The sequence below is a fragment of the Aulonocara sp. 'chitande type north' Nkhata Bay genome, linkage group LG9, assembly GCF_057382095.1.
Source record: "Aulonocara sp. 'chitande type north' Nkhata Bay isolate Kocher_YH1m ecotype deep benthic linkage group LG9, A_spYH_male_GT1.1, whole genome shotgun sequence".
Taxonomy (NCBI): Eukaryota; Metazoa; Chordata; class Actinopteri; order Cichliformes; family Cichlidae; genus Aulonocara; species Aulonocara sp. 'chitande type north' Nkhata Bay.
In genome coordinates this window covers 24,635,140-24,779,318 of record NC_141352.1, presented here as the reverse complement: position 1 = coordinate 24,779,318, position 144,179 = coordinate 24,635,140, and the positions used below count along the sequence as shown (strand labels likewise).

The following is a 144,179-nucleotide window of genomic DNA, read 5'->3' as shown; positions in this document are numbered from 1 at the left end:
CGACATGGATGACTTGTTGACTTAGAAGCCACGAATTCCCCCAATATGCAAATTTGAATGCCTGAGGCCACATATATGATTGGCTGGCTGGGAAGCCGTGCAGGCCCTGATTTGTGGATTTGAATTCCTCAGCCCTCAGATATGATTGGCTGGCTTAGAAGCCATGAAGGCCCCAATATGCAAATTTGAATGCCTCAGGACACTTATTTGATTGGCTGGGAAACCGTGCAGGCCCTGATTTGAAAATTTGAATGTCTAAGTCCTCACAGAGGATTGGCTGCCTGGGGACCTGGCAGAAATATATAGAAATACTATGATTAAGCATAAATACTACATTTAGTAGAAATACTATGTTTTAGCACAAATACTATAAAAAGCAGAAATACTATATTAAGCACAAATCCTATAAAAAGCAGAAATAGGATGATTAAGCATAAACACTACATTTAGTAGAAATACTATGTTTGAGCAAAAATCCTATAAAAAGCAGAAATACTATATTAGGCACAAATCCCATAAAAAGCAGAAATAGTATGATTAAGCATAAATACTACATTTAGTAGAAATACTATGTTTTAGCACAAATAGTATAAAAAGCAGAAATATTGTAATTTAGCAGAAATACTATATTAGGCACAAATCTTATAAAATAGCAGAAATAGTATTATTTAGCACAATAGTAATAAGTTAAACAGAAAAATTGGAAAAGCAAAATGGACAGCTGAAAAAATGCTGAACATGCTGAGGGTCCCTCAAATATACTTGTTAAATGAAAAAATCAGCAAAAAAAATGCACAGGGAGAGAGAAGTAAGTTTCTAGGTCAGCCTGGGAGCTGCTGAATTTGAATCCACCAATCAGAGAGCCTGTGTACTTTTTCCCGCCAAAACATGTGCCTCTTTTTACACACGCAGCACAGAGAGGCACAGGATTATTGCAGCCTATTTCTCATAGTGAGGATTCCCCTCAAACAAATGACCATAATTTCCAAACCGTAGGGGCTAGAGCGGTCATTCTTACACCGTTTTGTTCAGAAGAGATGGGGGAATCTTCCAGTGTTTACAATTTATCATTAAAATATGAATTATTAAAGATATTTGACTTGTAATGCACCATAACTGAGTAGAGCGAAGCAAAAACTGCCTTGACTTGCCCTCAAACAACGCTTTCTAACTCGAAATCTATTTGGAGTATCGATATCATTCTTTCACCGTAAGAGACAGCAGGCTTTGGTGAACAATCATGGAAATTTTCAGGTCTCTGTGGAAATCCAACAAAAAGTTATGACGAGAGAAAAAAGTGGTTCATTTCCACAGTTTGAAATCTGAAGAAATCTGAGCGAAGGACGAATTTCCTACCCTCAAACAAGTCCAACTCATTTCAGAACGGTAATAGGTGAGAAAGAAATTCTTGAATTGTGAGCGTCAGGGGTGTCTGAAGATATTCGGGGACAAGCCTCATGTCTTAACTTTGCTTCGTTAAGGAGATATGACGATTCGAATATGCCTCTCATTACAGAAATCCAGCGGTGATTTTGAACAAGCTCTCCATTCACTTTATATGGAGAGTTTTCTGACCTTGTGTTAGTCTGAGGAGATTTGCAAAAATTCTATAAATCCCACAACAATGATGGTGACATTTTCTGAAAGCCAGCAAAAATACCTACGTTTTGATGTATAATTTGTGGAAGTTGAGTGAAAATTGAGCAAGTAGCAGGAAGTTGTTCGGACATGAAGTGAAAATTGCAAAACCTTCAGTGGCACACTGGAAGCCAAGAGCATAGCAACCATAACAACACATGTATTTTGTGAAAAATCAAAAAAATGAAACTCAAAACTTTAAGAGGCATAAAAGTAAAACGGTATAAGATTTGAAAAAGCTGAATCATACCTGAATAGCCCAATAATTTGTGAACATTTTAAAATTTGAATGGTTGTTCTAGGTGAAAGTATGAGGAAGTAGTTAAGTTTCAAAAACAAGCAAATTTTAGCAGAATTGCTGAAGTTTCCCATTCATTTCAATGGGACAAATTAAAGGAAAAAAGTGGAATATTTTAAAAAGTATAATAGTTAAAAATAGCAAAAGTCATAGCCGGAAAGAGCAAAAATAGCTGAATAGTTTAAAATTTGAACGGTGAAAATCGGCTGAAAATTGTGGAAGTAGTTCTACGGCGAAAAGTGTACGGAAGTCCTAAGAATAATAATAATAAAGAACTAGAAAAATTTGCATTTCCTGCGAAAATGCAGTGTGGATGCTTCAAGCTGAAGCTGTATGCAAAAAGTAGCTGAAAAAGCTGAAAAGTTGCAGAAATTGTAAAAACTTTGCAGAAGCAAAAGAAGTTTGCTAAAATGGAATAACTTAGCAGAACTGCAATATCTTAGAGGAAACATAATACTTGGCAGAAATACAATAGCATAGCAGAATTTAGCAGAAATATTGTAACTTACCAGAAACATGATAACTTCTCAAAAATACAAGAATTTAGGAGAAATAGTATAAGATAACAGAAAGAATATATTTAGCCAAAAATACTTAAACATTACAGAAACACTATGATTTAGAAAAATAGTACAACAGAGCAGAAATATTGTGATTTACCAGAGACACTGTGATGAACTATGAATATTGTAATTTTAAATTGAGACTATGTTTTAGCACAAATATTATAATTTGGCAGAAATACTATAATTTAGCAGAAATACTATATTAAGCACAAATCCTATAAAAAGCAGAAATGGTATGATTAAGCACAAATACAACATTTAGTAGAAATACTTTGTTTTAGCACAAATCCCATAAAAAGCAGAAATACTGTACTATGATTTAGTAGAAAAACTATAATTAATCAGAAATACTAAATTTAGCAGAAATACTATATTAAGCACAAATACTATGAAAAGCAGAAATAGTATGATTAAGCATAAATACTACATTTAGCAGAAATACTATATTAAGCACAAATCCTATAAAAAGCAGAAATACTATATTAGGCACAAATCCTATAAAAAGCAGAAATAGTATGATTAAGCATAAATACTACATTTAGTAGAAATACTATGTTTTAGCACAAATAGTATAAAAAGCAGAAATATTATAATTTAGCACAAATAGTATAAAAAGCAGAAATATTATAATTTAGCACAAATAGTATAAAAGCAGAAATATTATAATTTAGCACAAATAGTATAAAAAGCAGAAATACTACATTTAGTAGAAATACTATGTTTTAGCACAAATAGTATAATAAAGCAGAAATACTATAATTTAGCAGAAATACTGTATTTAGCACAAGTACCAAAAAGTACCAGAAATACTATGATTTAGCAGAATAGCAATAACTTACAAAATTACAAATATGGAGGCATATTGAAACAGAAATGCAGAGAGGGACACACAAACACAGGCTCTAATCCAGTCAATCAGTCTAACTATATTCAATTTAAATCCTACAATGACATGCTGCCAAATAAGGGCAGGGTCCTCTCTCTCCCACTAAACACACACACACACACACACACACACACACACACACACACACACACACACACACACACAGACACAGAGGGAGAGAGCTGCCGAATTTAAATCCACCAATCAGAGTGGCTGTTTACGTTTTCCCGCCAAAACATGTGCCTCTTTTTACACACGCAGCACAGAGAGGCACAGGATTATTGCAGCCTATTTCTCATAGTGATGACTCCCCTCAAACAAATGACCATAATTTCCTAACCGTAGGGGCTAGAGCCGTCATTCTTACACCGTTTTGTTCAGAAGAGATGGGGGAATCTTCCAGTGTTTACAATTTATCATTAAAATATGAATTATTAAAGATATTTGACTTGTAATGCACCATAACTGAGTAGAGCGAAGCAAAAACTGCCTTGACTTGCCCTCAAACAACGCTTTCTAACTCTAAATCTATTTGGAGTATCGATATCATTCTTTCACCGTAAGAGACAGCAGGCTTTGGTGAACAATCATGGAAATTTTCAGGTCTCTGTGGAAATCCAACAAAAAGTTATGACGAGAGAAAAAAGTGGTTCATTTCCACAGTTTGAAATCTGAAGAAATCTGAGCGAAGGACGAATTTCCTACCCTCAAACAAGTCCAACTCATTTCAGAACGGTAATAGGTGAGAAAGAAATTCTTGAATTGTGAGCGTCAGGAGTGTCTGAAGATATACCGGGACAAGCCTCATGTCTTAACTTTGCTTCGTTAAGGAGATATGACGATTCGAATATGCCTCTCATTACAGAAATCCAGCGATGATTTTGAACAAGCTCTCCATTGACTTTCTATGCAGAGTTTTGAGACCTTGTGTTGGTCTGAGGAGATTTGCCAAAATTCTATAAATCCCACAACAATGATAGTGACATTTTCTGAAAGCCAGCAAAAATACCTACGTTTTGATGTATAATTTGTGGAAGTTGAGTGAAAATTGAGGAAGTAGCAAACAGTTGTTCGGACATGAAGAGAAGGCTGCAAAAGCTTCAGTGTCACACTGGAAGCCAAGAGCATAGCAACCATAACAACGCATGTATTTTGTGAAAAATCACAATTTTGCAACTCAAAACTTTAAGAGCCATAAAAGTAAAACGGTAAAATATTTGAAAAAGCTGAAACATACATGAATAGCCCAATAATTTGTGAACATTTTAAAGTTTGAATGGTTGTTCTAGGTGAAAATTTGAGGAAGTAGTTAAGTTTCAAAAACAAGCAAAATTTAGCAGAATTGCTGAAGTTTCCCATTAATTTCAATGGGACAAATTAAAGGAAAAAAGTGGAATATTTTAAAAAGTATAATAGTTAAAAATACCAAAAGATATAGCCGGAAAGAGCAAAAATAGCAGAATAGTTTAAAATTTGAATGGTGAAAATCGGCTGAAAATTGTGGAAGTAGTTCTACGGCGAAAAGTGTACGGAAACACCCGGAATAATAATAATAATAAAGAATAAAGAGAAACAGGAACTCAATAGTGTGGATGCTTAAAGCATCCACACAATAAAGAGAAACAGGAACTCAATAGTGTGGATGCTTAAAGCATCCACACAATAAAGAGAAACAGGAACTCAATAGTGTGGATGCTTAAAGCATCCACACAATAAAGAATAAAGAGAAACAGGAACTCAATAGTGTGGATGCTTAAAGCATCCACACAATAATAATAAAGAATAAAGAGAAACAGGAACTCAATAGTGTGGATGCTTAAAGCATCCACACAATAATAATAATAATAATAATAAAGAATAAAGAGAAACAGGAACTCTATAGTGTGGATGCTTAAAGCATCCACACAATAAAGAATAAAGAGAAACAGGAACTCAATAGTGTGGATGCTTAAAGCATCCACACAATTAGGCACCACATAGGTTACGTGATAAAGTGACGTCAACCTCAATCATCAGCCTTCAAATGTATTTGTATCATAACTAGCGCTGTCAGCGTTAATCTTGTTAAAATGACATTAACGCCATAACTGCATTAACGCACCAAATCTCCGTTAGATAGAGCTAACCGCGCTAACGCTGACGCCGTGCTAACTCGCTAACGGAGATTTGCCACGTTAATGCGGTTATGGCGTTAATGTCATTTTAACAAGATTAACGCTAGCCAAAGTGAATATCAAACACTTTAAAGAACGAGTAAAGAATGCAGGCCAATAGTTACAAACTCTTAAAAGTAAGCACAGTGAATGCAGGATTACAGCTGCTGGCACCACTGTCAGAAATCACCAAAACAAGTGTGATATTTGACCTATTATGTGAACCCTGAGGTAGTGAGATAAGACCACCGTTTGGTGTGAATATCCTTGACCTCAACCAGTTGTGAACCAGAATGCTATGGTGCCTGAGGCGACTTCTCCATCAGCAGATGCTTCCCACTAAACCTTTCTTTGACTACACAGGCAAATTTACGTGATTAAGACTCCTCCATTGATTAGCAGGGAACACAGAGTCCTGGACACCAAATTAACCTTGCACCTAAATTTGTCACAATTACAGCTGTCACCAGCGATCCTTTAACTTAAGACTGCCGTAGTAAACTTGGAAATCTGAAAATGTCAAACCTTTTATCACAACTCGGATCATCACATGAGCCTAAAATGATTCCTGGCTGTGGCTCAGGAGGTAGAGCAGGGCATCTACTAATCAGATGGTTGGTGATTTGACCCCTGCCTGCTTCAGTCTACATGCCAAAGTGTCCTTGGGCAAGATACTCACCTCTGTTCATCGGAGTGTGGATGTTGGATAGAAAACAGCACTTGAACATAGAGAAAAAAAAGGTGCTTGTATGAATGAAGTGCTTTGAGTGCTCCAGGAGCTTAGAAGAGCCAGTGAGTTTACCATTCTTTGATATCTTTTGACCCCCTTATGATTTGCTCATCAAGGCTGATTTTCCATTAACAGGTGTACCTGACAACCACTGCGCTATTTTTTATTTCCTACTATTGATGGGATAAAAGACATGTTCAGGATTGCAGTATCTTCATGTGTCACCATGAGCAGCAGACCCATTTTAGAGGGCCCTTTTTACATAAATAATGTAGAATTCACAATCACTCAAATAAATTCATAAAAACTGCAAGTGAGCTTGGTAGTTTTTCTGTTCCCCCTCTCTCATCATATCATTTCCTCTCCTATGATGAAATTTGCCTTCATCACTTTGAAATTCGACTCCAAACAGGACATTCAGTGGTAACTTCATACCTTTTTATAGTTTAGCCACTTTCTAAAGCTTCCTTTCCCTACACATTGATTCAATTCCCAGCTCTTTTAAAATAATTATCTTCACAAAACATTATTGCAAGCAGATACTTAGGCCTTGTTTAAAGCTCTGTCTTGAAGAAATCTGGCGTTAGACCTTGATATATTGCATTGATGACATGGACACAGACATCTCGCCGGTCCTGTTATATTTCTTTAAAGGCACCTGGAAGTCTGTCACCTAGGACACACGCGTAGCTCGTTAGTTATTGTACCAATGACATGCAATGTAAGTTGTCTGCAAGCAAGTCCACGTGGTCAGAAAAACCAGGCAGGTATGAGGACATCTGCACGGACCTTAGTCGACCTTGCATATGTGGAAAGTATAATCGAGGCTTTAACCATCACCTTTTCTTTTTGGATCCATTTCATGTTAGCTAGCTTGTTAGCTTGCAGCTGCAGTGGAGAGGACTCCCTCCCTTAATTCAACCACAGCCACAGCAGGATGGGCAAAAATTAATTGAGAACCTAAAGGCCAGGCTGAAATCTGAAAAGGGAAAAATTTGGCCCTCAAGGCTTGAGTTTGAGACGTGATTTAAGGTATTAAAATTGTGTGTGATTATGAGGCACAAGATGTGTTGGAGTTAAAAACATGGTTTTCAAAAGCTGTGTGATTGCTATGTGATTGCTTTTCTCTATGTATACCACAAACTGCTGCTTACCTCAATCTCTTCAGCTACTTTTGGATAAAGTTACATAAAGTCTTACCAATGGTGTGGAGGCTCTTGTAGCCACAGTCCATATGACTGTAGAAATACAAAATGTTCAGTAGCCATTGTTGCACATATAAAGGCAGGTCTTGTGATGCTCTAAAGCTCTGTAAGACCCACATAACAACAAAAACAGAGTTAACATAGCTGCTGCTACAGCTGTGGATCAACAATGAATAAAACAAGGAAAAGAAAATAAAGTCAGAAGCATTTAATTATTATTTCTGCTGTATTTCCTCTGTGTTTAATCAAAAGATGTTTCAGACTAAATGAGAGCAGTCAGGGAATTTAATCCACACTACTGTAGTACTGAATTAGTTACATAATCAGGCTGAGACTACTTAATCACTGCCTCCATGACAATACAGCCACTCCACACTGCACACCTCCACTCACGGGAAGCCTAGGGGAATTCTGCACGAGGAGACAAAGAGCACATTTGCAGTCACGGCCTGAAAGGCGATGTGAGTCAGCCTGATAGTACAACTTATTTTGAGTGGGCTTTGCTACAGTGGGAGCTAAATGGATAACTCCAGCTCTCACAAAAGGCTTTTTCCCCCGTCAGCGGAGGAGACAGTCTGGGTTACAAAACAGGTTTATTGATTTATTATCTGGGAGTAAAATCGAGTCCCTTGCAGAAGTTGGAGCACGAAATGATGTGTGCTTCAGGGTAGAGGAATTTAGATTCAGATTGTGCATTTAAAACCGATAAAAGTTCAGATATCGTGACTTTAACAAGAATGGAGAAAGAGACATGTGATATGATGTGTAACTGGCAGTCCACAGTTCAGGTGTAATGTTGTATTTACTCACTGGTAAAGGTCATAGACAAAAACAGAAGGAAATGATCAGTGCCAAACACCAAATATCTCAATATTATTGCTTTTTAGTATTCATTTGTGTAAATTGTAAACACTGTTCAGGTCATAAAAAGAAAAGTATGAGCAATTGGGGTCAGTATGAGTATACTGGCAAAGTTTCTTGCTGGTTTGTGCCATTGAGTACGTTTCCACCAATTGATTCACATTTGAAGTAAACCAGCTGAAATGGGCCTTTACGAGGTTTTGAGTGGTATTGTCTTACGGTCAATATTTTCCCATTAAACCGCCAACAACTGTCCCTCATCATTAACTACCTGTTTGGTTTAAATGTGAAGAGAAGTGATTTCGAGTGATGCAACAATACTTTTCAATTTTCATGAAGAATGTGATGTAAATCAGATTTGGCCCATAGGAAGCAATGTATATGTACTAGCAATCTCAAGCCTCCTTACCTTAAATGTTCTGCAGGAATCCTCCAAGGCTCCTTATTTGGGCCCCTTTTATTTGTACTTTGTATTAATGATCTCCTTTGTGCTGTAATGTGCAGTAACATTGTCTTAAGCTACTCTTCTTTTTTATAGATTTCTTCTAGAAATAGGTGCAACAATTTAGTGAAGTATTTGAAAACTCATAGAAATACAGTATATAAGGTAAAAACAGAGTTTCTTCTAACAACCTAACAAGTCAATATTGGTATGATCTCCTTTGTTCTTCAACATAGTCTGAACTCTCTTAGGAAAGCTTTCTTGGTATTTCTTTAAGCAGTATTAAGTAATAGTTCTCCAGACTTCTTGAAGCACATTCAAAGCTCTTTTATGGATGTTGGCACCTTTTGTTTTGTTCTCTGTCAGTATGATCCCACACTGCTTCGTTAATGTTCTGAGGTGCGGGCCTCCCAAGCCAAACAAGACTTTTCAGACTGGAGTGCAGGTCGAAGCTAGAGAACAAAGACATAGGTTACTCAAGGATAACATGCAGACAGAAGGCAAGAAAATTACTCGCATGAGGATAGTATGGTCAGGCAGAGATCTATTGCCACACTAGCTCCTAAATGTGCTTCCTTGATGGAAAACATCCCGGAAGCACAGGTGTGAGAGGACAAGCCCGGGTAATTGACCTATGCATGGGTGGAGCCAGGGCAGAACATCCCAGTGCCACCCAAACACTGTTATACAAAATGACAATAATTTAAACCAAAATGTCGGGAGTGAATGTGAGTACGAATGGTTGTCTGTGTCTCTATGTGTTAGCCCTGCGACAGGCGGGCAACTTGTCCAGGGTGTACCCCGCCTCTCGCCCTATGACAGCTGGGATAGGCTCCAGCGCCCCCCGCAGTCCTGAAAAGGATAAGCGGGTGGATGGATAGTTATTTGTTTTTCACTGCCTGGTCATTAACAGAAGAAACACCAATTCAGTAGGATCACCTTCAAAGAGAACTATTTTAAATTTTTTGAGTAGCAAGTCATTCTCATTTTATAATGAGAAACACAATATTTTGGGTTATGATCATTTAAAGTGCAGCCATGTGGTTTTAGAGCTTTTACATGGACTTGACAAACTACGTTTAAATTAATTAAACACAAAACTGACAGGGAGATTGATACCAGTGCCACCAGTGTCTTATGGGTTCCCTACATTTGGACAAACTGTGCTACCAGTAAAGATACTAAATATTGGCGTAGCTTAGCAGTGGCAATAAAGGAGCAGACTCGTTGTTCTTGTATTTATCAAGTTACTATTTATAGTTGTTTCTGTTGTTTGTTTTGTTTATTGTAAAGTTTTATTTGACAAGTCTGGAAACTGTGAATGAATGTGGCATGTTTGCATCTTATATTTCCTTATATTTATGCCCATTAGCATGAGAAAAGTAAAGAAAAAGAAGCTAAAACAAGTTGTCTATATACACATAAGAGATTTTTTGTGAAAGCTGACAGCAAATTCTTTCAGCTCTAGTTGTCATGCATTCACAAGAGTAGATGCTTGCAAACACCTTCACGTTCAGATCACAGCCTATAACATAAACTGCTTCAACCCTATCTCTTTTATCCCCCAGCCCTGTTGCCATTACTCACCCTGGAAGGAACTGTAACTTTGAGAAACAACATCTAAAGGAACTGCTTCATTTCAAGCAGCACTTGCAATAAGTTTCACAGCTTATGTGTCAGATTAGGGGCATATTTTTAGTTCCTGTAAAGGATAAACATAGTACTATTTCACATCAATTTTATTTACAACAAATGTTATATGAAGACCAACAATAATGACTTTTTCCCAGCCTCAGAACCGGAGCGCTGTTCCCAACGGAACAAATACAGAATATACAGATTCAGTTTCAAAACAATAAATAACTAAACCCCCCTAAATCTGGTGCAGACTGAAATGGAAATGGCAGTTATTTGGGATAGTTCATGCATCAGTAACTTAAAGAACTGCTTAAAGGAGCACAAATGAATTGAATTAATAGTTTTTGTCTGACATTATCAGTCTGTTGCTTTGTTATTGTTGAATTTTAGCTCACTCTTCTATATGACATTGCTTCAGTTCGTTGAGATTGTGGACATTCATGTGAGTTCCTGTGGCAGCATTTCAATAAGGTTGAGGTCTGGACTTTGATGGGGACATTGCAATGCCTTGCTGCGTGTCTTTTTTTGCTTCTGTGCTTGGGACCTTCACCTTGTTACCTGATCCAATTTCAGCCGACCTTTTAGCTATCAGATAAATGATGTCACATTTAACTCTGGAATACTTTGGTACTACTTGTAGCCCAGGTCCAACTTTTTCTAATTGTATTGTCATCAACTTAAACATTGAACGTGCTAACTGAGGCCTGTAGAAATGTAGCTCTTAGGTCAGACTTTGGAGTGAATTTGCAGGGTCATCAACTGCTGGTAAGATTGTGGCATTGTGTTAACACACACCTGACTGCTCCAGACCAGGAAACTGCCAAAACCTTTGCTTTTAAAGAAGTGCTTGCACTTGCTGATGATCAGTTAATCACGTGCATATAGTTAGCAGCACCTGGCTGCTACTTACCCTCTTAATTCCTATGGAAGTTGTAAGGAAGGGCTTAGTTTTTCACAGGACTGCTGGCAGAGTCAGTGGGCTTTACAGATTTTGACAATTCGATGGAATATTTCTGCATGTAATACCTTGTGGAATTTAATCATTTTAACGTCATATACGAGTAGTTTTTGCTGACACTAGACATTTTCTCTTTGGCACTTTGGCCCAGTGTCCTAAAACATTTGCATTGAAAACAAATCAAAAAAGAAAAATGCTCTTTCTACACATTACATCTGAAAACTGAGGGAAAGCACTAAGGAGAAAAGTCGGAAATCACATTTCAACTGTACTTAGTACTGTGACCACTAGGTGGTGGTGTTGATCCACTTTAAGGAATGTCACGACAGGTTTATGCAGAGCAACGAGTTTCTTCCAGGGAAAGGTGTCGCTGTCAGATCTTCTGCAGGACACCAGTAGCACCAAAGAGTCCACAATGAACTTTAAGGCATCCAGTATCAGCAGAGAGGTTAAACTTCATCTCATCTACATCATCTTCATAACATTTCTCTAGATACTTATTTTAAATGTGTCCACAGCAGAGCAAAAATTGGTACTAGAAAGACATCAATAAGCAGGTAGAGAAGAGGAGACAACACAAAGAAATGGTGAAAAGCTGAAACCTCACTGATGATTAAAAAGTTAGTTACTTCAGTCCAAGAAGAACATTTGTACTTTATTGCATCACTTATACTTTTAATGCATCCTCATACTTCTTTTTGGTAAAAACAACAACAACAACCTCAACAGCCAAATAGTTAAACTATTTGAGCGAGATTGCATGCAAAGTTTTCACAGCTCTTATTTGCCACACAATGAGACCACGCAGCACTTTGTGTGGTGCCCCAAACTACCACCTGGGTACAGCAAGAATGACCACAAGCCACTACAATGCTAGAATTTTACCACAAGAGCAGGTAAACAATGCACTGTTTATTAGCATTGTTCTGTGCAAACAAAAGCCTAGTGTGCTCAGAAAGCCTCATGATCACTCTGAACTAAAAGAATTCAAAGAGGGCTGAAAAATATCTGCTCAGATAAGAAGCCAAAACTGAAGTAAAATCTTGAATTGATGAATTTGTTAAAATATTGAAACAAACAAATCCATGAAGATGTGCTAAGACTATTTTTCTCCTGTAGTTTTCTTTTTTTAAACACAAATATTTTGGCCTCCTTTTCCAGGCAGGTCTTTAGTGTCAGAGCAGATGAAACGCAGCCCTCTGTCTGTGATTATTAACAGTCGGAGCTGCTCAGACTCCAAACAAGATGTGTTTGAGGTCATAACGGGAGTCTGGGTGCTGTGCCAGCATGACATTACAGCCTGGATCCTCTTGAATGTCGCCTTTGTTTCCTCCCCCAGATCTGTGTTAGAGGCTTCAGCAGGATCCCTTTCCTCCGCCTGTGAAATAAAGCCCAGGACCCTTCCACCCTCCCCCAGACACGTCTAAGTTTTGTAGTCCTTCAGAAATTTGGACTGTTTCAGCAGCGAACTCTCGCAAGGAAAACAATAAATTAAGACAACACAAACAGAGACATTTTGAACAATTTACAAAAACAAAAGCAAGCTTTCAGTTTGCAGCTGCTGCCAAATAAACAGGTGCCTGCAACAGTGTTGCGCTCCTCATTGCATACCGCAATCACACCTTGTCCTGGCAGAAAAAAGTCAATGCATATTGAGCATATTGAACTTGTTCATCTTAACTGGTGAGTCAACAAATTGTGTTTCAAATCCTCAAAGAGGTTTAAAGTTATTGCAAAACTTTTGGTCTCAATATCTGAACTTAAGATCTCTTAATTCTTTGAAAGCATAAGAAAAGCAAACAGCCAGATGAGTATTACTAAAAATATTTGCCATAAATAATCAGACTGTATTTATAGATCAGTTTGTGTTTACATGGGACAAGTAAAGGTCAGTTAGTAAAGGGGTCAATTTGACATTGTTGTCATTGTTTTTCAGTGAAATAGAGTATTTTAGAGTATTCAAAAAAAAACCCACTTCAATCAATTTAGAAAGTCAAAAGACAATCATTATGATGCCTGAAAGTAACCATAGCAACCTATTACCATTTTGGCCCACAAACAGTTTACATCTCATTTATTTGGGATCTATACCATGAATGAGGCTGCTGTGGCTTCCCTTCATGTTTAAACTGAGGCAGTGATTCTGTAGCAGTAGATTGCTTAATGCTTTGGAGCAGATTTAAACACTCCAGGGTTTCTCCTTCAGTAAAAAAAAAAAAGTTGGCATCCATTAAAGATACTTTGGCTTTTCACCAAGGAAAAATTGCCAGTAGTGAAGCTTGAAACACAGTCAGGTCGTGGAGGCAGCAGACTAAGCAGGGTATTCCAGATGTTGTTCTCCCCAGCCACATTTTACAGTTCCTTCTGGGGGATTCCAAGGTATTCCCAGACAAGACAGCATTAAAAAATCCCCTCTCATCCCTGCAGGCGGTCTGTTCTTCAAGATCGGGTCCTCCACCCGAGGCCTGGGAGCTTGAGGCTCCTGCGCAGTATCTTAACTGTTCCTAGGACTGCACTCTTCTGGACAGAGATCTCGGATGTTGTTCCTGGGATCTGCTGGAGCCACTCACCTAGCTTGGGGGTCACCACAACGTGCGCTCCAGGTACAGATGTTTGTGTATACTATGCCGACCACTTGGTTATGGCGTTCCATGTATGCTCTGCCAGCTAGTATTTTGCACCCTGCTGTTATGTGCTGGATTGTCTCAGGGGCATCTTTACACAGCCTGCACCTGGGGTCTTGCCTGGTGTGATAGACCCCAGCCTCTATGGATCTTGTGCTCCAAGCTTGTTCCTGTGCTGCCATGATTAGTGCCTCTGTGCTGTCTTTCAGTCCAGCTTTGTCCAGCCACTGGTAGGATTTCTGGATGTCAGCCACTTCCTCTATTTGCTGGTGGTACATACCGTGCAAGGGCCTGTCCTTCCATGATGGTTCTTCCTCTTGCTCCTCTTCTTGGGTTTCTGCTGCCTGAGGTATTCACTGAGCACATGCCAGCATTAGAAATGTGTACATCAGAGGGACAGGTCAGGTTGAGCAGGACCACTCTGTGTGGGACTCTCTCAGCCCTCCTAACTTCACCAACCATCCTGTGAGTATATGTCTTATTTATTTATATATAATCTAAGTTTAGTCCAGGTCTACAGCTCTGATGTTAGGAGGAATTTTGAATTGCATCAGCACAAGCATAATTGCACAAGACCTTGTTTACTAAGTGAGCTGCAAAAGTGAGAACCGAAGCTGCAGAAACTTTTATGAATGAGAAATTACAGTGTGGACAACTGTTATTTAATTGGTTTCAGCAAATTCATGTGAGCTTACAATGTGTGTCATTACGACATCCTACACAGGCCAGTGAGAATCACTACTGATGAAACTTAATCTGGCTAGTGATTGTTGTCGCTGAAAATGACTCACATTTTTTAGAATGTGTTGCTAATTTGCTTATTATAGTGTCTCACATTAAACTGTGTGAGTAATCAGCCGAAATAAGTTTAACTTTCCCTGATTGATGTTTCAGGAAATCAGCATTTAATGATATATCAAAGAGAGGTGACTCATTCCCTCTGATTATATGGCTTTGTAAGTGTGACGATATCAGGCATTTAATTGGAAACCGTGTATTATGGAGGGCAGCGGCAGCGCTATCATTCAGTGGGTGAGTAATTATGATGCAGTGACAGTTTTAAGGGACAGTAAAATACTCACTGTTGGAGCACAGGCTGGTAAGGTTGGTAATTATGCTGTAAGAAACTAAATTCTTTAACGATTTAACAGATCATCTTTCTGACTCTGGTTTATTAATTATATAAACGCTTGTTAAATTAAAGAAAAGGGGTACAATAACTATAATAAATGAATAAAGTGTTTAATTTCGTGTCTCTTTACTTCTTTGTGGGAAAAACACGATGTGTGAACAAGTTAAAAATAACATTAAAATATATGTAGGAAAATATTTCTGAATGATTCAATTAAATGAGATTCATTTTGGTCAAAGACATTAAAAATGGTTAAATCACACCTAAATCATTCTGGGTTGGTTCTGGCCAGCCAAGAACAGGAAACAAAGGAAATGATTCATACAGACAAGAGAATTAGACAGCAGAAGATTTGAAAAACATCGCCTGGTCTAATGAGTCTTGATCTTTGCTGCATTGTTCAGAAGGGTCAGAATTTGGTGTACGCAGCATGGATCCATCCTGCCTTGTATCAACAGCTCAGGCTATGGGTGATGTGGGGGTGTTTTCTTGCAACACTATGGGCCCCGTAGTATCAATTAAGAATCTTTAAACACTACACCCCACCTGACTCCTGAGTGTTGTTGATGACTGTGTCCATCCCTTTATGACCACCCATCTTTTGATGGCTGCTTCCAGTAGGATAATGAACCATGTCACAAAACAAAGATCATCTCCACCTGATTTCTTGAACATGACAATGAGTTCACTGCACTTAAGTGACATCCACAGTCACCAGATCTCAATCTAATTGAGCACCTTTGGGATCTGGTAGAATGCCTTATTAAGTCTGACTAATTTGTACTGATCAGAAGCAGTCACACCAGGTGTGGTTAGTATCTGAGTTACTGATGGCGATCTAATAATCATTACCCAATGATTTATTATATCTACTACAAAGTCTTGTAAAGGGAGTGGACTGATCCATGACGATCTTTTCTGGGGGGGTCTGTATTATTGTACAGGAGGGCCACAGGGAATCCATATATTATCTAAATCACCTCGCTGCCTCCTATATGGGACAACATGGATTCTCAAAATGTTCTCATCTAATGTATCCATTCATATCAATGTATGGTATGCATATAGGACAGTGGATCTGCAAAAAGTACAAAATGTTCAAATGCGATGTTGTTTTTATATAACTAAACAATATTTCTTCTTTGTGATCCACACAGATTTTCATTATTTTTGTTGTAATTCTGGTATCACATAGGAAGAGGAAAAGGGGAAAAAAAAACAATGCATTTTCCTGATTTGAGTTATTAATTAACTCGACTTTGGTGGGATGGCTTTGACTTCTGGGCTACGTTAGACCATTATAATTGTAAAGTTAACTTCTGATTTAATGACACTCCTAATTGGTGTTTGTTATGCATTTGTATATGACCAAGTACTATAAATGTGTTTAAGATGCACACTGTCCCCAACTTGAAGGGGCATTAAGAGAAAAAAGTATATTCATACTAATTTTTTTAAATATTTTTGATAATGGTAAATGATCAGGAGCTAATCATGAAGTGAGCAGGAAGAGTAACTTCACTATAAATAATGACCATATAATCAATATTGGGGGGGGGTTGGTGCCCTATGCCTCTCTTCAGTACACGCTCCTGGTTGCTGTGTAATAAAATCCTCGTTTGTGCACCATATCTTCATACCGACTATTAAAAATATTTGTATATTGGCTAATTAAACTATTTAATCGGAAGAATTACTAATATGTTCTTATATAACGCAACATTTCTGGAGTGGATCTTTACAGTAAGCATGATTAAGTCAGACAGAAACCGGGGGAAGGGCTGTGGACGTTAACTGCGCACGTAACCGGGCCACGCTGTGCTCCGCGGTGACGTCACATTCCAGTATGTGCAGCTGAGTCGCAGTTTGGTCAGAAGAGGTCAAATATCCCCCAAACCCACCCAAAGGCTGCCAGTTCAACAAGAGATCAGCCGCTGCTGACGGATCATCTCCACGAAAATGGGCAACTGTCAAGTAGGCGTCATTCTCCTCCTAATCTCTCTGAGAAAAACACTGATTAAAGGCTAGATTTAAAAAAAAAAATCTCTTGGCTTCGCTGGTTTAAGTCTGTATGAGCCATACTTTCGGTTCGACCACCGCCAGGAATGACGGCTGGATTATGTCTTTGTAGGAGTTTAAAACATGTTTTATTTGCATCATTTTAGTCCGTATAATGCGAGCCGCCCTCCACTTTTAAGGCTTTACGCACAACCCATTTCATCATACGGAACCTCTATTATTGCGACTACACTGACGAGATAAAGAGCTGTGAATATAGATTCTCAGTTAGCGCTGTTTCTTTAAGGTTCAAGCGGTGTAAACGCTGCAAATGACACCGTCTGGGAGACGCCGTATCGGGGTTTACGCAAAGGAAAGGGCCACTCCTTTGCGGAATTTCATCACGGTCCCGTTACACTAGTTCTGTTTTTTCTTTAATGAGTTCGACTGTGCGCAATGAAAGGATTTCACGGGAGGCTGTGGATCCTGTCCTATCACCATGTTATTAATCAGTACAAATGGTTGACACTACTCTTTTTATTTGAGTGAGCAAATACTACAGCTATACTTTTAATGATTCAGCGCTGGATGTAGAGAGAAGAGCGTGAGATGAATTGTTTTTGTCAACACTCGACCACTGGAAACGTACTAACCATACTAACCACTTCCTGGCTGCATTTTCCAGCCTGAAATGTAAAAAAAAACTAACAAAAAAACAAGTACAATATATTTTCTGAATCCACAAAGGCTTATCTCAGTGAAAACATATTCTATCCACTGCAAAAGACCTCGACTTTAAAATCTCATCTGGAAATCAGGGACTTTTCAATATTAGTCATATTTAATATTATAGAAGGGCAGAGCAGAATAGTCCAGGAGATGTCTTTCAGATGCTTCCTTATATACTGCTATAGGTAATATGGCTTGGCACATTGTTGTGAATAACTTGTGAACCTATAATATGTCAAACATTTTAAGGCAGAAAGAAAATTTCTGTGAGAAGTTTTTGGCAAAGTTCCTTTAAAAATGCTATTGATATATTTTAACTGGGAAAAGAAAAATAACTGGACTGATTAAAATGCAGAAAGAAGAATAGGTAGAATAAGGTCCAGTTATAAGGATACTTGCAAAGGAGATTTATTTCATATTTATTTATTTTATATGTAAGTATACAGGCTCTAATACATCCATAGACTCCGCCTGATATTTTGTTAAAAGTTGATTTGAGGTGAAGCTGAATTCAAAACTCTCCACCTTTATTATTCCATCCACTTTGTGCAATGTAGCAGCACCACTGGCAGCAAAACAGCCCCAGCGCATGATGCTACCACCACCATGCATGACAGCTGGTACAGTGGTCTAAGGTTTGAAAGTCTCATCTTTACTCCTCTTGTCATTGTAACCAAAATAAGTCAGTCTTTGTCTCGTCTGACCATAAAAAAAAATTTCCCAGAAGCTATTTGGCTCGTCCATTTATGGGGCTGGAAATTTCAGTTGATTTTGAAGATCTTGACTTCACATTTTAAGATTTGCTGAGTATTGTAAAACTCATTGCAATTATAATGTGATTTAATTGCAAATTATTATTATTATTAATAATAATTAATATTTTTGTTTGTGCCTTTCAAAACACTCAAGGTCACCTTACAACACAAAAATCAGGATGGATTATCACTGATGTGAAAATGAAAACAGATGAGTTTTGAGCTGAGATTTGAACTCTGTCAAAGACTCAAGCTGACAAAAGTGCAGCGATAATGGGTTCAGAAACAAGATGCGGCACAGCTGAAAGCTTGAGCACCCGTGGTGTTAAATTTGAAATGAGGATCAGTCAGGAGATCAGCTGAAACTAAACAAGGGAAGGGGGCACAGGAAGGGGTCCTCAAAGTTAAACTTTGTCAGTATCTGTTTTATCCAGTATACAGTTATCTCACTTAAGTTATTTTTTTTTGCTTAGAAATGGACAAAAAAAAAAAACAAAAACATGCCAGCCCCTATCAGTAAAACCTGCCACAAATGCTGCCATAGGATGGAGTCAGTCTGCGATCAGTCTGCAATTAAAGGGTGTCAAGCCAGTTATTAAATTTTTTTGACAATACACCAATGAAATGTCATAAATCATCAAAAATCCCATATCTGATGTTGTCTACACAGACAGAAATTCACATTTGTTACCTTTGTGCTCAGAAACCTTTGTGTTCTATAGAAATATAACCAGAATAAAACCAGCTGGGAGCATACATGCCAACCCTCCAGATTTTTCCGGGAGAATCCTGAATTTCAATGCCCCTCCCAAAAATCTCCCGGAGCCATCATTCTCCCGAATTTCTCTCGATTTTCCACCCGGACAACAAAATTGAAAAACCATATCCCACACTGGCCCAGTCAATTCCAGTTTCCAACAATGGCTACTACTACTGCAGCTACTTAGTTCTTATATTACTCTTATTACTTTTTCTGGGTCGCAAAATAAACTTTTAACATATTTTCAGGCGAGAATGTAGCTGTGTAAACTTCAAATATCTGAGCTGACGAGAACAGCAAACTCCCGGCACATTAAACATGACATATAAGTCACTTAGATAACGTAAACATGTTATTGTTTGGCTTTTTTCAGTGTCTTATTTGTTCGTGAGTAAATCGGTTTGGCTGAGTTTAAAGTTATTAGATTAGATTAGATTAAATAAAACTTTATTAATCCCTCGGGAGGGTTTCCACACAGCTGAATAAACGTCAAACAGAAGAAGGTTAGACCCTCCAATTTCACAGTTGCTCACTTCCAGTCTACCTGGCTTTCGGAGTACCCGGCCCACTTAGACCGCGAAGGCCAGTTCCGCCGGACAATAATAACGGTGACATTTAACTTATTTTATCCGATAAATAAACACTGCAAAATTAAAGGTTTTTTTTGTAAATATATGTATATGTATACCCCCCCCTTTTGAATGTCTCCCTAATTCTGAGGTCTCAAGGTGGGCAAGTATGGCTGGGAGCCAGCTGAGATCAGACCCTTGAGTTGGGCTTATTGACAAAGACTCATTCAGACTGATGGCAACATGTTGGCATTGTCTGCAATTTTAGATTAGAGAGTAATACAGGCCTACGACAATCTTTCTACGTCTGTCCCAGGCAGATTGTGACTGCAGAAAGGTTGCCTCCCATCAGGCAGAGGTTTTTTGTAGATGCAGGAAGGTTGCTGTCCTGTCGAGCGAAGTGTGTCCAGTATTTGAATTTGTTTAATAACATATCGATATTTGGCGTTCCTATCGCCATACAAAATATTAAGATACTCGGCTGTATCAATGTTTCCCCTCACCCCTAAAATATCGCATATGTTATTTTAGGGGTGTTGTATGAACCTGTATATATGAAAATACCATAATATTCATGCCCATATATGTAGTCTAATGTATCTTTGCTATGGGAGACTGTTCTCTCTCTCTCTCTCTCTCTCTCTCTCTCTCTCTCTCTCTCTCTCTCTGTGAAACCCCTCTCAGCTTGCTTTTGGTCCCTCGATTGCACTTCACTGACTGCTTTCATTCATGTGGCCTCCACCAAGTTTGTTTAAAGAGTTCAGTTGCTGAATTCCTCAACGAGGAGCACCATCCCTTCCCCCAGCTGCCAGCTGCTCTTGCCTGCGATCAGAAATCCTTGCATAAACAGTGATTAGCTGTAATCAGTGTGTGTCCATAACAGTTACTGCATGTAACATTATTATTTTTGTTTTCTCAGCCCACAGTTTTTCCCTATGAAGATTTTGATGTTGTTGCTGACATCAAGGCCATTCGCAAAGCCTGCAAGGGGTTAGGTAGGTTGTGAATATGATGAAAACGGTACATTATTTAATTAAACTAGTCTCTTTAAACTTTGAAAGGATGCATCTGATTTCTCTGCATCTGATCTGTTGTGACTTCTTTTCAGGAACTGATGAGCAGGCTATTATTGACATCCTGGCAAACCGGAGTTCAGCTCAGCGTCAGGAAATTAAACAGGCCTATTTTGAAAAATATGATGACGTGAGTGCCATTTGACATGTTTCTCATTTCAAATGTGTAAGAAACATTTTTTTTTATGTTTCTGCTAAAATCAGCATGTCTGTCTGGGATAGGAATTGGTGGATGTGTTGAAGAAAGAGCTGTCAGGGAACTTTGAGAAGGCTGTCCTTGCCATGCTGGATCCGCCGGTTATCTATGCTGTGAAGGAGCTCAGGAAGGCAATGAAAGGTCCGGGCACTGATGAAGATGTCTTGGTGGAGCTCCTCTGCACCGCTACAAACGCTGTAACTAGCAAAATATATATTTATATTGACAATCATATTGCAATTCAATTTCAGAGGAAATGTCTAACTTCCTACTTTTTTTTTTAACAGGACATTGCCATGTTCAAGGAATGCTACTTTCAGGGTTAGTACAATAAGCAACTTAGCAGTTTTTAAATCTCTTCTCCGTTTGATGAAATTACTAAGTGTGAGTCATCAACCTACACCTCATACAGTAGCTTATTATTTTTGTCTCTAGTGCTATGTCACATTTTGTTTAGTCAAGGCCCATCCTGTTTCCACTTCCCTTTCATTATTGTGCTGGCGCTGAGAGTTGATTATACTTACCACTATAGCTGGCTATATCCTCTGTGGTTATAGGCACTGAAATCTTATGAGTTTTGAACAGAGTAACCTCTGTTTAGTTTTCTTTTTATAATTATGCATGGAAGGAATTACATCATCATTCAAGTTTGTCGTTGTAATTTTCTACAGAGTGCGTATGATTATTTAAGAGTTTGTTTTATTAGGATTTAGAATGACTAGAAGATTCTTTGGTTGATGTGTTTGATGGCTTTTAATCAGCCTGTGGATATGCTGGTTAGCTGAACAGATTATTAGCATGCTTTGTCCTTATTCTTCGGGTGAACTAGCTAATATGCTATGTTAGCACACTGATAGCTAAAGCTTACATTTTATAGACCTGAGCGATGACTTTGCTGACTTTGCTAGGTATTGTTGTTTTACTTGGGACAGCATAAAGCTAGCACAATAGCATATGCAGGGCACACTGCTAATAAACGTATAATGAGAAAATTATTAAATGTAATAGCAAGCTTCCATATAGTAGTCAAGCACCATGTTATAGTTATCAAATGTTTTATTGATGCTTTACGGGCCAATAACGAATAGCATAAGAGATAAATAAAACACAAACAGCAATTCAACAGTAGTTCAACAATTTTTATTATTAATTTATTAATTATAATAAAATAATAATAAAATCTTATTTTCTCACTTCAAGTAAAAGAAGGTTTGTATTCAAAAATAAAAAGGCTGGTTGCAAAATCTTTAAATAAGTTCTCTTCCTGTTTCCATACATTGAGTGTAAACACAAAGGAAAAAGGCTGTGCAGGTTAATATAACTGTGACAAATGTTGCACAGAGTAAAATAGAAATGGTCAGACAAATCTAGAAAGACCACTAGATTTGTCTAGTAATTGGTCTGTTGGTCACCTCAGCTATAAAGAATAAATAATAGCTTGTTAGAAAGATGCCATCATTCCAGTGCCCAATCCTAATAGTTTAGAGTGCTGCCCCATTTAACCAGGACTATGACCAAGTATGTGAAAATATTTACTTGAGTCATGTGCTCTGCTTCCAATATTACTTGTGAAGCTAACTAAGCAGCTAACTGCACTACTTCACTTTACACTATTAACTAGTTTTCTGATTGTTGCTGTACACTTTTATGCACAGCAAGGAAATGAGAATAGGTGAATGGTTGCAGGAAATGGCTAAAATGGTGGATGAAATCTAGGAATATACTAACATAAAATACTATCCAGAAAACACCAACACACTTGTATCGTATGGTAAAAGAATATCTGGTGGTCCTCATGCTTTGTGACTTTTCTCGGTGTCACTCTTGCAGTGCACGAGCGTGATCTTGAAGCCGATATCGAGGGAGATACGAGCGGGGATGTTAGAAACCTTCTCACAGCTCTTTTGCAGGTAAGTGGCCCTGAGTTTCTACTCTACTCGTGTAACTAAATTCCTCCCATCTGTCCCTGGACTGAAATCAAGCTCACTCTCCCTTCGCCAAACCATGCCATGTGAACACACACACACACACTGGCCAACATCCAGACAGCCTCTCACGAGTAAAACGGAGCCCAGATAAAGTTGCGTGAGTCAGATAAATAGACCTCAGTAAGGACCAAAGTCCTCTTAATTGTCTTCTTCCAGGGCAACAGAGATGAGAGTTATGAGGTGGATGAGAATTTGGCTGAACAAGATGCTATTGCCCTGTTTGAGGTACAGTTTCATTTTTAAATTATTCATAATGGCATCGTGGCAGATTTATTGACCCTGAAAAACATTAATATTCGCTGAACTGATGCAGGCTGGTGAAAGCCGTTTTGGGACAGACGAATCCACTTTCACCTACATCCTGGCCACCAGAAATTACCTGCAGCTCCAGGCCACCTTCAAGATATATGAGCAGGTTGGTATTTGTGCCCACTGCTGCAGTGATATTGCATATCTGCTTGCACATATCACATCACTGTTTCCTGACACCTAAATCACTACATAAGAAATATTTGTATATGGAAAGTGAAAGGTTACTCTGTAAGACATTTACAGTGCTTAACTCAGCCAGTTATACTATCTCAACAGCTCTCTGGAACAGAAATCCTCGATGCCATTGAGAACGAGACTGGAGGGACACTGAAAAAATGCTACACTGCTCTCGGTTAGTATGAATTAGAAAGCTGTCCATATTAAAATCTATGATTCTAGATTTGATTTAATTTGATTAGAAGATTAGAGAAGCAGTGGTAGCATCAAAATCACATGGCAAACTGCTAGTTTTTTGTATACTAGATGACAGGAAAGTACGTTGGGTAAACTCCTATTGTGCTATGCAAATAAAAGTTTCGTGTTTAATAAGCATATTGAAGAATAATAAATTGTTGCTGCAGGAACATATGGTTCATAATCTGCTGTGGAATTTAATGAAACCCTTTCCTCCTCCTCACAGTAAGAGTTGCCAAGAATCCCCAGCTTTACTTTGCGAGACGTGTGAACAAAGCGATGAAAGGAGCAGGCACTGATGAGGACACCCTGATTCGCATTATTGTGTGTCGCTCCGAGGTAATTCCGCTAATGATGCATGACCTTGTTTATAAGAAGGGGCCAAAGACTGTCAAGCTAAAATACACGATAAAAGATGATTAAAAACATTCACAACATGCTGCGATTACTAAACAGCTCACTGATTATTACATCTGTTTTTACAGTATGCATGTTCTTACACTTTAAAGTCACTTATAAGACTGTTCACTGCCATCTTCAGGCAAACTCTGGTAAATCCTGTCCCCTGGTTTATGTTAAGATACAAACGTATAGTATACAAGACATTTTTAAATGCTAATCAAAAAGAATTCAAACAAGTGCAGAATGTGGATCAGAAATCTACTCCAGAAAATGTAAATGATTTAGGCCCCAGTCACGTAGGTTAGAGACCAGTTGGCAACTGCCTGGCAACCTTTTGTCACTATGGAAAAATTTGTATTCTAGATAAATTATGAGTAGTTGCTTTAGGTTTCTGACAGTCACTGTGAAACTGATGTATAAGCCCTACTCACAGAGATTTAAAGTCAGTAACCTCATGGTAACCACTGGTTGCTAGAGAAAAATGTGTATTCCCAAAGTGGTTGGCAAGTGGTTGCAGAAGACTGGTGGCTCTAGCTTTGTAAAAACTGGTTGCAAAAACAGGTATATGTTGCTGCAACTAAAACTTCTATGTGATTGCTTTGGTCACCACAGTTATCAGCAATTTGCATAGAAGCACCACTTCAGAATTAACTCCCAGATGTTATCTGGTGATACTGGGCAGTACTCCCAGTAACTCCAGGTTGTCGATGTCACACCGTCTTTGCGACCACTTTCACCCAGTAACTTATAGTGACTGCTAATCAACCAGTTGGGGAATACACATTTTTCCCTAGTGACCAGAGGTTTCTAGGGAATCGCTGGCCTGTCTCTAGGCCTGTGTGAGTGAAACTTTAAACATGAGTTTGTCTTCTCCACATTTGTTAGAGGGTCAAGTTGAAACTGATTATTTCCATCATATTATATTTGGTAAATTCCCATGAGTTGACTTCTGGCAGGCTCGACATAAAGGCTAATTTAATTTTGTGGTTCTCTTTTTTTCAACAGTATGATTTGGAGACCATCAAGGACATGTACCTGGAGAAGTATGATGTGTCCCTTAAGGACGCCCTGAGGGACGAGTGCAGCGGTGACTTTAAGCGCCTCCTTCTCGCTATCTGCCACTGAAAGCCAGAGAGGCAGGCAGGAAGGACGCGGGTTGTCTGGTTAACAAACTAACTTTACTCGGTCTCTCTGTATGATATTGTGACCGGAGCAGGAGGGTAGTGGGGCGATTAAATAATTAACTTGGCTCGTGTCTTGTCCAAACTGACTTACTGTTAATGTGGTTGGCTCTCTATTTTACCTCCTTCACAGACGCTGACCTTGATTCTCTTACTTAGAACTTATCAGTGAGTGAAGCTGTGTCTCACAATTACTGCCCATTTCTTAGTCAATTTTTAATCTTTAATTAACCAGCATTTATATAGTGGCCAGTATAAAGCACCAAGATTTCTACAACACAAACAGGAGCCAGCTGTAGTCACACTGAATCAATTAGATCGAGCGTGGTGTGATCAGGTGGCTTAAGACTTGATAAGATAATGACGTTAAAAACATAAGACCTGTATTTACTTCGCTACCTGATTCTCTTGCATTCACTAATCTATTAAGACTTTCATGTAAGTATTATGCTTCTTTAGATCAAATACTTCTTTGACCTTTTTCACCCTCCGTGCCCCAAACTGTGCCTGTTATAACTAATGCAATCAGTCAGCATGGCTTTGTGCTTTTAAATGAAGAAATGTGAAATTTCGAGTTGAAGGAGTATTAGCTGGCATTATGAAGGCTATGCAATGCAATGGACTTGAATCTGAACTGTTCTCACAGCAGCGGTTATATATTTTATCAGTTTCTCATTGAAATAAATTATATATTGATATATATTTAGTTGCAAAAAAAAGGAATTGACAAATCCAAATACACCTCTCCTTGTTATACATGTATTTTTTTTTAATATATTTTATGACTAACAAAGAAGAGTGTTTAATACGGAGCATTATTTAGCATACTGCTTAGAATAGACCAGAGGGTGTGTGAAAAGAAATCTGATCGTGATGTTCAGGTTGATTTTTAACATGTGGAGAATCTGATGTCTGTGTCACTTGTGTGTCCGTTAATGGCAGCTGAGATTTATTCTTATGAGTGACCACTATTATAAACATATTGCAAAAAGATACTCAAATGACTTACAGCACATGAGATAGTCACAGCATCAGCCTGCTTATTAGCTTCTATATAGCCAAAGAATTTTAGTCTTACTGCTAATAAAGTTTCCTTTAATGTCATCATGTCTGACTTTATTCATACCTCAGTAATCCAAATGGCCTGGAACATGAACACTGAACATGTTACACTGAATGGGAAAAGGCTTACTATCATTTTATGTTCCGTGAAAGGAGACCCCACCTTCAAGTTTGTCACCACCCCTTTGCTGCTTTCGAGGACAGTGGGAAATATGGTAACAGCACGTAAATGTAATTTAATTTAGGAAATCAAAATGGGAAATGTTCACATGTAAAGGACACAGTTAACCAAGTTGGGAGGTAAGTGTTGAGCTTTCTTTTATTAACCTCAAAATATCTTTGAGATTGTAAGAATATTTGTTGTAACTTAACAAACACATTAACTCTGTGGATAAAAACAAATAAAAACCAAAGAAAATAGGTTACTATTGTTGTGTGCACTGAGGAAGATGGAAGCCTCAGTAATGAAATTTACCAGAAACCCCAGACACAGACAAGTACCTACTCTTTGACTCACACTGGAACATAAATTTGGGGTGATCAGAACCATACAACACTAGCCAGAGAAAATTCTCTCTGTGGAAAAAGGAAAAGAAAAGAAATACACATTTGAAAAACAAAACAAAAAATAACTCTTAAAACATGTGGTTATCCTAACTTGGCCTTCATAAAATCAGCAAAGACGCACAAGAAATAATGTCAAACATGAATAAATATTATTTCCTATTCTAGTTCTGAACTTAAAGTACCTACTCTGGTGATGGTGTGAAAGAGTTTAAAAACTATTTTCCATAGTATTATTAGAAAGTTTAAAGATTTAGAAACACATTTGCAGTCATTTCTGGGGGAAAGAAGATCATGGGTGATTGGCATTTGCAACAGACAACATTTGCAACAGTGAATGCAGCCATGATTGTTGTGTCATTGTTGCATCATCATGGAGATGAATAATGAGCCCAGACACACATCAAAGCTTTGCAAGAACTATGTGAAGACCTTTTGAAAGGGAGAAACTATCCAAAGATTATTTTTAATTATTTAAAGTTCGACTTTTTAGCTCTGGATATCACAATCAATATGCTTTTGGAGCTAGCCTCAAATGGCCACTGCTTTGAACATGATTAATCAAATTTTGATCACAAGTCAATCACATCTTAAAGTTTTACAAACTCAGAAACAATTTGTTGGTGGGATCTCCTGAACCCATCTCGGCTATTATCCTAGTTGTTCTTTCTATAATTTTTTTTAAGGTTTTCAAATTAAGGTCATATGCTTTATCCCATAGCTCAGAACAATAACTGAGATAAAGCAAGATTCAAAAAAGAAAATGCTTTTTGAGATTTGATTCACCATATCTTATATTTTCAAGAGAGCTTATGATCTGCTAGTAAGAAATTTGATTCAGTCACCATTTCAATCTTTGTTCCAGTAATATAACACCATTGTTATTTAATTATTAACAACGTCCAACAATGCATTTAATACATTGTAATCCAGCCGGCGAGAAAACACACATTTGCTTGGTAAGTAAAAGGTCTGGTTTGTTTCCAGCTGGTGACACAAGTCAGGGCATCCGGTGTACAACTCATCAGCAAAAGGTACATATTGGATATATAGAACATTCGCACTCCAACTGTTACATCCAGAAATTGCTTTTTATAATCATGGAGCTCTACTAATGATTTCCTGTTACTTCAAGAACTTTGCAACCAGTTACATTGGCTATACCTCTGAAACGACAGCGCCACAGTTTCGAAATCAAAGTTACAGTTACGAGAAGCTTGACTTTCTGTGGAGCACCTGAAGGCAGCTCCATGGCCCCGCCCCTCTGCCAGACACGCACGTTACAGTACTCCCTCATTTTCTCACCCGTCTCTGTTTATATTTCCCTCCAACCAAGTGATTTACTCCAGGTGAATTTTCAGCTGACAGCAGGACAAACAGGACGACATTATCACCTCCACTTTTATCCACTGGACTCTCTTAAAGGTACGTTGTCCCGCGTGTTTCACCGGCTTTGTTGCTTGCTCCCCTTTCCCCTTTTTTTGCTGGTAATTACAGTCATTAGCATCCATCTTGGTAGGAGCTAATTAAACCCACTGCAAGGAGACATGTTTAGCCCTGTGTAGTCTTCTAAACGTTGCACCTTTGTGTGTTTTATAAGGTTTGTAACTTCTGTCATGCTAAATATCCTTATTTAAAACAGTTGCCGAACACATTTATGCTTCTGTAATTAACATAGAGGTTAAAAAAAATAACATTGGTCTTCCTTCTGCATTGAGCCCCATGTTTTTCTCTTAGTAGCTTAGGATCACCTCACGGATATTAATGTGTTTTTTGGACTCAGATTAATCACTGCAGCACTTACTCACTTACTTGTGTTTTGGTGCTTCAGCTTGTTAAAGAGTTAGTCAACATCTCCATGGAAACACCAAGTTAAGCAGTGATGTCCACTTCCTCCAGTTTACACAAGCAGATAAACTACTGTCATTTTGATATACTGCATTAAGGAATTGAGCACCTAAATGCACCACTTATCTTGTGGCTGCAGCCATTACATCTTACACTAATACTGTGCAATACTGCAAATTATCGATCGATAACTGGTATAGATCAGATACCTAGTAAATACAAGGCCAGTATTCTGAATCATCGTGAGTTAATGCAGGAGTTAATGCAGATGTGTCATTAGTTTTTTATCATGATGTTGTGATTCTGTGTTAATTTTGTGCTAATTTTACATATACTAAAGTCTCATTGAGATGAGACTGAATCTCTTTCCAGAGAGATCTGGCCAAGAGGTTAGAAGAAATTGCCACAAACATCACAAAACTTTAGTATTTCCACAAAAGTTGCAAGAGAGAAATTATACAATGAGGACTTTGATTACAACTACAAAAAATGCATCTTCAAATATTGATTCTGTTCATCTGGACGTAGCGTTATCAGTGGGAGAAACGTTTCGTCACTCATCCAGTGACTTCTTCAGTCTCAGATGAACAGAATCAACTTTTGGAGATTTACTTACCTGGATGATTGAGCATGCTTCAAGATGTTTTAATACAAAACATACAGTTTGGTTGCATTCTGGGCAATGGAGGTTTGACATAGCTGCTTCATTTTTTGGCCCAGCCTTCGACGATTAAAATAATATATACATATATTGCATTCATTAAAAGGGATTTTTCTTACAAACGTTAACCACTGACATTTGTCCAGTCTCTCACGATTGGCGTCTGCTGGTGCAGGAATTTATGGAGACGTATGATGAACTATTTTTGCTTAGCATTTAGTCAGTGTGTTGTGATTTCATTATTTTGTTTTGTTTTTTCTTTTTTGGTTGACTTTTATACAGTGTTTAAACAGAATTAATGTGCTACAACTGAAATTGAAAGGTGCTGCTCAGTTGCATTATGGGAAATGTTTTGGCCTCACTGGTTTAAGATATGATGAGAAATTCTGCTTCAGTTTTGGCCCAACTTCCAGCAAATAAAGCTTCATATTTCTAACAGAAAATTGTATGTATCTACATTTTTTTAAGTTCAACTCCATCTGCCTCCATGGCACTCTATCCCTAGCATCCTCCTCTGTCACACCAACCACCTGTATGTCCTCCTTCACTACATCCATGAATCTTCTCTGTAGTCTTCCTCTCATCCCTCTACCAAACAGTTTATTATTCAACATTGTTTGTCCAATATATCCACTATCTCTCCTCAGCACATGTCCAAACCATCTCAGCCTTGCCTCTCCAACTGTGTCTCCAAAACATTCAGCAGAGCCGTCCTTCTGCAGCGCTCATTTTTAGACGTGTCCATTCTGGTTATTCCCAGTAAAAATGTTAGCCTTGAAAATCTTCAGCTACGTCACCTCCAGCTCTTTTTTTTTGTGTGCCACTGTTTCCAAACCATACATCATAGCAAGTCTCACTACCATCTTAAACCATTAGAGAGATTAAAGAGACATTAGATCATTTTGGTTTTCAGTGCATAATTGTACATGCTACACTTTGCTACTTTCAGACAAAAAGTTTGATTGATAGAAACCAATTTTGAGTTCATTTGGTGGCATAAAATTCATTATGTAAAGAGAAAAGTGTCTAAACTCACAAGTCATGTTATTTACATCTCTTTTATAGCTTGTCACCCACTCTTCCTCCTACCTTTAAGAGTTTTTATCGTTTCAACACAGAGCCAAGCTCACCCTTCAAAGTCTTGTAAATACAGGGTGTGCGTCTTCATGTGTTGCAGGCAGCCTCTGATATTTGATCCCACTGTAAGTGCCACAGTAGAAATGGTAAACAAAGCTTTCTTTACCTGCAGAAGCAGCTGTTTGTTTTATGCATGTGAGGAGGCTGAGCCGCATTTGAAACTGCTACCAGAAGTTTGTGACAGTAAACACTAGAATTTAGCTTAAAACATACATCACTTTAGATGGAGCGTTGTTGGATTACTCAGAAATATTTTCCACCTGGAGTTTCCTTTCCACATCTTCCCAGCAAAGGTGTGTCTGATTCAGAAACCTCTCCTGACTAACAAAGTACATTTCATGCTAATGAGTGATAAAAAATTAGAAAAACAGCATAACACTGTAGTGAAGCAGAAATTAGGACATAATCAATCAATGCTTAACTTGTGCTTTGTTCATGATCTCCTATTGAGTGTAGTAATGTGTGATATGTTATGAACTCATGGTTCTTGATTAATAAATGACGAGGCCTTTGCACAAAGGTAAAAGCAATGCTCACTGCAGCAGTAAAGCAGACAGATTATTTTTAGTTTAGTTTTTTATCTTTTTCAATCATTAATCATCAATCATTTACCAAAGGCCCACAAACCCACTGATGTCATGAAAAGCTAACACTCGGGTCACTTACTTATTTAACTGCACTCAATTTCTGATCAATGTGACGTCAGTTATAGAGGATAAAAATACCTTAGTGGTTCCATTAATGCACTTAGTGCATTATTCTGATGTATAGATACTCAGAAGTTGCTATTCCTCGCTATTCCTCATGCATTATTACTGTGTTTCAGACGTGATAAACGTCATATAAACGTTTTGCAGTTTATACCTATTCAGTTCAATTTGATTGATATAGTACCAAATCACAAAAACAGTTGCCTCAAGCCACTTTAAGGTAAATGCCACAATATTAGGGTTAAATTAAACCACAACAGTCAAAGGCCCCCTGTGGGCAAGCACTTGGTTACAGGGGGAAAGAAAAACTGCCTTTTAACAGGAAGAAACCTCTGGCAGGGCTCAGGGAGGGGCAGACATCTACTGCAACCAATGGGGGTTAACAGGAGGGACACAGGACAAAAGACACACTGTGGATATTCATAGTAACTACTGATTAAAACAATAACTAATGATACATGTGCTTTTAACTAAGTGTTTTTGTTTCAGTGTTTTAGCACAGAAGAGATTATCTCATAATTTGGATTGAAGATCTCATAGTGCTGTTTAGTGTTTCATTCAGGAGCAGAAAAAGTAGCAAGCACCCTTCACTGATCCATGAAAGGTGTCTGAACATCGATGTCTGAACATAGTTTGAAATGTGAACATCTTCGGCCACCCAGTAAATAAAATTAGAAAACCTTCATCAAAAGTTCTTTAGAAGAACAGTAGAAACATTTCATAAAAATTTGATTTGATTTGATTGAATTTCAGAAAACCAAATAAAAAGTTTATTTATTGTAAATGACTGTGGCCCCTGCAGTGGATCAACTGCCTGTCTAGGGTGAAGCCTGCCTCTCGCACTATTACAGCTGGGATAGGTCCCAGTTCTCCATGACACCTACTGACATGACATGTACTGGATATGTAGAAGAAAATAGATATGTGGCCTACCTGCAGTACCCTCATATCCCACCAGAGGACTGTGGCCCACACTAGCATAGATGTTTTTGTGATGTTACACCAGGGGTGGGCAGTAATTTTCCCAAGGGGCCACATGACAAACAGGGATTATTTGGGTTGAACCAAAAAGCTGAAGTCAGTTCTACTCAAAATTAATTTTACCCTTTAGAAACTGTTGTTGGTTTCTGGTAGTGAATGATTCAGTAGTGTAGAAGTTAAGATATTCGGCCAGCTCAAATATGTAGATCCATACTGGTTGTGGTGACTTCTTCTTCTTATACACTTTATTGTGTTGTTTCTTTGTTTGCTTTTTATGCAGTGTATGCAAACACGTTTGTTTTTCTTGAAAAATCTGCCACATCTCTATCTATCTTTGTTTAATAGTCTTTATCCAATAATTATGGCCATATACGTTCAGGTTAGTATGTTAAACTATGACTCTCACTATACAAAGTCCGTGTGTGACCATTCCCATGTTTGGTAACAGTCAGCTCACAGAGGAAAACTTTGCACCTCTATGTTTTAGACTCACTGTCAACCTCTGGATCTGTTATGATGACGATGATGGGAAACAGAAACTATTATGTGGCTGTTTTCCATGAGAGGCCACATGAGTCATTCTACATGGAAAAAACCCTGCTAACTTCTTCAGGTATCCTGTATAATGTTATGTTAAAATAGAGGTAAATTAAATAATAATAATTAAACTTCTAATCAAGCATCTGATGACCTTTCCTTGTAATTATGAGTGAGTAAATTAGAATTATGAATGACAGAGATCATAATTGAAGAATAAAATATCCTGTTCATCTTTTCTTTAATGAACATAATGCATAAACAGATTTTCTTTCATTATTTAATATACAAAAGTCATATTTGCTTATTAGTTTGTTTCAAGCTATTTTAAGCATTGCTAATTAATAAATAATAGTTGTTTCAGTCCTTCATCCAGATGACAAATTCAGTCATCAACACTTCTAAAACTGGGTGCATCCTTATATACAATTTGGAAAATGTTCTTTTCTTTACAAGTGAATCTAGAAGATAAAATCTATTTTCTTCTCAGAGTAAACCTGACTGCAGCTAAAACTATATGCCTCAGACCTACGTATGGACTAAAGCCTGCTGTGCATGACCTACAGCGTGATAGTAATATCGCCTTTGTTATGTTAATTTTGAGTGACAGCTCTTGATGCAGCCAGCCATGCATTAAATGAGGCCGTAGAGGGCCGTCATACTGCGTGAGCATTGTTCAGGTACTAAAGCGCTTTGAGTCATGTTTCAGTTTTACATCAAGCCTTCATTTGCTCAGTAGCACGTTGCACGAACTGGTGATGTTATCTCGTAATTATGACTTCTGTAGCTCGTAATTTTAACGTACCATCTCATAATTAGAAGATCTGCATCTTTTAAAAATATCTCATAATTGCAAGATCTTCATCTCTTAATTACAAGATACACATCGCTTAATTACAAGATCATATCAAGTTGCCATGGATACAGCTTTGGTGCAGGTTTACTTGCAGAGAGCTGTTGATGGTAAACATTGTAACAATGCAAGCCACCACATGTGAGTAATCCTTTGGTTTGAACCTGTAGCTTTGTGCAGGAACAGAGGGTGGCTGACTTTTTTCATGGTTATAAATCACATTTGCTTGTTTTTTCTGAACAATAAAGAAATACTAAATGATCCATTCTTAAAACTGTGTTATGCATCAGGCAGTCCAAAAACCTCATGATGCTTCATTGTCTTAACTTTTTACCGAATGTACAGAATTGTTCTCACTTTGTATCATCTCTTGCTGACATCATGTAAAACCAACAATGAAAACCTGAGTGTCGAGAGCTGTCTGGAACCTGAGGCTGAACCTTGGCTCACAGGGATTACTTGCACATAGGCCAACCTCTTCATTTTAAACTGTGGTCACATTTAACATGAGTAACATAAGGAAGTCCACATATCCATTAATTAAACCAAAAAAATACAGCTGCAATCCTGAGAAAAATCACTGCCAGTGGCATCCTGTAAATCTCCATGAACAGAAATTTGCAGATGATTTTGCAGAGTCAAACTCAAGATTGTTGGTAATCGAAGAATCCTGGTTTCTTTCTGTAGTAATGACTAGTTAACATTTGAGCATGGCCCCGTTGAACAGCACAGGAAGTACTACATTTGCTGAATAGTACTCTCAAAACCAGTAAATATTATTTAAAATGTGTCGACATTTTGTAAAGAAGTGCATGTGACGAGGCACCTTCTGTGGCTACACATGAGTCCCTGACATTACATTGTTTTTTCCAGAGGTTGAAGCCCTTTTTACAGTGACATCAAAACGCCTTTGTAACTTGATTCTGGTTCCCTAGAAGCACTTCAGTCTTCTCCTGAGCAGTACTGTTGCAACTTTGAAAAAACTCCTCAGTTGCTTTGTTGTTTTAATCAATGTTTCTCCAGATATTGCATTACCCCTATGCTCCTGCATTAATGTAAGACTGAAATTTCTGTGACACAGTAAAAGTTGTTTTAGGTTTAGTACTGGAGTCATCACCGGTACTAAAGGCCTCAGCAGGCCTACAGGCTAGTGTTCCCCTATTGCTTGGTGTGTGGTTGCTGGAGGTTTCTGGCTGTTGCTACATGAAATTGGTCAAAAGAGGCTGCTGCACCAAAAACCTCCTTTCTTTGGTCACTAGCAAATTACCCATAGTTTGCATGGAAAATGAAGATACTCAGCAACGACTCACCATGGGATAATGCAACCCTAAAACGTGCAACACAAACTTTACACTGCGAATGTTTGCCTTAAAAAAACCAAATTAAAGTGCTACCTTACCTTTCCCTTATCACTGGTGGTTGCCAGGGGATTGCTACCTGGTCTAAAGGACTGTGTGACTGAGGCTTAAGCACTTAATCTATCACACTCACTGATAAATGCATCAGGAGTGATTTTTGAGATTCATTGTCTTCCCAATGGGCACTTGTACAGGTGAGGTGTCATTTATACCGCCAATCTTCTGATTGGTGAAAAACCTGTTCTCTCTGGGGTGTCATCCATATAGGAACTCTTACATCATTCTGTCCTTTAGCCTTTGACCTTTTTGGCTTATGATACCCCCTTCTTGTCCTTTTCCAGGTTTGAAGAGATGTCATCTGTTTGGCATCAGGAGCCGTCATGTTATTCGCCCTGTGTAGAAATCGACTCCAGCTCCGTGAGGACCAAAGAGCGCCTCAGCTCTCCTGCCTGGCTAAAGCAGGAGCAAGACGACCTTCGTATCATTAAGTGGGAGAATTTTCAAACGGGAGCATCAGCAGATGCTGTTCAGGACAACACACCCAGCAGTGCCATGTCTGGTATGGGAAGCTCTGACAGTATTTGCTGCTTCATGTAGTTTACTTTTTATGGTTATGGTCCTTTAAGCTGAGCCAGCATCAGCCTCTGGCTTAGCAGTGATGTAAACATGTTGATAGTTAAGAAAATAGATAATAATTTGTTTGATTTTATCTTCTCATCCTGAACAAATACTGAAACGACTGCCTGAAAAGCACACCATCCTTTCTACAGACAAAAACTGATAGAAAAATGATAGAAGTTTAACTTGTGTGCTTGTAATCCTCTTTTGTGTGGCTGTCTTGTCTTTTCTAGCTGCTTCCCAAGTAGAGGGTCTTCCCCCGAGGGTGCTGCTGACCATCACCAAGCTGCAGTGCATGCTGGAGAGCAAACAAGAACGCATCGCTGCTCTCGAGAGGCAGGTGGAGGACTTGATGCAAGACCGCAAGTTCCTGAGAAGCCAGATTGAAAACCTCACAAGTAACCGCTCCATGCCAGCGTTTGCTGCCCCCAGTCCTGTGACTGAAAGTCAGTAACTGAAGTGAAGTATACTGTTTCTTTACTGTACTACAGGCCTTTTTTTATGAGAACTAGCCTAAAACTTTCACTTGCCTCTATATGGTCTATAGTTATTTTACTTGAAGAACTACATTTAAAAAACATAAAAGATGCAGATATTTTGCCCCACTGCCTCTTAGCTGTTCCCCTGTGGTTCCATCATTAGCCATCATCACCTGCTGCTCGTATGAGGATCAGATGATTCTTGAGGTTTTCTCTATAATACTGAAGTATCTTTACTGTATAAAGCATCTTAAATAAACTGTTGTTTTTAATTAAATAAATGATTTTATTTAAGTTGATCCTGTATTGCTATATTATGCTGAATAATGTTATAATAATAATGGATTGCATTTATATAGTGCTTTTCGAGACCCTTAAAGCGCTTTACAGTTCCAGTATTCGTTCACTCTCACATTCACACACTGGTGGAGGCAGCTACAGTTGTAGCCACAGCTGCCCTGGGGCAGACTGACAGAAGCGAGGCTGCCATATCGCGCCATCGGCCCCTCTGGCCAACACCAGTAGGCGGTAGGTGAAGTGTCTTGCCCAAGGATACAACGACCAAGACAGATCGGCAGATCGAACCGGTAACCTTCCAGTTACAAGATGAGCTTCCCAGCCCCCTGAACCACCGGTTGCTCCAATGTTGCTTTGCGCCAATTGTTACTAGCTGTGAATGATGCTAGTAACAATTGGCATCAATTGGCTATCGATCTAACAGCTAGCCAGCTAGGTGTTAGATCGATAGTATGTTTTGGTAGGTTGAACTGCCCAGGTCAACTTTGATGTTACTATAACGCTACTAAGGTATACAGCATATACTGTATAATATTATCGTGCACACAAATTTTTTTATCATACTGTCTCTTATACGCTTTTTTTTTTTTTTGTCTTTTTTCAGCTCCCAAGCTGAGCAGAGTGCAGCATTCAGAAAATAAATCTCGAAAGAGAGAAAGAGCTTCTTCTAGTTCCTCCACCAGCAGCGACAGCGGCTCTGAGGCATCCGACTCATCGGAAGTGTCTGCAGCATCTAGTGAACACAGACGCAAGAAACACCATAAGGATAAGAAAAGATCAAAGAAAGGGAGGGACTACAGCAGGAAAAGGGGTAATAATTCAGTCTTGTGTTGAGTTTGACTAGAATTTAGCGATGCATCAGTATAATCAGTACTCATTGGTCCTATGCTTCACTCATGAGCTATATGTATTCTTGTAACTGGGGATTTATGCTTCAGTGGGAAATCTACTTGTAGCTACGTCATAACTACAAACTGCTGTAAAACCATACGCCGTAACTCACAACTTAACCTGAATTGCACCGCCCTTGAAATGTAACAACACATCAGGTTGATGCAGTCGGTGACTTCTGTGATTGGCCCGTCCTGTACCATCGATTGCTTTTATGCATTTCCAGCTCTTTTTTTTTTTTGTGCACAGTTTTTGAATTTCTCAGTGGCAGAATAACAATCATTGTCTGAAACTAAGGATTAATAATCATAGCATCAATATAAGGACTCGTAAATGTCAGCAGGTTCCTGGAGGGAGGCTGCTGAAGCTATCAGAATGTGAGGGAATGTACAAAGAAGTGGCAAAAACTTGAGGGATAGATGTATTTGCTCCCCCCCCAAAAAACGAACCACGACAAAGCGCAGGGACCCAGGAGGGGAAAAAAGTCCTAGTATTTTACATGTTTCTGTCATCTGTCGCCACATATAAAACACAGTGAAATGATCACTTGGTAATTAACACGTAATATAGCACGCAAGCATAAATGCCAGCACAGTCATCGGCACTTAAATAGGCAACATTGTAGACTCTAGAAAGATTCACTTAGGTCTGAATCAGGCCTAAGCCTTGTTCCAGCATCACCATTTTAAGGCAGCAGTAACTGGTTGGTTGAGCAGGCAAATGAAAAGCAGTCAGCAGGTTCTGCATAATAACCACACTTTCATAAAGACAACACTGCAGATAATTAGCTGCTGTTAAAAAACACAAGTTTGATGTGTTTTCCCACCTATCAGCTGCAGTCTTACTGTAGGTGTATGACTTTTTAAAAAGGACATTAACAGAAAATTAATTCTTCACTCAAACTGATGCAGGTGACATTTTCAACGTCATATACTATTACAAAGGATAGTTAAGTACCCAAAGGTGGTATCAGTGCATCAGTAACAGAATTAAGATTTGTTTGTGGATATTAGCAGCTGAAGGCTTAGTGAATCCTAAAAGCAATGCTAAAAATTATAGGAATAAATAAACAAATGTTACAGTGAGTTAGACGATTTCCCTGTTTTCAAAATAAAATCTTTCAATTAAAATTGGAAGGCTGAAACTATATGCATGAATTATTTGTATGTGTGTCCAGTGAGAGTTGAGATTGTTACTAAAACTAATAAAAAGCAACAGCAACTCATATATTTCATAACCTGTCATCTATTTCCACAAGCCACCGGAGTCCAGTACGTCATTCACCGCTACAAACAAGTCCTGTCCGCTTTCATCAAGAAGAAAAGCATGAGCGAAGCGTTCCGCCATCTCGGAATTGACCGGAACACCATCGCCAACACGGCATCAATTGCCGAGCTCCACCTGGCGGGTAAAGACATGGTCTCCTTGGTTGGCAATTTTCGCCAAGGGGAAGAGACTCTGGTGAGCTACGCCCAAAGGTGCACTTTGGTCATTGACAGCGACGCCGACCTGTCCAGGAAAATAGACCAGATGAAAGCCAACGGCGAGCTTCTGCCCATCTCAGGGAAAAGGTCAAGGTTGTTGCATTCTCACCTGCCGCAGCTGGGTGGTCCTGCAGAGAGCATTTTAATAGGTTAATGGTTGGTGTGATAATATATTGAGATGGTGCACAATGCCTTCACAAAATTCTGTTCTTTGTTTGTTTGTTTCAAAATGAACTGCTGGATTTGAATGACTTGCACAGCATTGTTTTGTTCCCTATTTCTTTATGCTGATGCCTCAATGGCTCAGGAATGTTTTTAATATTCTCATTTATAATGAAAAATGTCGGCACCTGCTTTTTATTGATGCAAATATTTTTTCCTTATGCATGTAGTATTGGAAACGGCCACAAGATGGCAGTGCTCACATGCTAAATTATGTTTACAGCTTATGTCGCTTGTCATTTACTTCAAAATGGTGGCTGGTCAATTTCCATTTTCAAGCCTTTTAAAGATGTAAAAAATATGTTTCATTATGTAGAGTTTCATATACTGCAAGTGATATAAAAGCTGCCTTTAAAGAAGGAATTAAAACACTACAGATTTCACTTAAGTTATGTTTCTGTTCATGTCTAAAGACGTTTGTACCAAGAAGCTATGACTCCTATTAAATCTGTATTTCTTCAGCCAGGGAGCAACAATTATTTAAACCCAGTTAAAATAATGAACCTGACATAATCTCGTCAACTGAAATGCGGCTGGACGTTTTCAAGGTGTTTTCTCGCTCTTGAGGAATAGGCCGAGCCAGTTTTGTACACAGATGGGTGAGACATCCTTGGCCAATCTTAAGTGTCAGTGCAAAGTGTTGCCATTGCCTTTCCTGCTGTTTGCTTTTCACATGGAGTGACAAATTACTTGTGCAAAGCCATTACAGGGGCTGCACCCAGGCTGTTTATCTTTGCATTGGACTCTGTCACTGTCACTCCCATTCTCACGCCCGCTATCTGCTTATCGTTCACATCCCTCCTCCCTCCCAGCATACTCCCTCTTCTGTTATGCACAGATTCAGTCATTTCCAATTATGTGTTGCTCCTTCCATCTCTTTTTATCCTTTTCTTTATGTCTTTTTATCCCGATACAAAGGTTGGACAGCATAGGGATATTTCATGGCAGTGGAGGCAATCGCAAGCGACCTGAAGTTTCTCTCAGGCTGTGTACAGCCAGAAGGGACAGGTGCATGCTGGTCTGCTCAGACGCATAAGGTGGAAAAGGGTGGGTGTATCTCCTGCCAGCACTCTTCTCTTCCCACCTCCTGAGGCATGCCAATGTCACTTCTGCTCTCTCTCATCACTGAGATGAGGTGTAAAGGCAGCTTTTCTGCAGAGAGCGAGTAAGGTGCACGATGTTGTTGAGGTAGATGACTATATCTTTTTTGCCTCCAAGGTTGATCAGCACGTTTCAAAACCCCCCCCCCCCCCCCCCCCCCCCCAAAAAAAAAAAAACAGGCCACATCGTGCAGCAGCTAATGCTGCAGAATGGCAACTGTGAATTTGGTGCTAATGACTCGGGGTGACAGAGCTCAGAGCAGAAGATGGAAATACGATGTGGGACTAATCGAGCCTGAAGCATTCTCCATTCCTCCCCCGGCTCTTTGACTCACACTCATGTGAGGCCAGCTGGGACTCCATTTTGTGCCTTTTTCTGGTTGCAGGTGCCACGTCACTGCGGAGGCTCCAAGTGCCTGATGGGTACAAATTTAAACCCCCGCCTCCTCCCCTGTCCACCTCCAATAATCCTGACCTTGACAAAAAGAGCATCTGGACGTTCTGACAGAGAGTAGCTTGTAATAACCACCAATCACAGTCTTAATGGTGCAAGTAAAATGTGTTTGAACTGGCGAGTTCAAATGGGCCGGGGTTATGTTTTGTTGTTGTAATGGTGGGGTGTTTCAGACCTGCTGCATAATAAATGCCTCAGACATGTTATATAAAGGATTACGAGGCTTGTAATGGAGCTAAAGCACTCAGACTGGTGAAAATAGGGTTTGAAAACAGCGAGTTTAATATCAGTATCATAATTACTGAGATTATTGTGAGATGTTGAGTAACGTATTGTGCCGGGCCTATTGTTTGAAGGTCTCAACAGATTTTAAATGATGTGCTATGATAATCTAATGAAAATGAGTAACAGCGTGTGCATAACACCCAGTTCATGGGTCTTGCATGTAAAGACTAGTTTTCTGTGTTTGCATCACTTTTAACCTTTGCCATTGAGACCCTGTTATGTTTTTATAATCCACTCTGTTGTAAGAACATGAGGTGCCATTCTTACAATTTGGTTCTTCGCTTGGATTGTTTGAGTACAGTGAACTCATTGCCATGTTCTAGAAAACCCTGAAACTATGCTTTGAGTTGGTACTAAGGAGCCGAAATTGTACCAATCACATCACCAACCCCATGACCCAACCGATAAGACGAGAAGGATCTGTGCTTTTATGTTGCTTGTGCAGCAGAAATGGACAGGAGTGACACTTAGTGTGGTCTTCTGTAACTGTAGCCCATCTGCTTCAATGTTTCATCTGTTATGAAACCAGAAGAGAGGCTCTTCTGCATACCTCAGTTGTAATGTGTGGTTACTGTTGCCTTCTTCTCACCTCGAAGCACTTTCTTCCTCATTTTGTTGCTTGGTTTAAATGTCAGGAGACTGTCTCGACCATGTCTGCATGCCTCTATGCACCAAGATGCTGCCGCATGATTGGCTAGTTAGATATTTGCATTAATGAGGAGTTGAGCAGTTGAAAAGATTCAACATGACAGCAAATTTCCTAAAAGAGTAAAAAAGAAAAGAAAATCGTTATGCCTTTTTAGATCAGAACTATTTTTCTTGATAGAAAAAAACAGACTACAATCTGTTATTTAAGTTTAAGATTTTATTTATAATGTGTTTATTTACTCAGTTTGTCTCCAGGTGGTGTCTGGTGCTTTTGAGGAGGAGGGGTGACACGTTCTCCCTGAGGACATGTAACCATAACTGACAACTCGTCGCTTGTCATCAAAGTTACTTGGTCCTGCATTTAAACCTGGTTGAAATGTGGTTGCAATTCTTTTGCCAGCCAGGCTGCACAATAAAAACAGGACAGACGCTCAAACCAATTCCATTGAAAAAAGAACATGATAGTTCATTTGACTGCGGGTACGAGATTCTTCACCTTTCATTTGCCCTTGATGTTCCCGCTAATGAAATCCTAAAATAACCTGCCGGCTGCTGAAAAAGTGGGTCAGAGCACCATTGTGACGCGGACTCAGTACAAAAGCATCAAGTAGTGCATTGTGGGTATTTACCCCTTCGGTAGAATTGAGGTAGAGACCAGAGACTGCGCACTGGTGGATGCCTATTCTTGTGCTTTTCTCTGCAGTGACATGGTTTTGCCGGTGGAGCAGTCAGCATCAGTTTATGTCAACATGCAATCATATTTTTATCTCCAGATTTTAACTCGGCATATTTCTGCTCTGCCTGCTTTTATGTCTAATCTTTCTTTACTGCAGGACATCTCGTGGATGAGTTGCCACTAGTGGTAAGAAGCACTAGAGGACAGTGTGTACTGGTGTCTGTGTGGCCAAACCTATCATGCAGACAGCCCTTCGGTGAACATCTTCTCATACTGCAGTTGATTAGATTACATTTGATAGGCTATTAGGACATGTGTGACATCCCATTATTAAGCCAAATATGTGGAGGTGTGGACAAGACAACGTGGACCAATGCTTTAAAAAGGACACCATAAAAAATGCAACGCCAGAGTTTTCTTCTCCTTCAAGCTGTCCATGCTGACAAATCAATCCAACCAATGAACAATCATTAACGAGACCTCTCTTAGCAATTATAAAATGTAGAGGGGGAAACAAAGCCAAGATGCTAATCTCAAACCACAGAACCGCTCCACAATGACGGCCTTTCTGGCAGCACTGCTCGATCAACAAGTCTTGAGGTATTGCTGGTGCGCTCTCCATCTGGCTGCCACTGATAAGAACTTACTGGGAGCTGCTGGATAATAGTCTCGCAAGCTTAAAAGCGCAGAGGGGGGCATAATGTATTCTGAGGGTATCCAGCAGGCTTGGCCTTATAAAGCAAAACCTCATCTTCCCCTTTCTGAATGCATTTTGGGCAAAGACAGCCCCTTCGATGTAGCCAGTGGGTGCTGAAGGGATGGTACTGCGAGGACATCACGCTGACATAGTCATGATGTTGCCTCAAGCTCGTTTATTTCCTGAAGAAACAGGATGGCAGTATTCAGTCACAACATATGCGGAACATCCATGATATATGTCGGTGTTTGCAGGACATTTAAAATGAACTGTTCCTGTGTGGCAGGCCCCCATGGCTCTGCCTCTTTGTACTGAATGGAATATATAAAGCTTGTGTGACCTCTATTTTCAGGGTCAGAGCAACTCCATGTTTTTTTTTTTAGTTTGTACCCCTTAGGTGTCCTCAGACAGACAGAGGGGTGAAAAAAATGATGAATGGTTATATGCTGTAGGTTCTTTTAATATCTGACCAACTGTGCACATTTTTGTGATAGCAGTTGCACAAACAGTGGACATTTTGTTAATCTGCATTCTCCCACAAAAGTAAAAAGAAAAAAACCCAGAAAATACTATTTTTTACCCTCTTCTCCATAGAAACTGGTGTTAAGAGGTGATGCTTGTGACGTAGAAGAACACGCAAAATGACAGCTTGAAGGAACCCCAACCCCACCCTTAAATCCTGTTGGTTATTCGTCCAGTGACGCAGGGCAAAGCAGACATCTTTGGGCCAAAAAAGAGAAAAAAAATCATTTGAAGGGGACTGGGTACATGCAGACAAACAACTTAGACAGTGAATGCATCACAATATGTTTCAGAGACGAGCTTGGATTTCATCCAAACGCCACACGAATCAGCATCATCTCAGCGGTGGCTGTTTGTCCCCAGATGTATTTCAGCATGAGTGATTCATTTGCAGGTCCTCTGGGTCTTTTGGGGTTTAATGATAAGGAAAAAAATGCGTAGATTATTTTAAAAGAAAACGAAGAAAGCGGAGGAGTGAAATGACTAAAATGCCGCTGGCCATTAACCGCTGATCAGAGCTGTCGTATTATCTGGAAACACAGACAGATGTGAGGTTTAGCCGCGAGGCAAATGCGAGTGTCTTTCATGATGACAGTAGAAAGCCAGTCAGAAAAGGCAATGAAAGAAAGACGTGATGATGTGTAACATACAGCATCTCTGGTATTTCTCTCATAGGATGAGTGTTTGCAGTTTTTCATGGAGGAGGGATTTTTATCAAATTAGCAGCAGCAGATCTTTCCTTCAACTTGACCTTTGTTCTGATAACACATGTTAATTTCACAGTGATGGGTTTTCCAGTCTGTCTGTTTTCACACATTGCATGTTCCCTTATACGTGCCTTTATAGATTCACAGGATAATAAATAAATAAATATATCTGCAGATAATGAAAGGTTTTAAGGACAACTGGCATTCTTGCTATCAGTTGCTGTTATAGTTTTTTTCATATGTGTGAGATCATATCTTGAGAAGACTTGTATATGTACCCATATTTGTTTGGGACTATACAAGTCTAGTAAAGATGGCAGCATTTGCTGACCATGTCCATCCCTTTATGTCCAAAGTGTAGCCATCTTCTGATGAGCAGGACAGCACTTCATGTGAAAAGCCCGGTAATGTCAAAGTGGTTTCCTGAACATGTCACTAAAATGGCCTCAGGCACAGTCACCAGATCTCAGTACTAAAATACTTGAATTTCATAGCTTCTAATGAAGCTCCAATATGCAGTTGGATGGAGAACCAGGCCATATGGGTATATTTTTAAGCCTTTTAATGTTAGGCATTTGTAACAGGTAATATGGGAGTGTAGCTATAAGTAAAATCAGAACTTTTTTTCTCTGGATGTCATCCTTTATATAAGTCAAGTCAACTTTTACCACGGCTTAAAGGGATGCTATAACAAAAACTCCCAAAATCACAGACAGAATTGTTGATAGATAGATATGAATACTGAAGCGCAAAGCGGGGCATTTGCATTGCCAAGTTATGCAACTCCTCTCTACCGGTGAACAGGACAAACTCTGTTTTGATGGTGAGTCATGGCTGGGACTGTTCAGCACAGGGTCATGAACCCCTTCTGGTTTTTCTAATGTGGGATGACAGTGGAGTGGGCAAACAGCGTGGTCAAAAGCTGTTTATTGTTCACAGTGTGTACTTTATTTAATGCACTTACTGAGATTCCTGGGCCACAAACTTTTTAACCATGCCTCTGGGGATGGCAGTGTTTTTCTTGCATTTAACTTATTGGTTTATTTGACTTGATTTATATTTATTTGATTTTTTTTTTATTTAGTGCTATCATGAAGTCAGCCTTTAACCCTTTAATATATTCTCCCCTTTTTGTTTCACCTTGAAAACCATGGTGAAACAAAAAGGGGAGAATTGAAGTAATTTATGACCACATTATATTCAATATAGGAATACTTTTTAATGGCTGTGTTTCCATACATATACCCTTAGTTTTATTTATTAGAGATATTCTTAAATTTAGTCATTAGAAGTTGAAAATAATATATTTAACACTTGTATTGTCAAAGAGGCATAAATGTATTTCCATATATCATAAATGACTCAACTACAAACTTTAAAGGTCCACACACAAAGTTTATGCTTTTGTTTAGTGAAATCAGTCACAAAGCACTGTACCAAAACATTTTGGTTATTATGGTTGCTAACAGATTGCCATAATTGCCTGTAAGTTTGTTTGAAAGATCCAGACTAGCGTTTAAACACTAGCCAACACATCTTCGAAACAGTGACCAATCACCTTCAAGGTCAATGATGTGTCTTACTGCTGAAATCTACACATTTTAAAAGATGCAATGGCCTCTTTTTGTGTCACAGTTTCATTACTAATTAGTAAGTAGTTGGCCAGTGTTTGCACACAAGCTGGCATCTTTCATGCAATCTAGCACTGACCAGAGAAGTCTGCTAGCAACCAAGGCAATCGCAAGCATGTTTTTGGTACAACACGAAGAGCCTCAACTGCCAGAAACTAACCATTAACTGGTTGGAGAATGACCATTTTCCCTAGCATAAGTAGGCACCAGTGGGTTTTAGAACAGTCTCTAAGCATGTGTGACAGAAGGCTAAGATGGTAAACAACATGACTTAGCATAAATTAGATAAATTACCATGTTAGCATGCTGAAGTTTAGCATTTGACTCAAAGCACCGAACCAAGTATTTGATATCTATCAAACCCTTCCAGTATACACACTGTGGTAAAAGTCTTATGCATATTTATAGAAAACTAATAATTCAACATAATTATTAGCTTTCTGTGAATAGCTCGAATTAGCATTTGTAGAGTTGCAAAGGGTGCTAATGTCTCAAAGAAATACTGTGTCCGATTAAGGAGATCAAAATGAAAATTAAATGTCTGAATATCAAAGGCAGCTATAAATAGACTGTCATTCATCCAATTCACATCCTACAGCCTTCAATAAATCCATTCACGAAGCTCATGAGATACTTAGATTAGCTATATATGTTGAGGTTGTGCTGCAGTTCCCCAGTTTTCATGGTGTGCTTGCCTGCATGATAGCAAAAGAAACCAATTTGCAATTAGAGATTGTCTAATTTCATGTGACTCCCAGCAGTAAAAGTGTCCCAGACTATGCACAATGTTATAATGAGCAAGGTTGTCAGGTCAGCTGAACAAAGGCTGACCAAATTGAGCAGCATGCATGTATATTGTAGTAATGATTGCCTAATGATCTTTCTATCAACTGCACAATCCCAATACTCATTTCAGTGCTTCATGATATGTGTGCACCACAGCTGGGTAAGTCACAGCCCAGTGGTTTGCCACAATGGCGGCCAGTCATTGACGCCAGCCATGAGCCTGTCATGCATTCACACCACGTACCCACGGTCACAATAGCCTCATCAGTAGCCTTATTCAATCAGTCTTCACAGACTGAGTCGACTCGGGTGCTGCAGACCCAGCCAGCCATCCACTGATCTGCATGACAGCGGCATCAACAATCAGAGCGTCACTCCTTAAATCTCCTTGAAGTGATCTCTGATTTCCCTTGATTGTGTCCTACCATTATTCCACTCAGCATTTTCAAGTATGTCCATGTGATTAGTACAGCGAATGAAGGGAGAATGTGACACTGTTTCTACTAATTACTTTAGCAGCAGTGCACAAAATAGGTGGACGGAGACATTGGGCTTATGTAGGTCAACGAATAGACAGGAAATTCAAGATATTTACATAAACATTTACATTTCTGTGGCTTCGGAATAGAAGCTTGAAGGATAAAGCAATAAAACACTAAGACACGATGGTGGTGCAACACTCATGGCTACCAATATCATGAGAGCGGTATCGATTCCTACATTCCACATACAAAGTGTCAGATGGGACTTATCAATATCTTTATCAATCAGTCAATCAAACCTAATGAATTCTTGCTTGTCCTTCAGGCCAGCATATCATGAACAGAGGTTTGAGGCCACAAAAATGTTTATGGCTGCTTTTAAAGCAGCATGCTCTAGAAAAGGCATAAAAGGGAGAAATTGAGCCCAATCTTTATGAACATTTATGCTTCAGTTTTCTTTGTAATGTGACGTCAAAGTCACTAAAGTTGTGTAATGTTAAAGAAAACTTGCTCTAACCAAACTTTTAAGTGTTTATTGTGATTATCCAATCACTACTATGCTTTCATATACTGCACAATATTCATTATTTCTGCATAACACCAAAATAAATGAATAAATCACAATGCAGTGATATCTGTAATATTCCAGAGTTTAATGAGTGGGCTAGAGCAGACAAAGCTGAATGACTTGCTTGCAAGTGGCACTTCATTTTCAACAACATAATTGTTCTCAACCCTTGCACTACTCTGAATCCCAACACATTTCACAAATGATCTGCCTGTAAAGGACTGAAGACATGTCTGAAAGCAGCCTCTTTCATTTCAGGTAAGACTCTCTGTTTCTTAAACTGTGTTCCAGAGATTTTTTTTCTTTTTGTTGGAAAATTAAGGTAATATTTCTGCTTTTACAAAACATGCAGGACCTAAACTGACTGAAAAAAATCAGTGTCGGATCAAACTAGACGGATGCACAGTTCCATACTGTATGCAGAAAGGATTATTCAGCCATCATGCAGCCATCTTACGTGTGTCGAGCTATCTCGTCAGCGCAGCATCAGTGCGAAAGGATGATGCTTCACGGTGTAGAGACTAGCGACTCAGAGTGCAGCAGAGCAGTATGTAGGTTACCTGTCAGGAAATTAAGCCTATTAACCGCTTATGTAACACGTAACACATTTCACTGTGGGCACGTGGGTTCTCGTCCAATATTTCATATGTGATATTTGGCAAGGAGGGATTTTTGTTAAACCGGTGTACTTTGGAGTAAGTTGTTACACAACCTACTTGTGTGTGTGTTGGACATATAATTTTGTAAGAGTGATGTGAATGTTTCAATGTGGGAAAAAATTGTTTAAATCAAAGAACAATCTCATACTTCTAGTTTTCAGTTCTCTGTATGTTTGTTTTCTCAAATGTCAAGCCTTAGATTCAAGAGGACCAATGCTCGTTAGGCTTCATGGGAGGGGGGTCATCATTAAGCCACTGACACTACAGAGTTTTATTCGTTTGTAAGAGTGTGAATGGGTGAATGAGAAACACACTGTGAAGCCCTCTATAGAAGCAACCTAAGGCTAAATAAGTCCAGACTGTTTCTCATTCCCTTGAAGAAGTCCTATAACCTTGTGTCCCAGGGAAACCTGTATGTGCTCATATGTGAGTGCAAGGTAATGGTGTGGTACTTCCAGCCATTAGGTTATTATGTAACCAAAGTGAGAGCTGTGTTGGTCCATTATATTTTCAGTGTGTGGTGGACTCTGTTTCTATCCCTGCATGCAGGATCTCAAGGTGCCGCTAGGATGTCAACTTTAGGAATCTCAAAACGGCACTTCAGTGTGTGCTTTTGGCACACAGTGACGAATCAGATGGTAATCTTCGCCAAGGTGTTTACATCTGAAAGTGAAGCAGCCAGGTTGAGAGTCAAATCTCCAATTCTAAGGCCAGTATCCTTTTGGATTGCCAGAGGAGTTTATGTCTTGTTCACACATGAAGGTAGAGTGTGAGATAAACAGGTTTGTTAGACCAGTGTTAATAGTAATGTGCTCATTTTACTGGTGAAGAAGGCAGCTTTGCCTCCACGAAGCAGAAGACAAAGCAGAAGAAGAGTTGTTGCATTTTTTAGCAACACATTCAAAAATATCAACTTAATAGTCAGAGCATTGCCATTTTTTGATCCATTGCCCAGTAACCATGAGTGAAAATGTCATATCCACAAAACATCCTGCGCTCTGCGTTTTGGTAAGTGAATAGTTTTTGATTGCTGTGGGAACTAATCAAAGTCAGATGATTGTGACAGTAAATGTTGGTATTTTGTGACAGTTTGTGCTTTAGCTTCATGACAATACAGATAATAGTTGCTGAAATATTTTACCTTGTACCTGGTGAACATAAAACAGTGCTGTCAATTAGCTAATATCAGAGGAAATGGGCAAAATGACCAAGTTGTATAAAAATCACAAGGACAAGCAGTAAATGAAAATCATCCCTGAGTTGTTTTCCTTTGTATGTTTCTGGTGCTAAACTGGTGAAATAGTGAGGACTGGAGCACAGGGAGAGTCTGCACACTGTACTGGACCTTTGCCCGCTCTAATCACGAGGCTATTATTGCCATCAGTGCATCTCCATCCTTGGTTTTGGTTCAGCTTCCAGGAGCCATTTGTGAAGCAGCAGAGCAGGAAATGAGGTTGGTGCACTGCAGTTGCCCAAGCCCGGAGGTTGTGCTTGAAGGACCCACACTTTAAATCAGCACGTTGATTATTCAGCCACCCCACCCCCACTTTCCCCCTCCTCCCAAGGCCGGACAGTGTGGGTCATCGGTGGGGGGTACTGGTGCTGAAGACAGAACTAGGATTCATAAAGTGCCGGTAATAGACAGAGACATCACTGCTCGCCAGATTTATTATTGGCCAAAAAGCAGGCGCCGCAAAGCCAAATGATTGATGAGGCTTTGTGACATGGTCAAAGCACTGGACCTACTGTTGTTTTTTTGGGGGGTTTTTTCAAATGAGACTGGAGCCATTTGAAATTAGTTTTTTGGACGGTGTCTTATTTTTCTTTCTCCTTGGAAATTGCCGTTTCCTTGTTATGTCTTTTCCAGTCCATCCTACCAAACTTTCTCCGGACTTTTCTATAATCAGAGTATAATTTCAGCCTTTGTGTGTGTGTTAGTTATCAGGGAAATGCCTCCATTATTCATAATGCTGTTTATCTAGGAGTAATTGCTTACAGTTCCCCAAGTCACAAATTTACTCCCTAAAAAAAGAGTCAATAAATGCAAACAATAAAGTAACTGCCTGTGCAAAGAGAAAAGACAAAAGTACAACATTAAAGAGCCTTTATGCATGTGTTCCTGTGAGATAATACCTGAGAAGCTGCATGAATATTTCAGCTTAAGCGTGAGGTTACCTAAATCAGTTAACTGCCTATTACATGTCATCTTGCAGAGTGGGTTGTTTTCCTTTACTGAACGGAAATAACAGTGACCCTAATGGTCACAGCTTGCCTGATGGTTTATGAATTACAGTATCTGTGGAGAGCATAAAGCCTTATTCATTTCAGAAATGAAAGAATCGAAGCATATGTGGAGCTACACAGAGCATGTGTCATGTTAAACAGAAGAAAATCCAGACTTTTATTGTAAGAAACTGTCATACTGAAAGCGTTTGTCTGTATACAAGTGATTGCTAATGCAAGTCTGTGTGATCTTTGACTGACTGTGTCAAATCAGCTGTACAGTACCCAGAATCTTCCAATTAAAGTGGTGAATTGGTTATGATCAATCAGCCAAACACGTGTAATATCCTTCCTGACTCGACTGCACGACACGATGAAGACACGCCTCTGCGTGTTCAGGAGAAAATAATCGCTGTGCCATCTGTTAGTGTGTTTGATAAATTATCAGCTTCACTGCTACATCAATTACTTTCTGACAGTTTTGGCAGAATCAATAATTTACAAAGGAAACTATGCTGCATGAAGTCTCACTTCTCTCCTCTGGACTGTTAATTGTTTTTAAGTGTTTGGTGCACTGACAAATCAAATGTACTATTAATGTAAACAAACGAGATGACTGAAAGGCAAATGATAGCTCGCTTCACACATCATGAGCACTGATAGAGACCGGTTTTGTCAAAATTAAGAAGACAAACAGGTCGTTATAGATTTGTTTTTTACTGGCTTTTCCCTGTGTTGTGAAGCTTTTAAAGAGTCACTCTTAAGCTAAAGAGTGATGAGAGTTTCTTCAGCCATCATGTCTGCAGCTTTACATCTTAAGAGGCTATTAGTGTGTAATGGATGCAACTTTCTAAGAAGACTGTCATATAGTTCTAAAAGTCATGGCCACTATATTAGGTATTTTTGTTCAGCTGCTCGTTAATGGACTGGCAGTTCTTTGGGTTAAAATGGTTTGTTGATGCCAGACATCAGAGGAAAAGTGCCAAGGGTAACTCGAATAACCAACGTTTACCAAAGTGCATCTCTGAACAAACAGCACATGAAATCTTGAAGCAGCAGAACAGCCACTCCTGTCACCTGACAACAGAAAACTGAGGCTGCAATCACAGGGGCTTGCCAGAATTAGACAACTGAAGACTGGAAAAATCTTCCCTGCTCTGATGGGTCTTGATTTCTGCTGCCACATATAGACTGTAGGGTTAAAATTTGGGTCAAAGTACATGAAAGCATGGCTCTGTACTGCCTTGTATCAATGATTCATACTGGTCATGGCACAGATTTTGTAGCAACTACTAGCCCCAGCTCAGCTGAGTCAGTCTTTCCCTCATTCCGAGACCTCTGAAAACGCTTCCCTGATGGCTTTACAGACTCAGTCACTATTTCAATGTCATATTAAATAAACCATTACGTTCATTTGGTAAATTATGGTCATTATTAGAGTCAAGAAGGAAGATCATCCAGAATATCTTGATTGGCTAATGAGGTGTGGTGCCTTGGTTTCTCACACCTCGCTTTCAAAACACGAAGACGGCAACGCTGAAAACATCAAGGTCAGTTTTTCATAATAGGGCTAATCAATAGATGATGTCACGTTAGTCTTTTTTTTTTACAGTCTGTGCAAATAGCGCGCTCACATGCAGTGAAAATAAATATAATCTCTTTCTCAGGTTTTGTTCATCCTTACAATATTTGACTCTCTGACTTCATTCTACGCGTCAAAAACGAGAAAGAGTTGGATTTACTGATATAAAATGACTGCATTAAATAAACTTTATGTGAAGCAGGTTTCAGATAACATCACTCGAGCCCTTTGAACTGAACTCTCAGCCGAGCTCTGCTGGCACTGCTGGGACTCTTTGCCCAGCAGCACCCGTGTAATGGGACACTGCTGAATGATGCTGAGAGGAGCACCAGAGCAGCCATGGCCTGTTTCACCTGACTCGCTCCTTGTTGTCGTCCGTATACTCGCCCATTGTTAGCTTGTCTTCTGCAGGTTAATTTATGACACTATCAATTGATCGGCTGCTGGCTACTGGATGTCCTCATGCCTAAGATAATTACTAAAACCAATTACTTGGGGATAATAACTTTGCGAGTGTTCCTTATTCTTGATGTATAATACATAGCAGAGGTGGCTGGGGCACACAGGAACAACATCCTGCTCTGGTCTGTTGCTGCTGCTGCTGCCATCCACAACTGATACCCAAGCATGTTAATGCACTTAGGAAAGAGTAAGTATGATACTAACTTTTTATACTGGCTGATCCAGCTTCTTGACTTACCTAAACATGTTTTCAGCTTTGACTGCAAACATAAACACGTCAAGGCTGCTTCATTTGGATTTCTTATTTGCAAACTTTGGGAGTGGCTCAGTAGTAGCCCAGTGCAGGCTGTATGGATACCGTGTGTGTGTACGCGTGCATATGTGAAAGTGCAATCTATGCTTTATCCTTACCATCCATGTGTGCAAGCCATCAAAGGTCAGTAAAGTTAGTTCACTTGTAATAATTTGGCAACATTTAAGTCTGTAAAGATTGTAAAGTGTAACTTATGTTTACTATGTGGAGAAGTTAAGCTGCTACAGCTGTCGATGAACTGTTTGCAAGATTTGACATGCCTTATTGTTTGTACTTTTATATTATTTCTAATAAATTCTGTGGCTATGCTTTCAAGTTTCGTCTATTCACATGGGCTTATTTGACTTGATATTATGAGGATCTTTTTCTGTGTCTTTCCAGTCGTAGCCACTTGCTTCACAGAATTCTTTTACCAAGCTCATGTTGTCTGAGTGGGAGCGCTGCGTTTTTTGACTTTGATGAGCCCAGTGAGGCAGATTATCTCAGCTTGTAGACGGGCAAACTTCATGTGCCAAGGTTAAGCTGAAACGTTAACCTATTCATCAGGGTTACAGAGTAGCCTCAAGTGGCCAGACGTCCTGATCAGACGCCACTCAGATCAAGGAGTGTGCCTTCACTTGACTTAAAAAAAAACCCACACATTTATATTTAATTTTCACATAAACAAGACACAAAACAACAGCAACAAAACTGTATTATTTCTATCAAATAATAGCAAAGCAGTAAATACATGCTCAGTTACACATCTGCATTTCATTATTTGTGCACACAGACTATGGTTAATGCCACAACCTTTAACAGCTAATGAAAAGTGACAGGCAGCCAGTACTCTGGGGCACACAAGCTTAAATAACCACATGCATGCAGTCACAAACTCACGCACACTGCCTCCTCTAAAGGGTTACTTCCTTGCAGCTTGTGATCCTGTTGGAGGTGTCCACTGTGAGTCCTTAGGTTTCGCCCTCCCCTCTCATGTGTCGCAGCATGTTGACACACACAGGCAATGATGTATTATTGAGGATGTCTGTGGATTACTTGGGCAATGTACATTACAAGTGCAATTACCTACACAAGGATACATGTATAGGAGTCTAATTGCTCTGCATGGGCAATGGCTGATGATATCTCTGCAAAATAATGTGCCTGTCTGCCAGTTTTATCTTGCTGTGTGCAGGAATCTGTACAATTTAAATCATCTTAACTAGTTCAGATAAAATAACTGCAGGAGCTGAGTATAAGATGGCACCCTGGGTGGCAGTCTTCTCTCACCGCAAAATAAAGTGAAAAATGATAATAAAAAGAAGAAGAAGGCTTTTTGCATCACTGTGCACTTCCACTCGAGCTAGTTTTCTTTTGTGTGTGAATGGGCATCTATATGGGGAAAGGCTCATGCTGCAACAGAGACTAATTCCTGCTAATCCCACTGTATCTCCAATCTCTCAGAGCTAGTTTCCAATGGCAGCCCTGCAGCAGGGGAATTGCTAGTGAGATTAGCTTTCGTTAGCTCCTCCTCTGTTTGTGGTACTCACTGCCGGGCCAGGCTGGCCTGCCACTGCTAACCTTTTGCACAGAAATGGATTAATTGCTTTGTTTTCCCCCAAAAAATGTGCTGCATTGATTTTGGAGAATAATGTAAGTTTGATTTAGAGAGTTGTGCTTTTGTCTTTGCTTTAGCTTTGTGGATGTGGTTCTTTGAGTTATGGGAACAAATCTGTGATGACAGACAGACACCTTTGAAGGATACACGAAAGACTCTCTTGAGATTTGGCTGTAATTGCATTTCATGTAATTATCTGATTGATCTGCAGAACCTGAACTTTCTTCTGCATATTTCCATGCAAAGACAACATATGGGTTTATTTACTAATAGCTGTTTGCTTTTTAAAATATATGTACATATTATCACCTTGCCATTTTGGATGTATCTTGCTGAATATCTTGATCAATTTGGTGCTGAATGATATCAGCCTTAAAAATTGGGAATGTGTCTTATTGGACCTGAAAGCAGGAAGCACACCCCTCTGAGTGTTTACAGAAAAGCTGTGACTTAAAGCTAAGACATCCCATTTATCTGTAACAGGACACTGAAGAGTCTTAATGAAGGCAAGCACAGTTGTTGCCTTTATTTTTATGCATTGTTATGTTATAAAGCTTCAATCTGCTGAAAATCAAAGCTATTTCCTCTAGATGTAATATTTACTGCAGATATAGATGGGCGTTAAATCCCCTAAAGACCCAATTTAACCCCCCATCTATATTGCATCCCCGGATTATCCTCAAGTAAAACACTTCCAGTTTAATTCCCAAACAAACCGTGAACTTTGAACACTCATCTGATTAAGCTTCAGGTGTTGAATTTAGAATCTGAAGGAAAAGATCTACTGTACATTATGTACTTGCACAATAGCTTTAAATCCCCTTCATCTGAGCTCTTTACTAATGTGTTTACTCAGTTCAGACATGGATTAATAACAGTATAGCTGCACTAACTGGTGTATAATATAGGTCACACACAGCACAATGTCCCCCCCCCCCCCAACTTACCGCCTGCCCCTTCTCTATCACTGACCCACATGTACATGTGTTTTTCCCATTCTGCAGGAGATATCTCCTAAAGATGTTTCCACGATCAGGGAAATCGATTGTCTTTGACAACTTTCCAGATCCGACCGACACCTGGGAAATCATCGAGACAATTGGTAAAGGGACCTATGGAAAAGTCTATAAGGTGCTTAATAAAATAGATGGAAGTAAAGCAGCTGTGAAGATACTGGATCCGATCCATGTAAGTTGAGTTTGTTACATAGTAAGTACATTGTGAAAGAGCTTTAAGACTTCTTCAATATTTTTTATGACTGAAACAAAGAAAGTAACGGCTACAATCTGGAATTGTAATATGTTTTTGTAATTTGTTTCTGTAAGTACTGGATCATATCACTTAATCTTTGAATTCAGGTGTTTTCAGGGAATCCAGCGCTTAGAATAGGTCATTCTATAGAGTTCACTGAATTTCAGTATGGCACTGCAACGGATGTCGCCATTGCAACAGGTGCATTTGTGAAATTTTTCCCTCCTAAATATTCCACATATTTCACATCTGACATTTAGAAAACACAGTGATTCAGCCACAAAATGTCAGACCAAGAACTTATAGAGCGAAACTGATCAGTGCCAAGTGCACAGTGTGTAAAAATTACCAAAGCTCTGATGACTCACTGACCAGCTACAGATGAACCAGCAACAGTGTCATGGACAGTCAAAGCTCATTGATGTACACAGGGAGCAAAGGCTGACCATTGGGTCTGATCCAACAGATGAGCAGATGAGAGTAGCTCAAATCGGTAAAAATGCAATGCTGGTTGTGATAGAAAGGTGTCAGAATACACAGTGCATTATAGTTTGTTGCTTATGGGGCTATAGACCAGTCACCGTGCCCATGCTGAGGCTTGTTTGCCACCAAAAGCGCCAACAAGATGCCAACAATCGACCATCTGTGGATTGTGCTGGTTAAACAAGTGAGGCCCCAACTACAGCAAAAGGGGGACCAACACAATTTTAAGCATAATGTCATGTTAATGCCTGATTGGTATATATATCTATACATATTGTTTTGCTCTTAGTGATGGCACAAGAAGTACACGTTTATGTCTTGTGACATGGCAAGTGTTTAATTTACATCATCGATTTCTGGGTGTTTTTACTTTCCTGCATCTTTACTTTAGTTTTAGTTGATTGTTAGTGTAGTTTTCCCTGTTGTATGACACCTTAAATGTGATCAAATTTCATCTTTTTAAACTGAAAATGTGTATTTTATATGTTTCATTATTTTTTACCTTTTACCTTTTTTTTTTTTTTAGAGATTTATATCTGGAACAGGGAGTGCACATGATCTTCCAAGGTTAAAAGTCATGATTTTTCTTTACATTTCATCTGAAGCGTGCCCATAGGCTATGTATACCAGCTGGTATTTAAAAGGAAATCTAAATAGCTGGGTAGAAAACTTACTGAGAAATAAACAGTAAAGGCCCCACCATCTCACAAAGAAAGAAAAACCTTTATGATGTGAAAAACCTCTGGCTTTGCAAGCACAAAAAATCAAATCGTCAGTGTAGTCTGACTTATTAGCTCTGCCCTCGGTAAGATAAACATCACTCTGCTCTGCTTTGTTCTCAGCCTGTGAAGAGAATAAAGCCAAGCAGGTTGGAAACACCTCAAGCGAGATTCTTGTAACTATTCTTCCCATCTACAACCATCAGCAAATTATCTCAGCAAATTGCCTCTGATGATATCAGTTTAGCACTCTGATCATTTTGGACTTGCGTTGCTTGTGGGGTGCTTTAGCACAGAGCCAAAACACAAATTTGGCATTACAGCAGAAGTGTGTGAAGAAGGAGAAGAAAAAAAAGAAACGGCCTAATGAGAAGAAGACTTTGTCATGCTGCAGGGAAACATGATGTTAAACTTGACATTGTGGGACTGATCTGTCCTATAGAGTCAACATTTTTTATAATTACTAGATTTACCATTTACAGAAGATTACTTCAGATGTGTTACATTTCTGAGCATTACCATATTTGAGTAGTCTGTTTGTTACCGTTCTTCATCGATTGTGTTGTCTATTTTGAGTCTACGTTATAGTGCATGGTTTATTTAGAGGGATTTAATGAGCAGCAGGGTTCTTCTATTAAACACACTCTTCAAGTCTCATTAATTTGGGAGGGGATTTGTTTCTAATTATTAAGAAACGCAAAGCGCATCATTACCATAATCTTAATCACTGCACTCATTTCGTTCACATATAGAAGATGCAGTACAGATTTTTTTAAATACTGTATGTTATGTTTAGTTTCAAGCTTTATCTTTTTCTTTTTACTTTTTTTGATGAAAAGCGATTTGTAGTCCAGTAATTTTCTGTACTTTTGCTTTCTACCTTAAGCTACATTAAATGTATAAAGCAAAGTCATTTTACATTGTGGGCCACATATAGCCACTTTGATCTTAAGTGGCCTGGATCTTTGAAATTCCCATTTCTGTCAGTGTAAAAAAAAGTTTAACTGCACATTTAGTCCCTAAGAAATCTTCATATATCAAAGGTGCAATTTCAACAGTGTTAAGTAGTTTGTTGCCCTGTCTTTGTTGTAGTTATAAAACTTTTTTTTTTTTTTTTTTTTTGTTTAACTGCACATTTAGTCCCTAAGAAATCTTCATATATCAAAGGTGCAATTTCAACAGTGTTAAGTAGTTTGTTGCCCTGTCTTTGTTGTAGTTATAAAACTTTTTTTTTGTTTGTTTTTTACAGACAAAACATGAAAAAAAATGTAATTACTTTGGTTTAGTATGAACGCAGGAAGTCTAAAAAATTATGCCCTCCTTCACATTTTCCAAAACCATCCATTGGAATTAGAGTCTTTGCTGTGCCCATTTTGACCCCCAAACCATATGTTTGAAATCAAAAATCTGGTTTCAGGACTCTGTACGAGGGGTGTCAGACTTCCGATGCCACCAACTACAATAGGATTCTGCTCAGTACTATTTATTGTAGTACTGCTACTGTTTATCACTTGTGATATAGTACTAAATACTGTACAAGATTAAATGTCCACCAGCACGATTTGCATTATATGCTAAAAGTTCCCGGTCTTTAGGCTTTAATAACCGTGCAACATTCAGAAGAAGAGTATACGATGACTGCTGTATTTAACATGTCCTGGATATGTCCTTTCGCCCACATTAAATTGCAGAATAAATGGTGGAGACTTTGCATAGTGTCCGAAGGTCGGTCGCTCTGTTTTTCTTTGATCAAATCAGGCAACCGATGACGTTCTTGATATTTAAAAAGGTTGCAAAGCAGTTAAATGAGGAGCTGCAGATACATGTCTTAGAAATCACAGGACAAAGAAATGAATCATTCTCAAAGTCTGGTTTATGGACATTGCATTGGCTGTGTATCTGTGATATCACCACAACTCTGTCACTGTTCTCTTGAATGAAGATAGTTGAGAGTATCCTCCTCATCACTACTGGTGTAGGAATAGAAAAAGTTGAGAGAGAAAGCAAATAAATTACAGTTTTCTCCACAAAGTCTAGAAGGTAAATAAATGAAAGAAAAAATGTAAGCAATAATAACAAAGTATCCATTCAGCTGATCTTTATATTGTTATTTTCTTGGTTAGAGTTAAACTAAGAGGACCGAGAAGCAGGATCCAGTGGATGGTTAGCTCTGCTTAGCATAAACACTGTAACAAGCAATAAATAACTTTGTAAATGTAACAACTTGTCAATCAGCCAATCCAATCCAACTTTATTTATAGATCACTTCAAAAACAACATGGCTTGTTGTTTTTGAAGTAAAAAACAGTGATAAAAGTATACATTATGTAACACTTTCATACACTAGTTATTAATGAGCATGACTGTTACTGAGCCACTTACATGTCAGCTGATATTTGATATATTTATTGTACTAAATTCATTTGAATTCGGTTTTTGCTTTTTGAATTTTAGATATTTTACTCTTATGTATTTCTTGTCATTTCTTAATATTTGTATTTAAACATAAAATTATTTTAATATACAATTTTTGTTCTTTTTACAAATTACTTTTTACTTTAAAGTAAGATTGTATTTTATTTTATTAAGCTAAAATTATTCAGGCTATTAATTGGGTGTGTTTGGTCTTATTTTTAGCTTCTGTAACAAAAAAATTCCCCAACATTGGGATTATTAAAAAAGTAATAGCTTTTATCTTATGTGAAGTAACCCTCTCCAGTTCATAATTTCAAATTTTTCTACCAGTATGAAAATGGTATTAATATTATTTAACTCATGCCTAGACAGTAGTCCAGGTAGTAATTAGTATTACCTCTATTACTCTGTTATTTGGCATTAAACATTCAAAGATAAAATATGGCTGGTAAAAAAAATAGCTAAAGATGAGATTGTAGGTGTTAAAATGTGTGTGTCGTACACACTTAGCTGATGTTTGCTCTTGTGTTTCAGGATATCGATGAGGAAATTGAAGCTGAATACAACATCCTCAAAGCTCTTTCTGACCATGCCAATGTGGTCAAGTTTTACGGGATGTATTACAAGAAGGACATCAAATGTGGGGATCAGCTGTGGCTCGTACTAGAGGTAAGAGCACAACATTGGCTGTGTTTTTGTCACAGGCAGATTTGACTTGGATCTTAGAGAGCATATACTGTAGGTGCAAAAGCCTTATTATACTACAAACAGGAAGTCTTGCCAGGTATGTACAGCGGTCAGGGATTATGTAACAGTTTTAGCCACAATGGGCAGTCTAGGAGTTTACTTATAGAGCACCTGGGGGATTTGGTCGCAGGCCAGTTAGTACCAGGAGGGGGGGAGGTTAGATTGCGTGTTGTGAGCGCCCTGCTGAGAGCAGCACAGCAGGGATTTCTGTTAACAGGAGCTGTCTTCATGTATTAGTTTATACACCCTCTGTATAAAGTTGGAGCACAGGTTGAAATGTTCCTTGTTGTAGTTGATTTCTGTTGTAGAACTGAAGATACAACACACTGAAATTGCCTTTTTTGAATTAGCCTTTCCTTGTTTGCACCTGCTGATGCACGAGAAAAGCCACATGTAGCCGTGATATTTTCATGAAGGTTCAAGGAGACCTTGCTACTGCTGCTGCTTTCAGTACTCCTCAAAAATCCTTCCTGTCAGCTCCCCCCGTTCTCCATCTTTCTCCTTTTTTCATTTTCTGCTGTAGCCCTTTAGAAATGTCAAGCTCCAGACAAACATGTAATGGAGGTCAACCTCAGAGGAGAGAAAGTGTTTGTGTCAGATATTGGTTTTCTTTGCCTTTTGGCAGTCGGACCATGTAATTTGTGTTCCTGCTTTGATAGAGAGCAGTACAAACCTGGAGATGTCTGGAAAACACTGTCAGCAATCTCAAGGAGGTTTGATAAGAAATGAAACAGCCATCGTCCAAAAGGGTGGTTGATGTGTTTCTTTGTGTGTGTGTGTGTGTGTGTGTGTGTGTGTGTGTGTGTGTGTGTGTGTGTGTGTGTGTGTGTGTGTGTGTGTGTGGTGTTTCTGGCGAATGGACTATAATGTAATTTGTCTCAAGGGATGGAAATGTTGGTCTGCTGGTTAATTAATCACTTTTTTTCTGAAATATCCCTTAAATACACATGCATGAGCCCCAGAGAGCATTTCTTGCTGCCATTGGTAAACCACTGTTTTCTGTATGACTTTGACAATTTATGTCACTGGGAGGAGACTTGCGGATAGGCGAGGAGAAGCCTTCAGAGCTGGCTGAAGTAGTCCTCCGGTGATTAAGTCAAAAGTCTGGCTGTACTTCACAGCAAAAGATGCAAACTCAGCAGCCTGCAACAAGTGCTTTAAGGTGATACTGTGCAAAGGAGGTAACACCTCGACTCTGATGAAACACCTGGCGACGCATAGCGGTTTTTTAAAAGCCGAGAAATGCGCTGTATTTGATAGCTTGCTGCGAGACCTCACATGGAGCACATCTACTGCGGGTGTGGTGCCTGTTATCGGTCCCGGAGTTAGCAACATCCCCCAAAAACCCGAAGAGGAGAGTCCTGGCCCCTAGCCCTGCCAGTGTAGCAGAAATGATGATGATCATGATGGCAGCAGCAGCCGTGCTTCTCTGCGTGAGTAGCTTAATGTTGTTCGTGTATGTCTGTGAAGGTTCTCAGTCATCCAGGTCATCGTAGTCAAAGGAGCTTGCAAAGAAAAGCGTCTGGACTTCTGGACTTCTTTTCGTTGTTCGTGTGTAATTTACGTTGAGTAGGCTAACCACGTTATTAAATTAATGCAGGTAAGGTGAACTAGCAAACACCGTTGTAGTTACATGCGGCTGTCTTCTTGTTTGATGGCAGATGCTCCCTTCACCCTGGCCAAAAAGGCTAAAATGACCAAAGAAAAAGTGGAAAACAGTTAAACATGAGAAGTTTTTGGACAAAGTTTGTGGGTTTTTTTCCATTGTTTAAGCACTGCTTCCAGCCAAGAGTGATATCATAAATCCCCTATAGCTGCAGAAAAGGCTAACATTGTTATCTTTTTACAAAAAAACAGCTAAACATGAGAGGTTTTTGGACAAAGTTTGTGTTCTTCATTCTTTAAGCACCGGTTCGAGCACCGGTTCGAGCACCGTTTAAGCACCGGCACCGTTTCAAAAGTATCGGTTTGGGACTGGTATTGGATAAAACCTAAACGATACCCATCCCTAGGCGTACCTATTTCACATTTGGATTGGATACTAGACTGGATATTGGTGACAACAGGCCAATCGATTCACTTCAGTATTCAGTATTCACTACACTGTGTATTAGCAGCAACTCGGGATTTTATTTCAACAGCATGCTGTGATTAAATTAGCTGAGATGACTGAACAGCTATATTGACGTCACTCTCAGACTTAACTATGACAAGAACATGTTGTCACCAACTCCATTAATATTATTTAAGTGTTTTTGTGTGAGGAGGAGTAAAAGGAGGTGCACTCAGACTGAGAGTAGGACAAAATAGGCCAGCTAGGCTCTAAATAACAGCAGTATGCAGCAGCCTGTGACATTCACACTTCACATGAGATGATATGAGACCAGTGTAGATAAATTTAGTAAATAACATAAATGCAATTTTAAAATCTTTATGTATTTTTGTGCTGTTGTTGCTTATCATCTTACTAATAATTTCTAGTCCTAGTTAGTGATATTATTGGTGTATCTGTTTATTTGTTACCTTTTACTTTTTACGAAGTTAAGAAAGCATTATTTAAATCGAGCCTGATGTTGAATATAAAGAATGATTTTCAATCTCTTTTTCATGCTTATATATTTTTTTTACTGATGTTGGATATCTCAGTGGCTCCATGCTGTGGTATTTTATACATTTGCCTAACAAACAAAAGCTCCCCTGGGTCATTTCTGTGAAAAGATTTTTTAAAAGGTTTAGATCTAAATGTGCTGAAATAGTTGATGTTGATACTTAGCTTGAAACAAAACCACGTACAAGCTTGTGGCATAGATAAATGAACCTCTTAGTACCACTGTTTACCCAACAAAAAATTATGCTAACCTTTAACCAAAAGCCCCATTTCCCCAGGCCATCTACAACCAGTTTCCCTTCCTAAACATCCAAACAAAGTCTTAAGGCTAAAAAAAAAAAACAAATACAAAAGCTAAATGAAGACCGACAGGATTTCCATTTAAGATACTCATCCTGTTCTTCTATTACGCTACCTTTTTTTCCACTGTTAGGAGATTATTGTTTCACACTGAACATTTTTCCTTTGTCAGGTACAGCAGTGCTAGAACAAAGTGTCCATATTTCTGTAATCCAAGCTCAGTGGGCTTCACATCAACAGCAGCACTGTTATGCTAGCCCAATAGATAGTTTTCACCTCTCCATCTTGAGTTTCCTTCCCCTTTCATCAATCTCCTTTCTCCTGACCTTTGCAGAGGACCCTGCATTTACTTCTCTCAGATATCAAGATGCTGACAGCACCATCCTTTTGAAGGAAAACAAAGAAAGTGCTATTGTTTTTTTAAGATAGTTTCATGTGAGTGTTCAGTGAAATTATCTACCAGGGCTTAATTCCTATGAGTAAAACTATAAATCTGCTGTGATCTTTGTTTATTCCCCATGGTTACATATCCACTCAAAATTTCCCTTGCAAATCTGCAACCAGCAGTCCAAATCTGGTGGCTAATCCTGAGGCTGAAATCACTGCCTGACAGTTTAATAAGTGGCTGTGTTGTGCGTGTGTGTTTTTGTGCTCTGAAGTAGATGCACATGGGGTTTTAGCAGTAAAAAAGACAGGAAAGCAGGGAGTGAGGTGGTCATTCACCATGGTTACTGGCCCTCCTTTCTAAACTGTAATTTTCCATCCTTTAGCTCTGCTGAGAGGAGCCTTTCTCTGCCCTGCACTGACAGCAGACCGCTCATTATGAGCAGAATTCATACAAATTGCATCCGCTACTTTGTTAGCCCTTCATTGGGGTCTACGAGCTTTTGGCTTTGCCTCTGTAGTGTTCTCCTTTATCACAGCAGATGTGGGCAGAGATGAGCATGCTTTCATGTATAAAGGCCTAATATTGCTACCAGAGAGCTTGAAAATACTTCAAAGAAAGTGACGCTAGAGCGACTTTTATTCTCTGACTGGAAATAAGGAGCTAATTTAGATGTGCATGTCATTTGTGAGACTTTAAAAGGTCATTTGTTTTAAATGTTCACCATCTTCTATCGAGCTAAAATAAAAAATGTTGGAGTTTTAAATCAAAATTGCATCACTCTGGGGATGTGCTTTTTAAAAAAAAATTGGGATTGCTAAAAAAATGTCATTCGTCATTCATCTATGTGTGCAGATTAATTAAATTAAACCCTGGCCGCTAAAGTGAGCAGCTCAGAGAAGAAGCAGAAAAAGATAACTCAATCTATTGAAGCGCAAACCTTTACACCATCATTTTCTATCACGGAGGAAATGAACAGCAAAAGCAAGCAGCAGTGGTAGGAGAAATTGGCTTATGAAGATTCTTTGTCAGGACCAAAATTGCATAAAGAGTCTGCACATGAAGAAAACAATAATTAGCATTGTTGTCTGGGGAAAGATAAATGATAAGTGGAAAAGAGAGATAAATCTCTCGAAGCTTCTCATTAGTAAGCCTATACAGCTTTCCCTTTCAGCGTGGCACAAAACACAAAAACTGGATCGCACGAGGACTTGACTCGAAGGTTCAGGAGAAACTTAATCAGGGCTCATCCTGGGCATGTCGCTAGTCTATCCCAGAGCGACAGAAAATCACACACTCTGAACTCTACACCTATGGTTAGTTTACAATCACCAACTAATCTAACCTACACATTTTAGGACATGTGTTAGTGAGCCTTAATCAGTTCACAAATTCCCTAGTCATTGAATCAGTGCTTGAAAACACATGAAAATTTTTTTGCTTGTCCCTTTTTTGCTTTCCTCACTTCATTCTACTTGGACACCCTGTCAAAGTCAACAATTTGTCCTGGATTTTTCAACCCATTTTCTCTCTCCAAGCTCATCCTCTTGACCTTTGCACTCGTTAATTGACAATGATGTTTTGAAATAGTTTCCCTCTATCAGACCTTTCGATAAACGGTGCCAGAAAGTGGACACCTCGGCTATTATGCTCCGTGTAAACGATAAGGCCACGGTAACAATGGGAGTGCTCTTCTCTGGAGATGGTCCAGCATGCCGCACACACGTTTGTTTTCAGATCTTAATGAGGACATTGAATAGATACAATGCCTCGATTTCACTAACACGAACACTAACCCCCCAGAAATGAATGCTTAACCTTAAACTGAACTATAACCTAATTGTAACCCTAAACTCAAAACAACATTTTGAGCCTCAAAACATGCCTTCAAATTCACAAGGACTGGCATTTGGTCCTCATATTTATTGGTGGTCCCCACAAGTATAATGACAGTTCTTGGTCCTCACAAAGATATTTAAACAAGTACAAACACACACACACACACACACACACAGGGAACATGTTTCTTCGAGCCTTTTGCAACTCGGTATATCCATCCATAAATGAGGTAATTAAAAAAATACAATGTAAATTTAAACTTTTATGCAATCACACTGTTAATGAAAGATGGCTAAAGCGAGCACCTGTGTTTAGTTTGTTTCATCTTTACCTTTCTTTTATCTACTTCTTTGCTCGTCTTTGATGCAAAACTTGCATTTACATGACTAAACAAGCACCTGACCTCATTTGTAATGGAGACTAGACCACTCAATATTCAGTGTGTTCCTTTGTTTATTCTTTGACATGATGAGCAAGACAGAGCGCAAATCTTAACAAATCTTTTCATGCAGTGCGTTCCTCTTCCAAATCTGTGAAATGTGTAACAAGGAAAGATCAAACTCCATTGAATCGTCTCTAACTGTAAAAATGACTCATGATTTTTATGAGTGTCAGAAAGAAAAATAATTTTGAAGCCCATTGCTGGTACATTCTTCAATAGTGAGCAACATGTCAACATGGTTTTTCTCAATAAGGCAAAGGAGCAGATGAGAAGCCATCCACAAAAACTGACCAAGTAACCCATTCCTGATCTCGGTGTGTCAAATACTATGGGTTTTTTTCAAAGCTGCTGGGGTTTTGCAAATGTAGAAACGGTGTCCTGGGAATACAGTACACTGGGTTACTAACTGGTCTCATAGCTAACCAGATTTAGATGCTGAAGCGTGAGAGTTTTACTTCCTTCTTTTTACTTCCTGATTGACAAAAGGCTCTCTTTCAATCATCTTGTACTGAACTTTTAGGGAGTGGAAATGCTAAAGGAAAGGGATGTACTTCATTTATAACACAAGAAAAAAGTGCTTGAAAAGTGAGTACAACAAGAGTTCAACAAACAGTTTTTGTTGCATTAACCGTACCAAGGATTTTGTGGTACTTTAAACCTTGCCAATTATTTGTGATGCCTAAACATAATGACTGAATAAGAGTAAAGATAAAAAGCAAGTGAAAACTAATAAGAGTGTGAAAACATAGCCTCTAATTGGGCATGAACACTGGGCTCTAGGCTGAAAGCTTAAACAACGTCAAAGATTAACTGGAAGATGGCAAAAGCCATGGTTCAAAGCAGCCCAGTTCATGCATGAGAGATAATGCTCAGCAAGTGCAAAAGTAAAGTAAAGCTGACCAGTTTGCATGACAACATGGGATTACAAAATGAAACCGGAATCAACGAGCACCAAAGAGGTCATAGATTAAAATTAAGATCCATGATTGACATTAAAGGCTAAGTTTTCCTGTCAGTGTTAAAATTTCTGCCTCTGAAAAGAAACCGTAATCTTGAGGTGTTTGAATATCTGTGCTAAAGCTCATAGAACGGTTAGTAAATGTGATTTAAGCAGTTAAACAATTAAATTCAATCATCTATGACATTCCCAATGTCGTTTCCTTTCTGCAGAGATTTAGGTCTTCACCACATCTCTAATAATTAATGTTCATGTCCAGGATCACTTGTTGATGTGGCCGCTGTGGCTAAGGTGAGAGCACTAACGTTTAGCTCACCTAAATCCGGGACATCGGACCTCTCATTAATATGGATTCCTTTGTCTGCCTCGTGTAATTTAATGATGACAGGTGATATGGCAGCAATGATGTGGACTGACGTCAGGCCCCGCTCATTGTCAGAGTGCTGTGCTGTCTGTGAAAACCTCTGCGGTATTCTCTGCTTAACTGCAGTTTGTCTGCACGTCTGATAGCCGAGAGGAGACGTGATTAAGCTTCCTATGTGGCAGCTGAGATACATGCCATCCATCCTGCAACAGTCCTCCGGGCTCCTGATGAATAGGCAGATTGATAGGCAGATAGAAAACAGACAACAGGCACATCATTGAAAACTTATGCCAGTGCACCGTCAAGGTCAAAGAATTGCTTCACCTTCAGTGTCGTAGAAGGATTACAGATTATAGTTACCATTCCAACCTTGGGCCAGCATTTCAATTTGAGGTTAACATACAAAGTCAAATGAACATGACACAAAACTACTAATGAGAAATAAAATGTATTTGCAGTGATATATAATTCCTGAAATGCACAAGGAAAGAAAGACAAAGTGTTTCAAAGAGATATGGAAATGCAAGATACACAAAGAAGTAACTTTGACTTTAGTGGCTCTTGTTCCGCCGGTACCACCGGGGCCTTTTACCGTTGTCTTGTTGAGGTATAATGCAAGATTACAGTACAGTTAATAGATAATACAGTACAGATAATAATAATTGCAGAAAGTTGCTTCTTTTCATCTGGACGCAGTGCTCTCTCTAGGAGAAACATTTCATTGCTCATATTTCAGTCTTAGATAAACTTTTCCCCTGCAGATGAACAAATTGAACTTTCTGGGACAAGATAATAACTAGCTCAATTTTAAAAAGCTGTTAATGCTAAAATGCCACCCATCAGTCTATTATCTGCTGCTTATCTGGTCTGGGTCACAGGGGCAGCAGTCTAAGCAGGAATGTCCAGACCTCCCTCGCACGAGTCACCATCTCCAGCCCAAAACACCTCACCAAGGAGCTGCCATAGTCAGATTCCAACTCGATCCTTTAAAGCAGCTCTACAAATTACCTACTCCTTGTGATCTCACTCTTTTGGCCACCAACTACAGTTTGTAGCCGTAAGCAAGAGGAACGTTGATCAGCCAGCAAATCAGTAGCTTTGTCTACATCTTCAGTTCTGTACCAAGCTCTAGAAAATTACTGCTTTGGAAAATGGACCAATTTTTATTACTTCCAGCTTCCCAAATGCCATGATTTGCTGCTTATATCAATTTTATGTGAATACCAATAGCGTCTCATCTATATTTATTATGTTTTAGACTGTTGGATGGATTTTTAAAAAGCATTTTGAAGATGAGATCTTTGTCTTCCAGTTAGTTTATAGACTAAATAAATCAATAAAATCAGTAATTGCAATGCTAGGTACTTGTGACCCACGAATTAACTACATTTAGTTAGTATTCACTGAGATCTTTAAATAAAGGAATGACTTTGTAGCTTGCTGTTGTCAGCACAACATTTTTTTTAAAGCCCTGTAGGTTGAATTATAAAGAGATCACTCATTGTTTGGCTATTTGGGCCCTTAGATGTTTACTTTACTCTTTTTGTTGTGGTGCTATTGTTGAGCTATGCTGTACCTTTTTTCTTAGGACTGCAGGTAATGACACTGCAAGTTAGCATCATTATTTTCCATCTAATAAGGAGCTATTTCTTTACCCCAAATTACACAACACAGTGGGTAAACATCCCTTTCCCTGAGAAAATAAATATTACACTGTAAGCCTCATTGTGTGCTTCCACTTGCAGTAACCTACCATTTGAAATGTGTGTTAAAAACTATTTTTGTTGTATTAATTGTGAATGGTAGTCTTAACATTTTCTCGCACGTGTTACACATTTTAAACAGGCTGATTTTATAGGCTGATTTGCTTTTAAATTACAAGTTAGGGAAATCAGTGTAGTTATAAAAGAGCAAGAGATCACTACAAAAAGCTATAATGGAAATTTCCTGTCTACCAGAAAATGTCAAGGATGTTTTTTATGCATGCAGTTAAGAGTGAAGATGGAAAATTGCTCATAAAAAGTTGAATGATGCATGTGTAGATGATATCTTTTACCATAGAGAGTAACAGCGTCTGTGTTTACAAACAGGGTTCGTATGCAAAGAGACGCCATTTCAGTCCACTTCCAACCCCCAGCGTCGCTGATTGACATCTCAGAGCTTTTTATTTTTTATGCACTTCTGGCATCTCCCAAAGAAAGACCCAAATTAAGGGTTATTGTTGTTGCCAAGGCAACCTACTGGGTAATTTTCTGTAATTTTCCGGGAGGGATTGCTATTGACGGTGAAGTCCATATCAAGATGCTGTATGCTGCAAGGAAACATCTACTGGAAACACAAAAGTCTATTTTTCGGGGGAGGAGGTGTTCTGCCGCAGTGAGGAATGTCCCATAAACGGTGTATAATTTCTAATATAAATCTTGGCTTTGTCTGAATGCATACGATTATTTGCTTTATTTGAGCCCGCTTAGTCATCACCGCATAGATTAAACCCTGCATACAAAATGTACATTCTCTCCCGCTAAGCTGCCTGAGAAAGATAAGCCTCTAAAGATTGATAGAATTACTTCCAGCATCATCCCCCTGTTTTCTCGCTGTGAAATCTTATGATCAAAACGCTTCACCCCGTGCTGTTTCCACATGAAAATTCGGCATATCTTTCCCAGAGTTTGACACATTGTATAAGCAGAGTGTGTGCTGACTCATGGTGAGTTTTTGCTCATTGTCCTCTTTCCTTTGTGGACCCCCCCCCCCCACCCCCCACCCCCCACTGCAGCTCTGCAATGGTGGCTCTGTGACAGATCTGGCCAAGGGCATGCTGAAGAGAGGAGACCGAATGGATGAATCCATTATTGCCTACATCTTGCACGAGTCCCTCATGGTAAGCATTGGAGGGGGGTGACTATGATGTACCCCAGAGTAAACGGGGTGATTTTACAGGCAGGTGCTCATCAGGATAAAAGAAGCTGTTAACCTCTTTGTTTCGCAGGGCCTCCAACACCTGCACATCAACAAGACCATCCACCGTGACGTCAAAGGCAACAACATCCTATTGACGACGCAGGGAGGGATCAAGCTCGTGGACTTTGGTATGTGCCTCTTTTTGCCTTTTTAAAAATTTTTGGCATCCCTGTCCTCTAATCAGCAAAGAACATGTTATAGCTCTATTTAACGAAACCAATTACCTTCAGCTGTCTTACAAATAAACTGTGACAACAATTAGTTTCCCTGAGAGGCTGGACTACATTTACACAATCCAACAACGTGGTGGATGGTTATACTTTTCCACTGTGCCACAAACAGCTGCAAACATTGCTGCTGCTCCCACTGCAATTTCTTAACCAAATGAGGCTCGCTGTAGTTCCTGGGCTCAAGGATCGGGATAGGCAAATTGATTCTGATGGTTTTCCGGAGATGACTCACCCTCCCCCAAAAACCCCCAGCTGCCTGTTTTCATTGCAAATAAAATCCCCCTCTCCATTTGTGCGTAGGTTTGCATTTACTCCTGCTAATTGTGGGCTTCTCTTAAAAGCCCTCTCCTAACAATGAAGCACAAAGTGCACTGCTTTTACACAAGAAGAACTAGAGGGTGGGGAGGTATTAATGGAATCACTTGATACTTGAATGGGAAGTAGCTAATACTGAGCCAGAGCAGCTTCTTCCTCCTCGCGCTGCTGTCATGGAGATTCTCAGCACCTGTTTGTTTGTTTGATGTTTACTGATGAAGTAGATCGAGATGTCCAAACTCTGCACCCGGAAGCATCACATAAGTATTCATATAATTAAACAGAAATGTGATAATGCTTCTGGTGATAAGAGATGAATCCTAGGATCTGGTATTCTTGGATTTTTTTAACAGCTGTGTGCTGTGTGTTTTATTTGTGCATACAGAACATATTTGCTTTAAAAACTAAAAACAGTTACAAATACAACATATTCTGAACGGAATGGCAGAAAAACATCCCTCGTAATCGGTCAAAACTATGGCATCAGTACTAGTGGCTCTTATTATTGCATCTGAAAACTGCTTTATTTAGCTAAAAAAACAAACATTAAATACCTCTTTCTACATAATTTATTAATTGTGTTTAGTGTGATTCATTTAAAAGTATTTATGCTGAAAGAAGAACCAAACAATCCTCCATGAGTTTGTAATTTCTCAAATTATTCTGTATGATCTGGTGGTTTGGCCGAGACCACACATGTTGCTTTCTTAGTTTTTGCTGCTGTACACTGAAAATCAGCTGTCACATCTTCAACACTGTGAAATGCTGGAGTATTCATAGACTAGAAAAAGTAACCTGTTATTGGTTTCAGTTTTAAAGTGAAACAAAATGTTTCAGTCTTGTGCAAAAGTCTTGAGTCACCCCTCATGTCTTTATATTTTGCTTCCAAGGAGTAAGGCCTTCTTCTAATTCTGTACTTGACAAATAGTTCTCCCATCTCTCTCTGAAGGTCTTTCAAAGATTTTCTTTGACCATTTTCAGAGGATTTTTTTTGTTTTTGTTTTGTGTGTTAAGCCACTTAAGCCCGACCTATGAACCATTCAAGCATAAAAAAGCACCTAACTCAAGCGATGAACCAGTGTTGTGTCTACACATGAAAGACAACTTAGCAAAGAATCAGTTCTAGATGGTATCTGTCTATGCAACTTTTGCCTCACTCTGATTTAAATTAAAATGCTATAAACACTCACAGACGATATCACACAAATTGTCTGAAGCTATTAATCAGGTTATTGCAATCCTGGCATCTCCAACAGCATCCAGCCATTATTTCTGCGATATATCATCTCTTGCTTATTTACAATAAGAACATCTTATCAAGTGTTTGATGTTTCTCTGGCTCAACCTGTAATGAATGTCCAAGATAGGAAGGATATCGTATCTCTGAAAATAATTTATTACATACAAACATTGTTGGTTAGACCAGAGAGCCAGTTTCAATTCACCGTGTTTAGTGCTAAGCTCATGTAACTCTCACAGGAAGTAATTATGTTTAATGTTGGGACACGTTATCATCAGTAAATTGTTGCTGCATTCACTTTAAGGTATAAGAAAGCAGTGGCACCGCTGATCAGCTTATCTTCTATGAATAAATATTTGCCGCTGTGCATGACTGTTATCTGTTCGCACCATATTTGTGGCTGCTGGTTAGAAGTAATGCATGTGGATCAGTTTAGGGAAAATGTTAAAAGAAGCTGTATTATAAGAGGAGATAAAGTTTATATTGAAGTGTGGGTTTAAAGGAAGAAGAGCCACAGATTTTCCTGACAGAAATCTCTCGACATCTACTGGATGGTTCCCACTGGTTGAGGTCTTATCTATTTTAATTCCCTAGCAGATCAAATCGGTCATTTGTCCTGTAACTTTCAATTCAATTCAGTTTTATTTTTGTGCACCTCAAGCTGCTTCATATTGTAAGGTAAAGATCCTACAATAATACAGAGAAAACGGCAACAATCAGACGATCCTGTTTGAGCAAGCACTTGGTGACAGTGGCAAGCAAAAACTCCCTTTTAACATATGTATTCAAAACCACAAAACTAAAAAATGAAAAGCTTAGTTGGAAGTCAGAGTCACTGTAAATAGCAGGGTTTACCCAATAACTAAACTTTGCTCCCCTTGCACCATAAATAATAATTCATTTTTATAGTTTTTAAGTTTTTATATTTTTGCCAGATTAAAAAAACTGTCTGCTTTCAAGTTTTCTCTTATTATTCTATGAAGTGTTCACATCATAGGCAGCACATTCAAGTAAAACAAGCTGTATGCATTACAGGAATTGTTAGGTTTGAGTGCTGCCAGCACAGAGATTCATAGGATTTGTATGGAAAATAAATAAGACCACAAAAACAAATGTTGTTAATTTTAGTCCACTAGATTAGTCTAAATTAAAAGGTCCATTTACTTTTAAAGTTGTAACTAGGGACACCACTGTATTCCTAATTTTGTCTATCAATTTTAAAGACAGCTGTCAGTCTCCTGGTCCTCTAATCTACATGCTGAAGTGTGTGTGTGGTAGTAAGGAAGGGCTTAAAGTCCCAGAATCAAGAGCCACATGAATGTGTGTGTGAACGGTGAATGTGGTTTGTGGTGAAAAGTCTTTGTTTACTGGTTCACACATCTGCTTTTACAGCAAAAACCCTTATCTACCATAATATCATGACACCACGCAGGCCTACATACTATTCAAGCAGCAGCATGTCCTCCACTACAAGCTCTCCTGTAAATCACACTTCTTGCTTTGTCGCTGCTTGATCTTCACTCTGGGTTAGGCTTTTCATTGCTAACCTTTGTTGACTTGACACGTTCTTGGTAACACGTTGCGTGTGCTGTGGTTAGTTTCTTCTGGCCTCATCACAGTTTTGCACTTTATACATATATATACTCCATACATACTCCAGTACAGCCTGTAATCTACTGATTTGTGCTTTTGAACAGGATGTTTTCATTTGTCTGGTCCAATATGATGCCATATGTATTGATTCATGCCCATGTACTCAAAAAGAATATTTTTCACTTTTGAAAAGGAAAAGAATGTGTATATTTCGAGAGTGGAGGGGTTGCTGGTGGAGTGACTCATTTTGCTGAACACACTAGAGGTTTAAGTTAACATCATAAACATCACACATTCTTTGTATTATTTTTTTAATATTTTATTACTTTCATAGCGTTGAGCATTAAACACTATGTGGTCAAGATGAGAAAAATCTTTGTGGCTTGGGTTAAAATACATAAAAAATACTCTGGTTTCTTGATTTCAATCGTACGTGCTGCAAACACAAAACGGACTTCCTGTGAAAATAGTCAGGAATTCATGCTGACTGTCATGAAAAAGCGCAACAGTTTCTGTTCATGGCCATGCAGAAATAATTGCTTTTGGAATTATTTCCTGTTTTGCATGCTCATGCCATTTCAAGTAACGTAGAGTATTGGAGCAGGTGCATCGCCATCTTTGTCTCCCATTCTTACCAACATGAACTGAGGTCAGGCAGTTTTTGCAAAAAGACCTTAAAAAAGCATTTTCATTTATTTCTTCTGTTCTTCGGATAATTAAAAACAGGATTATTTGATTAGTTTCCATTTCAATTACAACAAGCTGCAAGGTCACTGTGAAATGTTTTAGTGCAATGACAACAGGCTGGATTCGAAGAGTATGCAGGCACCTGGGTTGAATCTCATTTATAAAAGTAGCTCCAACTTCTTTTGTGACGTCCCGCTTGCCAGCTTGTACGCTGCTGACAGCTGAGATTTGAATGAGGTCTGTGACGTCACGAAGGAGGAGAAACAAACTCGCAGAGTGACGAAAATGGCGGGGTTGGGGGGGGGGTCCGACTCGAGCTTCCACGGGTACTGCGTCACGCTGGGATTAATGGTTTTTTGTGTGGAGGGGCACATGCTACACTGAGCAGCTGAAGAGATAAAGCCCCCGCAGTGACTCATCACCGGCGGAGAAACAGAACAGCAAAAAAAAGACGGACCCAAAAAAGAGCAGCAGAAGAATGAGGAGAGCTGCTCGTTCATCGGTCTCTCATGAATATTCTAATTGACGGCATTATCTCTGTGATGATTATTAAGTGTGTGGCCCACCAGGCTGCACTCCGGGCTAATGTAGTGGAAACAGAGGGGTTTAATAGGGGGCTCTTTGTGTACCTGTACTTTCACGCGCTGATATTCCTCACACGCCTTATATATCATAACAAACATACAAGTTTGTGTATAAGGATGAATCCCTGTAAAACTCTGAGTTTGTCCTCACTAATGCGGGGTGATGTTAGTGTGTTTGTGGTTTTACGACACGATGTGACTGTCCCTGTGTGTATGTTCGCCTTATGCCTACATCTCCCCGCCCTGCACATGATTATAATCCCTTTTGATGTTTGCCACAGAACCATTTTCCTTTACACTGCTCATCCCGGCATTTCTCTCCACCCCTGGATTTAACCCCCAAGCTCCAACAGTGACAGCATTTAAATGGATGCACAGAATCATCACCATGTCTAAATTTGCTGACATGGTTGGAAATACATTCATGTGGTGTAAATGGCTTTGTTCTGTTACTTAGAGATTGTGCCTGTCTGCACACTTTTGATGTTTTAAACAGATTTTTATGCAGTTCACCATCTGGATGTTTTGTTGGTACATTTCCTCAAATTGCCCTTTCATTTCTTAAAAGCTTTTATGTTGCACGTCTGGCTGCTAAAACACATTTTGCAGAATCTGTGCGCCTCATATTCTTCATGTAAAACTATGAAGTAGAAGACAGAGACGCGGTTCTGCAGCAGCATGTCGTGCATCACTACATCACCTTTTGTTTGTGGGTTGCCGCTTTTGTCTCGAGGCTTTGCTTTTGTCCCGGTCGCTGCTCTTGATCTGGCCGGCTGCTTCAGCAGAGCCCGCCCTGGGATACATCACAGTGTAGCGTAACACTGATTTGTCTGGACTGGACCGAAGTCACGATTGTGGGTCAGCATGTTCCTTGTCAGGCACATTAACACAGCACACACACACGTAATGACACACGTGTCCTCTTTTTCTCTCTGCAGTCCCATTTCTGCTGAACGTATCTGCCTCTGACTTGACTGCTGTAATGTGACTCGGGCCTCTCTAGCATCAGACAATAAATCACTCAGATGCGTCTTGTTCTGGGAGGAGGTGACACGTCTCCGGCCACCAGATCGTGCTCACAGTTGAATTGTATTCAAATGTTGTTCTTGAAATGCCAAAATCGCTTGCAGTCAAATAAGAATTTGTAATTCATGGCAGTCTATCATTTGGATAAAGAAAAAAAGCACTGCAGATGTTTATGCGTGTGTATTGTTTATTTCCTTCGTCACTATAGCGACAGCTCTATCAGTGCACGCTTCAAGAGCCATTGGGCTCTCTATCATTTGAGCCATGTCCTGCTGTTTACTGTGCACTGTTTCCCTTTTCACAGAGCATCACTTTTACCTGCCAGTGTGATCTTTGTAGAAATAAAAACATGTTATTGAGATATTTTGAATTGTCTCCACTGAGTCTTGTTTTCTACCCTGCAGGCGTTTCAGCCCAGCTGACAAATACCCGTCTGAGGAGGAACACCTCAGTGGGAACCCCCTTCTGGATGGCTCCCGAGGTACGGTAAAAGTGGCCTATAAATGCTCCCGCAGCCTCGTCTCTTTCTGCTACATTAGCCTGGAGCAGATCCCAGTGGACCACAGTTAATAATCATCAAAGAGATAACACTGTCAAATACAATGTGCATGGAAAAAGTGAAATGGGCAGCCTCCATCGTTCATCTCTTGTATAATCATGGCTGAGTGCACTGACAGTATGTATAGCTTGTGTAGAGAAGTGGCTGCAACAAAAATTGAGCGTTTTATACCAGTCGTATGTGTTTGAACCTTATTCTTTTTATAGCAGGTTAATGTGACTTTGTGCTGTGAGCTGGGCTCTCAGCTCGGGGTTCTTAACGACTCTCTGACACTGACTGAAAGGCTGTTTCTATATGATAGTGTTTTTCTTGCTTCAGTAATGCATTAGGGTTTTTGCAGTTTTTGTATGCTGTTATCTGTGGCCACTACTGTCAATGTTTATTGACAGCGTTGGAAGCTGTGCTTCCTTTATATTGCAAGTTAGAAGTTCAGTGGTGGTAGGTGAGAGTTTGCACATCAAAGTCTGTTTACAGGTCTTGAGGATGTGCTACTGCGTATTTGAAAAAAACACCTTCTGTGCCTCCAGAGGGATCAGTGTGAAGTCCATTAAACCGCCTCAAGTGTTGTCACTTGCATGGAATAAAAAAATAATGTTTTTCAATAATGTAAAAAGTCAAAATTCAGAATAAATAATCTAATTTTTTCTTTTAAGTTGACTGAGAAAATATTGTAATTCTTTTTAGATAATTCATAACTTAATGAAATTTTTAAAAGCGAAGAAGAGGTGCTCATTACCATGTTATGAATGTTGATGCTGCACAGTTTATTCAACAGAGGCCACTTTGGAACTTCCCTGATGGCACCATGGTTGGAGCACCAGAAAAGCAACAACCTGCTGATCTGAGTAATAAATAATAAATAACTAGAGATACTACTAACACGCAGTCAGAAAATCATGTGTCTAAAATAACAGTAGGAATCAGCTGACATACTGGAATATTATTGGTCCTGAAATTCCTATACTTGTCAGGCTCTAAACATCCCTTAATATCAAGGAGAGCAGGTGAACACACATGTTCCAGCATATTTGGTCTTGTATCCTGTATATTTTGACTTTCATACTCCCCCTCCGAATTGGCTCTCCAGATAAGGGAACACAGTGTGTCTCTGCATTATTAACAAGCAGCCAGGCTGTCCATAAGTCTTTTATAGATGCAAAACACCCCATCATACTTCCAAAGGCTTCAGTGAGAATGACATTCCTGTCGAGACTTCACCATACGGGGAATCGGCTCCTGAAACAATCCACTGCTGTCATGAAATTCAAGCTTAGTTCCTTTAATGGATCAGTACGATTTAACACATTTCATAATGTGCAAAACTGTCTCCATTTTCAGTTTGTGCTGCAGTCTTTGCTGTTTCACTACTGCTCAGCAAATAGTTGGCAAGTGTTTGCAGACAAGTCAGAACTTAGCATGCAAACCACAGGCAACCACGACAATCTGCTAACGACCAAAGCAATCACAAGGAGGTCTCAGTTTACCAAATATAGCAACCAATTTTACTGAGCAACTGCCAGCAGCCCCCAGTAGGTTTTTAAGGAGTAAGACATTTAAATGGATCTTAGAATGAAACAGGGACAACAAACAAAACACACTGCAGAGCAAAACAGATTGCGTAATGTTGGAAAACAAACTTCAGATGACGTTTGGACTGTGCAGTGAATTGATTCATCATGAAAAAGGCTCGGCAACCCCTAGTGGAGCAACGGCATAGCAGAAAACAGAGATAACCTGAATGTTAGGAGATGCACTTTTAGTCTCTCAGTCAGACACCATTCATTTATTTTTCATTGAACTTGAAGCAAACACTTTTGGAAACCCTCAACAAGTAGAGGAATCTGTTAACCACCCATTTGCACGCTTAACCTCAACACTGATCAAGATTAGATGAGTCATTAGCGGAATTCGTGGGGATGAGATGGGTAAACTTATACTCAGCATACATGATCACCCCAGATCAACTTGCATGTTCACTTCTTAAATCAAAATAGCTTTTACATGAAGTTTGCATGCCGTGCAAATGCAGGGTGCTGCATGACGTGGTGTCGTTAAGGCTCAAGGATTTTAATCTTATTTGTTTAAGACATTTATTCACGAAGGTCTAAGAAAGGGCATTTACCTGAGTGGACTGAGTAGACAAGAAGCACTTGACAGAGCGGAGGTTTCTTCTTTCTAAATATACACTTTGGGGACAATATACAGCGCTGGCTTTATATAAAGTCTACTTCTAAAGAGGATTTGCTTATGTAGGTTTGACTTGGAGGTGAGCTGCATCTTTTCCGCACTGTGTTATACACATGTTGTGTAGATGAGCTTTCTTTTCCAGAATAATTGTGTTTGGTTGTCGCTGTCGAGTTGTGATTTTGGCCGCATTATGTGTCTATATTTGTGTGTTGGTTGGAAATAATTTTGCTGTTTAAAAGTCAGTTTGTCATGTCTTTGCAAATTAGTCTCCTTGAGGACAGATTTAACATTGATTTCTTTTAGTTTTCATTAAGTGTGTTTGCCAGCAACATGACGGAATAATGAAAGTCTTGGGGTTTTGTGGAGTGTGTGTCTTATTGGTTATCTGGTAATGATTTGTCTGGTTTGCATGCATTAGACTCTGCCTGTTCAGAACTAGAAAAACAAATTACTGATTACTGTTAAATGTGTGTATTATATGTGAGTGTGTGGTAATAACAATATGAATCTTGAATGATTCATACTGCTGATTGAGTGCCATACTGCCCGCAGGACAGTGATGATGGACTCTGTGTGTGTGTGTGTGTGTGTGTGTGCGTGCGTGCGTGCGTGCGTGCGTGCGTGCGTGCGCGTGGGTGTGTTCTGCTCACAGCCAATGATAATGACGAAGTTGTTTTGGCTGAGCTGCTGCAGTTTGTTTAGTTCCTTTGTTGTTAGTGCACAACTTTTTAATGACATTTTATATTCTTTCACATTTGTTTGTGTAGAAGCACAAGAAGAAATAAAAAAAAACTTAAATACTGACTTTCAAAGAAGGAAGCAGACCCTGATTTAATTGCTTTACTCGTGATATCTGTAATCAGACATTAGACCACCTGTTATATGTTCTTTATTTCATCATCCCTGCAGGTAATAGCATGTGAGCAGCAGTTGGACTCCACCTACGACGCCCGTTGTGATGTCTGGTCCCTGGGCATCACAGCTATAGAGCTAGGAGATGGAGACCCACCGCTCTCTGACCTTCACCCAATGAGAGCCCTTTTTAAAATACCCAGGTAAACCTGCCATAATTGCATCATATTCTGCTGTGCTGAATGAATTTAAATGATTTGGTTCTTATGACAAATCTAAGCTGAAGGTTGCAAATAAACCAAAAACATGTTGTGCTCTCTTCAAAAATGAGATTGATTCTCAATAAGACATATTTTATGTTTTATCAAACTGGACTCTGCTTCAAGCCTAATGACAGCTTTCCTGCACATGATTAAGTTCTCATATAAATAATTTACTTAATTTTATTTGTACTGTGTTCGCATTTTGTTTATGTAATGTGCTTTTACATTTTTGATATCTTGAAAGGTGCTATTACAGATTAAAGCTATTATTATGCTGTTTTGCCATCCCTGGATTTGATAGAGCTGGTTACTGACTTTGTCAGAGTGATAAAATAATGACTACCCTTTTAATTTGACCCTGTTGTGCATCTTTTCTTTTCTTTTCTTGTTTTGTCCTCTGAAACACTTTTCATGACTTTTTAATTACAGTTTATGGGCTGAGAAAACACAGCTCATTGAAAATGCGAATACAGGCATGAACAGTATTAAGCTTTCAGTCTATATCAGTAAATACATAGATAGTACTCAATATGAGTTTATGGATATTATATTCTGTAGGTTTTAGAACCTAAAATAGTCATAAAAACTAAAGTAACTAAACGAAAACCGTCAAATACACTCTGAAAGAAAATAAAGATAAAATTTAATCAGAAACTACAAGATTATAACCACTCTGCTTCCATTTTTAAAGCTGGAACCATGCATGCAAATAGCCTTTGCCTTAAGATACAGCTCACCCCAGGCAGAAGTAGAATAAGATGATATTTTCTTCACTACCCTGATACGGACCATCTCACAAGACTGGGCATGTTTTCATTATCTGACTCCTCGGCTTGTAAAGATAGCATAATGTATAGCGCTTGCACTGCAATAAAGAAAAGTCCTCTCCTACTTCCAACATAGTGATTTGTGCCTCTATACAGACTGTCACCACACTAAGTACAGTCTTTTTAGTTCAAATGGCTTTTTTCTGCTTGCAGGGCTTTATCCATTACATACTCCCTCCCTGGCACTCATCCCAATGATCCTGCTGGGAGGAGGCTGCGGGCACAGCCCCTCTTTCTCTTTGTTTCTACTGTGAGCTGAAGCTGATTTTCTAATTGTTTATCTTCACCTGATTTCAGTGTGAGAGCATTTAACCATCACAGCACAGCTCTTTGTCCATCACTGCCCTGAAACACGCACACGCCTACACACACAGACTGCTGCTGTGTCACGGCTGTCCTGTGTGTTTGCTCTGGGGGTCGTGCTCCAACGGAGCCATCACACAGCTTTCTCACAATCTATGTGACTGCTGCAGCCAGAGCTCCGGGCTCCCTCTTCACACTCCTCACTTCCCTCCGCTCACTACTCTGGCTTCATTTGTCAAGCAGTCTTGGAAAAAGCCACGCTGAGGGCATTAGTTCATCCACTCTCTCTTATTTAGTACACATTTGCCCTACCCCCCAAACAGCAGACCACCGAAGCCATTCCTCATTTTTATTATGATTGTTATAATCCTGATTTTTCTATCAATAACTAGTATGGTTATTTTTATTAGTACAGTTTTACCTACTAATTGAGGCACACAAGAGCTTGACACAATGCATGCAAACATATAATACTATAATGTATTTTATATGCAGTGATGCCATACAAGCCCATGCCGTTTCTCTATTGACGTTTCTTGAGAATTGTCTGCCATATTGGATGTGATGCAACCAACAGTTGTGAAGGAAATTGCATAAAACCTGCTGGTTGGCAAGTTGTTTCTTGAAGATTGCTGGCTGTTGCTGAGTGAAATGGATTGCAAAGCTGGCACTGCATCAAAAACCTCCTTGTGTTTACTACGGTTCCTGCAGCTCCCTGTGGTTTGTATGGAAGGCGCTTACTTGTCTAAAAACTCTCGCAAACCAAACACAAACCAGAAATGGAGAATGTTCGCTCAGCTCTGCAGCCAACACACTTAAGAAGACGCAAATTTTAACTCTAGATTGCTTTGGTAAACAAAGCAGTTGGTATACATGGTTGACTCAACGGCTGCAAGGTGCAAATCAGCCCATCACCCCTCCACCACCGTGCTTGACAGTTATGCTGTGTTTGTGTTTTGCCAAATGTGGAGCTGTGAAACATCTCCACATTGGTCCTGTCTGTCCAAGAACATTGTTCTAGGAAGGTTGTTCCCATTTAGGAAGGTTGGCAACTGTGTTGAATTGATGCGCAGAAGTACTTGTTTCTTTCCTCCTTGGTATTGTGTTAACACAGACCTGAATCCTCCAGACCTGCAAACTAACAAATCTTCTGCTTTCATAGAGAAGATCAGACTTGCTGATGATCATTTAACTAAGTGCATTTGATAAGCAGCACCTGGCTGATACGTTTCCTATTTATTCCTATGGAAGGCTGTACTTAGCACACACAATGTTTCTGCATTTTGATTTCACTTTTGTGTAAATAGTGTAATATGTCATGTGTTGCTCTTCATATGTGGTTGTATTTATCTAACTTTAAGTCCTCCTACGGACCAGATTACTTTCATTACGTACTGATGGATTACCGTTATTTTCAACATGATTGTTATATTTTGCCAATGTATCATGGATTATGAAAAAACATAGGTCTACACTGAAAGGAGTGTGCAATGGATACATTGTATCATATTTCAACATATGGAGCTGAATCCAAAAAGATAAAGAGTAAACATACAGAGGAACAAGTCCAGTAGTCTTTTATGTTGTTTCCTCATTGCCTTATATTTCAAGGTTCAAGGTTCTTTATTCGTCACCTTGAACCTTGAACCTTGAATTTAAATAAGAAGAGAAAATGAGGACTGCAGAGAAGGACTAAGACAACAGTATATGTATGGAAGCCAAATCTGTGCTCAAAGCTTCGGTCTCTGGAGCGGATAAAAGATTTAAAGTGCTATTATAATTGTGCTCAGGTGTTAATAGCTAAGCTTTCATTTTCATTATGTGTAACAGAGAGGATTTAAACTTGCCTCCAATACTTTACTAAGTGAACTTTTGGCAGGCGAAACTGAACAAATTGCTTTAGCGAACTGGGGTACAAACAAGAAATTATATTTAAAACAGTCCAAGTCCTTGCAGCCTTTATAGTGCTTTAAAAAGTAGCTTTATTATTCAGGTAGCCCAATGCAACTACCCCAAGTTATCTCTGCAGGGCTCTCTTTGTCTTTCGGATAAGAAAAACACTTTAATGATCACAGTATTAGCTGAACAGCCTGAAAATAAAGGCCTGATGCATTTCCTGTCTATATTGGTTGTGTTGTGTGATAAAAAAGAGACGAATGTCCTCTCATTAGACCAATTATTTGCTGTCAGAGCCAACGTGCGAAAGGCCTCCATGCATTAACAGGCAGCAGTGACTTCGCTGCCGAGTACCTGGAACCCTCTCGTAAAGAGGTACTTAAAGCCGAACAGGGAATCCAATTAGCCGAGGTGTTTTTCTGCTGTGAGGCCTTGTTAAGTTTAACCCCACAACAATGTGTGTATGTTTTCAGGGTAAAGTATTTAAGAAGTTCTGGTTTGAGTCTATACACAAGTTTCCAGCTGCACTGCTCTGATGGCTGAAAGCTACCACTTTTTGCCACCAGAGAAACACCCCTGGATGCCCTCAGTGACGAATCGTCCCAGCCTTCTGTTCTCCACCCTGCCCGCTTAAATCCTATTTCATCTTATCTTTCCATTTATCTTTTCCATTTCTTCCCGTAACAGAAACCCGCCGCCTACTCTCCACCAGCCGGAGCTCTGGTCAGATGAGTTTAATGACTTCATCTGCAAGTGAGTGTGGCTTCTAGTGTTTATCCTTCCTGTGTGAATAATAAATATTTACACAGATAACCCGCTGCTTTGAATATGAATCTGAGAAATGCACTGCACTCCTCTTTCTGCCTCATGCTCGTTCTCCCACCTCACAGATGTCTGATTAAGGACTTTGAGCTGAGACCGAATGTGCAAGACCTGCTCCAGCATGTGTTCATCAAACAGACTGTCGGCAGAGAGAAAATCCTGCAAAAACAATTGATTGAGCTCATTGATCTCAACCAGCAAATTGGAGTGATTGAAAAAACAAGGTATTGTGTCCTTATGGCTTTTGTCTCTATGTTTTTGTCCCGATATCTCGCTGTATGAGCCAAATACTCCCACACCGTAAAGTGTTTGATTGATTTTGATACAAAGCCCATGAAAAACTTAAAATATAACGCCCTTCCTGTCAGCAGTTGTTATATGCTAGGCTGTTGCTTAGCTTTTGCCGACAGTATAATCCAAATTACCCTACTTGCTGGATGTTTTACAAGCCCTGTCATCCTCACACAAAAAACAGGTCAATCCTGCACCGGCTGCACTTGAGCTGTAGGCTCCTTAGCATAAGTTAAAATGTTGCCCTTTAAAGTGAGTTTCTCCCTGTACAGTGATAACATGTCGATCCCGTTTCTGTCATTTAAGCCATCATGGAAAGACAGACAGAAGCTCAGACAGTAATGACAGGTAACTATAGAGGATGCTTTTGTGACGCAGTAGGAGCTTTTATAATTCAGTCAAAGCTCTTGTTATAGTTGTGATTGCACACGTATTTGCCATCAACTGCCACCCTGCCCTTCTTACATCGTTGTCTGTTTTAATGTTCAAATCATGTTATTGTCACTGTTTGTTCTGTTTTATGAGTTTTCATTTATAATACTGTAATGTCATTTGATGCTGTCAGTGGTTATGATATTTACTGTAAATCAATTACAGGAGCTTAAAAGCTCACTTGTGTTCAGCATTACCTATCAGATAAATGATGCTTCAGTAGAGACACAGTGAAATAGGATTCCTGGAACTTGACCCTGGAACGTTTTCAGGGATTGAGCCTCTGACCTTCCGATTTATAGATGACCTGCTTTACCACCTGACCAGCTTAACCTGTAGAAAGGCCATATCCCATAAATGAGGTGTACTTCATACCATGAAAAAATGTTAGAGCTTGAAAATAGAGGACAACTAATTCATGCACATGAAGTAACAACCAACTTTTCTTAAAAGAGTTGGTGTCTGACAGTAACATCATGATGTGTTCTGCCTCACTTTCCCCAAAATAATTATTTTCATATTGATATTTTTGTTTACAGGCAGCATCCACAGCCTTCAGCTACACTCTTAAAACTGTATGTTGTTGAAATCATAGTATAGTAACTAATATTTGACATGAACATTTGAGCGACCTAGCTTAGGTAGTTCTATAGCTCTTTGAAAATGGCACAGAAAGCTAAAATGTGACAGTTTTCCTATTAAAAGTGGATCATCTTGGAATTATTTAAGGATATCTGGTATGGTCAGGCTGGAAGCATGTGGTCAGCTGACATGGAATGAATGTTATGCATACAAACCCCCAAATTACAAAATTACTTGAACCCAATCAACAACACGTAAGTATAAGGAAACATAAGAGTCATGTTGTCTTTCTAAAAGTTAAATAACAATAAAGCTAAAAGCTTGTTCAGTAAATTATGTTCATCACTAAATTTGCTGGTTTCCTGATATCACTTGTCAGTAAATGAACTGACTTGTGGTAATAAGATGATGTTGCAATTCCTACAATGGGTAATTGGAATCTTGTGGGATTATTTTATTCCCTTGTGCAGATTTAATCTCTTGAAAGACACATTTACTTAACTAGAAAAGATTTGTTTACTAAACTTAAGTCACCCACTTCTGAAGTTTATCCTCCCTGTGGGACTATTTTTGTTTTATTTTATCCCTCTCTGTGTCTACTCTTTCCTTGATTAAAATAGAAGATGCTTGAATAGAGACGCGTCCCTGAGGTTAGAGTCATAGTCAGACCAGTGCGTCCCAGTAAAAGCTCCTCTGCAAAGTAGCGGGGCTTGCAGTTCTAGAAGAATCTGCAAAATTTAACATTCATTTTTTCAGAGCATGCTCACTAAGAGATGTCATTGTTGTGTTCCAGGCATGAGCGTATTCATACCACAAAAGGAAGCCACATGAAGACACAGGACGCAGACGAGGTGGATGACCTCGCCACCCTTGAGGTTCTAGATGAGGTAAAAAAAAAAATGAATTAGGCTTTTTCACACAATTTCTTTTTTCCCCTTCCTGGCTGCACAACATCAGATAACAAGTTAGAGTTAGGATGAAGTCACTGAATGCAGCAAACATTTTCTGGTGAAAAAGAAAAAAACCCAGAGAATTGATGGGAGTTAGAGCTGAAAATCTCTGCCTGTTTTATTTTTCTCCTTGAAAGCATAGGTAGTTTCTATTGAGATACATTTATGAATTTACAGCAGAGTGCTCTGCTCTCTCTCTCTCTTTGCTGATAGAGTTAATGTAGCTCACCCAACAGCCTCTTTCTCTCAGTCACTTTCATCTATTTTTTAATTGCACTTTGGTGTTTAAGTGAAAGGATAACTTGTGCTGGTCTTCACAACCCACACCAAAAATAATGATAGATCAAGTACTGTTTTCTTAACTTACACACCCGTATGTACGCACATATAAGTGGTATTAATAAAATATTAACTTTGTAATTACCTGCTAAGCTCAAACTGCTCTGTCCCAATCAAAATTGGAATCCTGGCACCGCACTTAGCTGGAATAAAATGGAAAAAATTATTTCTTTTATTTTTGCCCTTCTAGATGGTAACAAATACAACAGTTAAAATGTTCATGTATGATATGATGGAGAAAAAAATATTTGGTTTATTTGATAGATAGTGATTAATGCGTTTAAGTTACAAAATGAGTTACAAAAGTATTTTACTTATAACAAGTCAGGTAAATTTAAAATATACACTGTAAAAAGCTGCCAACATGTTGTTCTAACATTAACCAAGAAAAGTCACCACATATTATTTCAATTCTGTTCAATTTGGTTTTATTTATATAGCACCAAACCACAACAGCAGTCACCTAAAGGCACTATATTTAGGGTAAAGACCCTACAGTAATAGAGAAAACCCCAACAATTAGATGGGCCCCTGCGAGCAAGCAACAGTGGGAAGGACAAACTCCCTTTTAACAGGAAGAAACCTCTGGCAGAGCCAGGCTCAGGGAGGAGCAACTATCTGCCACAAAAACAAACAAAAACTCCAAAATGAACATGGCTTTGTTTCCTTTTGCAGAGGAACATATTTTTATGATATGGTGAATTCTGTGTTTATTATATTCAATACTAATACTGTCCGAAGTCCTCTTGTTGCATTGGGTGTTGGGGTGGCTGTAGCTCAGGTGGCAGAGCAGGTCAGCCACTAACCAGAAGGTCGGTGGTTTGATCCTAGGCTGCTCCAGTCAGCATGCCAAATATCCTTGGGCAAGATACTAACCCCATGTTGCTCTCCGATGCATCCATCGGAGTGTGAATGTGTGTGAATGGTAGACTACTTAGCACTTAGGTCAGAAAAAAGTGCTTGTGTGAATGGGTGTGATTGGGTGAATGAATTAGTTGTATAAAGCGCTTTGAGTGCTCAGACAGAGTAGAAAAGCGCTATATAAGAACAAGTCCATTTACCATTGGACAAAATAGCCAATATTTGAGTGATTAAACAACTAGTTTAGAAATGATAATCAAAAATGAACACTGATTGAACGTTTACTGCATCTACTGTGATATATTTGTATTTAAGCGCTGTTGAAGGTACACTATGTCACATTATGACATTTAGCATCATTTTTCCTAATTGCCCATTCTGGTCTTTCAAGAACCAAAACAAAACAAAGCAAAAATACACAGCAGCATCTTTGACAGAAAGAACATTTGGAACAATTTATCAAATCTGAGGGATGAACTGACATATTGAATGAGTTGCCAGCGGATATTTCCACCCATCCTTCAAGCTGAAATGGGCTGCTGGTTTGATGGGAACGTTGGCATAAACTAAACTTCTGTGGGTTGTTTTTTTTTGTTTTTTTTATAAATATAGTTCTGACTGTCATTTAGCAAGCATCTCATACTGATATTTATTGTCTTTGTTTATTTTTTTCCAGAACACTGTCGCAGATCAGCTTCAGAATCGCTATGGAAATGATCAAATTTACACAAATGTGGGCGACACCCTCATTGCAGTCAATCCTTTCCATACAATGGAGATATACACGCCTGAGGTCTGTGGAGATAAATAGACCTTTGTTTTATTTGGATCTGTGTTCTTTCCGTGTACATGCATCTCTACATTTGGTCAATAATGCAGTGAATGTAGCCTGGCATAGCTCATTAGAGCCTCTGCAGTTCTTCAGTCTGCTGCATCCCATTTGGCTTCAAACAGTGCACACACATTTTCACAGATACTACCGCTGTTTTTCTGCCTCGTCCATAACTCAGTGGCTCTATTTTCCTCTCAATTATCATGTTTTTGCCTCAAGTTTGTTGCTAATTGAGAGATTATTACAAATACGCTTTGTAAAATCATTAATTTAGTTTTCTAAAAATATCTATTTTGTTGTATTCATTACACTCTTGAGCACGTCTTTAACAAGCTTTTATCTTTTTCTCCCTCTCTTCATAGCACACTAAGATGTACATAGGAGCTAAGCGTACAGCTAACCCACCACACATCTTCGCTGTGGCTGATACTGCCTACCAATCTATGGTTTCATACAATGCTGATCAGGTAATAAGCTCTTCAGTTATTACAAACTGTTTGAGTTTACTTGTTTAAGTGCTGTTCCACACGATGCCAGAGCAGCAGTTTGACAACACAGACCCTAAAAAAAACAGAAACCAGATACCAGAAAGTACCAAAAGCAGGTTCTGTTTTTTTAATTTTTTTCATTTATTCGTTTTTTGCAGGGTTGGGGGGATTTTGTGCGTGATTTTGTGTGATGCTAATAATGCTAAATCTAGTTTGCTAGGATGGTTAGCATGGTGTGTCTATTATTCGATATTGGAGAATTGGCAAGTGAATTAAGGCCTTTTGATTGGATCGTCTTTGGGGAAATTCAAGTACATCCTTTCTAAGAAAGAAAGTTTGCACAAGACTCTGAACAGTACTGTGAAAAATTAAGTACACCCCACGATTCAATAGCTTGCAGAGCCAGTAGCTGTGGTCGAGCTTTAGCCCACTCTTCTTTACAGTGTTGTTTCAGTTCATTGAGGTTTGTGGGCATTCATTTATACACAGTTCGCTTAATATCCTGCTACAGCTTTGCAATCTGGTTCAGGTCTGGGCTTTGACTGGGAAATTTCAAAAACTGATTATTTTCTTTTTCAGGCGTTCTGTAGATTTGCTAGTGTGCTTGGGATCATTGTCTTGCAATATGATTTTATTGTTAATAAAGCTAATAATATAATATGCCTGTCCTATATGGACTCTGTATTTGAATTTTCTTTGTAAAAGAAAGCCAGTATGTTGATTCTCTCTCCACTGTCTGCATTCAGTGACATATTTTAGTGACAATGGTAGTTAAGCTGTTAATAACATTATTAATATTATTCGCGTTTAAGCCTCAAAGCCTTTTTTGTTGACACCACAGGAGTCAGAGTGCATATATAATTAAATGTGACTCAAGTGACTTCTTGTGTGCAGTGTATTGTGATCAGTGGGGAAAGTGGAGCAGGGAAAACAGAGAGTGCTCATCTGCTGGTGCAGCAGCTAACGGTTCTCGGGAAGGTGAGTCATGAAATCCAACCAGCACAACGCTTGATCGTTTGGTAGATATTCTGTTAACGCAGTTTGAAGATCTTGTAATGAGTTCGTTGGTGCTGCAGTTAGTGCCAGTCATGATATGAAGGCTAACTAAAAAGGAAATGTCATTTCTCTTGACCTTTTTTGTATTTATATGAGCAGATTATAGGAAGTGGTAGTGCTACTTGTCATAGTGTAACACTTACTTTTTTTTTTTTAATTAGTCCCCCATACTAAAGTGGAATATTTTGTTTAGGCCAATAACAGGACACTCCAGGAGAAGATCCTGCTGGTCAACAGCTTGGTGGAGGCATTTGGAAATGCCTGCACTGTCATCAATGACAACTCCAGCCGCTTCGGCAAGTACCTGGAAATGAAGTTCAACGGTGGTGGAACAGTGGTCGGAGCACAGATATCCGAGTATCTGCTGGAAAAATCCAGAGTTGTCCACCAGGCGATGTAAATATCACTTCCTGTTTCTTGTGTTGGTCCCGGTTTTGACTGTTATTACCTTCATTTGAGAGTGACATTCATAGAAAAATACAAATAATCTCTCTGTTCATTTTCTGAAAGAACATTGCCATGAAGGTTATTATTCTGCCCGCTTTCCACGGATCAGCGGATAATAGATTGTCTCTTTTTCTTGCTCTCTTTCACATCTGCTTTTTCATTTGAAACTGGTGGCATTTGCTTTCACCTGCATTTCACTCGGTCCATCATTTCTTCTTATCGTGTGTCTGGGGAGCAGACCGGGTCAAGTGGAAGGGCTAGCTTATTTCCTGTTGGATCAAAGATTGTGGTCTTGCGTGTGTCTTTAGTGGAACTTCAAAGACACACTCAAGTACTGTATTGGAAAACAGACACATGTCAGAGAGGGCTCGATTAGGCCGTACATTGTATGAATATTTAGTCTGTTAATGGCTGTCGTATTTGGGTTAATAGAACACAGGGTGAACTCTTATGTTTTCATGAATTAATCTTTATTCACATGTCGCATATTTTGTTACCCCTGCAAGATAATTTTCAATTGCTTCATTATGGATATATTTTAATGACACACACACACCTGAAATGATTGTTGATGCTTTCCGATGGGATTTGGTGACAGTATCCTGAATCAAATTTAGTTTGATTATCCTGTTGAAACAAAAATGGCTATTTACTAATGGATTTAGCAAAAAATTAGACAGGTTTTCCTTCACCATATTCATGATTAATATAAATTTAAGCTTAAATTTTATTCATAATAAACAACCAAAGGCATTCAGTGTTCATCATCATTCATCTATGCTTGTAATTTATTTCATAAAGTCTTACAATTTGTGTTACTGGTGGAAATACAACTTGGTTTTGAATTTAAAGAAGGATCGTCAGCCTTCTTTATTCAAACGAATATGGGAAGGCGTAGGATTGTTTGCAGATTATATTAGTTTGTCTGTTTTTCCTCCAAATTCCAAAACTATGACATCACAACAATGGGATTGGTCAGTAGCAATGTTGATCCTGGACACTATTAACATGATGCAGGAGTAACACCAACATGGAGATATCAGATAACTCAGGTTTTTAAAAAGCTGGAAACATGTTAACTAACTATTCCTGTGCATATTTTAGCATTGATCATGTTTATTTTGTTAGAAATTTTCTTAAGAAAACAAAACTGGAGTCATGTTAATCATGTGGCGAAAACATTTACCTAGCATGTCTCCTTTTCAGGAATTTGATTTCCACTATATGTGCGTGTTTCCACAGGGGGGAGAGGAACTTCCACATCTTTTACTACATTTATGCTGGTCTGGCTGACAGGAAGAAGCTAGCCCACTACAAGCTCTCTGACAGCAAAACACCTAAGTAGGTTTGACATTCCTTAGCAATTTTCCCAAAACACTGTTATCTGCGTCCCATGCTGCAAACTCCCAACTTCCAGAGACCCCAGTGGTTCCTTTTTGTTTTGCAGGTATCTGTATCACGAGAACATTAAACTTGGGCCTGACATAGTGAACAACGCTTCCTACAAGGAGCAGTTTGATGCAGTCGAGCAGTGTTTCAAAGTCATTGGATTCACCCTGGAGGTATAAACTGATGTATTCATTACTGGGCCACAGGTTTAGCAGTATAACCTTGATCCCAGTGTTCACACTGACTTGTTCTCACTCTTCCCCATTAAAGTCACTCTATGTAAAAATAACATGTAAACAATCTTACTAGCTATAGCACCAGTATTGCTGGCATTTCAGAATCAGTGTGATCATGCCGGCTTCTTGTCTTGTATATGGCTTGTGATGGAACATAAAGCTGCAGGCACATGTAGGCAATCAGTTCTTGACATTGTGAAAACCTAATGAGGCTCAAAGTACTGATTGCTCTTGGGATCTCCACATCAATAGTACTTATGTTATAATCACTTGGTAGTGCTATTTTACTGTGTCGTTTTGTCGTCCATGAAATGCACTTCAAGCTGATCCCTTAATATATGTGCTGCAGGTGAATTAGTGTTTTGTTTTTGTTTGTTTGTATTGTTTGTAGATTTAAGATTTTAACAAACTGTGCCCTTTTTTGGTCTGTTTGAACTGCTTTCATAGTTCAAAATAATAATTGAGCCACCTATTTTCGGATTGGCTACTCCTCGCAAACAGAAGGTTTAAACAGCAGGTGGGTGGAGCTTCTGTGCTCAAAGCTAGAGCTTTGAGTCTGAGCTGAGGTGACCATATTAGGGATAGTTGCACACACTGATACATGTTTCCATACAAACTGTATTTGTTCTAATTTTTGCAGGAGCTCGGAAATGTTTACAGCACACTGGCTGCCATCCTCAACTCTGGGGACATTGAGTTTTCTCCAGTTGCCTCAGAGCACCAAACAGACAAGAGCAACATCTGCAACATGTCTGTCTTGGAGAACGGTAAGAAAAGAGAGAGAGAAGCACAGTGCATGATGACAGAAAACCAAATATGACTCTGAATTTCCTCTGCTACACCCCCTTCATCCGCCTCCCTCTTTTGCTAACCATCATTAACTCTGCAGGAGTCCTCCATGTTTAGATAAATACAGGAAATGATTTGGTTAAATCAATTACCCAAGACTGCATTAGTACATAAAAATCATTAAGAAGCATACATTTGTAATGGTTAGATATTATAATGCATGCTTTGCATTATATTTTCTGAATTCAAACACCTGTTCTGAATGGTAATTTAGAAAACAACATAGATGCGGCCTATTAATTGAATGAATATTCTCCTGCTCAGTCAGAATGAGGCTACATATTGCATAAGATGTGCTGCTTTGAGTAAACTCCACACTATAAATGCTAACTTTTATCCCCTTCCTTATCTCATGTCACCTCAGTGGCATCTCTGCTTCGTATCCGCTCAGACGAGCTGCAGGAAGCCCTGACCTCCCACTGTGTTGTGGCCCGCGGAGAGACGATCGTCAGACCCAACACAGTGGAAAAAGCAGTGGAGGTGAGGGACGCCATGGGTAAAGCTCTCTACAGCCGCCTCTTCAACTGGATTGTCAACCGAATCAACGCGCTGCTGCGGCCTGACAGCCAAGGGTAAGATGGGGGGGCAGAGAGTGTAACGGTGTGTTTGGTTGTCACGAATGAGGTCATCTGACAAAGTTCCTGCTTTTGGATTAAAATAGATACACAACTAGATTCACTGCCAAGTCTTTAAAACTGCAGAATATACTTTAAAATCTACTTGCGTACATATTACATCGAGTATAGTGAGCATCACTATACTCGTGAGCATCACTATACTGGTTTAAGTTGTAAAAGAATTAATGAAGTGTCAAAACACAAAAAAAACCTGTACATTTGAGATGTTAAAACCAACAGTTTAACAGTTTTAAACATAAAAAGACTATTAATTCTTTCTAACGTTTAAATGATGTCTGTCTACTAACATCCTCTCAGCTGAAGTGCTAAAAATTGCACTTCCGCTAATGGCCACTAGAGGCTCATTCTAGAAGCCTCTAGAGTCATACACTCCATGCCCAGTTTTCAAGCAGAAATAAACATTTCTGCAGCCTGCTACAAATTTCTCTTTTGCTATTTCTAGCTAATTTACACCTTTATGACAGATGTATGTTTGTAAATTTAAAAAAAAAAACTCAAATAATAAAATATTTTAAGGCTTTAAGTTTTACTTTTTACATTATTTTGTTCATTTTGAATTATTTTCTCAAAAGTCTGAATGAGTAAGTTTAAATTTTGACAAAAAATAATCTGAAATTTTGACTTGCTGTATGGATGGGGAAAAAAATCAGTGGCAGATAAGCTTCCAACTAAATATCCAAGACCTTTTGCTTTTTACACAAGTAAGAATCATAACTTAAAAATAAGAAAAGTATATGAGTGGTCAGCTAGAGTAGAGAAGTGCAAAATAAGAACCAGTCCACTTACCATTTAAGTGTCAGGCTACCAGAACAACATAGCCATCCCTAGCACCACACGGTTAGCTATTCTATGAATGCATTTAAAGATTTAACATTTTATCCTTGTCTTCTCCAGAGAGGACGACAAGGGCCTTAACATCGGCATCTTGGACATATTTGGTTTTGAAAACTTCAAGAAGAACTCTTTTGAGCAGCTCTGCATCAACATTGCCAACGAGCAGATCCAGTTTTACTTCAACCAGCACATCTTTGCGTGGGAACAGGTAAAGTTCAGCCCACAAACCTCACACCAGCATGCCCCCCAGCCTGTCACTGAATTCAAATAACACTTTCTCAGAACGTGAATCCCTCCTGAACAGCTCTCTGTGTGCAGTTTTCACCTTGGTTCTAACTCATTTCCATCTAAATTGAGATAACATGTCATCGTTTGTCAGTCTGCATTTTAAAAGAGATGGCAAGGGTAAAATATGCTGCTGTCTTTATTCACGGCAGAATGAGGTTCTCTGTTCTCCCCTCGTGCAGTCTCGTGAGAGGGTTTTGCCTTTGGGGGGGGTCAGAGAATGGTTTGCCAATGTTAAATGATTTGGAGTCACCCATTGGGAGGTGTTATAAATCATTCTAAACGAGGGTCAATTAGGAGTTGAAGACACTTAGTGCTGGACTTAAATTCACTCTTGGGTATTGTTGGAACCAGGCCCAGAAATATATTGTCCTATGCAACCATCATATGTATATCCAGAGCATAAGGGAAATGTATGGTGCTGTGAGATTAATAGTTCTACATAAATAAGGCAGAATTAAAGGATTGCTGTATGGTAAGGTTTTATCAGCAGTGCATTTACTCCGCTGCCCTCATGTTTTCATGTATGTTTATGCGTGTGGTTGCATATTGTCCCAATCTATCTGCATCCATGCTGATTTTTTTTTCTGCTTTACTTCATTTTCTTCACAGTGGCACTTCATGCTCGAATAAGCAGATTGATTTGATATTGTTTGTTCCCATTTTGACCTGTTCTCCGTGGAGTAGAAGTCCCTGGTGATGTTGCTGAGTCATAGTAGCAGCTCTGAGTCAGCCTGATGTGATCAGGTTTGCTCACTTTGCCCTGCAGATCAGATTTATCAGAGCCGAGTTAAGAGGAGATAAAAGACAACAAATCAACATCGTTGATTTAATATAGTTATGTCCATAAACAGCTGTTTTGGGGCAATTTATGTAGGTAAATTTCTAGACGCTTTTATTTTAAAAGGTCAAGCCTTTGTGAACGCTAAAGCGTGACATTAAAGAAATAAAACCGAGGATATAAAACTGTACTGCTGTTTAATGGATCTTAAAGTGCATTTGGTATTGTAAGACAAGATTTCACTCATGCAGAAATACGGCTTTATTATTAAGGCAGCAGCATTAATAGCATCTTAGTATCAAGGAGATCAAGGAGTAATGACTATTGACCATGTATAGTAACCCAGTCCTAAAGGCTGTCCTGTGACAGTGAATATGTGTCATTAACCAGAGATCAGAAAAGTTACAGTGTCTTGCTAGGATTAGGAGATTAACCTTGGAATTAGTTTGATATTTAGAGCCAACTGGAGAGATCAGCATTCCATGAAAGGTTATTCACTTGTTCATAATTCATTCTAACATGTTATCATATATTAGGGTTAGCTAAAGGAATCCCAAACACACTTCTACTCCACGGAGAAGTTGATTTGACATCTTATTTGGACCTTTTTATTTGGTAACATGAAAATCGATGGAAAACTTAAGAAACTCAGGCTTTCATCAAGCTGTTGGAAGGTGTTTTGACCCATGAAAGGAGGCCATTAAAGACATTACATCACAAGTGCTTATTTCCACTCCTGTGCAGGATGAGTACCTGAATGAAGAAGTTGATGCTCGGATGATCGAGTACGAGGACAACCGGCCACTCCTGGACCTGTTCTTGCAGAAGCCCATGGGGATGCTGTCACTTCTGGATGAAGAGAGCCGCTTCCCGCAGGCCACTGACCAGACACTCGTAGGTGAGCTGCTCAGATTTCAATAGAGAAATGTTTGTTTTATTTGCTTTATTATTTATGTTATCATGTTTTGAGTTTGGTAACCTCGGTAACCACAACTTCCTGTTAGTGCAGGGGCTGATTACATATGAGGTGTTAATCTAACTTTTCTCCAACTACAGTGGGGCAAAAAAGTATTTAGTCAGCCACCGATTGTGCAAGTTCCCCCACCTAAAATGATGACAGAGGTCAGTAATTTGCACCAGAGGTACACTTCAACTGTGAGAGACAGAATGTGAAAAAAAAATCCATGAATCCACATGGTAGGATTTGTAAAGAATTTATTCGTAAATCAGGGTGGAAAATAAGTATTTGGTCAATAACAAAAATACAACTCAATACTTTGTAACATAACCTTTGTTGGCAATAACAGAGGTCAAACGTTTACTATAGGTCTTTACCAGGTTTGCACACACAGTAGCTGGTATTTTGGCCCATTCCTCCATGCAGATCTTCTCGAGAGCAGTGATGCTTTGGGGCTGTCGCCGAGCAACACTGACTTTCAACTCCCGCCACAGATTTTCTATGGGGTTGAGGTCTGGAGACTGGCTAGGCCACTCCAGGACTTTCAAATGCTTCTTACGGAGCCACTCCTTTGTTGCCCGGGCGGTGTGTTTTGGATCATTGTCATGTTGGAAGACCCAGCCTCGTTTCATCTTCAAAGTTCTCACTGATGGAAGGAGGTTTTGGCTCAAAATCTCACGATACATGGCCCCATTCATTCTGTCCTTAACACAGATCAGTCGTCCTGTCCCCTTGGCAGAAAAACAGCCCCATAGCATGATGTTTCCACCCCCATGCTTCACAGTAGGTATGGTGTTCTTGGGATGCAACTCAGTATTCTTCTTCCTCCAAACACGACGAGTTGAGTTTATACCAAAAAGTTCTACTTTGGTTTCATCTGACCACATGACATTCTCCCAATCCTCTGCTGTATCATCCATGTGCTCTCTGGCAAACTTCAGACGGGCCTGGACATGCACTGGCTTCAGCAGCGGAACACGTCTGGCACTGCGGGATTTGATTCCCTGCCGTTGTAGTGTGTTACTGATGGTGACCTTTGTTACTTTGGTCCCAGCTCTCTGCAGGTCATTCACCAGGTCCCCCCGTGTGGTTCTGGGATCTTTGCTCACCGTTCTCATGATCATTTTGACCCCACGGGATGAGATCTTGCGTGGAGCCCCAGATCGAGGGAGATTATCAGTGGTCTTGTATGTCTTCCATTTTCTGATGGTTGCTCCCAAAGTTGATTTTTTCACACCAAGCTGCTTGCCTATTGTAGATTCAATCTTCCCAGTCTGGTGCAGGTCTACAATACTTTTCCTGGTGTCCTTCGAAAGCTCTTTGGTCTTGGCCATGGCGGAGTTTGGAGTATGACTGTTTGAGGCTGTGGACAGGTGTCTTTTATACAGATGATGAGTTCAAACAGGTGCCATTCATACAGGTAACGAGTGGGGGACAGAAAAGCTTCTTACAGAAGACGTTACAGGTCTGTGAGAGCCAGAGATTTTCCTTGTTTGAGGTGACCAAATGCTTATTTTCCACCCTAATTTACAAATAAATTATTTACAAATCCTACCATGTGAATTCATGGATTTTTTTTTCACATTCTGTCTCTCACAGTTGAAGTGTACCTCTGGTGCAAATTACTGACCTCTGTCATCATTTTAAGTGGGGGAACTTGCACAATCGGTGGCTGACTAAATACTTTTTTGCCCCACTGTATACACTCTGATATTTTGCTTTGTCCCAGAGCAAGATAACAAGTGTGGTTGAGTTGTGGTGATCATTTAGGTTGTAGCTCCAAAACGATGACCACACAGTGACAGATGTTTAAAGTTGGCTGCTGTGACGGTTTCACAGTCAAATATAGCTTGGAACAAAATTTTGATAATATCAGAAATTTAGGTTGACCCTCTCACAAGCTTGGCTGCTGCTGTGCCCTACATATGCTATACTATAGATTTATATGATATTTATATGATATTATAACTTGAATCTGGGGTGTGTAGGGACCTTCGGATGGCCTTGGGTGTTTGGATAATTAACTCATGCAGTCTGATATTTTAGAGAAATTTGAAGGTAATCTCAAGTCAAAAAGCTTCTGGAGGCCAATGAGGGTTGACCTGGGCTTTGGGATTCACCACTATGCTGGAAAGGTAATTTAACATTTAATTCTAATCATAAACTGAAGCTGTTTGGCATTTGCTATTCATATCTTTCTTTATACCTCTCTACCAAACCTTAAGGTGATTTACAATGCCGCGGGCTTCTTGGCCAAGAACAGAGAAACCCTTCCAGCTGACATTATCCTGCTGCTGCGGTCGTCGGAGAATGAGCTCATTCGCAAGCTTGTCACTCACCCCCTCACCAGAACAGGTGAAGCAGACACAACCGCTCTTTGTGAATGAAGTTAAAATCAAGTTAAGAAAGAAAGGTAGAAGGTGAAAAGCTCCAACTTTTGCTTCAATTACTTGAAAACGGTGCAGAAGTAAAATGACAGGCCATTCTTAGCCTGTTTAGCTTCCTCCTCTGTTCACGTTCACTGACTTGATCAGCAGTAACTCTCTCAGCATGACAGGAGCCTACTGTTTAGACTTAATGTAACCTCAGTAATTATCCCACCTGATTAAAATAACGTGCACTGCTCTGTTTCTTCAGATGGTTTCTGGATGTGTGACTAAGTCTCTTTTCTCTGTTGAGGGCAGTTTGTTCACTGACTCGCTCTCTAATCCACTATTCATTTCACAGGCAACCTTGCCCACACCAAGGGTAAAGGCATAAACACAATACGGAGCCCACGGACCCCGACACGCACCATCACCCTCGCCAAGGTACTTACAGCACTGTCTGCATTATCACTGTATTATCTCCCACATAAAGAACTTCCTCTGAAAAGTTGTTCAATTTATTTTCTCCATATTACTCTCACTACTCCAGTCGAGACCTGCTGCTGAATTACAGTTCAGATACTTGTGTCTACTGTGTTTTTCATTCATTCTCGCTCTGTTTTTACCCAACTGTAAATACTGCTTATTTTATTTATTTTCTCACCTTTCTTTCGTTTTTCTTTTTCCCTTTCGCTGCATTTCTGTTTCAAAAGATGGGAGTGCTAAGTTTATACAGTTCTTTTTCTTTTAGCGAGGTAATAAAGATGTGTGTATAACTATACCCTTTCCTCACTCTAGATATCCTTATAACAACCAATTGGATCCCGATATAGTGGCCTGTAGCTTGGTTTGAGATAGTTACAGTTAAAGTTACTTAGTTCAACAAAGTGAAAAGCGACCTATTATGCATTTCCTTATTTTCTATTTGATATACTTGTCAACAAAAAAGAAACACAAGTAACATAACTATCATATACAGTATATATATATATGTATAATATAAGACTTTTAACCTGCAGAATGGCCTCCTCTGGATGTGCAAGCAACACCTCCGTGCCTCCTGTGTTAACAAAATAGTAATTCCATTAATTAAAACCAGAACTGAAAGCTAATCAACGTGTTTGGGGTTTTTAAAAGATTAAAAATGCACAATAATCAGTTTTAAAACAAAGATATGATGATATTTTATATGTCATCATATACAACTTTGCATAGCTCATGTTTAACATGACAAAAGTTCTAAAGTATCAGTTCAGCATGAGCTCCTAATGAGCCAAAAGCTTGTTATGATGCCAAGGAGAGCAGGTATCCCTAATGTGGTTATCTCAGGCACACAGCTCTGTCTGAACAGAGGCCCCGCCTACCTGCTGTTGAAATAATGTGTTTGTGAGAGGCAGCCAATCAGATGATAGTTGGCTTAAAGGAAGAGGGAAAAGAGCTGAAGCAGAGAGTGATTTGACGGGAATCACTCAAAGCTATTTTAATGGACTCCAAGCATAAAAATATAAAGCTGGAAATGAGCATAAAAGGTCTACTTAAAAGTATTTTCCTGCATTAAGTCTCTGTGCAGATCATTATGTGTATTTGCAGCCTTGCTTTGCAAAATGCTAAATGCACCTAAAAACCCTTACTTCCTTCTGATGTATCTCTTATGCCGTGCTAATACTAGACTTGTTCATACAGGGAGTGCAGAATTATTAGGCAAGTTGTATTTTTGTGGAATAATTTTATTATTGAACAACAACCATGTTCTCAATGAACCCAAAAAAACTCATTAATATCAAAGCTGAATGTTTTTGGAAGTAGTTTTTAGTTTGTTTTTAGTTTTAGCTATTTTAGGGGGATATCTGTGTGTGCAGGTGACTATTACTGTGCATAATTATTAGGCAACTTAACAAAAAACAAATATATACCCATTTCAATTATTTATTTTTACCAGTGACACCAATATAACATCTCCACATTCACAAATATACATTTCTGACATTCAAAAACAAAACAAAAACAAATCAGCGACCAATATAGCCACCTTTCTCTGCAAGGACACTCAAAAGCCTGCCATCCATGGATTCTGTCAGTGTTTTGATCTGTTCACCATCAACATTGCGTGCAGCAGCAACCACAGCCTCCCAGACACTGTTCAGAGAGGTGTACTGTTTTCCCTCCTTGTAAATCTCACATTTGATGATGGACCACAGGTTCTCAATGGGGTTCAGATCAGGTGAACAAGGTGGCCATGTCATTAGTTTTTCTTCTTTTATACCCTTTCTTGTCAGCCACGCTGTGGAGTACTTGGACGCGTGTGATGGAGCATTGTCCTGCATGGAAATCATGTTTTTCTTGAAGGATGCAGACTTCTTCCTGTACCACTGCTTGAAGAAGGCGTCTTCCAGAAACTGGCAGTAGGACTGGGAGTTGAGCTTGACTCCATCCTCAACCCGAAAAGGCCCCACAAGCTCATCTTTGATGATACCAGCCCAAACCAGTACTCCACCTCCACCTTGCTGGCGTCTGAGTCGGACTGGAGCTCTCTGCCCTTTACCAATCCAGCCACGGGCCCATCCATCTGGCCCATCAAGACTCACTCTCATTTCATCAGTCCATAAAACCTTAGAAAAACCAGTCTTGAGATATTTCTTGGCCCAGTCTTGACGTTTCAGCTTGTGTGTCTTGTTCAGTGGTGGTCGTCTTTCAGCCTTTCTTACCTTGGCCATGTCTCTGAGTATTGCACACCTTGTGCTTTTGGGCACTCCAGTGATGTTGCAGCTCTGAAATATGGCCAAACTGGTGGCAAGTGGCATCTTGGCAGCTGCACGCTTGACTTTTCTCAGTTCATGGGCAGTTATTTTGCACCTTGGTTTTTCCACACGCTTCTTGCAACCCTGTTGACTATTTTGAATGAAACGCTTGATTGTTCGATGATCACGCTTCAGAAGCTTTGCAATTTTGAGACTGCTGCATCCCTCTGCAAGATATCTCACTATTTTTGACTTTTCTGAGCCTGTCAAGTCCTTCTTTTGACCCATTTTGCCAAAGGAAAGGACGTTGCCTAATAATTATGCACACCTGATATAGGGTGTTGATGTCATTAGACCACACCCCTTCTCATTACAGAGATGCACATCACCTAATATGCTTAATTGGTAGTAGGCTTTCGAGCCTATACAGCTTGGAGTAAGACAACATGCATGAAGAGGATGATGTGGACAAAATACTCATTTGCCTAATAATTTTGCACTCCCTGTATATCACTGTGGTGGATTTGTGTTTATAGCACCATGCCTAATTCTGCTACGCAATTTCAGAAAAATGGCTTACATAGTCAATCAAATTTTTTTTAAAATGCTTTTAAAACAGTGTTAAAACTTTAAATTTTGCACTCCAAGCATTCCGTAATCAGCCTGACTCTTTCAGGTGCCAGTATCCAAATAAAACTCCTCCTGGCAACTCAATTGCGTGGCTTTACGTGCCGGTGTGAATTAGTTTAGATTGCAGCCGTACACCATTGCTAAATGTAAGCCTCAAAGCCATTTGCTCACCTAAAACCAATCGACAGCGGCTACATTTACAAGAACTGTTTGATTAGTTCTTGAATTAATTTCCATTCATCTGCATATTTTAGGGAAAAAGCTCATCAAAGGTTTTGCTCTTGAGAAGCCACGATGAGCGATTTAAATGCTAAAAAACAGCATTAGGCTGATGGCGTGCTATAAAGGTGGTCTTCTCCCCGTTGTGTTTGTGTTGAGAATTAGAAGTAGAGCTTGTTAAAATGTTACCAAATATGTGGTAAAGGACAATTAAGTGGTTATTTTTTTTTTATTTTATTTAGCTGTCTGTTTCTTTTTTTTGGGGGGGGGGGGGGGGGGGGGGTTGTTTTGTTTTTTTCTAAGCAGTTTTTAAGCATTGAGTCATTGACATGTGACCGATTTGGGTGTAACACTGTTGTATATAAGTAGACCATATTCTTGATTTGGCACTACTTGTTTATCCACTTTATGCGTCTCTTTTGCAGCGTTCTCTGGAATTAAAGCCTGCAAAAAAATTCTTGCTTGATGTAAGCAAATGAAAATGGTGATTGGTGGTTTTTCAAAAACACAATCAAATGTTTGGAGTAAAATTTGCACAGGAGAAAAAAGATAAACCACATACATGTTTTATTATTTAGTCGGATATCCATACTGTACAAGCAGAAATTATAGAGAGTAGTATTATATCATATACCCGGTATTATTGGCCTTTTTTAATATGTTTTATGTTTTTGGGGTTTTTTTTAGCCAGGTGAATCTGGAGACACGCCTTACCACCCTAGAGAAACCACCAACATGAGAACACAGACAGTGGCCTCCTACTTCAGAGTAAGATTTGAACATTTTTTTAAATTATTTTATTTTATTTGCTTGGATCAGTTATTTGGGAGGTTTTTAGAGAGAGCCACAAATTAACAAACAAATACAGTTGTACTCAGTAGTTCACATACACTCATCATGAGCATGATTTCAAAGTAATTTTGAGCTTTTAATCATTTCTTTTAAGTGTTTTGTTTCCAGGGTGGAATGATTGTACAGCAAAGATCCTAAAGATTTATGCATTTATTTTGAATTTTCTACACAGGGTCAGAATTATAAATACAAACATAGAAATGATACATACAACCTCAGATATATAGATACTCTTTTAGGGCCGGGGCTGGATAACCACCATCTACCATTATAGAATTGTACCATAAATTTCTAGCTGGTTTTCTTTGAGTGCCTTCTCTCACCAGAGACATTATAACTACCATATATTTGCCACAACTACCCCTAATCTTCTTCTTCTGCTCCTTCTAGTACTCTTTGATGGACCTTCTGTCCAAGATGGTGGCAGGTCAGCCTCACTTTGTGCGCTGCATCAAGCCCAACAACGATCGCCATGCCAACAAGTTTGACCGTGAAAAGGTTCTGGTCCAGCTTCGATACACTGGTGTTCTGGAGACTGCCAAGATCAGACGCCAGGGTTACTCTCACCGCATCCTGTTTGCTAACTTCATTAAGAGGTCAGTGGTGAAAAGCAGAGCTTATGAAGTGATTACAAAATCAGCGTGTAGAACCTTGATATTAGTGTCCAGATAATTACATTGATTGCTGCAGGTACTACTTATTGGCTTACCATGCTAACGAGGAGCCCGCTGCAACCCCAGAAACATGTGCTGCAATACTGGAGAAGGCCAAGCTGGAAAACTGGGCTATGGGAAAGACAAAGGTAAGGAGAGATTTCATTTCATTCATTCATTTCATTTCATTTATTTGTTCATTTTCAGGCACAACAAATACCTATATTGAACATAAAATGCACAAAACAAAAAACAAAAATTGCCTGAAATTTGGTGTTTACTGTTGTTTCTCACTGTTTGGTTAAGTTGAGGCAAGAAATTAAAAGAAATTTTCCACCTTTTTATTGTTGCATCCCTTCATGATCCAGCAGGAATCTCAAACATACGGAACAAACATCCAAATGTAGCACATTGAGCTCAGAGTTGTGCAGATTTTTTTGAGTCTCCTTTGCCAGAGGCCAATTTAAAACTTCAATACTAAATAAAACTTTTTTCCACACATTATGATCATGAATAGATTCAAATCAAGTTAATAAAGGACTCCAGATGAAGGCTCATACACCCAAACCATTTAGGTTAAACAAGGCATGAAAATAAAAGAATGTGCTTCTGATTTTTTATTTTTTTATTTTAAATCTATAACCAAAGAGCATTTCAAAGATCATCATCATCTAATTTCATAGATTTGAGTGAACAACAGTGATTATCCCACAACTGTAAAAGGCTGATGGGGTGTGGTCGTCACCCTGCCAAGCGGTCAGGTGGTTGGGTGGCATGGACCCTCAAGTTTCTGTATTAAAATAGCTCGAGAACAAAGCAACATAAGATTTTGAAATTTATACCATAGATGTATCCACTAAAAACGTTGGAAAATGTTGAATCTCAGTGACCTCTTTCTCAAGGTTATGGTCAAAGGTCAGGTTTTCATCCAGTATGGACAGCTCCTGAAAATCTTGGAGTTTGAATCCCGATGACGTGATCTCAAGGTCAGAGGTCAGATTTTCAAATTTATACCTTAGGTCCATTAACTAGGAGGCTAAGGGGTAGCACTGACAGCTGCCAGTATTTTTATTCTGATTACCTAGGGTTAGGGTAAATATTAATACAAACTGAAGCCAGTTTAGTGAAGGCTCAATTCTTTGTATTGCTTTATCTTCTGCTGCTTTATGGATTAGCATTTATTTATTACTTTTCTAATCTTGATAACAACTTAAAACACTTTGCACTATGAGACTCATATGCATTCATATTGCACTGACGCGCACATGCAAATGCGACATACAAAGGTACCTTAAATTGTTGAACCCACAAATCTCCTGCTGTGAAAGAACAATAACTTCCGCACTGTCGTGCCTGAAAAGGGAATCCAACAGTGCTTGCGTGATTCTGCATTTGAGGCTAAACCTACAGTGTTATGTTTGTATTTCAATAACTAACAGTTGTTTTTATCCCTCTGGGCTTAGGTGTTTCTCAAGTATTACCACGTTGAACATCTGAATCTGATGGTACAGCAGACAACACAGCGAATCATCCTGGTCCAGGCTTGTGTTCGAGGCTGGCTTGGAGCCAAGCGGTACCGGCGGATATTAAAAGAGCGAGAACAAAGTGCCCTGGTGCTGCAGTCAGGTTAGTAAACTGTGCACGCTGGTTGTGTACCACAATGTCAACAAGTTATAGAGGAGGCATAAATTTTATTTTTTTTTGTGCTGCAGCATACAGAGGACATCAAGCTCGGAAGAGGGTAGCTGATGAGAAAAGCAAAGCAAAGTTGGAGGCCTTCATCATCCAGTTTCAGGCTGGTAGGAGTCTGATATTAAATTAGTTACATTATCTATATGTGGTGCGTATTATATTGGCTTACCCTTATTCCATTTTCTTCTTCAGTTTGCCGAGGCTATCTCGCAAAAAAGAGGTACAAAGAGATGGTAGATGAGAAGAATAAAGCGGCAACCAAGATTCAGGCTCGCTACAGAGGGCATAAAGAAAGGAAGAGCTTTAAAAGAAAGCTGTAAGAGAGATGGAAGCTATGCACAAAGCAGCAGTGAAATGTCTTTTTTTCTTTTCTTCTTTTTAACATAAATGTGTCTATTTTGCTTCCAGGGAAGCCAGAGAGAAAGAGAAAGCAGAGACTGCTTCGAAAGAAAATGAGGAACAGATAGCAAAACCAGAAAATGATGCAGAGAACGAGGAGGAGGAAACTAAAGCTGCAGTGGTTCTTCAAAGCAACTATAGGGGCTACAAAGAGAGAAAAAAGTTTAAGGAGAGAAAAAAGACGATGGCTGGAGCAGAGCTGGAATTGCCAAATGCAACAGCGGAAGAGGGACAGGAAAAAGATGTCCAAGAGTTGGCTAACAAAGAAGGAGTAGGTGAAAAGTCAGCTGATAAACAAGAGGAGAATGAGGAAGATGAAGAAAGTACTTATGAAGCAGAGGAGAATGATGACAGTGATAATACTCAGGTGCCAGAAGATGAGCACACAGAAGTGGCAGAGGAAGCAGTGATTCAGGATGCTGAGCCTAAAAAAGAAGAGCAGGAGGATGGTGGACAGAAAAAAACTGCAGGTGAGGAAGCTGCTGATTTAGAAGAGGAAACCAAGGCGGCCACTGTTCTCCAGAGTAACTTCAGGGGCTACAAAGAGCGGAAGAAACTAGAGGAAGAAGGCAAAATCCCAGCTAAGAAACAGAAAGCAAAAAGTCCTGCAGGGGACGAAGTGCTGGAAAAGGAACCAGGTAGTGACGAGGCAGAAAAAGAAGCCTCGACAACAGCTGAAAATGCAGATGAGACCAAAGCGGCTGTAGTGCTTCAGAGCAATTTCAGAGGCCACAAGGAGCGCAAACGACTCGAAGAGGAGGGAAAGCTCCCCAAGAAAAGGCAGAAGGAGAAAGATGTTCCATCAGAGCCTCCAAAGGAGGAAGAGACAGAGGAATCTCTTCCAGAACCCCAGGAGAACACTTCTAGTGAGAACCGAGAAGGGCTGGATGAAGAGAAAGCAGCTACTGTCATCCAGAGTAACTTCCGAGGCCACCGGGACCGAAAGAAAATGAAAGCTGAGAGGGAAGCGCAATTGAAAGCTAAGGAGGAATCTGGGACTCCCACTGATGCAGAACAGGAGGAGGCTGTGGACATCACTGATGTGGTAATTGAACGTAAAGATGAGACAGACGTTGAAAACCAAAGACTGGAGGAAGAACACGCTGCAGTGAAGATCCAGAGTAATTTCAGAGGGTACAAGGACAGGAAGAACCTGAAGGCCAACAAGGAAGCTGCACAGAAAGAGACAAGAAGGCTGGAGAGCTTCTCCAGACAGGTTATAGCCTCAAACAGATTTTATTGAAAACTCACTATCTTGTCATTTTCTTTCCAGTCTTATATCCTTTTTCCTTCTAATCTCTCCAACAGATCGCAAAGACGTCTGAGGACTTTCTGACTCTGCAGCAGAAGCTGAATGAGATCATCCAGGCCCATCAATCAGACCCTGAGAACAATGGCATGTTGTTTGTGAGAGGAAACGCAATCAATGGTAGCTTCACTCCCCAGCGTCGCCATTCAAGTAAGATAAGTGAGGTTGGCTAGGTGAAAAACAGATTATAAAGCAATAAAAACAATTCATAATGCTGTCATGGATTGACCCAAAGTTAATTTGAAGTTCTGGTTCAGCTTTTGATGCACTGGACCTTTAGATAATTAAGAAAGACAGTCTGTCCATTCTCACTGTCTTCTCGGCTTCTCTAGTCTTTTTCAGTCTGCTGAACTGAAGATAATGGATATGGTGCCCAACTGCGCTCAGAACCATTGACCGAAAATTGTCAAATGCGACTGAGCTATTAGGTCTATTCAAACTGACTGAAAACAACAATCTGGGTCAGGAGTGGGTGCTCATTTTGAAGGATAATAAATTCCAGCTATTTTCTCCCTGTTCTTTAATTTTGATCGATAAAAAACAAAACAAAAAAAACAAGGAGATTGCAATTTTATTGCTGACTTCTGGTAGATGACCATGTTACTGATTAGGGATGCACCGATACCACTTTTTTGGAAAATGAGTACGAGTATGAGTACTTGCATTTCAGTACTCGCCGATACCGATACCGAGTACTTACTCATTGACAAATGCCAGCCATTTGACTTTCTGGTAGTAATAAGGGAAATGTATTTCATGTATTTCATGTATTATATATATTGCATACATTTGTATTTGTGTATTTTAGTTACAAATAGACCCAGGACACGCTGGAGAGATTATATCTCTCGGCTGGCCTGGGAACGCCTTGGTATTCCCCCGGATAAGCTGGAGGAGGTGGCTGGGGAGAGGGAGGTCTGGGCCTCTTTGCTTAGGCTGCTGCCCCCGCTACCCGGCCCCGGATAAAGCGGATGAAGATGGATGGATGGATGGATGGATGGATAGTTACAAATATATAATATTTCAGATGTAAAATAATCTTACATTTAGTACTGTAGTTTATCATTGAATACCTATAGCACACAGACTACCTTGGGTCAAGTATGGTGGAGATGAAGTACAGTGGGTTGGTCTCGACGTCACTGAAGCGCTTTTTGACAGCTGCCTGTAAGGTTGCTTTCATTGTCTTGACACCGTGGTCCTCGTCTGTTTCTCTGTTTAGAAGTCTCACTAGCACAGTCACAGCTGGGATGACATCAGAGGCTAGTGCGTCGTAGCTGCTCACTTTTTTAGTTAGTTCCTCAAAGGGGGCGAGGATGGCAACAGTTGTCTCCATAAGAGCCCATTGGTGAGCGGTGAGATAGTCAGGGAGTTCATGCTCGGACACATACACCTCCAGCACTCGCTTTTGCTCAATGAGGGACTGGAGCATGTAATACGTGCTGTTCCAGCGCGTCTGTACGTCCTGCTGCAGTCTCTTTATTGGCTGGTTGAGCTGTCCCTGAATGTCCTCGAGGCGGGAGTAGGTTAAGGCGGAATGTTTAAAATGCCCAACTATTTTCCGTCTCACTGCTATAGCATCAGCTATGCTCCTCTGTGCTAATAAGCGTGGGTAAATAAGCGTGGGTAAACTCTTTGTACTTGTTGTTGTGTTGGGATTTTAGGTGCTTGATTAAATTACTTGTGTTAAATGCGCTACCTTTTGAGCCTCCTCTGGACAATTTCGCTGAGCACAATTTGCAGTCCGCCTTTGTTTTCGTGTCTTCATTCACTTTGAAATAGTTCCACACGTCTCGGCTCGCCTTCTCCCAGCTCTGAACTGCAGCCGGGGCCTGGGGGCGGGCACTTGACGCTTGTGATTAACCCCTTACATGCCGCTCAAACATAGACAGGTCTCAGACCGTGGTATCGGTCCCCGGTATCGGGGGACTTTTAACGAGTACGAGTACTTTAGAAAATGTGGTATCGAGGCCGATACCAGATACCGGTATCGGTGCATCCCTATTACTGATGGACAGTATCTTCTTTCTGTGTCCTGCAGCTCTATTAGATTAGGAAACCTGAGAAGGTCAAGTGCCAAACAGGAAGCATTTCTCTTCTTCATGTGTCATCAAAGATAACATTTGATTTGCATGGGTGATATCTGTAATTGCTTTTGGGGTGGTCAATGAAGAGAGGCAGCAATTTGAAAAGTTCACTTTGCAAAGATAAAGATGACAGCTGTCATCTTTAGAGTCTTTTGAGTTTTATTACAAGGGCATTGCATTTGCAGTACCTTTTTAATCTTGTGTGATAGCCTTGTAATACTCTGTTTGTAAATTCAGTTTTAACTTTTTTAGTAGTCAACATTTTGAATAATCACTTTTGTTTTGGAAGTTGTAACAGTACACCAGGGTACCTTCAGTAAGACTAGCATTTAACTTTCACCTGTCACCAGAAAAGCCCACATTTTAATTAATTTTGTATTATGAATACATATTCATTCTTTGACTAGTACCCTAAAGAGTAATATGAAAGCAGTAATCTAAAGGGAGAAGACAAAACCAAAAGCCAGCCACAAAAGGATACTGCCCACAGACAAATGAATAACGTAAAGCCTTTGAGTTTCAGACTGTATGCTTTGAATGTACTGAATGATCTTGCATTTCTTTGATTTCAAATAGTTTTTTAATTTCGCAGAAGAGTGTTTTATTTTTTTCCTTCAGTTTGTCACTAACTTAATCCCTTTGACCAAGTGTTTACATTATTTTATGGTGTTTCTGTCCCAGAGGTGTGGACTCGAGTCACATGACTTGGACTCGAGTCAGACTCGAGTCATTAATTTTATGACTTTAGACTTGACTTGAAAAAATGTTCTAAGACTTGTGACTTGACTTGGACTTTTACACCAATGACTTGGGACTTGAATTGGACTTGAACCGGTTTACTTGAAAAGACTTGATATTTTACCCCAAATATAAAATTTAACATGCATATTATATAGAGATTGAAAATGTGACGTCACTCACGGGTAGAACCGCAAAGGATTCTGGGAACTCGTGGCAAGCGGTACTAGCGCACGCAGACTTTCAATTAAAATCAGTTATACAGCGATAAAAAGAAACACAAAAATGTCAAGAAGCTGTTGTATTATTAACTGCAATAGCCAGTCGCATGACAGCCACGGGAAGCCGACGGGTAAAGAGATCGGTTGTTATCGGATTACGTCGTTGAAGAGAAATTGTTCAAGCCATGTTTCCGAAGTAACAAAGATGCGACGGATGGCCTGGATTGCAGCCATTCAAAGATCAAATATAACGTCCCAGAACCCTCCAGCTCACAGGTTAGTCTGCTCCAAGCATTTACACGAAGGTCAGTGTTTTTTAGTAGTTAATACGTCATTTTCATAACATAATTGGTGATATAGGTTACAAGCAAGAACAGAAATTGTCGCGCTATGCTCCTTTATTTATTGTGCATGAATAGTGAATTGTCCTGACACAATATTGCGTTTCGCTTCTGTTATTATGGTACATTGACAAAAATATATACTTTTATTCACAGGATAAAACAGGTTTTTTGTATCACTAATTGCCCAGTACCATTACAGCATACAATATTGTTGTCACTGCTACATTTCTGTGATGGGTACCAGAAATGATTTCCACTACTAATTAATTACCGTTGAGCTCAAAGGTCCTATTAATAAACGGTTAAGGAATGTGTATTTATGACGACAATTTGTGAGACCGGTAAACTTATGATACGTACGATGGTCTTTCGTTCTACACGGTGCATTTCAAGGGCCTGCACCCATCCGTCGGTAAACTGTACCTGGGCTTGTTGCAGTGACCTGAAGTTACTAAACTTCATGAGTGTATGCACTCACTCCAAGAACCGTATGATTATAAATATGCATATAAATATGCTACGATGAGATAGCTGACTTCATCTAACTAGCAAATGTTGTCCAGGCTACGTTGGTGATGCAGTTTTTTTTAAATGTGTATGATATTTTTGTCATGCGATTTTAAAGCTGGTCCTACAACCGCATCCAAGAATAACATGCAGCTTATCTCAGAACTGTCGGTGAAAATTATTCTTGGAGCTAGGTTTAATTGAGCTGCATTTTAAAGAGGTGCAATTTCACAATTTGTGTATATTTTCTAAGTTCACTATTTTGTCATGTGTTGAGAAAAACACAGATTTTAAAATTACATGGTCTAATATTTACATTTAGCATATAACTGCAACATTATTTTTTCATTTTGTTTTTTTTAAAGACTCGAAAGGACTTGAAATTCAAAGTTTCAGACTTGTGACTTGACTTGGACTTTTACACCAGTGACTTGAGACTCGACTCTGACTTGCCTGACATTACTTGAGACTTGACTTGAGACTTGAGGATAAAGACTTAAGACTTACTTGAGACTTGCAAAACAATGACTTGGTCCCACCTCTGTTCTGTCCTGAACATAATACTTTTTTATCCTTAACCATGCTATATTTAATATAAAAAAGATATAGTAAGTAAGTCTTAAAGCCTTACCACAAAGAGAAAACTAGCTAACTCAGTTGATAACCTGGTACTAATCAATTGCACTGGGTTATATCCTCATTGGTCTTTCCAAGTAATTTTTCTTCTTTGTGACATGAATTCGTGAAGGTGCAGAATACATTTCTCAGATATTTGGTCCACGTTGACACTACACAGTTGCTGATTTGTTGGCTACACATCCCACTTCTGCTATTTACATAAGCAAGCAGCTAAAAAGAAGTACCTAATACAATGGCCAGTGAGAGTGTGTTAACTAGAGAGCATTTAATGACTCTTACTCAGTTTATTTTCTTTCAGAAAGAGCCCAAATAGATGTTTTTGTTTCCAGTCTGTATGCTAGGCTAAGCTAACTTGCGGCAGTGTACAGATCTGCAGACAAAAGAGTGGTATCACAGAGTGAGCTACACAGATAACAGTCTTCCTTTAATCCAGGCATGTTTGCCCTTTACAGACTCTTCTCCAGCACAGTGCATTGCCTGAGGTAAAGCAGAATGAATTATCAGTGTTATTTCCAGGGGCTAGTGCAACTCCTATGAAATTATCCTTTTCAGCTTCACAAAGTCATTTCTCCATTGACGGCGCTAATCTGTCCTCATGAATTTCACTGACATAATAAATCAAAATCATTTGCAATACACACACACACAGAGAGAGAGAGAGAGAGAGAGAGAGAGAGAGAGAGAGCAGAGGAATCCCAGTCACATTGTTCTTCAGGAAAGGTCATCAGATTTTAATCATGTTTTGCGAGTTAGCATTTCCAACAATTATGGCAAGAAGTAATAAGTAGGTACGTAAAATTGGCTTTAGTTGTTTGCAATTCAGAATGACCTTTGGATGGAGTTGTTCAATAATGTTACAAACTTTTTACTTTCTTCACCTGAGAGCTTCTGTACATGATGGATTGTTTTTTTCCCGTATGTGAACAGCGATTAATAATGAGCATCAAACAAAGGTCACTGTAATATATTTATAATTGCAATAACATAGATGAGGGTTGTTGATACAGTACATCATGTATGACAAACATGATAGATTGCAGTACAGCCGCTGCAAGGTGGGAGATGTCAGGCATGAAAGCTGCCCACCCAATCACTGCATGTTCAAATACCGTACTCGGAATTAAACGTGGATCATTACGAAGTTATCAAACACTGCACTTCCACAAGTGCCTTAGAAAATATACACTAAAAAATATTCCTGAGCCTCATAAAAATGACACAATAATCTTGAGTAAGATATAACTGAAATATATAACATCAAATGTTTATACCTGTATCATTAATCTGGACTGCACTGGTGGTTCTTGCTTTGAATCTAGTCATCTTTCATTTCACGACTTCTCTCTAAAGTCATCTGTCAAAAGTAAAAAAAAAAAATATATATATATATATATATATATATATATATATATATATATATATATATATATATATATATATATATCATAATGTAAAAACGCATTATGTGCATGTTATATGTTCAGTTTTCTACTCTAATTTATTTGGCATCTTGCAGGAGAAAGATATTATGAATTGCTGAGGCTAACCTCCAGATGTAGAAATCCATCAGAGAGTAGAAATACCTCCCTCCTCTCCAATTGACCATAATGCTAACATAAATCCTTATATATTTCCAGAAATCTGCATTTTACAGCAGCACTCTTTGTTATTAAAGGCTGCAGAAACTTCGTATTCTGTGAAAAGTAGGAAGTAAAAAGATGGAAATACAAACTGATTTGAAGGCAGCAATTTCTGGCCAGTCGTCTCTGTCTCACCATCCCCCATCTCATCTGCCATGTTTGCTCTTTAAGAAGGGAAGAAAATGCCCCAAAATACTTCAGCTAAGAGTACTTTTGTGAAATAAGAGGCTGCAGCAGTGGTGGGCATGCCATGAAAACCAACTGACACTTAAAAAAATGCAAACTGATCATGTGTTGAAGACATTTTGAGAGTTTATCAGGAAATAAAGTTGTGCATTTTTGTCAGCCTCATTTTGCCCAATTATCATCAGCAAAACCAGTGCCGGATGCATTAAACTGTCTGTGTTACTTTTCAGCTGACAAAAGATTGTCGAGACCCCCCCGCAGGAACCAGCAGCCAAAGACCCTGAATACACCAGAGGACTCCACCTATTACAACCTGATTCATGTAAGTCTAAGAGAAGGCGACGAACGATTTCAGATATTTTCTACAACAAAGCTTTGCCATCAGCTGCAACTGTAACCGCCTTCCCAGCATCTAGCTTTAATAATGCACTATTGATTGTCAAATTTTACCCTGTAGTAGAGCTCTTTACCACACACCGTATGTTGCCAAGGTGAGAAATATCAGACTATTATGAAGCTGTCTGGAAAAGTATTTTTGTCAATGGAGTGATTTTCTTCAGAAGTTTCCCTTTTGTACTAAAAGTAGTCCCTTTTTATTCAGTGTTTATTGTTAGAAATCTTTTAATCATTTTGGTGCACAATAGCACCTGATTGCTGTTTACTGTTCTGTTTATTCTGTAGTGTAGTAAACACTGCAGATACAATCTATCTAGTCGATAATTAGACTGACGATCTCTTTAGACATTTAGGCATTCAACACTCAAAGCAGCAGAGTTTTACTAAATCGATTACTGTGCTTTCACATTTGCTCAAGTAGTTTTAAAACAGAAGAATTCCGTTAAACTTTAGTGGAATTAATATTTAAACAATATTTCATTTTGCATTGTTGAAAATATGAGAGAACAGCCACTAAAATGGTGGTGCATCCCATTAAAAAGAGACATGTCACAGAAAACCTATGGCTAAGGGGAAAAAAATCCACTCGCTGGACCCTTTATTAGCTGCTATGAGGTTGGACCCTCTTTTACCTTCAGAATAACCAAAATTCTTCATAGCAAAACTAACTACTGAGTTTAAATGAGGCTTAGTTGGTACTACAAGGCCCAAAGTGTGCCAAGAAAATGTACAGTGACACCATTAAACTATGGTGGATGGAGAGATGTTTTCATGTTGTTTACACCCAGATTTGACTCTGCCATCTGAATAATTCATTAGAAATCATTAGACCAGAAAATGTTTTTTCTTCTGCTGCTGTAGCCCATGTTCTTCAAGTTTCAACATGTTGTGCTTTAAGAGATGCTCTTCTGCATACCTTGATTGCAGCAAATGGGTATTTGAGTTACTGTTGCCTGCTTGATAGTTGTGTGGGAAAATCCCAGCAGATCAGCAGTTTCTGAAATAATCAGACCAGTCTGCCACATTCAAAGTCACTTAAATTACTTTCTTCACCATTCCGATGATCAGTATGGACTTCAGCAGGTTGTGTCTATATGGTGCAATCAAATTGGCTGATTAGATACTTGCATTAATGTGCAGTTTGGCTAGTGGGGGTCTTTTATCTGACGTTTCTCACTGAGTGACTGAAATGCCTCTCATAGACATCAGTGACCATCATGCTTCAGTTTAACGCATTATTTCCAAATTGTTGTGTTTTTCTCTAGATTAGTTGATTGTGATTAGTGGTAATGCTCTCCTATAAGATGATATGTCACCATCTTATACAACAAGATATGTCATCTAGAAACCATGAATATAGAGTGTTTGTGGGTAAATCCATCCAGATATTACTGTTGGCTGTTTGACATTTAATAATCAGTTCTCCATCTCTCTTCATTCAGCGGTCTGTCCAAGATGATAAACGCAAACCCAGGAAAGAGGGGTAAGTGTCCCACTCTTATTTTAACAACCTATTAGCTACTGTTTTATGAGGTTGGCATGCTGCCTCCTTGCTTGCTACTCCTGGGCCATAGTAACAACTACAGCCTGGTGTCAACATAGGGACAGTGCAAGGGCATAGGGTCCAAACTTAATGATCCACAGTGATACACACATCCACAGTTAAATTAATTGCCCTCATCTTTTACCTCTTTACATTGGCTGAATATCATATTCTTAGAGAAATGTAACGTAAGGAATCCCAAATTGGTGGTTTGGTATCATTTATAGGAGTTGTTCTGTGGGTTTCTGCATTATGTGACATGTTTCGAATATACTGGTAAATGTTTTCAGCATTTTTGTTAAAGAAAAGAAAATGAAACCAGAAAGTATCTGTGGATGTGTGCAGTCATGCATATGTATGTGCCGTACAGGCCACAAGGTGAGCATCCCGCACAGAGTGAGGGGTTGAAGATAGACCGATAGCGCTGGCTGAACAAGCAGGGGCCTGGGTACTTTATCACAGCAGTCTGAGGAGACACAGACATGCACACACACACACTGAGCCCCCTTGATGTGGACACACACAATACAACACAGTGCTAGACATCAAGGGTAATAATTTGTTAGCAAATAAATAAAGTCAGCGATGGACAGGCGCAGTTTACATGCATCATTAAGGATGAGAAGGTCAGCAGGAACAATAGTGTCTCTGGCTGAAGCTGACAGCAATTGGGCTTGGGAAATGGGAAAACGTGGGTGGTAGGGATAGAAAGCTGGAGAGTATACTGATGTGATGATAGTAAATGAGAGTGAATACATGAGAAATGGGGAGGGAAAGTGTGATTGCATAGCACAGATATCTATATTTTAGTACCACTATCAGAACTCTGAAATCTACAAGTTGGTTGGTTATTCAGCCTATTTCAAGCTTATGAAACCTTATAGGCTTCTCACCACACTGCATTTCAAAAATATGTCTGTAATCGTTGTGCATTCAGTGCATAATTAATTCTGTCATATTATTTGGGACATTTCAAACAAGTCTGCAGCTATAGGTTAATGTATGCTTGTGGCTAATGATATATTGCTACTTTAAGCTAAATACTAAAATGTTGATCTCTGGTAATATTTGCTTAGAGCATTAAAAAGGCCTGTAACCCTATTTTTTTTTAAAAGTTGTTATCTAAGTTATTAGAACTCAGGACATTTAGATTTGCCTGTTTCTTGTTGGTATGAAATAGTCTTCCATCTGCTTTTTTCCCCAAGGGGTGATAACATTTTACATTTTACACCACATCTTCCTGAAGCAAACGTCCCTTTTTTCCAGGACTACACTAACATATGACACACTGCGGTTGGATTTCTTGCCAGAAATAAACCAAGGATCTTTTGTATAAATGGCAAATGTGTTAACCACTACACCACAGACAACTCATAAAAAGCTAACTGTGAGCTAACCTTTTGTGTTCTAAAATGAGGCCAGATTTAGACATTAGCTATTTCTTACCTCATTAGCTTTACTTCTCAGTGTAAGAGAATGTTTACAAAAAAAGCCACCATGTTAATTTTGGTCTGAAATTAGATACCCCACAAGTTGCATTCATCTTGCTCATCAAGCATACAATGCTGGGAAGTCATCCAAAAATGCTTCCGTGTGCATATCAAGGTACTTCACTTGAATCAAATGAATCATTTGTCTAAAACAATTTCACTTTCAGTCTGGAGTGATATATGGCTGTTGCTGTCCCTAAAGCCATGCATGGCTACATAAATCAGTAATGACAACAGTAATTAAAAGTAATCTCTGAAATGTGGTAATACATGTATGTACTTCATGTCTATGTAAATTATATGAGTAAAATCGAGTGTAGAAAGGCAGAAATATAAAGTCAACCTTCCCAAAAATTAAAGAAAAAATAGTTTTTAGTCTACCCAGAAGAATTCAAAAGATCCCAGACAAGCCCCCCTTTTTTGTTCTGACCCAGCTTATAAGCCACTTCTTTATTTTGGATTAAGGGCCTTGTAAAATGGCAGAATAGCCACCTAGCTTTAAAAAAAAAAAGAAAAGAAAGTTTGCTCAGTCACTCCTCAAAGCTTCTCTCACCTTATCAAAGAAACTCAAATGTTTAGTCAACCCAGAAGAATCCAGAAGATCCCGGACGAGCCCCCATTTATTTTCTGACCTGGCTCATTAGCCAGTACAAAAAATGAAGAGTGATTTCAGAGCTTTAGATTACTGAACAATCAAAGTTAAAAATTGAGATGATGCAGTATAAAACAACAGTGAAGACTATATGCTGTACTTTACCAATAGTGGCAGGCCTAAGCCGACCCCCAACCCAGGTATACCTTTATCTGGTATGCCTGAATAAGACTCATGCACTGCCACTCCAAGGTCAATAAGGGGTTCAGAAGGGCTTGTTAAATGTGCCATATCTGGTTAGTTCAATGTGGCAGGTGCCTTGAGATATTCAGTCAATTTATGTTGTCGTGTTAGTAATGTTTGAGTTGTATATGGCATAAAAAAAGAAAAATCAGTGGATGTTGTAGGGAATGGCAGTACTTCAGCTAGTTAAAACACGACCAGCTATAACCTGAAGTCTTTGTCACAGAGCCATCTTAACAAACAAACTGAACATCTGCATTCCTCTGTGAATTATCTAGTGCTACAAAAACTTTAAAAAAATTAAAAGCTCTTATATAATAGATCTAAATCTTGTGCTAGCCATTGTCATTGTGGTTTTTCTTTGTCCGTGCTGTGTCAATCACATAATTGAGCTAATAGTTTAGAGGACAGGAGAGGTAATTATAATCAAGGAGAAAGAATGTATTTCAGCTTTAGAATAGCACATTTATTGTAATTCATCAGTGGGATAATTGTGTGCCAACCCCGCCTCCAAAAGTACAGTGATAAGTTCAGGTCAAGCTTCAAACACATCACAATGTAAGAATGAGATCAGTGTACTGGTAGTACTGACTATATATTCTGATAGTGGTTGTTACCTTATGTTAACAATGTGTGAGACATATTGATCTGCACATTGAAACTGTCCTTTTCACACTTCTGTTCAAATGGAGGTCAAAGTGACGGCTGAGAGAAGGGCTGCACAGTGCAGATGGACAGTTTACACAGTCTGGTGAGCAGATACCTGGATGATGAGGACTTGATAATTATCCTCTTCTCAATAAGATTTGTCTTCTTTCTGCTGCTCAGTTAATTTTATAGTCACTGCTATCACAGAGACAAATTTTAAAGATGTGAAATCAGCTGGTGAATTAACTTGGGGAAAATATTTTTCTCCTTTTCTACAATAAAGAAATAGTTATATTGATGCCAGCATTTAGTGGCTTCTAAAAGAAAAAAAATCACAAAAAGCAGAAGATCATGAGTATCTCAAAGACCTGCTTATAGACGAAGAAAGTTAGAAAAAACAACAGCTCTGCATGTGAGCAGAATAGCTAAACCCTCGGTTTATGAGGGGCAACCAATCAAAGGAAAGTTAGCCTAAAGGGGAGTGGCCTTAAAGGAGATGTTTTGACTTGTTTTAGACAGGAAGCAAAGAGCTTCACAACAGTCAAGTATAAGAAGTATTATTTTTGAAGTCTGATTCATGCAGAGCAGCTTCAGTCGAGTCAAAATTAAAAATTTGAGTATGAAATGAGCACATATGGTCCCCTTTAAAGAGTTGCTGAGGTAGCTGCATTGAAGTCCATATAGCCAACCTGCGCCTGCTCCTAATTTTAAAATAAAAACTTGAATAGAGTTTTATCTGACCTTAAACAAATGACTTTATAATCAGATTTGAACGTAAAGTAAGAAAAACATAACGAGAGGAAAAGCACTTAACTTCAATCAAAATCTACTATTGAGGTTATTGTGTTTATGAGAAATGCGTTGTATTGATTTTTACAGCATTCGTGTCTGGTTTCAGTCACACCTGTGCTCTATTTGCATCCGGAGAACCTGTTTAAAGACTGTTTGATGACACTCTAATGTCTGTCTGACCCCGTCCTCTTATTTTTGCTGTAGCTCAGGGAAACTGTTGGATGTGGATGACCACTACTACCCAGCCCTCTCTACCAGCTGTTCTGAACCCTCCATGTCCAAAGAGAACACATCATCCATGCCTGAGAGGAAGCAATCTATAGGGAGGAGGCAGTCAATGGAAAGGAGGCGGTCCGTAGAGAGGAAGCAGTCCATGGACAGGAGACGATCTATGGATAGAAGGCAGTTTGGGGACAGGAGGCAGTCTGTAGAGCAGAGACTGACTGCTCCCAGTCGACAGATCCGAGAGAGGGCCGCCACTGAACCGGAGCGTCCCAAATCTGCCAAAGAAAACAGGTGTGTCATTTATGTCCTCTTCATAGTGTCTCTGGCAATAAGTACATGTCCTATAAAGTGTCCCTGTATTTTTGTGAAACTGTGCATGACTGCATTAATTACTTGTTTCTGCTTTAACACTGAACCAACCCCATTCAAAGCACCTGAGAGATAACTGCACGATCTGATATCCTCGTGTTGGTGTTGTTCCCAGATCATCATACTAAATGTTGTTCCAGGATCAACATTGCAAGTGACCAATCAGAATGCTGTGACGTCATACTTTTGCGACTTCGGGAAAAACCGGCGTAAAACAAAAAACTGTACTTAAGCTGGGAGAAACCGCCTCTGTCCGCCAATCAACGGACCCTAACCCTAACCCTAACCGTAACCCTTTAATAAACAGTAAGCAGAATTGATATTGTCCTTGCAACATTGGAATTTCATAAATGCACGAATGGCTTGGCGCGCAAAAGAATAACGTCACAACAATGTGATTGGTCACTTGCAATGTTGAACCTGGAACAACATTTTCATGATGGTCTGGGAACAACACCAACACGAGGATATCAGATCATCCGAGATAACTATCAGCTATGTTGTAATCAGCACCATCAATAAGCTTCAACAAGGTGGAACCACTTTTAAGCTGGAAATCAGTTTCCACTTTTTATGATGCCATTTTAATCTTTGTCAATACCAACCACGAGGTCCCATTATGACATTTTTGGGATTGTTTTTCCAACCATCTCGTCATCATTTCCATCGACTCGCATTATGTGAAACAGATGAAAGATAGGTAATGGCCTTCAGGATTTTTGTCCAGCTGACCGCTTTGTTACCGTCTGCACGTACAATTTATTACAGTTCAGCTTTACTGATTCACAAATATAGTCACAAGTTACATTGTTAATGTTTGCTAACTGAATTTGTTACGTTTCTACTTCAGTATAATAATGATACTACTGTTGCTACTGTTTAAAAATAAATGTAATCTCAGTGAATTTGGATGATTTGTAAAGTCAGACCTTAGTTTACAGAAAGAGGGAAAAGCATTATCTACATAACCATAATAAGACAAAGCTATACAGGCTGTATATGAAAGATGGAAGTTCTCACCATGATATCACCCACTGAAGCCACTTCTGAAGCATCTTGGATTTAAGAGACAGATCTGATCGTATTTTAATGAGGCTGGAGTACTAAGCTAGCAGCTAATGTTGGCTAGCTGGTAAGGCTATAGTTACAGTAAGGACAATAGTGGTTAGAGACCATGGCATGCTACAATTTTATTGCAACTGTGTACAGTAAACTTTGTAGTTTTGAAAGTCTTCACAGCAAGTCTATGAAAACTCAGTCAATTGTTTTCTTCAAAGTGACTTTGCTGCTTTAAAGTTGGTAATAAAATGGCAATAAGATGAAGTCAGTCTGCTAAATAAGGTCAAGTAAATAATTACACGCAGTGTGTTTATGATAATAAGGACAATTACTGTCATTCGTTGCTAATCTGTTGCAGTCTACACATTCAACAGACGTTCGCATAAATTACTTATATTCATAGTCCAGTCAGAACCTCACAGATATAAGACAGAAATTCTGAAATTCCTTCACAAATAGTGATGTAGTTGTCTCTTGTCTTTAATTCTAACGTTGTGCTTGAATGTATAGGCACAGTTCACAGATGTCAACTAATTAGTGCTTTGTAACATGCAAATAAAATACCAGACTTTAACTCATCACAAGCGTAGACTTGGAGAGTTTGTATCAGTTAGCTGGTCAAATAATTTCATCATAAAGGCTACAAAAGGCAGAAACACCACAAACACAGTCAAAACTTCCAGTTCAGTGACTTTAATTAGCTGAGGTGAAGCCTAGCAGACAGATTAGCAGCCTAGCCTGCATCCACCTGTCACTCAAACCAGTCTCACCCATAATAATGCATAGTTTTAAGCCTTGACTAAATTTAATTTGCTGATTCATAATAAAAATTTCACTCCACAATAAAGTTTTTGTGAAGAGGTAAATTATCTGCAGAGCCAACAACTGGGCTGTAAACATGTTTATTTTTACAGAAAGTTGTTCAGTTTAACATGAGCTTACTGCAGTCTGCCTCAAGTGGCTGTTTGAGGAACTGCAGCTTTTGGCACTTCAACTTTCTTTTATTTTTCAGCGCTATTCTGCTGCCTGTCACTAAAAGATATTATTAAAGATTCTTCAGATCTGGACTACAAATCAGCTACTTGATTTGTAGTTTTAGTCTGGCCACATCCTTACTCCATAATAGGACTTGTGAGGTACCAGCACCTCTGTTTATGAGTTTGGTTTTTGAATTGTAGTTTTTACTTGCTCGAAGGATAAATTCATACATGAATTTAATCTATTTTCCCTTCAGCTTGGCCGCTCCCTTGGACAGCTCATGATAAATGGCCCAAATATGATAACCAGTATGAAAACCTTGAACCCTGAACATGAATCTTTTCATCTCCTTTCCATTTAATTTTGTTTGTTTGTTTGTTTACATCCCCACGTCCTACCTTGTGTTCAACATTTCTGTTTTTATCTACTTGTGCTGAAATTTGTCTCCTTTGTGTAATCGACAGACGCTCTGTTCCCAGAATGGCCTCCACAGAGAGCCGGACTGAAGAGAATCCATACGACTTCAGACATCTACTGAGGAAGACCTCGCAGAGACAAAGGCTGATCAAACATTACTGAATACAGGAAGTGACTTTTGGCTATTCGGGACTTGATCGGTCGGGATCGCTGATCGCACCATGTGGCAGTTTGTTCTGGTGTCCTGCTAACCACAGCACATGTTTCATTTATTTTATTGATCTTCAGACACATTGTACAACAGTTTGGGTAGGAAATGAAACTCCTCTGGACTTAACTGGACAGACTGTATTGATTTTCATGCATACAGTGAACACAGAGTACAGTCAATGTAAATAACAAGATGTCATACTTTTAAACTTGCTGTAAAATAAGGTTTTATTTATGAGACCAACAGTTTAGTTACTGGTATTCTGTATTTCCAATGTTTTTTCTTCGATATCTTTATTTTCTTTCAAAAAATTTGCAGGTTGTGCTCTTAAAACTTTGCATTTCAAGTCATTCCGAAGACTAATCAGCTTCATATTGTGAAGAATGTACATTATTTTATCTGCTCAAATGTTCAGTTTGTTCACTTAAACAAAAAAATATATTAAATTCCTCGTCCCATTTCATTATTTTTAGTTTGCTGCTCTCAAATTAGCCGAAATCGCAAACTTTTCATAACCGTGCAAAATGAATAACATAGAAGGAAAAATGCAAAGACATTCAGTGTTTCATTGCCTGTGTGTATAAAGTACATCAATTCCTCGCATTATCCTCCATCCCGCGTAATTGTTGCTTTGTGCGCAATAATCACTACATTTGAAATAGCATTCACTCAAATGACAGCCTTTGATTCTTGTGAATATTTGGTGGAAAAGTAAGAAGGACAGAATGTTTTTTATTTATGTATTTATTTGAATATTGATGCCAGATTCAACCTCTGACCTTTATGTGACATTTTTGAAAGAGAAGCCCCCCTTGGGGGCTGTTAGTGAATCCCCAGCTACATGCTGACTGCACACAGTGCACAGTGGCATAAAAACACGTAGGGCTGAAGAAATACTGACAAAATGCAGACTACGGAAGAAAAACTGTTACAGCTTCCTCCACACACAGGATTCACAGACAAATTATTTAAAATAAAGAAATATTACAAAATGTTACACCAAGTTTGAACAAAGAAAAAAAACTCGGAAATGACACAATAGAGTGATCTCATAACACACTGAGTGTGTGTGTGTGTGTGTGTGTGTGTGTGTGTGTGTGTGTGTGTGTGTGTGTGTGTATATATATATATATATATACATATATACATATATATATATATATATATATATATATATATATATATATATGTATATATATATATATATGTATATATATATATATATATATATATATATATATATATATATGTGTGTGTGTGTGTGTGTGTGTGTGTGTGTGTGTGTGTGTGTGTGTGTCAGGAACTTCTGACTTCAAAGAGACACATCACAAATTTATAGTCACATGTTGACATTTGGGACTTAAAGTTTGACTTTGTTCAAGCAAGACTATGACCCCATATATATATATATATATATATATACATATATATATATATATATATATATATATATATATATATATATATATATATATATATATATATATATATATATATATATATTAAAGGGTTCAGTTTATGTTAATGAGGCTTTTTGGGTATTAGATAACTGTTGACCAGTGCATTTATAAATCACTGCAGATGGGGCTCAGTGTCGCTTTGATGCCTGCAGGGTTAATTTACACTAATTCGTGGAGACAGAAGGTGACAGTGTTGGAGTTCCACGTGGTGATTTGTAACTAGATATTGTAAGTAACATAAAATGTTATTTCTGTAGCACCTTTGCAGACAAACACACACTGCTTCACAACACAATACCAGAGCAAAGAAAAACAGAGTTAATGTTGTCTTTAACTATTCCCATTTGTTTTCCTCCTTGTATCCGGATATTTTGACGCAGTTAAACTACAGATTTAACGGCTTAACTTTATTTTGGATGGGGTGGGTGGAGGGAGGTGTCTCAAAATCAGACAAAAAAACCCACTTTGTGAGTAAAGAAAGTAAAGCAAGCCCCTCTCTCGGTAATAAATATTTTCGGAGTAACGCGCCCCTGGAGTGAGCGGAGAGAGGAGGGACCCACGAACACTCTGTGCATTTGAACCGAGTCCCCTCTCCGCCCCGCTGTCTCCTCCACCGGAGGCGGGCAATTAGAGGTCTGAAAAAATAGGTCTGCGATTGCTGGGCAGATGAATTAGTTGGCGTTCAGTGTCTGTATGGAGGGTAAGTTCTGTGCGCAGGGGGCCAAAAATGTCGGGGATGTATGGAGTCACGACGCACGACGCAGCGCGGCTCGTCATGACCTGAAGTGAATCACCACGGGATTGCGTTAGTGACGTGAAATTTAGGTTGGCTGCAATTAGGCATGGCTTGTGCGCCGCATATTTACCAGCAGCTGTAGCCTCATAGCTGCTTTTTCCCCCTCCACCATTTTCATCACCATTTTCTTTTTGCTTATTGTTTTTCTCTGAGTCATTTTTTATATAATGTAGCAGCTTTGCATCAAAAGACATTTCACTACATCCGGAACTTGCGCAAACTATCTTGCGCTGTATTGCATTTTTCCCCCTATTAAGTAAAGAGCGTGGCTGCTCTGCGCCGGTCAAGTGTTTGCGGATTTCTTTCTGGACACGGCGCTTCATGCTTCGTGCACCTGTGGACACCTGCAAAGGAGGAAGCGAGGACGCCTTTTGTGATTTTTTTTTTTTTTTTACCCACCCCACGCTCACACACGCACTTACGAGGGTCGGTTTATTTGTAGTGTCTTTCCAGCGAATTAAAGCGTCTGTCGGATGCACGGCTGGATTTCAAGCAGTCTGAAAGGTCTGGTCAGATTCAGCACCACATCGGCTCTGAACAGCTCCCGGTCGTCGCGTGTGGATGGGCTCTGTCGGTCTCCGCGCCTCCTGCAGCTCCTAACTACCGGCAACAATGGCATCACACGGGTTCTGGTCTCTTGGCGGAGATAATGCCGGGGCCAATACCGGGAGTCAGAGCCCGAGTACGCGTGAGTGGCTTTTTGTCTTCAAACCACATCCTGATGGACCGGGCGCAGTAATTCCTGAGCGTTGTCTCAAGCCAGTACCCTGCATTCACCGAACCACCAGACAGGCCTTATAATAGGCAACAATCCTGCTTTCTTTTTTTTTTCTTTTTGCTTCTTTCTTTCTTCTTTTTCTCCACATGAGACATTTTTCGTGTATCTAAAGAGCTGTTTTATTCCAAGTTGCATGGCGCCTTTTGTGTTTCCCTAAACTTGGACTGAAGCTGAAGCCAGCACATCCCTTATCTGATGTATCCCACTTCTCTCTTTCAGCCAGGGCTTGGTGCCAAGCAGCGGCCCAGAAATTATCCGGAGGAATTGGATCGAAATTATGTGGTATGTTGGGGAAGGAGCGGGGGTGGGGGTGGAGACGGAGGGGAAGCTATTTTTAGGCAAACGTGCCAGCTATTTCCATCATAACTGTCTGGCCCTAGAGTAATAAAAATATATATATTTCGATGCTTATTTTTGTGGGTTTCCAAAGCGCTGCTAAATGTCGGGGAGGTGGAGAAAGCCGCCGAGCCGGGCGCCAAGCAGCCGCCAGAGACGGCTGCAGGAACCTGCGGCTGCAACAAATCCTGCAACTGCACCAAAGCTGCTGTGGGCTTCTCCGACCTCTATTCAACAGGTACGAAAGTGCACTGTGAAGCTGGATTAATTTTAAGATTTATTTTCTTCCCCGAGTCCAGACTTGGCTTTACATTGAGCAGTTTTCACTGTGCGAAGTAGGCTAGAAAATAGACATTGTTTATATACAATATTTGTATATAATCATCTTAACTATAAAAGGAAATAATCTCAAAATGCTTCTCAAATATTTGCATCTGATCGCACAAACTCCTGAGAAATGTTTGGCTGAAGTTATCCGCTTTAATCTCAATTTATAAAATAACACATTGTGTATTGGATGAATAGTTTTGTCCATCATTTTCATTTTTTCACCACATTCTGAAAGAGGAGTTATGTTGGTCTGTTCTCCTCAGAGAGGGGCTATTTCCGAGAGGTCACCTTCACCAGAATCGTGTGTTTTGATGTGTTGAGCGCAAAACACGAGATTTTCGTATAAAGCAGAATCAGTGTTCGGACGTGGAAACAACATGACATATTTATTTGTTTGTATGGAGGAAAAATTCAAAGACAAAAAAATAAATAAAACTTTGACTCGTGTAAATATGAATCTTAATATTGCGTGGGAGCATTTTTTTGCACACATTCCTCCGTCCTCAAATAAAAATCACAAAATGTCTCCACTGTAATCCACTCTCGCAGACCTGTTACCGGCCACGGACGGTGATACCAAAACGATGACCTTCCTGCAGGAAGTTGTGGATATTTTACTGGCCTACATAGTGGAGTCTTTCGACCGGGAAACGAAAGTTATTGATTTTCATTATCCGAACGAGCTGCTTCAGATGAACAACTGGGAGCTGCAGGACGAACCTGCGACTCTGGACGACATCTTGATCAGCTGTCGCGCTACATTGAAATACGCCATCAAAACAGGTAGGCCTGGGTATGATTTTATTGCATGCATGCAAATCAATAAATTCACTTTTTAATATACATATATGTTTATTTAAAAAAAATAGATGCTTCGGAGTGTTGGAAAAAAATTCCCCCCAGGCTGTATCATCACGCGCAGGCCTGAATCCCGGCCTTTCGCTCATCTTTGTGTGAAATCTGCCAAAATTCCAATATTCACGCATATAAATGGCAAATTAAAAACACGTTTACAATAAAATAAAAAGAAAAGCTGTATAAATTACAGAGAGCCACTGTGAAAATTATGTTACACCCTAAAAATTATTTAAAACTCGAGTTACTGCAAAACTAAACTGGAAACACGAAAGCGGTAAGCTTAAAAAACCGACCCGGAAAGAGAGAGGCAAACAAAGAAAACGTCTTTAACGTGTTCCGGGTTTAATAAATAAATAAATAAAATGATAAATGATGCCTATAAAGCATCAACACAGTTGTCCTCCTTTTCCTCCTCCTGACCACCAGACCGATAAATGCAGTGACGCAGTAAATCTGGTTCACCAAGTAGGAGATAATAGGCTAATAACCAGGCTTCATAGGCCAAGTCCATTATTCTCCCCTGAGTGACACACGCAGGGGGGATTTACAGCAACGCCACAGGACAGATTTCAGCCTCCAAAAAAAAGAAAGAGAAAAACTGAAAAAATAGTTTATGGTGGTGATGAATATTTAACAACCTTAAAATCAATTAAAATCACACTGTAATGCAGATATGAGCAAAGATGTGAGGATTTCAATCATTTATTGTAACCATTTATCAGCAATTTTCCTCTGCTACGAGAAAAATGTTTATTATTATTATTTAGGAATTATATGGTGTTGAGAAGGACTTGCACCAGGTTTATAAGTACAGTTATATCTTCCTTCCTTAATTCCTTTGTCTTCTTTCTTTCTTTCTTTCTTTTTTATTTGCTTGATCACCCCCATAAATTACTCTTTATTTTAACGCCCGTGTTTATGACGCACACTGAGATCTAATCACGTGTCAGTGCTGTAACATGGTTTGTGTGTTTACCTTTTACATTACACCAAATGTTCTCATCATTTGGTGTTTTCATTCAGGTGTTTTTTTTTTTAGTTGACTCTGCAGCTACAATTCTAACCCGCAATTAAAGCGCTCAGAAGATGACAGCTTCTGCTCGCTAAGGAAAACCTTAAAATTGCAGCCATCTCACACTCCTCCTCTTTGCCTTCTCCATCCTCTGCTCCTTTCCCTTCAGCCCACCCCAGGTACTTCAATCAGCTCTCCACGGGATTAGACATGGTCGGACTTGCAGCCGATTGGCTAACATCCACCGCCAACACCAATATGTAAGTATGTGGCCTGCTTCATCGCGATTTTAAGCGGTGATAACGATAATGACAATGGATTCCATTTCCGGACCATCCGCGAGCAGTCTGCTCTGCGTCTGCATGGCCTGATAGCGCCCCCCCCCCCCCCCCACCACCACCACCACCACACACACACACACACACACACACACACACTCAGTCATGGCAAATGAAAAGGGGTGAAATGAAAGGCAGGCCCCCACCCCTCAGCCCCCTCCTTGCACCCACAAGGCTCCCCCCTCTTCCCCCTCAGCCTTTTATCCCCCCGCCCCCCCTTCACCTCTGATCCTCCTGGGGATTCAAGAGGAGAAAATTAGCTCTGAAATTAAATTCAGACTAATCTGGAGCTATTTTCACATGTGTGTTTTGGGGGAGATAAACTCTTTTGGCAACTGTGAGGAAATGAAAAGTAAACCTGCTGTTTACAGTGGAGGGAGGTTCAAATGAATACAGCCAATATCTTAATGCAAAAATATATTTAGAAATATATATATAGAAATATTAGGGAGCACACAACAGAGATGCAAGTTTTAAATAGGAGCAGGATGATGAAAATGTGGGAGTTCAAAATATTAAAGGAGTGCATTTTGTCAGTAAAATTTTGGGTGTTTGGCTTGAAAAAATATTTTCATGTGCATTTAAGTGTTTCTATATAAATGGAAAACACTTGAGAATGCATCAGAGCTGTTAAAATGTGTGCACACGATTGACAGTAATTCTGCACTTCTTCAAAAGTGAAGCCAGAAACCTCCAGACAACCTCAGAATCTGAGCATTTTTTAAATGAACCTCTGCACAGGCCAACGACAACCCTCCTTTCCTGAAACGTCCAAACTTCAGATTTTTAAAAAATAATGTCAGTTTAATGGCAGCTTTTTATTTGTTGATGAGTCACGATGGCACCGTGTTCATGTAACGAGCGCCATGTGATGCGTCTTGTGTAACGTGCAGGTTCACCTATGAGGTAGCTCCTGTCTTTGTGCTGCTGGAGTACGTCACTCTGAAGAAGATGAGGGAGATCATTGGCTGGCCGGATGGGCGAGGAGATGGCATTTTTTCTCCTGGTATGTTTGCATGGCAGGTGACGCAGAGTGCTCTGACACCCCTCTGTTTGACTGGAGATGGAACTGGCTGTGTGTGTGTGTGTGTGTGTGTGTGTGTGTGTGTGTGTGTGTGTGTGTGTGTGTGTGTGTGTGTGTGTGTGTGTGTGTGCGTGTGTGTGTTGTAACGTGTCAATTTGCATTTTGATGATATAAATGGAACGTATTTCAAAGCCAATTAGCATAAAATAATTTTCAGTTTAAGCCCCCTCCCCCTCACCCACCCCAATCTTTAATTTCTCCCATGCACTTCATAATGAGAGGCAATCATCGGAGAATTTACTGACAAAGCCTGTGATTGGCTGTGACATTGTGGACAGCGAGATGCAATTTTGGATGCTTTGTCATTTCTTGATATGCTCTTGATGAACAAAAGTTTGTTTTACATGAACATGGACATCTTGAAACAATGTAGCAGCCTACTTTTTTTTTTATCAGTAGTTTATTGGCTTACACATTTACCTAACAAGCAAAAGATTTGTGGTTCAATCCAAGGAGAAGACAGATTCCTTTGGGGTTGTGTCAGTAAACATGCAGAGCTATCTACTGTGGCAGCTCCTTGAGAATAAGGGAGCAATCGTTTAGAAACCCTGCATCACTCCCTGGAGACACGTCCCTAACTCAATCCTGTCTGTCCTCCAGGTGGTGCTATTTCTAACATGTACGCCATGCTGCTGGCCCGCTTCAAGATGTTCCCTGAGGTGAAAGAGAAGGGAATGTCATCCGTTCCCAGACTGGTGGCCTTCACATCCGAACATGTAGGCATCCGTGTTTAAAATCCGATTCCTCACGGCATCGTCAGTGTATGTCTGCTTGGCTCAAACGGTGAACACTGAACACTATTTGGACATTTCTTTAAGTCAAATGTCAAAAAATTTATCTTTCAGCTGCTAGAATAACACAAAAAAGATCTCATGGTAACTGTGGCTGTGCTTGATGTGTGACTACGTGTCACTTTAACTCCACCGCTGCTGATAAAAAGCTGACATTATGCACGTCGCATGCAGAAGGACACGAGGTGACTGGTGTGCATGTCACCTTCATCTTTAAAGGACAGCTGAAAGATGCTGTGAGGAAAAAAGCAATGAAATTACAAACAAATCTGTCATAAGACGTACATATTTACGGATCCGGTCACTCATTATCTTTTTTTCCCCCCTTGTCTTCAACTCTTAGAGCCATTTTTCAATCAAAAAAGGTGCAGCAGCTCTCGGCATTGGGACCGAAAGCGTGATCTGCATCAAAGCAGATCAAAGGTAAAACTGGCTTCAGTCGTGCATCATACTTCAGTTAAACCATGAGGCATATTCATTGTTTTTGATGTTAAAAACACTCGATATAGAAACAGTTATTATTGTATTATTGTGGAGAAACACTACAGCCTTCTAATCTTCACAAACTTGTTTTACCCAAACCAATAAGGCCTAAAGACCTGATAATGTTCACAAGTAACAGTAAAGATGTGTCTCTCCTGTTCAGCTTAGGATTCAAATTTATATTTCATCTTGTGACCCTTTAAAAGAAATCCAAACCCTAGACTGGAAAACACTCAATGATGTGTAACTACAATACTTAACAATGACTCATGACTATTTGTAACCTTATAATATGATATGAAATCCTTTATATATTACTGCTTATAGTTGTACTTAAAGGGACAGTTCCTCCCAAAATTACATTTATATTGTTTTCTCCCTCTCATCTGTGTTTCACTTTATCCATCTTATCTGTTTTGTGCTCAGTTTTGGAGAGATGTCTACCTCTTGAATCTGATGGAACTCTCCTCGAGGCGTTAAGAGCATCAAACAGAGTATCAGCATTGTCTCTTTCAAGTAATCGTGAATAGGTCAACCGAATAACCTACAAAACTGTTTCCGTTGCTCACATTCCCCAACCAACGGAAGCAGTAGCTAACATTAAACATTAAAGTCAAGAGAGGTGACATTAATGTTTACAGCGTGCCTGGAAGAAAATGGATGAGCGGGTGGACTTTGGCTTGTATAGTCGCAGTGTGAGCATTATGGGCTCTGGGGGTCCAAGTCCATCCATAAAGGTCACTGTGCCCCCTAAGCTGAATTCTACTGGCATTTAGAACTAAAAGTAAAATTAAGCAATAAAATTTGGCAATAAAAAAGTTTAATACCTCAAATGTTGTAGTAACAATCACGCCAGTGTTAATTATTAGGTTAAATACCAGAGTAAGTCAAGTCTTATGCCTCCCTGTCAAAGTTAGTTGCCCATCCACTCCATGTGCTCTGGTGCCGACGCTGTCCTGTCCCTTTAAGTAGAATTTCAAATGCAATACTTGCACTTATATTTTCTGTATTTCTGTTCCTGTGTTGCCTTTTGTTTTTAAGGTAGAGGCCTTCTTTGCCCACTGACAGTATGACAAACAACTTTAAAGCCAACTAAAGCTTGTTTTCCCTTTGCAGCGGTAAATTGATCCCAGCTGACCTTGAGAGGCGAATACTGGAGGCAAAACAGAAGGTAAGATGATGTACATTTATTACCCTGCTATAAATAGACAGATATGACTTCATACAGTTTTGATTTTATGGGGTGCGCTCGACTGAAACTGCAGAGATGATGAGGGAAATTTGGGAACATATTGTAACAACATAACGGCCTCATATGCAGTATTTTGGTTGCTCTTGTGCAGGGTTTTGTACCTTTCTTCGTAAGTGCGACTGCTGGGACAACAGTGTACGGAGCTTTTGACCCCCTCATTGCCATTTCTGACATTTGCAAAAAGTACAACATCTGGATGCACGTGGATGTGAGTAAAGCTTCCTGATTCATTTAAAGTGTCATATTGACCTTTCACATGTGGGATTTTTGGAGTGTTTGTGCACAAGAGGGATTTTAATGGAGGCATACACAGAAGCAAAGAGCTCACCTCTGAGTTTGACAAATCTATTATGTCTGTCTCGCCTCTAACTGCTTGCGGTTGACCCAGATAGAGAGCGCGCCATTTCCTATCTAACACTGGAGATTAGAAAAACTGGAACAGAGGCTGTAAATCATCTCCTCCCCTGACTTTACCATCATGGGCCGTCTCACTGAAGGAACTCTATCTCTTAATGAAAGTGATTTAGTCCTGACAGGGGGACACCTCTATTAAGAGCAATAAATGGCCTTGTCTGTCATCCCTCAACTAGCTGAGATGGGTAAAAAAAAGCACGCACGCACGCACGCACACACACACACACACACACACACACACACACACACACACACACACACACACACACACACACACACACATTGTGATTGTTAATCATTTTCATTGGTTTATCTGCTAAATTTTCTAGCTACAGCTCCCAGAAAGACATATACTCACTTATTAATGCACTTTATCTGGTACACCTTTGGCCCCCTTTTTGCCCTCAGGTCTGCCTTAATTCTTCCAAACATAGATTTAGCGAGGTGCTGGACACGCTCCTCAGGGGTGTTGGTCCCTTTTGACATCACACCATTGCACAGTTGCTGCAGATTTGTTGTCTCGACATCCATGCTGCTAATTTCCCATTTCACTCCATCCCAGAGGTCCCTATTAGATTGAGATCTGGTGACAAAAAGTCAAAGTTGTGCATTCAGAGATGCTCTGCTTCATACTTTGGTTATAACGAATAATTATTAGAGTTACTCTTGCCTTCGTATCTGCAGTGTGGCCATTCCGTTAAGACCTCTGACACCGGATATTTTTGCTTTTTCCGGCCATTCTCTTTAAACCTTAGAAATGGTTGTGTAAGAAAATCCTGATAAAACAGCAGTTTCTGAATTACTGAGTCTGACTCCAACAACCATCCCACATCAGTTAAATCACCTTTCTTCCCCATTTTGATGCTCAGTTTGAGCTTCAGCAGGTCGTCTTGACCATGTCAGTGTCCATGACCACATCACTCAGATGTTGCCATGTGATTGGCTGATTAGATATATTCATTAGGAAGCACTCGAACAGATGCAGTGTATATATTCATAGACAAAACAGTGATATTAAAGTGTACTAATACTACTACTGTGTGTGTGTGTGTGTGTGTGTGTGTGTGTGTGTGTGTGTGTGTGTGTGTGTGTGTGTGTGTGTGTGTGTGTGTGTGTGTGTGTCACAAAAATAGTCCCTGTTGTGTTTTTAAAGCTTAAATATTAAATGAGGTTTGGCTAGTTGGCAGAACTTCTACAGAAATCAAAGGCTTTAGTGCTGGAGTGTTAAACATGTGGCCAGGGGGCCAAAATTGGCCCACCCAGGTGTCTAATCAGGCATTGTAGATGGCTTTGCAAAATAGGAAAAATGCAGAGGAGCTTGGCATACATGTTGGAGTATTTACTGTGTGAGTGGATGAAGTCAGTAGTACACAAACCATTAAATGACAGGAAATCGGATAGAAATTTTTTTTACAGTAAAAAAAACCATTTTGTATTAATTAAAACAGCAATTCTTTTTTTTTAACTTATGGCACAAAGTTCGGGTAATGAGCTGCCAGTATGATGTCTGTCATTTTGTGCTCAGACTTAATTTTTGAAAGTTTAACCACAAGGAGCAGTGCTGAGGTTTTTTTATTTACTACAGCAGTACTTCTTTGTATTGTGGAAAGACTGAGACAGTTCATTTTTCTTAAGACGCGTCAGGATTTCACTATCAGTTTTATACATGGATGGTTTATTAAATGTGGATGCTAATGTCTTTCATCTCTTCGTGTTTCAGGGAGCATGGGGAGGAAGTCTGCTCATGTCCAGGAGACACAGGTGGAAGCTGGACGGAGTTGAGAGGCAAGTAACTGTTTTATGCGGTTTGGCCCCAAATGTGCAAATATTACAAGCTAATGAGCATTTGATATAACGTTGAATGATGGTTGGTTCTTTTTGTTTTGTTTTTTTTTTAACTGCAGGGCCAATTCAGTCACATGGAATCCACACAAAATGATGTCCGTCCCTCTGCAGTGTTCTGCCCTGCTGGTCAGAGAGGAGGTAGGCCTCAAATTCTCAGCCCCATGCTGCGTGTTCCTGCTTTTGTTTATTGAGGTGATTCTGTAAATGCTCTGGCTCTCACTTCACAGGGTCTTATGCAGAACTGCAACCAGATGCACGCCTGCTACCTATTCCAGCAGGACAAACACTACGATCTTTCTTACGACACCGGAGACAAGGCGCTGCAGTGTGGACGTCATGTGGACATCTTCAAGCTGTGGCTCATGTGGAGAGCTAAGGTAATATAAATATAAATATAAATATAAATATAAAGTTTGATGATTGTAAGCAGCTATTAATAGGGTATAAATAATAATAATATGCTAGAACACTATAATCAATGAAGATTGGTGTACCGTCTGCAAAAATGTATATATTTGGCAGCATGGGTCTGTTCTGGGACCTCCTTGGCCTTCTGCATCGTTACATGGAAAGCTAGAGGCAGGGAGAGCAGCAGCAAGACCTCACCTTTGATTGATAAAGTGATGGCATGCTGCTACAGAGCAGAAATAAATAACAACAGCCATACTGTTAAGTCAGACACAGCTAGAAAAGGAAGAGCTGTGGATCCAGATGTGTTGCAAAGCAGCTTGCAGATTTAAGGATGTTAAACTGTCTTAAAAAGTGCATCTTGTGCAAGATTTGTCAGACTAATGGTTAGAAGAGTATCAGATGAACCATCAGCTGATGCTGGCTGTCATTAAGCTAATCCAGCTGTTGTCAGACTGTTGCAAATGCTTTCTCTCTTTTCAGTTAATTAAGCTGCTTCCACTTGTTTCACTTTTCATCTTCGTTTTGGCTCTGCTATATTATATTAATGCATTTTTTAAAAAAATTTCTTATGCATAGATTATATATGAAAGCTTCTCAAAATTTCAGTCATTCACCCTTCTAAGAAAATGTGTCAAAACTCAGAGAAAAACTTTGTGAGTTATTAAGTCAAAACTAAAAATAAAAACCTGAAATTTTGAATTATGGACGTCAAATAAATTAAATGACGGAAACTGAGTTTAATTTCGGAGAAGAGGACAAACTCTGAGATCCTACAGCAACTTCTAAATGTCTTTTATTTGTTTGTTGTCATTTTAAAATTGCTTTTATACTTTAATCTATATACTAATATATATTAATTCAGTATTTATTTATTGTTTGAAAGTGTCTTGTGTCGTGGATATGTGACATCAGGTGGGGGGAAAGCACCACTTTTAAGTTTTATGGACCAAATAAGATGCCACACAGGCCCCATTTCCAGGGACCAGATGACCAGATTTAAATCACATGGTCAAATATTCAACCTATCCTTGTTGGTCACTCATTGGCTAAAATGCATTTGGCTGCATATGTAACACGTTTTAGATTGACCCTGATGAAGCCCAAAGCCAAATGTTCTCTATACTATATAATAAATTTATATACTGCTGTGGAGTTTGAGCAATTACAGATAAACATCTTTTCTTTGACAGGGCACCATTGGGTTCGAGGCTCAGATTGACAAGTGTCTGGAGCTGTCCGAGTACCTCTACAACAAGATTAAAGACAGGGAAGGATACGAGATGGTCTTTGATGGCAAAGTATGTTCACATTCATCTTTCACTCTCTCTAAAGGATAATTCATCTGCAGTCACACAATCATGGAAAAGTAGCTGACATTAGCCCATGTCGCTCCTTTTTCCTCAGTGTCATTATTGCTGACTTGATTTCCATGCAGAGTGTTCTGGCTTTGAGTTGGATGAATGCCATTTTTACCTCCAGATGCCAGTGTAATGTGCTGCTATTATGTTTAATGAATAGCATAACGGCCCATAATTGCTCATATGCATATGAATAGCGTGGTGTCTGAAATATCCTGCACTAAACTGAAGTACAACACAAACATATGTGGGTATGAAGAAAACTCTCTTATGAAAGGGGTGCTTGGACACATGGGGTAATTTATTATGAAAGCTCTTTAATGTTTCAAGCCTTATTGTTTTCCTGCTGAGTCCCAAAAAGGCTATGAGCATCATAACCCAGAGGGGGATGAGAAAAAGCCAAGTCCTCTGGGCAATGGCCCAGGTGCTCACTTGTCTGTGCCTTCCATTGAGCCATTACATCAATCTGATGTTGAATATACTACAGCCAAACCAGCCCAGCTGTATAAATGAGGCTGGTGTGCATGGTTAGTCAGCTGTTGGTAATGAATGCCCTTCCGCTCTTATGCAGACAGGCAGGTGGGGAGTTCTTGCAGGGATTCGGGTGCCAGAAAATAGCACTGTGAGGAGCTTTCAGACATCTAGTGACAGAAGGCACGCTACCTGTCCGATGCTGTGAACTCATATTGGATTGTTGCTCTGGGATGCAAATCAGCATTTTCATTCAAAATCAGTTTGGCTTAGGATACAAGCATTTTAATGTCATAAGATTTCTGCAGGATTTTAGGCATGAATAGTTTTGAATTCTACAAAACGGCTGTATACCATGTTTAAACTGCGTGTATAAAGGTGTAGGTATATGTAATACGCACACAGACTGTATATAAAAGATGGACATAGCCGCCTCATCCATGTTGAATCCTTAATTTTCAGAATTGGTTAGTGCTAAATTATATCACCTCTGCTGTCTGGCCCTGCCTACTATATTTTTTTTACTTTGTCATATATAATTAAATTCATAATTCGCCATTACATAAAAAAGTAGAACATATTCTGCACCAGGGTCATTTTGAAGTTTTAAAGATATGCACACCAAGACCTGCTCTAAAATTTAATGGGCTTATGAGTAATCATTACTCTCGTGAACGCCAAGATAAATCAGCATTTTTTTAAATTATTTTTTTTTATACAACTGCACTCAGTCGCTGTTTGTTTTTCCTCAGTTTATTCCTCTGATATCTTGTTGTCTGTGTGTCCCCTCAGCCTCAGCACACCAACGTCTGCTTCTGGTACCTGCCGCCTGGCATCCGCTACATGGAGGACAAAGAGGAGAGAAAGAAACACCTGCACAAGGTGGGTACTCTCAGATAAGGAGTCTCACTGTAGTATCTCCCCAACACAACTTTCACGAGCCCCGTCATTCATATCCAGCTCGACTATCACACATCTTTCTAATTAGGGGCAACTTATACTCAGGATTAAAATAATACTTTGCCCTGCACATGAGGAGAAAAAAATGGCAGCGGTCTTAAACAGGACACAGAGTACGGGTTAAAAAGAAGTGAGGCTTTTCAGCTGGCTAATGTGCTGGCCATTCAGAGGATACCACAGCAGCAGGGGCCTCATAATTGACAATCAGGACAAACAGATGGCGTTCATGTCTGCTGTACAAAGACCACTTCTCTCTCTTCTCTCTCTTCCTGTTGACTAGAAATCGTTACCAGCTTCATCATTGCTCTGCAAATGCAGATGTTTCCCTTTGTTTTCTTTGAAAAATTACTTGAAAAAACACCATGGTCATGCTTCACCGAGTAGACAGACTGACTGGACAGCTTTCCACACTCTGACTCTGAGCCTGAGGGGTGATGTAATGCTGCCAGATTAGCACTTTGAGGAAGAGCTGAGAACTGAAGGAGCCCTCATCAGTTTCCACGTGTCTTAATGACATCCTCTAATGGATGAGGAGAATGGGAGGAACTGTTAAAAGATTGATTTGAGGGAAATCAGCACACAGTAAATTATTTTGCAGCAAGCACGCCAACTGCAGTGAGACACCTGCAAGACATTAGGAAAGAAATGACTGATTATGTGATGAGAGCTGTATGGAAACAACTAACTAATCTAGCAGGCAGTAATCTGAAACTGAAGCCAACTTCCTCGAGAAGTTAGCTGAGTGTTAAAGCCTGTTTTGGTAATACCCACAGACTTATTAAAATTCTTGCACGATTATTCTGGGTCATATGAGCCACGGTTAACTTAAGCCCTTAAGCTAAAGCTGCACTCAAACTGTCACTTGAACTTGCTGGATCTCATCTGCATATCCTGAAGTTGGTCACGACGAAACCTTTTTATACAAATCCTCTAACCAACCAAGCCCTAAAAATGATATTCCAGAGACACAGACGCAGAGGAGTTTTCTCTCAGTGAGCCGTCTAACAGGCCGAGCGTCGGTCAAAACGAGCACTGAGAGTTTCAGACATGAAATTGAATCTGTCGCCGCTCATCACTGCAAAGAATCTACACCAGCATCGTGACTCTGCTGAGTACAAAATAAATGAGCATCACCCCTGGCTTCACTCTTAGAGATAACCTCTCAGCATGGCAGGAGCAGCAGTCATGGGGCTGTGCACCCAGCTGCTGTTACATTTAGCTGTCAGATCGATGGGGGGTAAATGACCTACATGGTCTGTAGGTCTGATGAACCTGGGAAGAACTTTGACTTGTATAAACAAACAAGCACCCATTTAGATCCGATTACACAGAAAGAGAAGTAGTCAGGCAATACTCTCCCAAACTGTTCCTGCAATTTGAGTTAGACGACTGTTAACAACCATGTAAAATGTAAAAACACGAACTAAATGCTAATAAAATGGGATATGTGATATGTGAAAAAAAGTAGTTCTGCAATCAAATCATTTAAAGTACTGAGAATAAAATATTATTTTCCTACATTTTTATTTGAGAAATTTAAAAATGCAAGTAAACAGTGATTTTATTAAATGCTGACACAAAATTTATGAGAAAATGTCAAGATCCTACAGTCGTGCAGAGTTTGCTGAATTCTTGTTCTTTAATAGTTTTGTGTTTCTTTTTTTTTTAGTTTTGTTTAGGTTTTGTTTTGCTCTTGAGCACTTTTAGCCTTTAGGTGTCATTATATTTGAGTTCTGTTTACTGTATGCATTATTGCAGCTTTATTTGCCTCGTTGGTATTTCCCTTCATCTCCTCATCTCGTTCCATCTCTTCTGTTAAGTTCACTCGAGTTCTGTTTGTCCTTATTTGAATATATTTCCTGTTTTTGTTTTGTGGTTGTTTGTCTCCTGTGTTTTGCATTTAGTTTTATTTCCCCTTCAGCCTCGTTAGAAAATTAATAAACTGCTGTAGTAATCTGCACAAAAAGAGTATGAGTTGACGTAGATAGAAGAAGGACACAAAATGACCATAAACAAACTCAAAACAAACACAAAGTCAGGATATAGTCTGAGGATATCCTTTCTCACATTTAACACTAAATAGAGGACAGTCCACTTCAGGCCCGCTCTATTTATTGAAAATACTGTGTGCTGGTCTGGGTGTTTCTTGCTTAGAGCACGCAGGAGGTAAGACACGTAACGCTGTGAATTCACAGGATGCTTACCTGCTTACCTATTCTTTGTTAACATGCTTAACTTTGCAAAGCATCTAGCTGTATAGCTCACCATGTTTGTGAGGTACGGTTGGGAGACTTTTTCATTTGCGCCCAATGGCCCATTTTGTCTCTGCCCTGACCTTCTGTGTATCTTTCACATATTTTATTCTCTCTTCCTGAAGGAACAGCAATTCATGCTGTATTTGTTGCATGTTGTCAGGTGGCTCCCGTCATAAAAGCCAGAATGATGGAGTACGGGACAACTATGGTGAGCTACCAGCCACAAGGGGACAAGGTCAACTTCTTTCGCATGGTGATCTCAAATCCTGCTGCTACCTTTGAGGACATCGACTTTCTTATTGAGGAGATTGAACGACTTGGCCAGGATCTATAAGACACATCTCTCCAAATCCTCTTGTACTTTTCCCCTTGACGGATGAATTGTTTGTCGTGAATGTACTGGTAAACTTATTTTCTTTTCTCTCAATCTTTCCTCCAAAGTCTCATATTTAAGAGTATATTTGAGACAAAAGATCTGCAGATATATCCATATATTACGTATTGTAGCTTTGCCGTGGGCTGACTTGGTCCAAAGCTATGTAAAAGTGCTTCTGTCTGCTTCTCCTGTAGTGTAGTAGATCCCAGAGTAGTGTAAGTGACGTAACTTTATATGTAATTTTTGTGATATGAAATGCTTGTGCAATAAGTCGATGAGAAAGAGTTTATTTCTCAATCATTTCTCATTTGCCGAGTCCGTTGTTAAGTGCCAAACGTGGTTGTGTTCTATTGTAACTTTAAAGCATTTTAAACTTCTCGTTTAAAACAAAAATAGCACTTCACCTTACCTCAGCTTAATCAACTGCCTTTACATCTGCACATTACACTCAAAGCAGGGCAGAACTCCTTCTCTTACCTGGTGTTGTTACGCAGTGCCAGCACATGTTAAAGACATAACCCAGCCAGAGCAGACTGCATGATGGAAACGTGAAAACAGAGCAGTTCAAAGCATTTACAATCAAGCCAGTTCACCACCCATCACCTCTGCCTTTGACAGTTCAACCTGCAGCTCATGATGCTGCTCTGCTTATTGATTATTAAGACTTTTTTACTCTCTTTCTAATATGTTTAGGCGATAAAGGCTTGTAAAACCCATGTCGCTGGACATTGTTGACTTGCTACATGAATACATCGAAATGGGATCCATTTCCATCCTTGCTGTATAATTAGCTTTGCTCCATATGTTAGAATGAAGATCGGCACTTGAGCTATAATCCTTAAGTTTCCAGTGTATTGAACTGCATTGAATAGATTTCAGATTTTCTGCAGTAGTCATCAACTGTATTTGTGTCCTGTTACTGTTGCTATGTGTGGTAGTAGTACCAGTTGTTTTCCAAAGCATTTCACCTAACAACCTTGTTTTTTCATTGCATATTTGACAGACTAACTGCTGAAAGCCAATCTGCTGCCTCCAGGGGCCATTACATACATGTATTCATTTCCTTGGACTGAGTAGCACACCAAGGTAGTAGTTGAGTAGACTTTTTTTTTCTCTTCTTGGAAAGGACACCAACTGTGCACATGACCAGACATGTCCAAGGGTCTACAGTTTGCTTTATGTAGGCTGTGTTGGGAACATTAGTTTAGTCCAAACAACATAATGAGTCTAATGTAAATTACTTCAAATTCTCTTAGAATTCTTCTTGACCGCTTGACATTTTCATTTTAAAGGAGGACAAATTAGGTAATTGTTTGACTATTTGATCACAACCCTGATGTTTCAATACAGCTCCCAAATTAAATTCATTGCTCAGTAGAGGTATACCCCAAATACGTAGGGTTACCTTCCTGCCAGCCTGCATCATTAACTCACATCTTTGAGACTTGAAAAGGGGAAGACGTACAAAGAAGCATGTTGAAATTTAGTCCTTGCCTTGTTTCTTTTGCACAACAATATATGGGAAGTATGTCCAATTGATCATTTAGGCAAAGTGCTACCAAGGTGCCCCAAAGGGCATCATAGCCCTGGCTTCACTGCATGCCCACTGCCATTTATATACAGGGAATTTGCAGTACTAAAGATTCACTATGAATGGATCTGTTATCTAACTTTGGGGATATTCCTTGTACAGAGAGTCTATGTCAACGTTTGGCAAAAAATGCCTATATATTTTGTTTTATTTAAAATGTTACAAATGAATTGCTTTTTAGTGCTGGTTGCAGTGAACCTACTGGAACTTGGATGTTACAGGGTACATGGTGCATTGCCCAGGTGGCAGTTTAAGTCATATCCCCTTTTTTCGCCCCATCAGGTTCTTTAATTCCAGTACCATCTCTGGGCACTGCTCCCAAAGCTTTGTGGCACCGAATTGCCGCTAGCCTGCCAAATAAACCAGGACAGAAATCTTAAGGATTATAACTTTAAATATGAAAGAAAAGATTTTCTTTTTGTAGTCATGCTTTTGAATGAGCACTTACTGAAAGGTTGTGGATCTTAAGAAACCAAGAATTGGGCAATAATGGGGTATTGTTGGGATATAGGATCTTAACCTGATTTGCAGCTACTGTATACCTGACATTACTTGCACTAAATCACTGTTGGGAGGAGCTGCATCCCTTTGCATTGCAACTGAGATTTTGTCTTTCTGCATTCACAAGCAATATTTGAGTATGGGTCCAATATATATATCTATATATATATACATACGCATATATGTATCCTGCATAATATCAAAAGGATCAATAGTAAATGATAATCAAGTTTCCAGACCAAACCCATGGTAGTTTGCAAAAAACAAGGACAAAAAAAGAAACCTGGAGTAAAAGCACGCTTATCGTAGGCGGGTTAGTTGGAATGTGAACCCTGATTTATCAGGCAGAGGTTCTGTAGCATTTTCATTAGAACAAGTTAGAAAAGCACAATTATAGCTCAACATGGTCGGTCAGTGAACAATCACTTTTGATCATAGACTGTAAATAGTATTTCAAGATGTCCTAAGTACATATCTTTGTGTATACATACGTGTATATAAGACATTTAACCAGAGACTATTTGTGAGGTAAAGTTCTTCATATTTTCTCTATCTCCAATATAGATTACCTGTATTTTCATCCGGTTTGTCCAAAAGGCTTTTTTCCTTGTGTGTATGTATGTATGTATGTTCGATACTTGATTTGTGACTTCTAGCTATTTCAAAGATGTGTTTCAGGGACTGGCTTTAAAGAAATTGATAGATTTTACTTTGAAATACTTCCAAGTCTTACTCAGAGACTCGGGTGTTTGGATTTTCAATGAATATGCAAAGCCATTTTGACTCTGAAGCCCCGTGTTTTTCGTGCACAAGTGATACTTGACGGTATGTGCCAACTGTGTACCTTAGTGTGTTTGTAAGTGTGTTGCCTTAGTATGAATTTTTCAGTATTGTCTAGTTTTCCTCCAAATGGGAGGTTGTGCACTTTAGAGTATACACATGATCAAATAACGTGCAATGTCCGATGGTTGTCCATAAGTTGATGTTTAAAAAAAATTCTACTACTCAAGATATGTAATTTAAGCTCTTTGGTCTGAATGTGCACTGAATCGAGGGTCTGCCAGAAATGAAAGGATTTAATTTTTTCTCAGTTTGTAGATATTGTAAAGCTTCTCCTTTAAATGTTTTACATCTCAACGGAGAGTTGCCTAAAGTTTCAAATTTTTACTTTCTGTTTCGCCCCAAACCAAAATTGGCTTCCACACTGTGACACAGACAGCATGATTTATTACAGCGACAATAAAATCTCTCTTTGGTAGTCTCGGAAAGCCAGACACTTTGTTTCTCTTGCTGCTGCTGCTAGACTTGCTTCCTTTGCACGACATGCATGCGATGCCTTGCCTATCCAGCTTGTTTGATATACAGTCTCCTATATATCTATTTATATCTATCTCTCTCTCTATATATACATATATACAGTTTGTGTAGCTCCTGTAATTAGCTTTAGTGTCCGATGTATAGCTTAGCTTGTAGATTAGTGCTGTCGCTCTAGCCTTTACATGTGATCTCTGTGTCTTGAGCTTCCTGTAAAGTTTCTTTGTGCCGCCAGCATGCTAACCTCGCCTAGCATTGTACTCCTCTCCGCGCTTGATCTGACTTTCTCTATCCTCTGTCTTTCTGCTTGAAGACTGTCGCAGCTCTGAACGTAGCGTATTATATCTATATGTGTAGTCCCTCAGCATGTCTTTCTGAAAGCTCCTCTCTGCTCTGCGCCTGTACGACCTTTTTCTCTCTTTCTCTTCCGCTTCGCCCTCTGGTAGCAGTGACAACGTATCCCCGCGCTTTCCTCTGACGTTTCTCGGCTGCCCGCTGTCGTTCTGTTCGCGTGTCTGAGACGGTGTGTTGGCATGTGTCATGGTGCCCACAGTGTCACCGTTTCTGATGTTTGTTTCACAAAGGCCCTTGACTCTGTGGGATGTATGCGAAATAAATTTAACTTAGACTTTAACAAATATATAAGGAAAAATTAGACCCTAGTTTCTTGCTTATGAGAAATATTGTTTATAAGAACAGTTAAAACTCCCAGTATTCAGAGTGCAGATCATTTCACTGAATATGGTGCAATTTTGAATCATACATTCTGCAAACTGCTGTGCTGGCTTTATCAAACGTTCATTTGTCCTGAACTATATGTTGCTCTTGGGAAAATAGAAATAAATATTGCCAAAACAAACAAAAAAGTGTGAGTCTCTGTTATTTTTACTCAAACCTACAGTTTTATGAGTATACTCATTGTAGCCTGCAGCACTAATGAGTCCTCAAACATAGTGAATGGAGCCAAATGGCTAAAATATCTAAACCTGCTTTCAGACAAAAAGCTGTAAAATTTTACAGTATACACTCAGGGCCACTTCATTAGCAACACTCTGTGGCAGCAACTCTGAATGTCACACAGTTGGGATTTTCCCAGATTTCAGCAAATATGCCATCATCTGAACTTCTCTGGGTGAAAATGCCGTATAGCAGCAGAAGACCACACTGGGTTCCTCTGGTCAGCTAAAAACCATCGTCTGCTCTGATGAGTCTCGATTTCTTGGTAATAAGATGAGAATATGAACACATTGATGCAACCTTGGACTATTGTGATCCC

General features: G+C 39.4%; 4 protein-coding genes and 1 pseudogene across 10 annotated transcripts; 4 read left to right on the top strand and 1 right to left on the bottom strand.

The window, feature by feature from the left end:
• The first annotated feature begins 16,949 nt into the window (after positions 1–16,949).
• On the top strand, positions 16,950–26,612 carry anxa13 (annexin A13). Its single transcript, XM_086306669.1, has 11 exons — positions 16,950–17,105; positions 20,862–20,937; positions 21,051–21,145; positions 21,238–21,408; positions 21,499–21,532; positions 23,042–23,121; positions 23,356–23,424; positions 23,513–23,614; positions 23,788–23,863; positions 24,152–24,264; positions 25,333–26,612. The coding sequence occupies exons 1-11, from the start codon at positions 17,091–17,093 to the stop codon at positions 25,450–25,452; spliced, it is 951 nt and encodes a 316-aa protein (XP_086162795.1). The 5' UTR covers positions 16,950–17,090; the 3' UTR covers positions 25,453–26,612.
• Positions 26,613–28,412: 1,800 nt separating this feature from the next.
• On the top strand, positions 28,413–39,581 carry LOC147322216 (uncharacterized). The gene is made up of 5 exons (XM_086305179.1): positions 28,413–28,559; positions 35,561–35,778; positions 36,071–36,283; positions 37,218–37,424; positions 38,763–39,581. The coding sequence occupies exons 2-5, from the start codon at positions 35,571–35,573 to the stop codon at positions 39,140–39,142; spliced, it is 1,008 nt and encodes a 335-aa protein (XP_086161305.1). The 5' UTR covers positions 28,413–28,559; positions 35,561–35,570; the 3' UTR covers positions 39,143–39,581.
• Positions 39,582–54,493: 14,912 nt separating this feature from the next.
• On the top strand, positions 54,494–122,949 carry myo3a (myosin IIIA). Of its 7 annotated transcripts, XM_086306662.1 has the most exons (39): positions 54,494–54,637; positions 55,607–55,790; positions 60,005–60,139; positions 69,890–69,994; positions 70,103–70,202; positions 76,154–76,230; positions 79,405–79,550; positions 83,324–83,389; positions 83,527–83,682; positions 84,056–84,097; positions 84,721–84,756; positions 85,557–85,650; positions 87,590–87,706; positions 88,108–88,212; positions 89,128–89,211; positions 89,483–89,685; positions 90,979–91,077; positions 91,184–91,298; positions 92,002–92,128; positions 92,575–92,782; positions 93,743–93,890; positions 95,493–95,646; positions 97,753–97,841; positions 97,932–98,061; positions 98,434–98,516; positions 98,786–98,827; positions 102,085–102,126; positions 102,347–102,427; positions 102,902–103,107; positions 103,202–103,313; positions 104,628–104,790; positions 104,877–104,963; positions 105,049–105,172; positions 105,265–106,471; positions 106,564–106,714; positions 113,157–113,248; positions 114,765–114,805; positions 118,835–119,146; positions 121,726–122,949. In XM_086306662.1, coding segments are annotated over exons 1-39 (5,580 nt in total). In that variant the 5' UTR covers positions 54,494–54,635; the 3' UTR covers positions 121,841–122,949. The 7 variants fall into 7 exon arrangements, with proteins under 7 accessions (XP_086162788.1, XP_086162789.1, XP_086162790.1 ...); XM_086306663.1 differs by lacking the exon at positions 84,721–84,756 and having other exon boundaries at positions 121,726–122,948; XM_086306664.1 differs by lacking the exon at positions 102,085–102,126 and having other exon boundaries at positions 121,726–122,948.
• LOC147322215 (zinc finger BED domain-containing protein 4-like) lies at positions 106,995–112,897 on the bottom strand (annotated as a pseudogene).
• Positions 122,950–123,896: 947 nt separating the features above from the next.
• On the top strand, positions 123,897–143,769 carry gad2 (glutamate decarboxylase 2). The gene is made up of 16 exons (XM_086306661.1): positions 123,897–124,833; positions 125,143–125,205; positions 125,354–125,497; positions 126,139–126,372; positions 127,629–127,719; positions 128,691–128,803; positions 129,482–129,597; positions 130,016–130,095; positions 131,272–131,326; positions 131,499–131,615; positions 133,542–133,606; positions 133,726–133,804; positions 133,894–134,043; positions 135,268–135,375; positions 136,699–136,788; positions 139,282–143,769. Exons 1-16 carry the CDS (start codon positions 124,758–124,760, stop codon positions 139,453–139,455), a joined length of 1,755 nt encoding a protein of 584 aa, XP_086162787.1. The 5' UTR covers positions 123,897–124,757; the 3' UTR covers positions 139,456–143,769.
• The last annotated feature ends 410 nt before the right edge of the window (positions 143,770–144,179 follow it).

Bases quoted from the DNA above. Each gene is read 5' to 3' on its own strand.
- gad2 (XM_086306661.1), top strand. From the start codon at position 124,758: ATGGCATCACACGGGTTCTGGTCTCTTGGCGGAGATAATGCCGGGGCC. The intron at 124,834-125,142 runs GTGAGTGGCTTT...TCTCTCTTTCAG, and splicing joins GAGTCAGAGCCCGAGTACGC to CCAGGGCTTGGTGCCAAGCA. The intron at 134,044-135,267 runs GTAATATAAATA...TTTCTTTGACAG, and splicing joins GGCTCATGTGGAGAGCTAAG to GGCACCATTGGGTTCGAGGC.
- myo3a (XM_086306662.1), top strand. The intron at 87,707-88,107 runs GTCTGTGGAGAT...CTCTCTTCATAG, and splicing joins TGGAGATATACACGCCTGAG to CACACTAAGATGTACATAGG. The intron at 119,147-121,725 runs GTGTGTCATTTA...TGTAATCGACAG, and splicing joins AAATCTGCCAAAGAAAACAG to ACGCTCTGTTCCCAGAATGG.
- anxa13 (XM_086306669.1), top strand. The intron at 21,146-21,237 runs GTGAGTGCCATT...TGTCTGGGATAG, and splicing joins ATTTTGAAAAATATGATGAC to GAATTGGTGGATGTGTTGAA. The intron at 21,533-23,041 runs GTTAGTACAATA...TCACTCTTGCAG, and splicing joins CAAGGAATGCTACTTTCAGG to TGCACGAGCGTGATCTTGAA.
- LOC147322216 (XM_086305179.1), top strand. From the start codon at position 35,571: ATGTCATCTGTTTGGCATCAGGAGCCGTCATGTTATTCGCCCTGTGTA. The intron at 35,779-36,070 runs GTATGGGAAGCT...TGTCTTTTCTAG, and splicing joins ACCCAGCAGTGCCATGTCTG to CTGCTTCCCAAGTAGAGGGT. The intron at 36,284-37,217 runs GTCAGTAACTGA...GTCTTTTTTCAG, and splicing joins CCCCAGTCCTGTGACTGAAA to CTCCCAAGCTGAGCAGAGTG.